General features: G+C 40.2%; 9 protein-coding genes across 17 annotated transcripts; 6 read left to right on the top strand and 3 right to left on the bottom strand.

Annotated features, from left to right (window-relative positions):
- The first annotated feature begins 1,488 nt into the window (after positions 1 to 1,488).
- On the top strand, positions 1,489 to 9,264 carry unc45b (unc-45 myosin chaperone B). Its single transcript, XM_067608467.1, has 20 exons — positions 1,489 to 1,640; positions 2,330 to 2,491; positions 2,598 to 2,634; positions 2,754 to 2,929; positions 3,189 to 3,278; positions 3,400 to 3,567; positions 3,793 to 3,958; positions 4,120 to 4,290; positions 4,416 to 4,587; positions 4,941 to 5,241; positions 5,515 to 5,609; positions 5,934 to 6,075; positions 6,195 to 6,335; positions 6,482 to 6,609; positions 6,879 to 6,945; positions 7,209 to 7,322; positions 7,457 to 7,572; positions 7,702 to 7,819; positions 7,935 to 8,090; positions 8,550 to 9,264. Exons 2-20 carry the CDS (start codon positions 2,330 to 2,332, stop codon positions 8,820 to 8,822), a joined length of 2,793 nt encoding a protein of 930 aa, XP_067464568.1. The 5' UTR covers positions 1,489 to 1,640; the 3' UTR covers positions 8,823 to 9,264.
- A 143-nt stretch (positions 9,265 to 9,407) lies between these two features.
- LOC137195850 (uncharacterized) lies at positions 9,408 to 20,679 on the top strand. The gene is made up of 10 exons (XM_067608510.1): positions 9,408 to 9,504; positions 10,498 to 10,567; positions 11,081 to 11,124; positions 11,211 to 11,282; positions 11,378 to 11,617; positions 19,517 to 19,546; positions 19,635 to 19,724; positions 20,048 to 20,129; positions 20,225 to 20,284; positions 20,384 to 20,679. The coding sequence occupies exons 2-10, from the start codon at positions 10,563 to 10,565 to the stop codon at positions 20,448 to 20,450; spliced, it is 690 nt and encodes a 229-aa protein (XP_067464611.1). The 5' UTR covers positions 9,408 to 9,504; positions 10,498 to 10,562; the 3' UTR covers positions 20,451 to 20,679.
- Positions 16,729 to 19,487, bottom strand: LOC137195830 (golgin subfamily A member 6-like protein 6). The gene is made up of 3 exons (XM_067608476.1): positions 18,253 to 19,487; positions 16,984 to 17,841; positions 16,729 to 16,882 (listed from the first exon to the last, which is right to left on the bottom strand). The coding sequence occupies exons 1-3, from the start codon at positions 18,280 to 18,282 to the stop codon at positions 16,817 to 16,819; spliced, it is 954 nt and encodes a 317-aa protein (XP_067464577.1). The 5' UTR covers positions 18,283 to 19,487; the 3' UTR covers positions 16,729 to 16,816.
- A 3,253-nt stretch (positions 20,680 to 23,932) lies between the features above and the next one.
- On the top strand, positions 23,933 to 30,327 carry LOC137195837 (uncharacterized). Of its 2 annotated transcripts, XM_067608488.1 has the most exons (9): positions 23,933 to 24,041; positions 25,533 to 25,636; positions 25,723 to 25,794; positions 25,888 to 26,127; positions 28,719 to 28,748; positions 28,837 to 28,926; positions 29,250 to 29,331; positions 29,434 to 29,493; positions 29,593 to 30,327. In XM_067608488.1, exons 1-9 carry the CDS (start codon positions 24,037 to 24,039, stop codon positions 29,672 to 29,674), a joined length of 765 nt encoding a protein of 254 aa, XP_067464589.1. In that variant the 5' UTR covers positions 23,933 to 24,036; the 3' UTR covers positions 29,675 to 30,327. The 2 variants fall into 2 exon arrangements, with proteins under 2 accessions (XP_067464589.1, XP_067464598.1); XM_067608497.1 differs by lacking the exon at positions 25,888 to 26,127.
- Positions 30,328 to 30,986: 659 nt separating this feature from the next.
- pip5k1bb (phosphatidylinositol-4-phosphate 5-kinase, type I, beta b) lies at positions 30,987 to 65,111 on the top strand. Of its 3 annotated transcripts, none has more exons than XM_067608411.1 (15): positions 31,117 to 31,256; positions 44,455 to 44,558; positions 44,654 to 44,722; positions 45,378 to 45,508; positions 48,383 to 48,500; positions 50,464 to 50,616; positions 50,784 to 51,083; positions 57,016 to 57,218; positions 57,592 to 57,675; positions 58,512 to 58,560; positions 58,688 to 58,772; positions 59,911 to 60,072; positions 61,569 to 61,695; positions 63,468 to 63,591; positions 63,761 to 65,111. In XM_067608411.1, exons 3-15 carry the CDS (start codon positions 44,654 to 44,656, stop codon positions 63,761 to 63,763), a joined length of 1,608 nt encoding a protein of 535 aa, XP_067464512.1. In that variant the 5' UTR covers positions 31,117 to 31,256; positions 44,455 to 44,558; the 3' UTR covers positions 63,764 to 65,111. The 3 variants fall into 3 exon arrangements, with proteins under 3 accessions (XP_067464504.1, XP_067464512.1, XP_067464521.1); XM_067608420.1 differs by lacking the exon at positions 31,117 to 31,256 and adding an exon at positions 41,471 to 41,646; XM_067608403.1 differs by lacking the exon at positions 44,455 to 44,558 and having other exon boundaries at positions 30,987 to 31,256.
- Positions 65,112 to 65,226: 115 nt separating this feature from the next.
- On the bottom strand, positions 65,227 to 93,475 carry LOC137195802 (ceramide transfer protein). 4 transcript variants are annotated; one of them, XM_067608440.1, is made up of 18 exons: positions 92,770 to 93,475; positions 92,150 to 92,284; positions 89,502 to 89,618; positions 81,286 to 81,393; positions 80,854 to 80,992; positions 80,323 to 80,409; positions 78,711 to 78,868; positions 71,622 to 71,714; positions 71,364 to 71,450; positions 71,014 to 71,106; positions 70,582 to 70,659; positions 69,608 to 69,703; positions 69,103 to 69,235; positions 68,937 to 69,007; positions 68,692 to 68,820; positions 68,202 to 68,331; positions 67,119 to 67,256; positions 65,227 to 67,028 (listed from the first exon to the last, which is right to left on the bottom strand). In XM_067608440.1, exons 1-17 carry the CDS (start codon positions 92,857 to 92,859, stop codon positions 67,129 to 67,131), a joined length of 1,872 nt encoding a protein of 623 aa, XP_067464541.1. In that variant the 5' UTR covers positions 92,860 to 93,475; the 3' UTR covers positions 65,227 to 67,028; positions 67,119 to 67,128. The 4 variants fall into 4 exon arrangements, with proteins under 4 accessions (XP_067464541.1, XP_067464532.1, XP_067464551.1 ...); XM_067608431.1 differs by having other exon boundaries at positions 65,227 to 67,009; positions 92,770 to 93,474; XM_067608450.1 differs by having other exon boundaries at positions 65,227 to 67,009; positions 80,323 to 80,406; positions 92,770 to 93,474.
- A 2,683-nt stretch (positions 93,476 to 96,158) lies between these two features.
- Positions 96,159 to 103,725, top strand: polk (polymerase (DNA directed) kappa). Its single transcript, XM_067608362.1, has 15 exons — positions 96,159 to 96,257; positions 96,405 to 96,548; positions 96,906 to 97,025; positions 97,147 to 97,299; positions 98,468 to 98,599; positions 98,692 to 98,842; positions 99,036 to 99,257; positions 99,579 to 99,703; positions 99,926 to 100,092; positions 100,193 to 100,225; positions 100,331 to 100,427; positions 101,209 to 101,380; positions 101,533 to 102,531; positions 103,106 to 103,154; positions 103,301 to 103,725. The coding sequence occupies exons 2-15, from the start codon at positions 96,420 to 96,422 to the stop codon at positions 103,380 to 103,382; spliced, it is 2,631 nt and encodes an 876-aa protein (XP_067464463.1). The 5' UTR covers positions 96,159 to 96,257; positions 96,405 to 96,419; the 3' UTR covers positions 103,383 to 103,725.
- A 911-nt stretch (positions 103,726 to 104,636) lies between these two features.
- ankdd1b (ankyrin repeat and death domain containing 1B) lies at positions 104,637 to 109,571 on the top strand. Its single transcript, XM_067575551.1, has 15 exons — positions 104,637 to 104,974; positions 105,463 to 105,563; positions 105,691 to 105,789; positions 105,887 to 105,985; positions 106,329 to 106,433; positions 106,551 to 106,655; positions 106,797 to 106,895; positions 107,397 to 107,495; positions 107,618 to 107,716; positions 107,819 to 107,917; positions 108,043 to 108,141; positions 108,321 to 108,416; positions 108,799 to 109,000; positions 109,242 to 109,373; positions 109,516 to 109,571. The coding sequence occupies exons 1-15, from the start codon at positions 104,800 to 104,802 to the stop codon at positions 109,569 to 109,571; spliced, it is 1,665 nt and encodes a 554-aa protein (XP_067431652.1). The 5' UTR covers positions 104,637 to 104,799.
- Positions 109,572 to 109,648: 77 nt separating this feature from the next.
- On the bottom strand, positions 109,649 to 118,984 carry poc5 (POC5 centriolar protein homolog (Chlamydomonas)). 3 transcript variants are annotated; one of them, XM_067608372.1, is made up of 13 exons: positions 118,833 to 118,984; positions 118,034 to 118,117; positions 117,267 to 117,420; positions 116,431 to 116,538; positions 116,068 to 116,255; positions 114,568 to 114,744; positions 114,211 to 114,315; positions 113,373 to 113,552; positions 112,657 to 112,840; positions 111,242 to 111,378; positions 110,777 to 110,878; positions 110,437 to 110,607; positions 109,649 to 110,279 (listed from the first exon to the last, which is right to left on the bottom strand). In XM_067608372.1, exons 2-13 carry the CDS (start codon positions 118,115 to 118,117, stop codon positions 110,145 to 110,147), a joined length of 1,725 nt encoding a protein of 574 aa, XP_067464473.1. In that variant the 5' UTR covers positions 118,833 to 118,984; the 3' UTR covers positions 109,649 to 110,144. The 3 variants fall into 3 exon arrangements, with proteins under 3 accessions (XP_067464473.1, XP_067464482.1, XP_067464491.1); XM_067608381.1 differs by having other exon boundaries at positions 118,881 to 118,981; XM_067608390.1 differs by having other exon boundaries at positions 118,837 to 118,974.
- Positions 118,985 to 120,142: the final 1,158 nt, after the last annotated feature.

Genomic DNA, 120,142 nt, shown 5'->3' with positions numbered 1-120,142 from the left:
CTGCTTACACATTAATGCATCAGTAATAATTCATGCAGAAAATCATACAAAATAATATAACTCTGACAGGGGTGATTCTCCTGTAGAATGAGTACTAATAGTTCTAATTTTTGATACTTAAAGCTTAGCTAAATATGTTTCTAATACTATTAATAATACTATTTAATGCGGGACTTGTAATGAAATGTGTTTACCACAAGTTCCACCATTGTATGACACGCTTAGTACAATACTTCCTTACTACTGCAAGATTGTCACTCTTAAGAGTATTGTGATGGGTATAATTTGCCACCTGGTGGCACCAAGGCTCCAATAGTCCACATGGCTTCTCTCTCACAAGGAGGTTGTAATGCATGTGCAATTCAGAGATGTAACAGACTGTGGCCTTTGTGGAAAACTGATGAACCATACACATCCTCATTCAAGCCCAACCTTACATAAAGTCAATGAAACCAGACATTTTGTGCTATAACTCTGAATAAACAGTTCTCTGAATAAATAGTTTTGTGCCCATGGATGGATGGATATATATGAACTATAAAATATGCGTGAATAAGCATTATTAAGCTTGAAGGTGGAAGTGTGGTTTTCTGGATGTGTGTTGTGTGTGTGTATGATGAACTGGTGAATTGCTCAGAGTGATTGTCTGTCTTCTGCCAAGGGCACAAAGGGATAAACTGTAGGAATATGAATACAGTAAGCATGTGGTAAATAATTGGTCTCATCTCAGTTGAGAGAGGTTATGTGCAACAAAGGCCCCTGGTCAGAATCAAACTTAGGACTCTGCAGTATGCTTCTTAACAACTGGGCAACCAGAACATCTCATATTTTACTTAATCTTAGTGCCCGTTAATAGCTTTGTATGTAAAATGTATACGAACCCATCACTTATATATCTAAATACAGACATGTCAAATTAATAGAACATTCCCTCAGAATGGAGGAAGTCATTGTGTTACTGTAACTTAATAGTTCTAATAGCACACCATAAGTCAAGGTGTTGTCCATAGGAGAACATATCCAAACTGTGAAATTAGTAAACAATGGTCCACAACATATCGAGGTTCCAGATCATTCTCTTTCCAGAAGCTACTAGGTTCCTCTGTGGTCCTACAGCTGTCAGTCCCCCCCACTGTCTCCATATGCACACACACTCTTTTAAACCCCCTCCCGCCACTTAAGCATCAGGCATTTGCTGGTGAGTTCTCAGCTGTCTATGCCCTAAATAGACTTTATCAGGAGCAGACCACCTTTGAAGGGGTCACTCTCACCAAATTCACTGGATCCATCATAATTGTTTGTTTCATAAGATGACTGATATTTTAAAGAGACTAGAAGGGAATTCGCTGTAACACAAGTAATCATTGTTTCTAAGAATCTTTAGTACAAAACTTTTCTTTGCGTTTTTGTGTTCTTCGAGTGAACCCCTAACTGTCATGGATGGTCCAACTTGGTTCTGTCCCATTTCATTGAGATCCACTATAAATATAAATGGAGGTGTGGGTGGGGGAAGGTTACACAAGTCAGAAGACGATTGAAACTACGGACTGAAGGTCCAGACTTTCCAAGCGGGAGGAAAAAACAGAAGAAAAGAAAATAGAGGAGGATTGAACAAAACACACAACACACAAATTCTGAAGGTACTGTACAGCTTCCACAGAGGTCTTCTTTTCTTTTTTTTTCTCTTTTTTTAAACTTTGACAGACATTCAGGTATGTAGAGGGTAGGATAAGGGGACAGAGGGGGGCAGACTATGCCTATCAGGGGAGTGGGAGCAGAGAGTGTCTGTCCATTACGAAAGTTGCATTTGTTGCAAAGCTCAACTGGGGTGCAAGACCATGCCCAAATAAGGTATGAGGGGAGGCCATTTAAAGTTAGAGATAGCATGTGCATGGCCATTTGCTACAGGAGACCCAGGTCAGCAGGACACTGATTGGAAAGTATGGTGAGAATAAACACATTTCTACTCCGACAGTAGTTTAAAAATAATATTATAATGCTGTCAGATTCTACTATCCTTCAGGGTGAATGAGGAATTGTGTAAATCTGTTCATTTTTTGAACTTCAAGTCAAAACCATGTAAAAAAAACTGCTTAACCATTCTGCAGATTCATTCTAACTCTTTTTTTAAAATATTTGTTTTATTCAGTAATGTCTTTCTGTGACTGGAATGTTTGACTTTTGTATGAATCTTTGGTGGCTTTACCAAAGTACTGCATTTACATTGGATTGACTGACGACATTGACTGTTAAATTGGGCTTTGGTGAGCTAATACTGTCAGATACAAGAGACGAGAAACTAATAACTGATAATCCCATTTTCTACTAGATGGGAGATCCAATCCAGTTAAAAGACGAGGGAAACAAGCACTTCCAGGCAGGAGACATTGACAAGGCCATTGAGTGTTACACTAATGCCATCAAAGTGTGCAAAGACAAGAAAGTACTGGCTGTCATTCACAGAAACAGGTCTGCATGCCACCTAAAGAAGGTAAGCAGCATGCTAAAACAGTACAAAAAGAACGAGCACTGAATACATGTGTAATTCCTCTGGCAAATCTAGACTTTCATTAGAAATGTTTCTTTTTTTATTACAGGAAAATTATGCCAATGCAGCATCTGATGCATCTAAAGGTACTGTGGAGTAACTAATACAAAAGTTTAACCAAAAACAAACACAGAATAAAACAAAACGATAGGAGCAATAACACCAAACAACAAACTCATTATGACTCTCTCTTCTCACTATATAGCAATTGATGTCGATGCCGCAGATATTAAAGCCTTATACAGGCGATGTCAAGCTCTGGAAAAGCTAGGAAAACTCGACATGGCATTCAAGGATGTGCAGAGATGCGCCACCATCGAACCAAAGAACAAGACTTTCCTGGAGACTCTCCGCAGGCTGGGAGCAGAGATCCAGGCCAAGGTGAGTGTTGAGAACAAAACAAATCACCTACACACAGACGTTTATACAAGACAATAAAAGGTTACACAAATCCCTTGACATACACACATTCAGCATTCACTAATCTATAAGATGAAATCAGTACTTTTAGGTGTATTAGACATTGTTTTTTGGTGGATTAGAATTAAATGAACCATGATACTGAGGTAAGATGTTAGATATACATGTATATCACTTGGAAATTATCAAAGTTTATTTATGGTTACATTTTTCTCCACAGCTCAAAACAACATTCTCCACAGACTCAAGAGTACAGAACATGTTTGACATTCTCCTCGATGAAGAAATGGAAAAGGACAAGAGGGAAAAAGTGGGTGTTTTCTGTAATTTGAAGCAAAACTTGTGATTAAGCTAGCTTCTTGTTTTATTGCTTGTTAGGATGTAGGGTGCAAAGTTCATTGATTTTACAATGCTACTTCTTTTATGTCTAGGCTGCCAACAACCTGATTGTGCTGTCTAGAGAGGATGCCGGAGCAGACAGAATCTTCCAGAATAACGGAGTGCCTCTGCTGCTCAACATGATAGAGACAGGCAAACCAGAGATGATCCTGGCTGCTATTCGTACTTTGTCAGGAATGTGCACAGGACACAAAGCTCGGGTGAGCATACTCATAGATATCGAGTCCAGACAAGGACACAGTGAAAATCAAAGAGTTATTGAGAAACCAGACAAAGACAATGACGTCAACTATGTAATCTCTTACAAACACAATAAAATCAGCATATGCATCATAATCATCCATTATAAGAATTATTTTATTTGTATAGCATTTTTTCTCATAAAATGTACTCCGTGTATATTTCTTTTCACTTCCCATACACAGGCAATGGCCATTATTAACATGGTGGGCATTGATAAGATGTGCAGCATCATGGCTGTTGACAATGAGGAGATTGCACTGGCAACATGCAACCTCTTCCAGTGCGTCAATGACTCCCTTACTGGTGGAGATAAAAGAGAATATGGGAAAGAAGAAGCCTTGGTTTTGGGTAAGACAGAATCTTCATCTGTATCTTCAACAAAAAGTAGATTTTATTATGGACACTTATTCAGTGTTCGCTTTCTAATTTTCAATCAAACTCTGTAGAACCACACAGTATGGGGAAATGACTGAGACGTACAATCTTCCTTATCATCTGTCCTTCTGCAGATGCAGCCAAAGATCTGAAGACCATCCTTCTCTCTCTTCTGGAGATGGTTGCAAGTAAGAAGGTGTCTGGTCATGGCAGAGACCAGGCACTGAACCTCCTGAGTAAGAATGTACCTCGCCAAGACAAGAAAGAACAAAACAACTCCAGGACCCTCTTCACTATTGATCACGGTGAGCCACACAGCTGTAGCAGGTTACTAATTTGGTTTGAGCCACAGTCCATCATAGTATGCTAGACTCCCTGACATTTGTATTCAACAGATATCTATATACATGTATATTTGTATACTCTTCAGGTTTGAAGAAGATCCTCAAGGTGTGTGGTCAGGTTCCTGAATTACCAGACCAGCTGCCCTTGACAGAGAACACACAGCTGATTGCCAGCATACTCCTCAACAGACTCTATGATGACCTCAAATGTGACCCAGAGAGAAACAACTACAGGGACGTTTGTGATGAATATATCAAGTATGTCCCAAAAATTTTTATTTTATTTATTTGTTTGTTTATTTAACAGGGACAGTGCACATTAATAAACATTGCTGTAAATGCTATTTTTCATCTGTAGTCCCTGGGCAGATGTTACAGAGTCACCCTAAAAACAGAATAGAATATGAAAATGAGATTGAAATTATAAAGTTACTGAGGCAATTTATAATCATGCGGAACAATGAATAAAATGAAGAAAAAAGAACATATATGATATTAATAAAAACAACATTCATAAAACACACTGTTGTAACCAAGACTTTCTAAATTGAGTCATCATAACAAGTTACTTAATCTATTGTGTTTTTTATCTTTCCCTTCCTTTTCCACAGATCCAAAATTGACCCCAATGACATGGACAAAACCATTCATGCTATCAACGTCATCTCAGGGCTGCTGCAGGGTCCCTTTGATGTTGGTAACGCCCTGGTTGGACATCAAGGTATCATGGAGATGATGGTGGCGCTGTGTGGCTCCGAGCGTGAGGTGGACCAGATGGTTGCTGTGGAAGCACTGATCCATTCCTCCACAAAGATGAGTCGTGCCAGCTTCATCATCACCAATGGCGTGTCACTGCTTAAAGACATTTACAAGAAGACCAAGAATGAGAGGATTAAAATACGTGCGCTGGTGGTGAGTGTTCCTGGAACAGAAAAGAACAAACACAGGTCAAAGTGTGTTTTTGGGCTCAGCCCATTGCACAATATAGAATAACACATCCCAGACAGTAGGAACATGACAAGACAGTACAGGAAAGCAAAAACATAATAAGCAGCTCCTTTTGCTTAACTATACTGGGCACGCAAGTCTAGTTGTTCCATATAAATTCTGTTAAATTAGAGTCCACAACTTCTTTTGTCCTGTGTGTTTATGTTTATGCATACAATATGTCCATGTCCTCACCAGGGTCTCTGTAAACTGGGCTCAGCTGGTGGTGATGACTACAGTTTAAGGCAGTTTGCTGAAGGCTCCACTGAGAAGTTGGCCAAGCAGTGCAGAAAGTGAGTATTCACACACAGATTGTTAAAGTGACTGTGCCAGAATCTAGCATGTTATTATCCATAAAGATAGAAAAAATGGTTGTATATAGAAAATCTGTGTGAAAACTGATACAAGCTATGATCTATTACCAGACTGGTACTTATTATATGCAATGACTATAAAGTTCAATCTAGTCTGAATCTAGTTTTGATGGAAAAGTTGTATAGATATAATTTCTTATAGGAATGAAGTGCCAAAATATCACAGCAACTTGTAATCCTACAATTTTTTTTTATCATCTCTAAGTATTGTTATCATTAGTGTTTCCTTTTTTCTACTTCTAGATGGCTCTGTAATCCACAAATAGATTCCAAAACAAGGAAGTGGGCTATCGAGGGCCTTGCTTATCTGACTAATGATGCTGATGTGAAAGATGACTTTGTTGAGGATGAGATTTCTTTGAAGGCCATGTTTGAACTGTCCAAGGTATGAAAATAACAGACATAAAGAAACAAAAAACATTTTTGCAAGTAACATGTAGCTTCATATGTCAGGTTGGACATCACGCATTAGAAATAACCTCTCTCCTTTCTCTGTGTTTTTAGTCTACAGATAAGACCATCATATATGCAGTAGCTTGCACCCTGGTTAACTGCACTAACTCTTATGACAAGAAGGAAATCATCCCTGAGCTGGTCCAACTAGCCAAATTCTCAAAGCAACATGTGCCTGAGCAACACCCCAAGGTACAGTAAAGGAGAAAGGAAAGGGAAATTAATCATACTCTCAGACATGACATTTGATATACATAGGCAGGAAAAGTATAGGCAGGAAATGTTATGCATTTGCATACATACACACACTCACCATATTACCCACTTCCTTTTCTCAGGACAAGAAAGACTTTATTGAGAAGAGAGTGAAAAGGCTGCTGAAGGCTGGAGTCATATCAGCTCTTGCAGTCATGGTCAAAGCTGACAACACCATCCTGACCAACCAGACCAAGGAGATGCTATCAAGGTGGGAAAGGAAGCACAAACAGTTTTCTGCTCCAGGAACACAAACTGTTGACCGAGTCATAAGTTTTTGTATGGTCACTCTGTTAAAGCTGAGCTGATGTCATTGTATGGCTTTGAGTCATGCCTTTCTCATTCTGCTAGATGTATTTTTCTCACCCCACAGAGACATCGTTTCTAAATGCATAGCAATGAGGAAATGGAAGCCAAAAAACTGCAACATTGCCTAGAAATATGTGATTGCTGAAACTATTTTCTATCTTTTATCTTAAGGGTTTTCTTGGCATTGTCAGAGGATCCCAAAGATCGTGGCATTATTGTAGCCCAAGGTGGGGGAAAGGTGAGTCATAATTTTGGAAATAAATGTGAATCTATAACACTTCATGAAGTGACAATAAAATAAAAAGATGATCTTTTTGTGTGTTTCACAACTCAAGCATCAGGGTGCTTTACAATCTCTACAGCACAACTGAATCCTTAGAAAAACAGAAAGGACGGGCACAGTCACATTTGCATTACTATTAACTGAACAGACTGGTTATTGTATTGTAACCCAACTGTTGTTCACCACTGTTTGAATAACACTTCTGGCTCTGCCTTCAGGCTCTGATACCGCTGGCACTGGAAGGAACAGAAGCTGGGAAGGTGAAGGCCAGCCATGCCCTTGCCAAGATCGCAGCCATTTCAAACCCAGAAATTGCCTTCCCTGGTGAGAGGGTAAGAAATGCAACAGCAACTGTTTTGTTATCATTACACCATAACTGCAGCATGAAGCAGTTGATATGTGAGTGAGTGTGGAGGAATGGAAATTTACTGACAACTTTGCCTCTCTTTCACTCTCTTGGTAATAGGTGTATGAGGTGGTGAGGCCTTTAGTTAACCTCCTTCACACAGACAGAGATGGAATACAGAACTTTGAAGCTCTGAGAAGCCTCACCAACTTGGCTGGTTTCAGTGAAAAACTAAGGTATCCCTGTATTTCTCAGACACAGTGTGATGGTAGTTAAAAGCTAATTTCCTACAACTTAGTGACTTCACTGCAGCTTGCAGGTTTTGCATTATCATGTTTAAAGAAAAAAACTTACCTCTTTTGTAGAGTTAAGATTCTCAAAGAGAAAGCTCTGCCGGAAATTGAAAACTACATGTTTGAGGAGCACGACCAGATCAGACAGGCTGCCACTGAGTGCATGTGCAATCTTGTGACATGTAAAGAGGTGAGAACAGACTTGCAGCTTAAACGTCACATTGCACAAAGTCAATAAGCACAAAATGTAAACAGTTTTACAACAGGTGCGGCTTAGTTGAAAATTTCACCTCTGTTTATCTTAGGTCCAAGACCGTTACCTGGAAGATGGCAATGATAAGCTGAAGCTGTTGGTACTGCTTTGTGGGGAGGATGATGATGATGTTCAGGTAGCTGCAGCTGGAGCGCTGGCCATGCTCACTGCTGCTCAGAAGAAGCTCTGCACTAAAATGACCCTTGTGGTATGTACAACAGCATTTACCAGTGTTTTTACTGCAGAATGTGAATTATGGTGTCATATTAGAGTCTGTTTTGAAAATATGTGTGCCCCACAACTTGCACAATCAGGCAGGTGCAACAAGTGCAAAGAACCGGGTGACACATTGCACAACATGGCTCTGAATAACAGTTACTTGCTTTTGTTTAACACCTATTTTTAATTTAGGTCACTGCATCTGCTGTTTCAATATCTACTGTCATTCCTTACTGAAAGAGTCACTGAAAGTGTCAAAGACACTGATGATTGTTCAGTATGTGCATCATGCAATGCTGCTTTATGTATATTTTGTGGGCAAAATGCATCTTGCTGTGCCACGTGTCACTCTTTTTAAAGTTTTAAAAGCAGTATGTGACATTTTTGATTCATCATTCGCATACTTTACCAGAGTGTCACTGACTGACTGATTAATCTCTCCCAATAGACCACCCAGTGGCTTGAGATCCTGCAGAGGTTGTGTCTCCATGCCAACCCCAGGATCCAGCACCGTGGCCTTGTGATTGTCTACAACATGCTCAACTCAGACGACAGTGAGCTGGCCAAGAAACTGATTGAGAGTGAGATTCTGGAAATCCTCACAGTGATCGGCAAGGCGGAAGACAATCCAAAGAGGCAGGAGCCCATCGATGTGGCACGGTCATGCCTGGTCAAAGCTATGGATCTCAGCCTCATCAAACCCTTCTCCAGCCCCTCTTAAAATGCACACCAAGCAACAGCATCGGACATTCTTCTTTATTTCTTTTGTTATATAGAAACTTTTTTTTCCAAATGATTTTTCCACATAAAGGAAATCAAAGAATTAATCAACCTGGCTAAAAATCTCTATAAATAATCTCTCACAATATAAAGCAGTGTTGTATTTTTTTTACAGAGACTGTTTGGAGCCTGGGATATACAGGAGTACGTAAATATTGAGGATTTTCCACCATGAAGGATCTGTTCTCTGTTTGAAATAGGGAGTAACTGCTATTATTTCTGTTTGAGTTGAACTGAAACTGTGAAATAATGTTTGAAGATTGATTAGTTCAAATGTCATCAGTTCACAAGATGAAAGTGAAGCAAAAATATACTATTTCAATATGTATATGTTAAATGTTGTCTTTTTTGTATCTTTCACAACAAGGCTTGAGTTTTGGGAAGATGTTGTTGTTGTCGTGTATTTTTTGCTGTTGCTAGTGATTATATTTTTTTCAGTTCCCTTAAAAATATTATTTCCAGTAATTTCCATGATTGAGTGAGTGGGAGGGGTTTGGGCGGGTCTTGTAGTAAAGCAGAAAGCAGTATATAATAAGTATATACATGCACTTCTAGACAACGGAGTGTTTTTCGAAGTGGAGGCCTGTCTGATCGCAGTGATATTAAGATCTGGATCTTTTCAGGTGAGTGAAGATCTCCAGACTCATTTTTCCAGCAGCACTTGTGCTACCAACTTTCTTATTTGGTCGCACTTTTTTTTCAAAAAAAATTTTGTACACATTTTTTTAAGAGTTTGCGAGTTATTATTTAAGTTCACGTGTCCGCATTTGTGCGAGTGCATCTTCTGCGGCGGTCCGTAAGGAACGAGGGATGAGGAGAGCGAAGAGAAAGAGGAGAGGCAGCGGGATGGAGGAGAAGGAGCCACAGGTGCCGGTACCTCGCTTCCGCGTTAAGATGCACTCACAAATGCGACAATGCGGACTTGTAACTCGCATACTCTCAAAATAATTTGATATGATATGATATTCATGATATTTCCCTAATCACAACCAAGTGGTTTTTGTGCCTAAACCAGACCTTAACCGCAGCCTTGTCACATCATAAAACATCATTATTCAACTGATAATGGCTGTTTATCATATTCGTGGTTTGCAGAAACGTACAATGCCAACGTTTTATTCTGGCGACTGGGTTTGATGTCGCCACAGACAGCGTTGCTGCTGCAGCGCTGTTACCTGTCTTTCCATATCTAGTTTGACTTTGATAATGACAATCGATAACAGAATTCCCCAGCGTGCAGCGCGCAGGTTGACCCGCAGTGGTGACACTATATTTTTTCATGTCTGTGACATATTCTACAGATATAGACATTCAAACTATAGTGAAAAAGATATGAATCTCTAGACACGCCGGCTCAACGAAAAGCATTAAACCCACGCAGAACACATCCTGGCACAGAGCCAGCCTTCTACTTAAACCATTAGTGGCATAGCAAAAACACTTTCCCGGAATCACAACAGGGTATGCACACGTCCATGAAATAGGCATAGTCATACGGCTCAGTGATAAAATGCTCCGTGCGACGCTGTTACCGACGTGCAGGTGTACGTGATTTTAGTCAGGTGTGGGGGAGCCGTCCCCCGTTCCAACTAAACGTAGCCTATCTTCCTGTTTAGGTTGTGCACATTCGTACTAAGCGGACCGCCACTTGTAGAGAGGAAAAGTTATCTCAGAGCAAGAAATGGGGTAAGTCATTGGTTATAGTTCATCATAAGTGGTGCTATCCATTGTTTGAATGGCAACATGAAAATGAAGTTTAAACACATATTTCCACAGCAACATTCATGATAAAGTTTCCCTATTGATTGAAATACTGTAAATAGATTTGTTCAGGCATGTCTGATAACAGTAACAGTAAAACCCATCTCTTCACTAAGTGACTCTAACTAGCTTTTGTCCATGTGAAAGATTCACCTTTGGGTTTCAAATGTCTTAGAAACAATTTTTGTACTTTTTTTCTGACTACCATACAACACCAATGTTACTTACAGTATGGTTTCACTATGAGTCATGTCATGTGTGGTGTAGTTTTGAATGAAGGATGACACATGTCATTCGGAGCAGGAAGAAAGCTTTTCAGCTGAAACAAGATAGAAAAGCTAACAGAACTTACGTAAATGGTGCAGTGTCATGGTGGGCGATACTTAGAAATTCTGTAATGCTAAGTTTCTGATGGGAAACTGAATGTGTCTCCAACAGTACAGCCAAGAAAAGCTTCACAGTACTGATCTCTCTCATGAAAGGTAGGTTTCTGACAATATACCAACTTTAAATTGGGTCCAATCTCAACCATCAGCCTTAGATTGAGTTTGTAATTTTGTCTTGACAGAGCAAATCTGCCTCTTTCTGCTGCTGTGTGCTCCCACACTCACTCAGTGCTTTCCAGTGACTGCAGCTCAAGGTACTTCCTCTCTTGTTTATGTCATTCTCTTCATCAGAACAAAGATGTTTCCTTTCAGTTTATGTGAGTTACTTCATAGATGTATGATGTTACAGGTGGACACGATCCTGTGCAGCTGTTTTTCTGCAAGACCCCAGGATGTGCCACTGATGTGACTCGTGTGTTTTGCAATGACAAGCTGGTCTTCAGTAACACTGACATCATAAGTTGCACAGGCCCTCCACCACCCAATACTGTCTGCCAGCAGGAGGGTCGGGCATTCATTTCCAGTGATACACATGGTGACTGTGAGTTTGAAGGGGCCGATGATTATATGGAGACCAAAAAATGTCCAGGTATTTACTTTCTAAGCCCTTAATTTACTGTTCAGTGTGATTTTCTTGAAATCATTCTCACCTGGCTCAGAAAACAACAGATTGCACAGATCGAGTCTCTTTACATGCACACCAGTATCCGGGTCCTGGTGGCGTTTTAGCAGTTTTTACTGTGTTTGCACATTTGAAAACTAAGGGCCAAATCCATAAGAAGTGGATTGTGCCTGCTAATAGCACCATGAATTGTGCGGCATTTGCACCTGCAATCTACCCCGTTTTAAGGTCCTACTCACAAACAATTTTGCGCCAATGACATGCCGGCGCAACAACTCCCATAAAGTTCTACAGCTGAGCGCAATTTACCCTTGTTTTGTATCTGATTGAGTGAGTGGAGCTGTTTCCAGTGTTTCAAGCTTTTCTCCACATTTCAGCACACAGTTTGGTCCATAATGAAAACTGTAGAGAGGACAAAAGCCTTTAATTCACAAACTTTGTTGTAGTTTGCTTCTTTTACTGTCTAGTATTTTGAATTTATAACTTAATCTACTGAAATGTCACATGTCAAAATACAGCTATTAATGTGACTCAGGCAGGTCTGAAACATGTTAGATTAATGTCTGAATCTTTCTATAGTGATGTTCAGGTGTCATTGAATGTATCCGGCATTTCACAGAAACATCAGTACTGATGTTCTGTTTGTTGCCCACAACTGGCTGCAGCATCACGTAGCAGCTGAAATGATAAGTGTGTCTCCAAAATGAGAAAGAGACTGTGGGCATTATGCACGTGGCACAGCAGCAGTATCTTCATGAACACTGGATCGGTCAGGATCTTACGGTAGTTATTGTTCTGTGTTACACAGATCAGCTGTTACACACAGATTCCAGGTTTATATGGTAGAATTGTTTGTAATAAAGCAGCCCCTTACTGCGTGGATGAATCCCCCCATGTCTGACTGTAGATTTCGCCCGTAATATCATTCAGTATCAATCAATATCATTCAAGCCTCGCAAGTTTGAAGATTTGAAGAGAAAGAGAGTGAGTGAGTGAGTGAGGGGTGACTGTGCACAGTTAATGGCAACTATCTGAAGACACTAAAAACTAGGGCTGTGGTCAACCAAAGAAAATCTTGGTTGACTAAAATCATACATAATCTTCATCTAATCGATTAGTCGCACGGGGGGGGGGGGGCGATATAATGGGACTGAGTGCACAGTAAACTCGGCAGCCACACATTTCTCTGTTCTGTATTTCTCTGTTCTCTGTTTTGTGTCTTCAGGTTAGGCTAACCCATTGTTGCTAACTTTGGAGCTAACCCCCTTCACTTTTCCAACATTTGGGGAAACAACAGACGTGACTTTTTAGCATTTATTAACTGACACACTGTAGTCTGTACTGTACATCTACTGCCAACTTACTACTAAGCTTTTCCTCTGCCCCGCTCACATCCACCGTCACTTCTCTGCTTCTCGCTCTTTCCCACACGCTACGCAAACATACTCCTTAACGGAGCCACTCCACCAATAGTTTCCCAGGCAACGACAGAGGTTGACTAACGTACTGGAACAGCGCTACTCAGAGACTCCCAAACGCTGTCGATTTCAAATCAAAATCTAATATTACAATTTTTTTTTGGCCTGGCGGGGGTTCTTGTTGTGTCATTATGGAGAAACACAGATTCAGTAAACGTTCAGTACATTCAATAAACGTTCGGTACAGTTAGACCCAGCGGTCTCCATTAGGTTGGGCGAGTTCAAAGTTGTGAAAACAACGGGGGTGTTTTGAATACACCCCCATTTTCACAGGTTATTTGTTAGTCTGTACCTCTCGCCGCAGGAAATAATGGATTACTCCTGGAAAGCTATTGATGTAGCACTTTTCTCCTTATGAAAATAACACGGAGATTATTCGACCAATGAGAATGTAGTCGGACGAGAGCATATCGACCAACTAATCGACCGGTCGACCAGCAGACTACAGCCCTACTAAAAACTCCACCCTAACTGCGTGGCAATTAGTGCTGATCTTTGTGACTTACTGTTTTTGCAGCGATGCTTATTTGCATAGAGAAGGGCCAATTTTGCACCAAATGTATAGAATATTACCTAATTTACATACATGCAATTGGCAGAGGCACCTCATAACACTATTTGCTTGGCAGCGCAGTTTGCGGGTGCTTTTTGAATTACACGCTATCTTTTTGTTTCATCTGCACAGGTTTAGTGGGGCAAAAGCAGCACAATCCTTTTGTAGATTTGGCCTTTAATATCTAAGTTTCAGAAACCTGAATAGCCCCTCATCGCAATGTTGAAAAACCTGAATATTCTACATGTGTACTGTGACGGAGGTAGAGATACTGTCATGTAAACCTCTTATCCAGGTTTTCTGTCATGTGAAGTTTGTCAATAAAACAAACAAAAGGAAGATAAACATTGTAATGATGATCTATGTGGTAAATTGAAGGTGAAAATCTGACACCTGTTGTACAAATTGTTTTGTTACTCTATTATTTTGTTACCAAGGCAACCAGAAACCACACTGGGTTCATACTTGTAGCAGGAATGTTGATGAATTAAACACACACCTGCTGATACAGGGATAGGAATGAGGTTTTTCTGTTCAATGGGAATATACATCCTGCATATGATCAAAGGATAAAACCAGGATGCTAGTGTGCATGTAAACACAATTGTTTCAAACTAGATTCAGTGCTGCATATCATGCTTGGGCTTATAGGCTCTCACAATAAAGATAGCACTCGACTCTGAGAGGGTGGTTTATACAGTTTATATGTTTCTTTGTTTTGGACTGTCGCTGTCAGGGACTGACGGTTCCAGCTGAGGGCGCTGTTTCCAGCCTTCTATATATGGTAAAATACTGTAAATTCTGATGCACCTTGGAGCTAAAACCAAGAATGGACATTAACAGTAGGCTACTGTAAAATACAGTATTTTCATTTTCGCTCCTACAGTAATGGAAGGACAGAAGCCACGTGCAACCATTAACATCATATAATCACCGTTCATCCATCTTTGTGGAATAAAACCAACAGGTCAGTAATATCTAACTCAGAAAATAGAATTACATTTGTGCATCTGGTTATCCAATTATTGACTATGCTTAATTTTTGCTAACATTAAATTGGTATAATCCTAGCAAGCACCTGACAGGCACAAGAGAGCATTTTCAGGTAGTGTTCTTCAGTTTGAAGTTTGAATTACTGGTATTTAAACATTACTGGTATTTAAACATTACTGGTATTTAAACATTATTTTCACTGCTGTTTGCAGTGAAAATAGTTTAGTTTAGTTTAAAGATTATTTTAGGATGGCTGCTTTCTCTTGAACTATACATCAGTGAAGGCTAACATTAGTCTGGTCAGGATATTATAATTAACAGATTTACATTGACCCCCTTTGAAAAGACATGAACTTTAAGAATTAATTTTTCAAACATACTTGAATATACTTGGCATATTTGAAAGTTTTTGAATAAATGTTCAGTTCCATAAAGCTGTCACCTGTCTCCTCCTCTTTTGTAATAGATTTTGAGGGTTACACATTTTTAAATGTAAAACTGAGCTGATCTCATTATTGGGCCATTAAGATTGAAGACACATTGTTATTTACAGTATATGTCTGTGGTTTATAGTTGTTTTTATTAATATGAATAACAAGAAAACTTTTCAGTTGTTTACTGTGGCATTTACAGTAAGAAACTGTTCACATAGTTTACAATAGCAACACTGTAAAAATACAGTATATTACTGCAGGCCTACAGTATCAAAACTGTAAACCTCACATTCTACAGCATAATACTGTAAAAAGTTTCACAGCACTTAACTATCTATCTATCTATCTATCTATCTATCTATCTATCTATCTATCTATCTATCTATCTATCTATCAAGTGTATCTATCTGTCTGTCTAGGCTATGAGCATAGTCAATGACACTGTTTTGAGATGCCTAGGGGCAGTTAAATTAGATATAATGATAAAATGTGTATAAAATCAGTGTGAAGTTGTGGCACCTTGTCACATTTCAGATGTCAATGAGTTGTTAGCATTTCCACCAAAGAGACATTTCCCCTCTACACCTCTCGCAATTTCAGTGGCTGTTCACATGTTTCAGTATTTCACAAAAAGATAAGATCAGAGAAAAGTTTAAAATTTAGATACAGATTTGTGTATCAGAACTTGGTTTTGTCTTTGTGAGAGAAAAAAATACTCATTTGTGAAAGAGAGATGTTCAATCTTAAATTTATGGAAATGTTCAGTTTATGAGCTATATCTTTTCAAACGAATGTGCTAATCAAAGCCTTGATGTGATGATTTAACCTACAGCGCCTCACTGTGGCCTCCAAGGTCTCATACAAGAGATGTTTTATGTTCATGGTGCCAGGCTGGGAGATAAGGTGGAAACCTCAGATGGGTAACAACAGCTGCCTGCTTTATTTTCCAAGTAGAGTTCATCTTGTGATTGATTCATCTTGTGGTCCCTTGGATGAGGCCTGACTCCAGCTTCAGAGCCATAACTTAACTAGTATATAAAGTAGCTCAGATCAGCTCCACCTGGACCCTCTTCAACAGTAAAATGCTGCTTACACATTGATGTGTCAGTAACAATCTAATAATGTCACATATCATCATTTATCAGTTACAGGGGACTTTTGGGGGCCCTAATTCATTTAGAGGCCCCAAGCAGCTGCTTAGTTTGCTTGATGTGAGACAACGTTTGAGAGAGAAGAGTCACAGTTTAAAACACAGGAGTTAAAAAACAAAACTTCATAACTGTCACAGTCACTGAATTTTAATGACTGATTTACAGAAAATACATGTAGGGAGAGAAAGGGGGGATGGAGGGGTAAGGGAAGGGTAAGGATGAGGGAAGGGTAAGGGTGAGGGTAAGGGAAGGGTAAGGGAGGGGTAAGGGAAGGGTAAGGGAAGGGGAAGGGAAGGGTAAGGGAAGGGGAAGGGAAGGGTAAGGATGAGGGAAGGGTAAGGGTGAGGGAAGGGTAAGGATGAGGGAAGGGTAAGGGTAAGGGTGGGGGAAGGGGAAGGATGAGGGTAGAGTGAGGGTGAGGGAAGGGTAAGTGTGAGGGTGAGAGTAGAGCGAGGGTGAGGGTGAGGATAGAGTGAGGGTGAGGGTGAGCGAAGGAGTAGGAGAGGGAGAGAGGTGGGTGAGGTGGGAGAGGGGTTTGGGGAAAGAGGGAGCTGTTGTTATTTGCTGCGACTCCAGCTCCAGAAGCTCTTCTGCTTCTTCTTCTCCTTTTTCATCAGGAGCTCCTGAAAAGAGAAAAAACAGAATATTTTGAGTTCAGTTTCAAAGCTCTGAAATGATCTGAAATCAATTGTTAGAATTAAAAAGATGAGCTGAGGCAGCAAACCTGAAGCTGGAGGTTTTCGTTGGTGAGGCGCTGGATCTGTTCTTTCATCTGCGCCTCCTCATGGATCCAAATCTCATGTTTGGCCTGCAGCGTCTCCTCCAGTTGTTTTTTCTCTTTCCTCCACTGGTGTGACCTCCTCTCCCAACTCTGGCACACTGTGGAGAGCTCCTCTCTACACTTACTGACTCTCTCAGAGAGCTCCTTGCGGAGGCTCTCTACTCTCTCTGAGAGCTCTCTCTGGTCTTTCTCCATTTTTTCAGTCAGCTGCTGTCTGAGTTTTTCCTCCAGTGAATTACAGGCCAGTTGACTTTCTTTCAAAGCTGACTGTGTTTCACTCAGCAGGGCCAAGGTGTCGATATGAGCCGTGGTACGTTCTCTTCTTTTTTTATTGGCCCTGCTGATTTCTCTCTCTTTTTCACTGAGGAGCTCTTCCAGCTGGCTGACTTTTTGCTGCCAGCTCTCTTTCTCAGCGTGGAGGCTCCGTTCAAGAGAGATGATTTGATCATCTCTCATTCTGATGCCCCCTGCTGCCTTTTCCAGCACTTGGTGTAACTTCCTCCACCAGAGAGCATTGGCAGAGTTGTACTTTTCTTTCTCAGAAGAGAGCTGGCAGTGAAGAGACCAGATCTCTTGTTCTCTGTTCCTGTTCTTGTCCTTTTCCTCTTGGAGGTCACTCTTCAATGCCGTGATTTCTTCCTCAGTGACAGAGAGCTTTTCCAGAAGTTGCTCTCTGTCACTTCTCCAGGTCTCCCTCTCCTTGAAGACCATGATTTTAGCAGCGGTCCTTAACTTTTCTTCCCTCTCCTTCATCTCACCCTCCATCAATTTCCTCATCTCCTCCATCCCTCTGTTGTAGTCCTGTGCAACACAAACACAGAAATACATGAAGACATTTTCATATCACTGATAGCTCTATTTTTCCTTACGGGAAAACAGTCATCTGTTAATACTGAGAGGAAATAGATATCACATTTACACTTTATACTAGAACCCTTCAATAAATCCTTTATTTATTGTTTATGTATTCATATTAATCTGAGGTATTTATCCAGGCAGACATTCACATATATCCATGTGTTCATCTGACTGACTGTGAGAGATGAGTTTAAATTAAGACGATAAATTTGTATGAAATGTAATCTCATTACAAACTGCATCTGTGCTGATAAAAAGTGTATTTGTTTAAGCTTTAGACACAATACAAAGCCATTAAAACATGCATAGTCTTGTGCAGTAGCGCAGTTTTACATCCTGGTTTGAACATCTTACCCTGCTGGCTCTACTCTCTCGTCTTTCCATGGTGGCTGATGATCTTGAAAACGTTCTAAAACGTGAGATAGATGTAAAATCTTGTTGAGTGTCTGACAGATGACTTTCTCTGAAGACGAATGTGTGTCTGTTCAGCTGGTGAAGAGATTGTGTCTGTTCTGAGGAACTCACATATAGACTCTTTACATTCTAGAATGGATTTGTCATAAACGCTGACATCATAACAGGAAGACAAACATTCTTCTGTAGACTGACATCATGCAGCTGAAAGAGCTCAATCAGTTTGAATGATCACATAAATGTTTGACAGAATAAAATAAATGATTGGAGCTCAGAGAAACCACACAGACAGTGTTGATCTTAGTTTTACTCACAGAAAGTGAACAAGCTTTTGTCCTGCAGTTCGTGGACACAGCATCATGTACACATCACACTATACTGAAGTTTCCATTGTATATAATAGGAGGGTTCCAGGAGTTAAACTATTGTGATGGGCATCGGTCAGGATGCGTATGAAGGAGACCATGAAAACTTGAATTCACTCTCAAGATATTTATTTAATAATGTGGATTGTAGAAGTGTATGGGGAAAAGCAAGGGGGGAAAAGACATATGGGTCTATATCTGAAAGAAAAGAAATACAAGATTAAATGAACACAGAAAATTATTCTCATATCTTTAAAAAGGAAATATTGTTTCAACGAACTAAGGATAAATTGTGGTGCAAAATAAACTTCTTACCAATTCTGCCGCCCATACTGGGTTCATACTTGTAGCAGGGATGTTGAGGAATTAAACACACTGCTGATACAGGGATAGGAATGAGGTTTTTTCTGTTCAATGGGAACATTACATCCTGAACATGATCAAAGGATAAAACCAGGATGCTAGTGTGCATGTAAACACAATTGTTTCAAACTAGATTCGGTGCTGCATATCATGCTTGGGCTTATAGGCTCTCACAATAAAGATAGCACTCGACTCTGAGAGGGTGGTTTATACAGTTTATATGTTTCTTTGTTTTGGACTGTCGCTGTCAGGGCCTGACGGATCCAGCTGAGGGCACCGTTTCCACATTTAAACTCTTGAAAAATCTCTGCTGCCACTTCTTGCTGACTTTAAATCAGTGCACACATCACAAAAAACAAAACAAAAAAAGCCAAATTAAATCCTAGATTTATATGTATTCTCAATTAAATGTTTCTATCCAACATGTACAGTATGTTGTTTGACACTATGTAACACTCTCTTGTTTTTCAAACTAGACCTGAGCAACATTTGTGATTTAATCAATGGTAAGCTTTTCATGCAGATACACACCTTACATCCTGCTGCCCACTGATGTGATTGACCATTGACTGGAGATTTTCCTCTTTCCTCCAGCTCCCACATCATCTCCCATCTCCACCAAGGATCAACAAAATGTCAGGGAGGACCATGCAAAATGGGGAACCATTGTTGGTGGAGTTCTTTGTAAGTACTGAACACCAATAAATGTGATACTTTGTCTGCCTACGCCATGTTTCTTCAACATCTGGATAGGTTACTGTTTCTGTTACCCATGTCCGCCATGAAGTGTTATTATTAAATTCTATAAAATGTGTTTTTTTGCTACTAATCCTACTTGCTTTTACTCTGCCATCCTCTGTCCACTCGCTTTCGCTCATGGCTGAATTGCTTGTCTTTCAAACTCTGGCTAAACTAAAGACAGCCAGGTGAGATCTAAATTTGATCATGTGCTGCATTTATTGTATATTTATACAATTATATTAAATGTCAATTTCTTGATTCCACAGGTTTGGTACTAATAGTCTCTGGTCTCACTGCATTTTTCTGCTCTAAAAAGAAAGACGGAGACCGCAATCAACAGCCAGAAAGGTAAGTGAAATTATGTCTTATTCATAAAATTCCTTTATTCATATTTTAACTGTGTGTAAAAACACTTTCTCATTTTTAAAATGAACTTGTTTCAGTGACTCTGGTGTGACTTTACCCCTAAGAAACATGCATAGCTCTGGAGAAACCAGTGAGAGGTTTGTGAACATTTAGCAAGCAGCATATTCCCCACAGTATGTGTAATTGTAGATATACAGTAAAGAAACTGATTCTGTGCTGACTTTTTACACCTTCAGGGATACTGACTGTGATCCTGGATTGACAGATGGCAGCCCTCCTTCTCAACGTGACCACGGAGTTTAACCCTTATGCCTCACTAGGGATTTTAGTTTTTGGATTATTTTGGCTGTGTTCATGCTGTAGCCATGATATCTGGCAAAGGAGTGTGTTTTTTTTATTGAATTTTGGAAATTAAACCACAGATCCTATATTAAGTCCATAATAAACTGTGTAGAAACAATACTAACTTTCAGCATGTTAGGGCCCTTTTAGGTCCCATTGAAACCCATTAAAACCACATTTTTTGATCCCATGATTGCTACAGCATAAATTCATACATTCTGTTTTATAAGACTTTCAAACTGAAGCCCTGGCTTCAAAATTGAAGTTTTTACTATTTTCCAGCTAATTAAGCCATTTTCTCTTTTTTAACCCTTTGTGCCAAATGCATGTTATTTTCCTGGTTTCCACTAGGGCCATTAATCCTCTATTATGAATACTGCAGCCAAGTATTCACAGCTTCAATGAGTTGTATGTGTAGGTAGGGATGCCTAATGTGGTGTATGTGCCTGTATGGAGAAACTAGTGTGTGTGTAGCCAAAATACACAAATACTCAAATCCTTATGGGAAAAAGGGTCTAATGTAAACACAAAAACTTATTCTAGCATTAATTCATGCATTCTATTTTATTATTATTATTCTATTTTATTAATTAAGGCTTTCAAACTGAAGCCCTGGCTTCAAAATCATAGTTTTTACTATTTTTTAGCGAAAATTGTAGCGCATTTATTCATCTGAAAATGGTGTGTTTGTATTGATATGATTTCACCACCACCCCTCCACTCATACACACATGCACACACTTGTACACTCACGCGTAGGCCTTCTGACTCTAAAATATTATTGAAAGATATTATATCTGATACAAATGCCTACATGAGTTACAGTACAGTATATGCTATTGAGCTTTGAAGGTGTGTGTGCGCATGGAGTGACAGAACAAGTGCATATTTGTCACTCATGTGACAGCTGCAGTTGTAGTTAAACTTATAAATACAGCCAGCTATGCATTTCTTACTTGTGACACACACATGCACTCACTCACTCACTCATTGATTTCTGTTCTGAATTTTTTGGATCTTGTTGAATTGTTTTTGAATTGTTGAATTTTGTTAAATTTTGAAAAATAAATGTTGTTTGAAGTGATGTTGTATTTATGGTTTATTTCAAAATAAGGTAATATGCTATTAGAAGGTAAAAACTTTGGTTATAGGACACTTTACATAGACTGTAAGTTAACAGGTCAGATTCTTATATTGCGCAAAAAATAATGATCCATAAATATCACTGTTGTTGCTAATCATTGACATATCCCAGACTGTGATAAGCCTGAAAAAAACAATTCCCCATTACCTTTAGTATATTGTTTTCTTTTATGAAAATTAGTGGTATCATCACAAACTGGCATTTAAAGGGTTAAAATTCTGAAAATGAGTGAATAGTTGGTAGTTATGCACAAGACTGATGTTGGTAAAAAAATTCAAATCAGTCAAAGTGGAAAAAAAATAAATATAATATTTATATGGCAGTTTTTGATGGGGACCAATACTAAGTCAGTATTTGTGGTATGGCAAAATACAATGTCCAGGTACATCATGTGTTTATCTCACGATATCCGAATATGCCCTCATGACAAATATGAAGCTATCTGATTCTAACTAGAATACAACCAGGTCTGCACATATCAGCAGTATTACTCAGTCAGACAAATATGATATAACATGAAGTACAAATTAATTTGCTTATATATAAAGGGCATATCAATGGGGGTTCATAAAGATTGTGTGTCATTGCAATTATTTCAGTAAGGATATCCAGTGCAGCAAATAGCTAATATTTTCTTTATGCACATTAAGATGTGTGCTCTCAATTTTGGCAGGAATATCAGAAGCACTAAGAAAGTTGGATTATGGATATACAGTACAGCCACAGAGCCTATGTTGTTCTCAGTACAAACCAAATATCCCTACAGCCCTCACACAAGCTGGGCACAGGCTACACCGACATTACCTCATGAACCACAACACACGATGTACTCAAAAAGAAACTGTTTGGATTTTGGAACACACTAAAATTATGCAATTATTAACTCTTATTAAGTCAGGTGCCCAAATGAACACTGAAACATGTTCTTGCTGTAATCATTCCTCTTGTTCATACTGGCCTTTAGAAGATTCCTTCATGATGTGCTTACAATGTAAGTAATGGGGGCCAAAATCCACAGTCCTCCTTCTGTGCAAAAATGTATTTAAAAGTTTATCTGAAGCTAATATGAAGGTTCAGTCCAAATACAGTCTTTTTAGTGCCAAAGTCCCTCTTTTTGTTACTATACTTCCACCACAGCTCAACAGGGAAACACTGTCTGAGGAAACACAAAGAGGAAATTTGATGCTAAAAAGACTGTAAGTGTGGCAGATATACACTTGATATGACTAACTCAGACTGCTGAAGCCTCATATAAGCTTCAGACAAACTTTTAAATGCATTTTTGTACAAAATGACTGTGTGGACACACTGTGGATTTTGCCCCCCATCACTTACATTGAAAACACATTTAAGGGGATCTTTTAATAGCCAGTATAAACAGGAGGAATGATTACAGCGAGGAAAACCTCTCTCAATGTTCATATAGGTACCTGACTGTTGACCATACTGTCGAACTCTTGAGAGTATTTAATACACAACACTGCAATCTCTTTGTCAAAGAATTTAAGAGCATTTCCTTGCTCTCTCAAACCAGAGGGGTGCTACTGTGGATCTGTGTATCAGAGGAATAACAGTTGGCCTCTGGAACTAGTGGACGGGCCTACAGACCCTGGGACAGTTGCTGAGGTTGCTGTTGTGTTGGAAAGTGCTGTTGTTCTTGAGGGCAGTCCAGAAAAATTGGACTTGGAGAAACATAGTCAACTAGAATTCAAGAGGTAAACTCGAGACCATAGACTTGTGGTGAGCTGGTTCCAAGTGAGACTGATGACAAAGTTGTGGTACAAAAGACTGGAAGGATACGAGTCCTGACAGCTTCCTGTCAGACTGTTAAATGTTTTAGGCATGTTATTATTATTCTGTTTCATGATTCTTACTGTTTGTGTTGGGGTAGGATCACTTTGAAACTCAAAAACCTATTATCCTAGAGAGGCTAAAGACTATTTAAAACTCAGTTTGTGATTTGTGAAACGTTTATTCTATTTGTGAAAATGAAAAAAAAAAAAAAAAAAAAAGGAAAAGGGGGCGATTTTTCTGCTTTTTTCCCATCCAGATCACATTTAACCAGGTCCAGAACAAAAACCACTATACGTAGACTGGTCTGAATTATGATGTTTCTAACACAGTCCACATTAAATGCATTGTCCCAACACACTAAACTACATTCTTCAAGACGTTCCTGCGTGTGGTACATCCATAGACTGGGCAGATCTCCCTGCTTTCCCTGTGATTGGCTTACTCTGGACTCGTTATCCAGAACTAGCCAATCAGAGGCAGGATGCCCCTCGTAATTTAAGAAACCGTTAAAAAAAACACTATAGGGAGGTCAGGTGTGTCTCGAGCGCAGTGATAGCAGTGATCGTCTGCACACTAACAGGAGCGAGGAAACGTTATCTCAGAGCAAGAATGGGGTAAGTCATTCATTGGTTATAGTTCATTAGAAGCGGTGTTATCTAATGTTTGAATGGCAAAATGAAAATGACGTTTTAACATGTTTCCACAGCAACATACATGATAAAGTTTCTTCACTGATTGAAATACTATAAATACATGTCCAGGCATGTCTAATAACACAAACAGTAAATACAAACTTTTCACTAACCGTTGTCCGTCCATCCTTTGCGCGGATTAAATTAAATTAGACTTCTTGGCTTTTTACTCGCGAGGGTTTTATTGCACTTACAGTAACGTAACAAGCGTAACTTAGTTACTTTCGGTCCTCGGCTCAGCCCCGACCGTCGTGAACCGGAGTAGTGCGACCATGAATGACAGCAAAAACACAGCAGAGACTCTCACGTTGAGCTGAAATTAAACGGGTGCACATAAATTTGGTAAATTACGTAAATAAAGACAGTCTCTTGTGCGTTTTGCTGTCATTTAGAGTCTCGCTGCTCTTCTCCTCCTCTCCCCTCTACAGGTGGGGAGTCATGACCATCGGCTCCCTGTCTACTTTTCAGATGAGATGCAGATGAGTAGCGAAAGGCGGGGAAGTGACTGCCTTCTTTCAAATAGTCACGAGGCGACTCGACTGGCTCCAAAAAGAAGTCTGATTGTATGGAAGTCTATGAGAAAATGACCCTACTTCTCACTTAATTTATTACCCCAGTAAACAGTTTCCTAATGAGTTTATGGTCTCAATCGCTAGTTTCAAGTCTTCTTCAATACAGCATGATGTTCATTTTGTAAATTAGGTCCCATTTAAAGTAAAATAGACGATAAAGCAGTGTATGCTTTAGGGTGTGGTTACCTTGTGATTGACAAGTCGCTACCACGGCGGCAACGTTAAGTTAGAGTATAGGCGTGGCTGCCTCCATTTCACAGTGTGTTTTTAGGTTATGAAAGTTAATTGTAACATTTTGTTAGTCAAACATAGTAATAATAAATAAATAAAAACAAGGATAAAATCTAAAAGTGATTAAATGTTGAGTGATGTATAAAAATGAATAAAAAATGAGAAAAAACAATACAGCATTCTGCCCCCTGAGCCCCAACTGACAGAAAAAACACAAAACAGGCACGAAACTTACTTCCAATTGCAATACATTAGTTTAAAAGTCGTGCTGACTGTCACGAAAAAAAAAAGGAAAAATAATGCCCATGCACACGCATAGATAAGTCAAATTTTGTTGCCTTGAGACTGGGTTGTTTAGATGGAGGAAGACACATGCAAGTGCATTTCATTCAGAGTAGCTCTGTGAGGATGGATGAAGTTGCAGCTAAAAGATTCAAAACATTGGAGAAGTTGCATGGAAGGAAAGCTTATAAGCTGAAACAAGAAGGAGAGCTAAGGCCAAACTTCAGAAGAGGAAATGGTGTGCTGTAATGGTCCTGCTCATGGTGTCATGGGAGAGAGTAATTACAAATTCTGTGATGCTAAATCACACTAAATGTGTCTCCAACAGCACACGTTTGAGTGACAGCAGCTGTACCAGGGAGCAAAAGAGGAGGACAAAAGGATGGTGTTTGGTCCTGAAAAGCTTCACAGTACTGATCTCTCTCATGAAAGGTAGGTTTCCAACAATTTACCAACTTTAAATTGGGTCCAATCTCAACCATCAGCCTTAGATTGAGTTTGTAATTTTGTCTTGACAGAGCAAATCTGCCTCTTTCTGCTGCTGTGTGCTCCCACACTCACTCAGTGCTTTCCAGTGACTGCAGCTCAAGGTACTTCCTCTCTTGTTTATGTCATTCTCTTCATAAAAAAAGATGTTTCCTTTCAGTTTATGTGAGTTACTTCATAGATGTATGATGTTACAGGTGGACACGATCCTGTGCAGCTGTTTTTCTGCAAGACCCCAGGATGTGCCACTGATGTGACTCGTGTGTTTTGCAATGACAAGCTGGTCTTCAGTAACACTGACATCATAAGTTGCACAGGCCCTCCACCGCCCAATACTGTCTGCCAGCACAATGGTCGGGCATTCATTTCGAGGGATACACATAGTGTCTGTGAGTTTGAAGGGGCCAATGATTATATGGAGACCAAAAAATGTACAGGTATTTACTTTCTAAGCACTTAATTTACTGTTCAGTATGATTTTCTTTAAATCATTCACACCTGGCTCAGAAAACAACAGATAGCACAGATCGAGTCTGTTTACATGAACACCAGTATCCCGGCTTTGATGGTGTTTTAGGAGTTTTTACTGTGTTTGCACATGTAAACTTAATATCTAAGTTTCAGAAACCTGAATATTCTACATGTGTACTGTGACGGAGGTAAAGATACTGTCATGTAAACCTTTTATCCAGGTTTTTGTTTAGTCTGTCATGTGAAGTTTGTCAGTAAAACAAACAAAAGGAAGATAAACATTGTAATGATGATCTATGTGGTAAATTGAAGGTGAAAGTTTGACACCTGTAGTGTACATTGTTTTGTTATTCTATTATTTTGTTACCAAGGCAATCAGAAACCACACTGGGTTCATACATGTGGCAGGGATGTTGAGGAATTAAACACACACCTGCTGATTCAGGGATAGGAATGAGGTTTTTCCTGTTCAGTGGGAACATTACATCCTGAATATGATCAAAGGATAAAACCAGGATGCTAGTGTGCATGTAAACGTAATTGTTTCAAACCAGATTTGTTGCTGTATATCATGCTTGGGCTTATAGGCTCAAAAATAAAATATAGTACTCTACTCTGATGAGGCGGTGCTCTAGAGGGGAGAACGGGGTAACATTAACCACTGTTTACATTGGATGATTTTACTGCAAAATGAAAGTTTTTATTTCAAATAATAGTTACTATATAGACCCCAGGCAATTGTGTACCCATGGAAATGAAACATTATCTAATTATTATGGTTTTAGAACAATGACCCATCAAAAATAGTCCAATGGCACAACTTGCCCCAGGGTAAATTGAGCACTCTAGGGGTAAATTAAGCCACTGTTAAATACTGATATAAAAATGACACAAAATCGAACAACTGTGAGATAATTTTGAACTTAATTAATACCATCAATTTAACAAAGGCAAAAACTCAAACTTTTAAGTAAAACGATATGTTTGTGTCCTGTTGTTCAACATGTTACCTAAACACTTTCAGTAAAGATTAAACTGTGATCTTTGAGTGTTAGCTACAGAAAGAATGTGTGTGTAAATGTGCTTTTGTGTAAACAAACGGGTGACAAATTAAAGGAAAAGGTGGTCCAGGCCTGAATGCTTGACCCCTACAGTGAGGGGATCTAGTGGCTCTGTTATGCTGTGGGGGGCATTTTGCTGGCATGGTTTGGGTCCACTTGTCCCCTTAGAGGGAAGGGTCACTGCAAATCAATACAAAGTTGTTCTGAGTGATCACCTTTATCCTATGATGAAACATTTCTATCCTTATGGGAGTGGTCTCTTCCAGGATGACAATGCCCCCATCCATCGGGCACTAGGGGCCACTGAATGGTTTGATGAGTATGAATCATATGCTATGGCCTTCACAGTCACCATATCTCAACCCAATTGAACACCTATAGGAGATTTTGGACTGACATGTTAGACAGCGCTCTCCACCACCATCATCAAAACACCAAATGAGGGAATATCTTTTTGAAGAATGGTGTTCATCCCTCCAGAAGAGTTCAGAGACTTGTAGAATCAATGCAAAGACGCATTGAAGCTGTTCTGGTGGCATGTGGTGGCCAAATATCTTACTAAGACACTTAGTTGGCTCATGTTGGCTTTTCCTTTAATTTGTTACCCATCTGTATGTGTAGCATGTTTGTGTGTGGCTTAAACTTAACATTAGTCAACAATTAGATTCATCAACATTATAACACTTGTAACAGTGATCAAACATTAACATGAACAGTGTCTCTAGTCTCTAGAATATCAGAAAATAATACTTATATACACGGGTTACTCTGTACATATGTAGCCTATTTAAACTTTGGGGGGTAAATTGAGCCATTGACTCCACTTTTACCCCACAACCTCCATTTTGACAAAACTGTTTCACACAGTGACTCTGATCCACAATCATGCTAAGTTTATGACCTTGTTTTGTAGCTTACACTGACTTAAATTAACATGTAATAATGTCCAAAATGTATCTATTTTGATTAAGATACAAGACTGATAACTTTAGTAACATGATGAATTCACTTGGCATGGCTTTTTTTTCTCCTTTTTGCTTACCACTCTCTCCATGTGCTTGAGTCCAAGATGGTTTGAGTAATATGAACTGTACTTCCTTAATTTGTGGTCACATGATTACTTTTGTTTATGGTTACCTAAATACAGGGTCGACCCTGTTCTCCCCTACAGTTTTTATTTTTCTTTGCTTTGGACTGTCCCTGTCAGGGACTGATCGTTCCAGCTGAGGGCGCTGTTTGTTTTAGTAATTTCTTGTTGAAGGGAAATTACATTTCTGTCCACTGCTAAAAGTTACCAGACCATCCACATTTGAACTCTTAAAAACACTCTTCTGCCACTTTTTGTTGACTTTAAATCAGTACACACATCACAAAAAGCAAAACAAAAAAGCCAAATTAAATCCTAGATTTATATGTATTCTCAATGAAATGTTTCTATCCAACATGTACAGTATGTTGTTTGACACTATGTAACACTCTCTTGTTTTTTCAACTAGACCTGAGCAACATTTGTGATTTAATCAATGGTAAGCTTTTCATGTAGATACACACCTTACATCCTGCTGCCCACTGATGTGATTGACCATTGACTGGAGATTTTCCTCTTTCCTCCAGCTCCCACATCATCTCCCATCTCCACCAAGGATCAACAAAATGTCAGGGAGGACCATGCAAAATGGGGATACATTGTTGTTGGAGTTCTTTGTAAGTACTGAACACCAATAAATGTGATACTTTGTCTGCCTACGCCATGTTTTTTCAACTTCTGGACAAGATACTGTTTCTGTTACCAATGTCTGCCATGAAGTGTTATTATTAAATTCTATAAAATGTGGCTTTTTGCTACTAATCCTACTTGCTTTTACTCTGCCATCCTCTGTCCACTCGCTTTCGCTCATGGCTGAATTGCTTGTCTTTCAAACTCTGGCTAAACTAAAGACAGCCAGGTGAGATCTAAATTTTATCATGTGCTGCATTTATTGTATATTTATACAATTATATTAAATGTCAATTTCTTGATTCCACAGGTTTGGTACTAATAGTCTCTGGTCTCACTGCATTTTTCTGCTCTAAAAAGAAAGACGGAGACCGCAATCAACAGCCAGCAAGGTAAGTGAAATTATGTCTTATTCATAAAATTCCTTTATTCATATTTTAACTGTGATGTTACAGTAAAAACACTTTCTCATTTTTAAAATGAACTTGTTTCAGTGCCTCTGGTGTGACTTTACCCCTAAAAAACATGCAAAGCTCTGGTGAAACCAGTGAGAGGTTAGTGAACATTTAGCAAGCAGCATATTCCCCACAGTATGTGTAATTGTAGATATACAGTAAAGAAACTGATTCTGTGCTGACTTTTTACAGCTTCAGGGATACTGACTGTGATCCTGGACTGACTAATGGCAGCCCTCCTTCTCAATGTGACCTTGGAGCCTACACTGAAAATTCTTGACTCCTACTGTCCTACTGTCCACTTGACATGAGACAGGATAAGCTGACTGCCAACTCTGACAACCTGCTTTACCTCCTGAACTGCTGCCCCCAACTGCTTCTTGCTTTTTACTTTCATTAAATATGTAAAATTGGTTTGTTTGAGCTTAAAAGGTTTTGTATTTTTATAAGTAAACATTCCAGCTCCTGTCAAGAGTCTGCTCTCCCCCTCACCTGTTGCTGTGGGAATTATCCAATCATTCAGTCTCGCTCTCTGCTCTGCCACACCCCTCATTAGTTCAACCACTTTCACCTGGCGCTCCCACCTGCTCATCATCTCCAATCAAGCCAGTATATAAGCTGCCTCGGCCCACTCCCTCTTTGTCAGATTGTCTATGCTATGATGCCAAGTCATCTTGCCTTCATCTCTGGACTGCCTTCCTGGTTCCTGATCAGCTTGTCTCTTACCATTGCTCCTCATCTCTGCCCCGGTAAACCTACCAGCCTTCTGTCCCTGACTCTTAAGTTCTGCCTGCCTGTTCCTGGGTCTTTGTCTGCCTTGGGAGTGGAAGATCGGGGTTCGCTTCCCGGTGGAGCCATACTCTTCAGAACTGTGTTTCTCTGACCGTGCTACTATTGCCTTGACGTTGTGTGGAATAAAGACTGTAAAATTTATACCGGTGTCATTTGTGCTGCTATTGGGTCCATTCTATACCCGTTACAAGCTCCATCATTTTATTGGTTGTCCTGGAGCCTATTTTAACAGGTCACACACATACCCTGAAAATAAGTACTGTGAAAATTCAAACATCATGTACTTTTCTGTCTGTGAATGACTTTTTGCCAAACAAAATAACTTTGTTCATGTATCGAACACGAAATATTAGCTTATTTGGTGTAATAACAATGCTTTATGGCCATTTCTGTGCAAGTTTGTGCTGAACATCAAATATTTTTCTGCATATAGGTTTTAATGACCCCAGACATTCAGAAAGTGAAGTCAATGTGAACAAAACAAAAGGATTAAGTGTGAAACAGGCTACCTTTTTTTTTTTTTTTTTTAACTGTACATATCTCCACCACAAGCTACTGTATAACATCCCAAACTCACATCATGCAACCAGGTACAAATATCATTTAACATTATAACCTACTTTTTTTGGTAAAAGTGGAATTTTAATTGATGCCGTGTTCAGAAAAGATGGAATATTCAAAGTATCAACGTGTAAACTACATTTGTGAGATATAATAGTGATGAGAAGTAATAACATTTGGTCCACTGGTTCAGGCCTGCAGAGGGCATGTTTGAGTCACTTTTGAATGTTGTTTCCAGTGTTGTACTGAATGGCATGGTTGTATGTAAAGAGGCAGGGCAGGGACAGAGGCTCACAGGGCATCTTGCTGTTGACAGTAGAGGAGTGTGTCTCCGATTATACGCAGTCAACCTGCGGTGGAAATACACATCTTTATTTTATTTTTGTTTATTTATCCATCTGCTGCCTGAGGATCGACTGGTTGAGGAAAGGGCTTTCTGTGAGGACTGCAGCAGCCACTCTGAGGAAAAAATATTCCTACACGACTGCTCAGAAGAGGACGATTGGCTGGTAAGGTTACTGTGAGTTTGATGCATCGTGCGAACGCGGATATCTTTTAAATTAAAAGATTAAATTAATAGATTTAACTAGAATGACACAATTAGAATGACACATAGACTATTACCTTACAGATATTACGTTTCGTGTAAGTGTGACTTCCTGGGTGTTGTCGCGACAGGTGAAAAACTGCAGGTGTGAGCTCAAAGTGTTTCAGCTAATCAGTTACTGATCTATCACGGAGGTTTCATTCTGTGAAAATAACTCACCTGTCCCCACCACATAGGCTGAATATCTCTAACAAGTCTCTTTCCCCTCATCAGAATATGTTTTGTGTTATTGGATAGAGCAGTAGTTCTCAAAGTGGAGTCCAGGGACCCCCAGGGGTCCTTGAAAGGGTTCCAGGGTGTCCCCAGCAAAAAGGGGAATAATTTATTTTCACTATACTTCCGTCTATAAGTAACACAGTGACAGAATGTATGACTATTTTAGTCATGGGTTTCATACACTTTCTGTAGTAAAACATCTAAAAGCAAAAAACTTATCAAATGGGGGTCTGTGGTCTAATTTGTGTCAACATGTCCATGTGTCAGTTTAGGGGTCCTTGAGGACAGGAGATGAGATTAATGACATAAGTTTAGGTTTTTCTTATTTTACAATAATTTAAATTATGAAATTGAAGTGTTGGTGTGAGATGAACTGATCCAAGGGGAGTAGGCTAATATGAATTCATAAATGTACAAATGAAGTTCTTGCTGCTGTTATTGTTTGGACAAAGTTGTACAACCAGTTTGCTCCAAAGCTGTAGCTACTGAAGCCAATAGTGTTTGTTGTTTGCTGTATCAACATTTAGTTTTTGCTGCTGTTTCCTAATTAATGGGGAAGTTTTTCTTTTGTTTATGTGTCTGCAACTGTGTGATGCACATTTCGTGAGAAACTGGCAGTCTGTTCACTTAAATGGAAAATGAGGCAAGCATGGTGAGGGTTGAGTAACACATTTTCTGTCAAATGAAGAAGTCACTGTTTCAAGTTTCAAGTTTATTTGTCATTCCAAGCATATCCATATAGAAATAAACATACAATGGTTCAAAACATGATAATAATGGACATTTTGGCCCATGTAGAATAGTAGAATAAAGCTACATTTCAGATCCCCTCATGTTTGTTAACATCTGGCAAAGACTGGTTCACTTAAACCTTTTGTTTAGAAAGTTGCTAAGAAACTTAACTGCATGTCTGTAGTTATACATCAGCTAAATCCTGATGGCACAACATTTGCTGTAGGCCAGGTGACAGATTTTCTGTATTCCATATCTATTATCAGATGCTTCACTGTACCAGCCTTTCATTTACTGGACTGAGCTTCAGTATTTATCACTGCATTTTACAGTGAAGTGTGACATTTCTCCTCTTGGTAGCTGGCAGCCAGACTCCTCATGATCCCCCTGAAAGATTTGCTGGGCTGTGACTGTGAAATATCTTCTCCAGACCAAAGAGAAAAGGAGATAACTGGTTATCTTGTAAAGTTATACTTGGAGACTGAGAGCTGCCTAGTGAGCAGAAAAACACAAGTATCCAGTGAATCATCTGGACTCATTTAGCAGCTTAGCTCAAATAAAATAATTGTGTTTAAATGACATTACAGCATTGACTAAATGTAAATGGTGTTCAGGGGCAAAAATTGTGCTTTGGTTTGTTTTAATCAAGGAAACAGATGAAAAGCTTTCATGATGAGATGTGGTTTTCTTTCTGTGGTGAGAGAGACAAGATCTCGAGCACCTTGAATGTGAAATGTTTCTCTTTAGAAATGACTCAGTCTTTTTCAAATTCATACAAACTAAGAATTTGCTGATAGAACTTGATTTATTTACTTTTTCTTCAGCCCAGTCTAATTCTAGACCATCTCATCTGAAACATCTGGTCACAGAGCATCCTGGTGGTCCAGATGTCTGAAGAGTATATTGTGTATCTGCTATTTCCTGGATCTGATATTTCCCTGTGACCCATGTCATGTTTTAGTCTTATGTCTCTGAATTGCTTGTAAAGCAACATATATTAAAGTAGCTTGTGATTGTTACCTCAAATATAAACAACTACAGACACCAGTCCCTACTTTGGATCAAAGTGTGTACTGATGATTGGAGAAAATGAATAAGCATGCAAATCTGACAAGGACAAGGACAAGGTGTTACACAGTAATATGAGCCTGTGGTTTCCTTCATGAACTTCCTGTTTCTTCCTGATTTGACTGGGAGGCAGTGGAGTCGGTCCAGTTCGGTCCAGATTGGTCAGCATGCTGCAGGGGATGTTTGAAAGGGAAAATGGCTCATGCAAATCCCTCCCGATCTCTCTTTGGGAATAACACCTGAGCTCCTTGTGTGTACTGTGCTGCCTGCTGCCCTTGCGCAGATGTGTCGCTTGTCAGAGTGAGCAGCGTCCATGCATTATGTAATATTTTCCATCTGAGTAGCAGCAGAAGTGCCACAGTACTGAAGAGCCAAAACCTTGTCACCACAAATCACGTTTATTCTGTGACACTCTTTTTTTCATCTTGGGCTTTGACGCTGGTGGAGCGTGTTCTCTCTTAAATTAGTGATTAAATTGTGATAGCGGCTATAACTGTAAGCATTAATGAATAACGCTGATTCAAGGCAGAGGGCCACCTTTTCAATCCAACATTAGTGTATCTTTTTTTTTTCTGAGCTGTGCATATTAAGCCTGCTGTGTGAGCCTCCTGTGAAGAGGTAGCACAACAAATATAACAGCTGCAGGATTTTTAGTGCAGTCTTGTGATTTTGGGTCAAAGAGCATTTTGTGTACTGTGCTCGTACTGTACCATGGGATCCTGGTAGTGATAGGACCAAAATAACAGGCATATGAGGCTCATTAAAGACGGTTACATAAGCCAGTGCCCCCGAACAGTAGTTCTCAGCTCTCTCTCTCTCTTGTTCCTGATAATGGTCCGGCTGACTGATGTGCTCCAAATGCAGGGGTGTGGTCCCATGTTGGGTCTGGTTACATGCAAGATGTTCTGATAAAAAAAAAAACCTCACTGTGTCGTGATAATGAAGCTCAGCCGCTCACAATGTTTATGTTTGATTAGTGTGACCTCTCTTCTTACTACACCCACTCTTCTTCTTCTGTCAGGGGATCCTCCCTCACTCATGTCTACAGTGTTATATTCTGGGTTGAAGTGCTAATGTGCCAAGTCCCAGTTGCGATGAGCTGAAAGCATTACAAGAGTGTTTCCAGAGTTTGTCATCTCAGGTTAATCGGCACCTTGTCAACCTTTTCTTATTTTCTTTTCTCAGTTCAGTCGCAGGTACCAGCTGCTTTCATCAGATCAGCTTACTGTAATTTCAGTGAAAAGAGCATTTCATGGTGGAAGGAGGTAAGAGATTAGTTGTAGGTTCTTTCCAAATAGACTGAAAATAAAATGTGGCAGCCGTTATTGTGATACTGGGAACTTGATACCGATGTTTTTTTTGGCTTTCTTGGGAAAGTTTTATCCAATTTCAGGCTTTAAGGAATGAGGTTGTCATACATTGTACAGGTTGTAAATGTCTTTTCAGGCTAATTTCTGAATTTAGGCCATAGAAATGAGATGAACTTGACTTTATTGGACAGACATATTGCATTAGTTTGCCAGTAATTAAACGTGTAGCACTTGTGGAATGATGCACAATACAGCATTGCTTGTTGGTGGTGGTGTTCGCAGTTTCCAGTAGGTTAATGGGTGTTGTGTGGTATGTTGTTTTCCCAGTAAGTCCCCAGGCCAGTACCAGGCCTTGAGGGTTTACTACTAATGATTACTTTTTAAATTGGTTAATCTTGTACTGTTTTCAACAAGTTATTACTAAGTCTGGAAAGTGTCAAAAAAGTCCAATGGGAATCAGGAGCTGTCAGACCTTAAACTGTCCTCAGATTGTTTATTTCGTCTGACCAGCAACCAGACATTAAATAGCATCAAGGACATTGAAATGTAAGCAACCTCTTACATTTGTGAAGCTTTAACTGTGTTTGGTGTTTTTGTCGGTAAATAAAATTATTCATCTCTATCAAAATTGTTGATTCGCCAATAGACAAATAGAATATTTGAGTAATTAAATCATACAATAAGATGCACCGTGGTCTACAATATGAATCAGAGAATAAGAAGGTGCTTCTTTACATAAAACCCAGACAGGTCAGTGGGTAGTATGACCCACATAGTCTATTGATCTGATGAGGTTTAGTCTCCACACCTCTGTTCACTTGTGTTGCACATCTACCTAAGCACAACAACGTGGGCTGTTCTCTCTCTGTTATCTGTTTTATTGTGCTCATTCATTGGCCTGGCTGCACTCATGTCAGCACATACCACATACTACTGATAGCCAGTGGGACTCAGTCAGTCAGGACCTCATGATCAACTGTATTTTATTATCAGTGTGATCAATGTTCACCCCAGAGGATATAAAACCCATTAGAAAAATGAAAGCTAGAGTCCCCTATCATTATTTTTCCACAGCTGTGGAATGAACAGAGATTGTACAGCAGTTGTAAGAAATGAGAAATCCTCTCTTGAACTTTCAGTCACTCACTTCAACCTGTGTTTATGTCATTTGTTGTAGAGGTACTGGAGAGGTGTTGTAGTGCTGAAATAATTGTGAGTTCATGTTAAAACTATTTGTAAAATTGCTATTTTGTGTACATAGATAGCAATTAAAAAAATAAAAACAGGCTCAGAGATCTTGTAGATGTAGAAAAACATGATGAATTAATTTTAAATCCTTCAAATAACCCTGTATATAGTATAAAAAATCATTTTAAACTCAGTTTTTTTCAGCAGACCTGTAAACAAGTTTTAGTGGCAGTGTAATACTGGTTACTTTTTTCTGTCAAATCAAGTAAATCACTCAGTCAAGTGGCTCAAGTGGAAGTTAATTATACAAACCGACACAACAACCGCATTCAAAGCACCTTATGTAACTCTTGATGATGTGACCTGACACATATTTGTCAAAGTCATTTTTCTGCTACGCTGACTTCTTAGATTCCTGTTCATTTACAGCAGTAATATAATTTCAATTGAGGTTACATTTACACAAATTATGTTTCATGTTATTTTTCAAACATATTAAAACGGAAGAAGTAAAAAAAAAAATCAAAATCACTGCATTAAAAATGTTTGATATGCAGTAATAACAACTCATGGTTGCTGGTTGTTATATTAACTAGTTGATCGGTAGTGAGGAGGGCTTCAACGACAAAACATTTCTTATGAGAATTCAGGAACCACTGGCTAAGAGGTATGTTGATCTTGGGAAGACTGTCAACAAATACCAATGTCAGGGTCTGTTAAAATGCCCTTCATTTATTTTGCTGCAGCTGAATCTGTAAGCAGAGTTTCCCAGTATTATCGCTTTGATCTTAATGACCTCCAAAGAGGAGGTCCCTCCTTCCCGGGCCAGCAGCACGTCAGCACCAGCTTTTGAGAGAGTGAAAAAAAATCTCCCGAAGGAGGCCTGCAGTGCTGATTGGCTCATAATTGTGCTCCTCTGAATACCCACTGGTTGGTTGGAGGGTTGCTGGCAGAGCGATAGGTTGGCAGCCTCGCAGGAATTCAGATTATTCGGAGGTTGTGATGTTTGTTGTTGTTGCTTCTTGTTGTTGTTGTCTTGGCCCTGCTGAGCCCCCCGTGACCCCCTTCTACTTTCCTGCCATGGTAATGATGAGGCTTACAGAGGCCTACTCAGGGGATCCAAGAGGGATTGAGTGAGAAAAATGACAAAATGAAAGTGTGGACAGCGAGACAGAAAAGGGTGGGTAAAGACAAGTGGGAGAAGAGAGTCAAAGAATGCGGAAAGTTGACAACAATGAAATTCCTTCTCTTTTTCTTTTTCTAGCAGCTTGTGACCTTTAATCAATAAAAGCAGGGCGACCTAATCCCCTCATACCCCCATGATTGACCACTTTTGAGAACAACAAATGCCACCAGTCATGTCCACAATCATAGGCAGAGATAAAAAAAAAACCTGCCTGTTGCCCTTCGAGCTTGAAGAGGACCTTGGACTCCAGGGCAGGGCTGAGTAAAGCTAAGCAAAGCTGGGATGGGCAAGGCTCTTTCTCCTTCTCTTTGTGTCATATGATCATGTTTATCCATGTGACGTTGGGAGCTGAAGCTAACTTGCGTAGATACCACTGGTGGTTGAATATAATAAGCCTGCTGTATGAGACCTGTCGTTGTCTCTGAGAGTTTCGCACTGTTGTGTATCGCTCCATCAGGGCAGCAGCCTCTCCCTGCTTCTCTGATGTAGAGAACATCGTCTCTGTTTTCTCTCCATATATTCATCTCTATGTTTGCCCCCCCCCCCCCCCACCAACCCCCCTCCCCTTTCCCTCAGTTGAATCATGTGACTCTCTGGACACACAGTGTGACCTCCTCCTCCTCCTCACTGCTTCTCATGCAGAGTGCAACTATAGAGAGACACTTTGTGAATTACAAATATACACAGACCGAGTCCTCTCCCTGGGTTTCTTGTGTTTTCTTCACCTTACAAAACAAACCTTTCATCAGTTGCTCTATATTGTGTGATTATGTACTTGTCTTGTCACCATATACTAATTGTTTACATTATTACGGAGTTAAATTTGTCCCCTGCTGTTATGAATGGAAAATTGCTTTGCTTTGAATACAACCTGACATGTGGTCCGGTTGTGCGTCGTTGCTGCAGAAATCACAAGGAAAGCAACCAACTAAATATTGAAAATGATCACACCTTTTGTTCTCTATCTCCATCTCTCACTCCCACTGTCTTCCTCCTCTATCTTTTTCATCCCTGCCCTCTGTCTAGCTCATCTGAAAGGTCAAAGCGCTCTGTAGGTGCAATCCCTCTTTCCCTCCCACCTTTTGTCTCTCTTTATTCGCTGTTGCCAACATACAGACCTCACATGCAATATGACAACTTAAATATATAAGTTGAAATGTACTGTATGTTTAGAAATGGTTGCATGGCTAGTGGTAAATCTCACACATGCACACCTTCGGGCCCACTAAAACAAGTATTCAGATTAATGGGGATACGGTGCAGAGTACACCTTGTACGCTCTGTTCTGTACTGTGTGATGCATCAGGGGTAGTACGTGCTCTCAGTGCAGACAGCTGTGTCATACTTCTTTTTGCATCGTCACGTTAGTTCACTGTGTCTTTAACACTTTCTCTTTTGGTTGGTTGAGCAGTGTTTGTGTTAGGAAATATCTAACTGCTGGATGGATTGCCATGAAATTTTGTACATTCATAGTCCCCAGAGGGATTCCCTGACTTTTCATGCAGCGCCACAGTTTTAGGTTCCAATCTGTGCTCTAACATGCTATACATTAACTATTACACTTATGTTAGCAGGCACGCTAACTGTACACATGTGTAACATACATGCTGCATACTGCATGATACATGCTAACCATTTGGATAAACCCTTTTGATTTAGGCAACAACATAGCCTTTCCTTTGGCATGGGCATTGTTGCCTCACTAGTAGTACTCGTTATTAATCCAACCAATCAACCGTCCTCATGGGCTGTGAGTGTGGCAGCAGATTTTTATTTTTTAATAATAGATATATAGCCTCCACACCAGTGTACACACACTCACACTCTTCTTTGTTGGCTCTGTGGTGCTGCTTAGTGCCTGTTGTAATAATAATAATGATAAGCTTTATTTGTATAGCACCTTTCATATAAGAACTGCAACTCAAAGTGCTTTACAACAAAGAAATTACATTCAGTGAGTGCTTTACATGAAAATAGACATAAAATAAACATAAAAACATGTTAAAAACATTAATGTATCATAAGATGGAATATAAAACCCACTGAATAATAATAATGATAATAAAATAAAATAAAAACAAAGAATAAACAGAATACATAATACATAGAATGTATGAAATCAAGTAAAATACATAATTTTAAAAGATGTGAAGTGTGAAGCAGATTGCAAAAAAGAATTTCAGGTCTATATCAGGAAGTGAAGAGATAAGTTTTTAGCTTTCTTTTAAAAATATTTAGCGAGCTGGCTTCCCTGATATCTATCGGTAGTGTGTTCCATAGCTTTGGGGTGGTAGGAATCTCCAATGAACCAGCCGCAGATGATTGCAGTGTTCTTGTAGGCAAATAGTTAACAAGGGAGTTAGCAATCCTAGCCCACTAAGGGCTTTGTATATAAGGAGGAGGACCTTGGTCAATTCTAAATGTTACAGGAAGCCAGTACAGAGCAGCTAAAACTGGACTAATGTGTTCTCTCCTCCTGGTTCTGGTTAATAGCTGCAGAGTTTTGAATCAGCTGAAGTCTCTCTGTGGTTTTTTTTTTGGGAGGGGGTGGGGGGGGGGCAGTAAAAGTGCATTACAGTAATTGAGTTGGCTTGAAATAAAGGTATGAATCAGTTTTTCAGCATCTTTTTGATTTATAAATGGTTGTACTTTATGTTTTCGTCACCTTGTTAATGTGGGACTTGAAGTTTAGATCTGAAGATAACACCAAGACATGTAATTTAACCCAGATTATTAAACAGCATTTCTCTTTTTGTTTCGGAGCCGACTAGTAGGATTTCAGTTTTGTCCTCGTTTAACTTTAAGAAATTATTGCTCATCCATTTATGTATTACCAAAAGACAGGTAGTGATAGAGTTTATAGTAGGCAGGAAGACACTACTCTGAAGCAGCATCACAGCTCGCCCTCTGAGAGATGATGAGAACAAACACACCTCCAGAGGATACAGTGAAATATGGAACAGAACACACCGAAATCAGTCCAAAATAATACCTGCCTGTTGTTTTATAGCTTCATTCGGTGTCACCAGGGAGAGAAAACAGAGTGTGTGTGTGTATGTGTGTGTGTGTATAAGATGTGTGGCTGTGTTTACAGGGACACAAAACCTGTATGTTCAAACTGTTGACTTTGTTTTTCTCTTGAGGCTGTCTCTTTGGAACCAATTGAACCTGATCAGAACTCCTGAACTGGGTGTCTTTTTTTTTTTTATCTCTTTGTGTGTTTGTTGGGTTAAACATCTTTGAGACTGATTAGGAGATATTTCTGTTCAGCTAGTCTCTCCTCTAGCCCTTCTGCCCGCCTGTCTATTTGTTGTGAGAAAAACACAGTCATTCTTGAAATATCCACAACAGCCAGGGGCTACAACTGAATGTTTTTGAGGTGGCGGAGGACTTGTTTATTATTGTCATTCATAGGACTGATCATTTCAGTTTGGCTAGTGGAGGGCAGCCCTTACACATTAGACGTTTGTTGCCTGCCGCGTGATCCATAACAGAACACGACATACTTGTTCACTGACAAACCGAACAGTGTTTACATAAGGTATCAGAAAGATAGATTACTGCCCCACTCCACTTATACATACAGCCTTCAGATAGACAGTACTGTTGGGAAAGTTGGTACTCATTAGTATGTACACTTTATTTCAATGTGGACCTGGAATATTGAGAGGAAATTTGAATAAAAGAATACAAACAACTATGAAGAATGTTCCAAATTAAATTTTGCTAAGGAGGAGTTTCTGTGAGCCGTAGACAAGGATCAGCGCAGTTAAGTTGATGAAGCCGATCCGCTCCAGGCCGAGCTAAGCTGACTCCCCTGTACATCTTCATGATTGTATCCATCCAAATCCAGATATCTGTGCTTATCTAACATCTCAGAGCCGGGGATTGTGAAGGTCATGAAAGCCCAGCAGTCCGGTCCTTGGCTCCTCTGCATTGCTGGTCTGCTATTGATTCTCCATTATGTCTCCAATCTGCTGCAGTAATCCAATAGTATCTGGGGACTGAAGCAAAGCAGAGCAAATATGTAGTATCTGTGTCCTGGAGATAGAAAGTGGGGGAGCCTCCTTGACCGGATACCTCTCAGCCCTGATGTCATGATCAGATGGTTTAAAGATGGTTGTGCTCTTCTATGGGCATTGCTGTCCCACTTTTATCAACTTAAATTATGTATCATAACCAAACAAGTGTGTGTCATGGCTGGTGATGATTGATTGCTGCCTTCATTATTATTTCTACTACTCTGCTCACTGGGATCTGTGAGGGAGTATTGCCACCGCTACTTAGACTTTCTGACAGTTCAGATGCATTGGCTCTGCATTTTTATCATACCAGACGGCCCATGTCTGCTCTCAGCCACATATAGTCTTTGCCAGGTCTGCTTGGCTACAGAGTGGCTATTTGACTTCCAGAGAGGCGGCATTGGCAATATTCCTGAAACCATGGAGGAGATATGGCATGAGAGCCAGTGTTTGATCTGCACTCTGCAAGTGTGTTTGTTTGAAGGGTGGTAGAGTTTCTGACAAGGGCATGTGGATGAACGGGAAGAGAGTTGTTTGGGAGCAGAGAGACTGACGGAGAGAAGAGTTTAAGTAAGTAAAGTTTATTTATGTAGCACTTTTTTTAAAAGCAGTAGTCACAAAGTGCTTCACAAAGTTGGAAAGGTAAAGAGCATAAAAAGTAGTTTGACAAATACTCAGTAACGGCTGTCTTGAGTTTGCCAAAAAAAACAACAGCTTTGCACTTGCAGTGGTTTTGTCTTTTACATTTTTTACTGGACATTTGCTTCTGTCTATGTGTATGTTTTTGTGCGTGAAATCCAAACTGTGAAATAGTGATTAACCCAGAGTGGATTTATCCTCATTCCATTGAAATTTTCCTCGTTTACACAGTGCAGACATGGTGTTGCACAGTTTTACCACATTAGATTTGAGCGTTGAAGTATGAAGTCTGAATGACATTGCTTGACTCTCACAAAGGCACAGAAACAAATGACTTGCAACCCAACCCCTCCACACCCACACACACACACACAAATAGATTGTATTATGTACCATAAAATCGTTATTAGGGCAAGTGGGTCTAATTCAGATTTAGAAATTCAAGTACAGAGTTTCGTTTTTTATTGATCGGTTGCATCATTTACCCATTTGGTTCTCATCCAGACCACAAAAGATCCAATATCTGCCAGATGTATTGATTGGACAAGGATGCAGTTTTATATTTGTAACACACAGTAATATAATTGTGAAAGATGCCTTTCTGTCTACTTTGTGTGGGCGTTGTGTGCTAATGCTCGGACTTTTTCCTTGTTATTCGCTCCGATGCCAGTGGTGTTTGCAATCGGGGTGTATGACAGTGATAAGACATGGCTGATTAGGATGATCTGTCCATCCATTTTCAGCCATGTGTCCATCCATCTGTCTGCCTCTCTTTTGTGGAGAGGTGAACAACAGACCTGCTGTTGTTCACCGCAGCTGCGGGCCTCTTCGTGGATTGTTCTGGAAACGGTCTGTTGGGTTGGAGCACCGGCTGGGTTGAGGGGTCAGGTGAGAGAGACAGAAAGAGAGAGAGCTGCTCCAAACAATCCCTTTTAACACTGACACTCAGGCCAGGGCTGAGCAGAGAGCCAGACAGGCCTGCAGGCCTATTAACATTCCTCAGGTTCAGAGCGCACAGCCGGTCGTATGGTTTAATGGCTCAGGTGGATCAACACCTCAATGCTCAGCGGTGATGAAATCCTCTGATTCATTTCTAATGGCTCAGTTCCTGATTGATAACAGGATTTTGTCGTGTGGTGACAATTCTCGAGCAAAGTTATAAATATCTTTTCACTGGGTGAGTCAACGAGTTTTGAGTGATTGTATGTGCATGTGTTCATTCCTAACAGGGACACACAAAAGACAGTGCATACACCTGAACAAAGACAAAGTTTCTACCTAATGCAGGGAGGAGCACTTCTAGCCGAAATGTATCTGTACTGGTGTTGCTTCTGTGTTTATAGCAACAGAAGAGCTGGTGCACAGATAAGGACCCAGTCTAGAGATAAGAGCTTAGTGTCTGCTACATTCTTTTAATAACCAAATCAGCACGTGTTTGTGTATATGTTTTAATCTAAGGATGCAAATCTCCTTTTGAAGACTATTTTTAAACACGGCTGCGACATTGGAGCTTTTATCGATAAGTAATACACCCGCAGAATTGTAACATAGTCTGATGGTTGTAGTTGGTTTTAAAATATAAACATTCCCTTGTGTCATGATGATTATCCTTCACTTGAGAGGTGAGTATTCTCAGTGTGGTAGATTCTGATGTTATGGGGATGTGATTACTGGACACGGAGCAGGTGACGGGAGGACATGGCGCAGCGGCTGCTGATGAAGCAGAAAGACATTGTGCAATACTCACCGCTCTGAGAAGGGCAGGTGCATTTATATGCAGGTGGTGCTGTGACTGCAGACTCGCCAGAGCTTGTCAGACAAAGTCCGAATTTTGCCGGTGTTTCCATTAAGGCCCTGACTCCTCACTCCCTGTCTGTTTTTCCCATTCACTCAGAAGACACACACTTAGGCACAGTGATGTCACAGTCTCATTAACTGATGTTACTTTATTTTTTCTCCGGTGAGTGACAGTGTGAAACAGGAGGAAAGCATACTAGAAATAAAACAGAGGGAGGGAGAAGGAGTGAGAAAGGGAGCGCTGCAGTAGAATTCATGGAGAACATATGAAGAAATGAGACAGACTGGTGTTTTTGTGGCTCAGTAAGGACTCGGTTGTGCTGTAAGCTGGGCAGTGCCAACAGATCATTTGCAGCCCCAGGGCTACACCTCATTCACTCTGCAGCTCTGCTCCTTTATGAGGTGTTGTTTATCCAACACACACACACACACACACACACACACACACTCATGATGTGGAATATAGAAGGAAAATTGTAGAGAGAGAATTCAGAGATGATGAGGAGGAAGTAAATTTCAAATGCGCTCTCTAGATCTGTGATTTGTGAAGGGCTGAAGTGACACGCTGCATAGTATTGTTTCTCCAAAACTCTCTTCTCTTCTAAGAAGAGGTGGGACAGTTGTTACACACAGTTTCATATGTCATGGTTGACTGTCAAAGCAGAAGTCTCTTGCTACAGGCCAGTTCAACAGTGAGAGTTTAGAAATAGATTAAATTGCCTCTCCCATCAGGCTGAGAATAACGGGGGAACAATGGCATTAAAATGCCCTCAAACTGAAAACACACAAATGTATCGCAGTTAATTAAGGAATCTTTGCTGGTGGACGTGTTTCGCCCTCATCCTCATCTTGTCACATCTGAATGCAGAGGCTCAGAGCGTTTTTTTGCCCTGGTTTTTACACTGTGTTATCGTAACACTTTGTGCATCTGTTCTCTTGCAGAGGGTCTCCTGGCAGATCCCAAACTCCTAATGATTATTCCACCTGACAATCAAGAGATGTCGCCCTGATCACTGTTTGTTGGGCGCAGCTTTTTATTAAGCAAGGTTAATTAATACTTTTCACCATATTCTTGATTAAAATGTTCTGAGTTGTGAAATCAATCTCAATCTTTTGATCCATTACTTTATTTTTCTTTCAGATGTCAACCACGACGGAAAATGGGATGGGAGGGCCTTGGAGTACCAGCAGAGAGAAAACATATAAGAAGGTAAAATGTTTGATTATTTGTAAAAGAGCCAGACTATGTTTAGTTTTATTTTCCTATTATGACGAATGGGAACCTGCTTCCATAACATTTATTTTGGATTACTGATGTTTAGAGCCAGCAAGTCTGAAAAGGCCTTTACTTCTGAGCCACATGAGTCACATGAGTCCTTATAAATGTCCTTCCACAGTACATAATGTCCTGACCCCTGCCAGGGCTGGCTGCCAGAGATCAGTCAAGTGCTGGTCTGGTCACACTTGTTTTCTTTCTTTTTTTTTTTTTTTTAAACTTAAGACGTCACTTTGGACGGCAGCATTTCTTAAGATGCCACCGTTACAGGGCTCTCCACAGTGGCTACCACTGTTCAGGTTGGGAATAAAAACTGGTCAAAGGTCTTTTTCTGGTGGCTACTCACACAACATGACGTTTTTGGTTTCCTAGCCTACAAGAGCTGTTTTGGGTTAGATGTGTTTGTGTAGAAATTATGAAATTGTACCATGAAAAATCAATTTTTTTATCTTATTTTCTTTTGAAATGGGCAAATAACTGAAACATTTTTTTTTGCAATCCTTATTACATCAGTGTATGTAATAAGGATAGCAGAGACAGTGTTCTATAACAGCCAGGATAATGTGATGTTTTCTATTTTCCCATCAAGACCACGTCATCGGCCTTGAAGGGGGCCATTCAGCTCGGTATTGGCTATACAGTGGGCAACCTCACCTCCAAGCCTGACAGAGATGTGCTTATGCAAGATTTCTACGTGGTGGAGAGCGTCTTTCTGCCAAGGTCAGTGCTGCGTAGCGTCAAGCCACTCAGACACACGTTCATTACTTACGCATGCAGGTTATATACACAGCAAGACATCTCTCATAATGTTTACATCTTCTGAAGCGCTCTTTCAACGTGTGGGTTTTTTTAAATGTAGCGTTGGTTTGCACATTGTCATCGATTAATAACACGCAGACTTTTGCATAAGACCAAGGATGGTGTAAAAGTCAGTGAATCAGAAAGCTGCTTCATAAAAACAGATTACATGTAGGTGGTAACAGGCTGCTCTTTGGCTAAGACAGTTTCCTGACTGCAAAGCGAATGAATAAAAAGGGAGTAAAACCAAGATTTGCCTGTCTGCCCGCTCAAATGTCATATGTCTGGGTCTGGTGTTAAAAACATTCAAATCTATTATTAATCATGCCCACTGGAAACTGCAGGCGCTGGACATCCAGTCTGTGCTGCCACCACAAACTGCCTCCATTATCATTTGTCAACAAATTAAATTTTGCTAGTCTAAGTCATGATGCAGGGATAAAACTATTCTAGTGGATTATCCTGCCAAGAAGTGTAAAATCAGCTTACTGTGTGCCTGTTACTGCCACAGTGCAAAACATATGTCAGTGTGCTGCTCCGTCATCTCAGGCTGTCTTCACAATGACATCATCAGCTTAAAGAAACATTTTATTTAATCCAAAGTCGACCCAGGGATTCTTTGAAAGTGTGACTCGTGTATTCACACATACATTAACACACAGTCAATACTCAAACAAATACTATTTTTACAATTAATCAGTGTGTAGAAATGTTACTTGCATTAGCACACAGAGTTTCATAGTAGATAATAGTTTTAGAGGATCATATCTTTTGGTGTTTGCTGTATGAATGGATTGATGATATTCCTCTTCTGTTTGAAAATGTGTTGTTTATGCCATATCTTGACAAACATACAAATATTCCTACAAATATATGGATATATGGATAATTTCTGAAAACTTTAAAAACTGAAGCCTCAGAAAGACAATTAAAGAGTCCTACCAGGAAATGCTTTATGGTTTAACTTTGAGATGGTGCACCAGGATATGCAAACTCAGGATGGTTTATGCAAACCTGGTCTCGGCACGCACGTTATCCTTGTAGTGTCCTGTCTCTCAGCAACAGCTGCATTTTGCTACTGGTTTTGGTGTTGGCCCTATAGTGGTGAGTGGCTTAAAAAAACCTGCCATAGCTTGTTGAAGTACAAAATACGAATAGTTTGAAGCGAGCTTGTTACATCATCTTCAGTCTGCGCCCAGTCTCAAGGCTTTTCACATAATGGTCTCTTCAGAGCCAGCTTATCACCGGCTACGCCAACAGAAATCAAGATGTCAAGGCTACGTAGGGAAAAAGAAAATTACACAAGACACAACAAACGAAACATAATCAGTGGCAAATGTAAGAGGATCTGACATAACCATTTCCCTCTATAGTCTTACTTTCTTTGTGCTCTGTTCTGTTTCACCCAGTGAGAGTATCCTGAGAGAGTGGCTGAGTGATGGAGATGGCTCTCAGATGCTTTTATTGCCTCCCTCTCTCTCTCTATCTCTCTCTCTCTCTCTCTCTCACCACTCGTCTCCCTCTCTTCCCTCTCTTGTTGTTGTTCTTCTCTGGAGGTTTTTCCACTGTTGTTTTTGTCCTGTCAGTCTAGTTTTGGATGACTGGAGATGTCGCAGATCACTTTGACTCCCACACACACACAGTTTTTTGTTTCCCTTTGTATCTCTAACAACCAGCACACATCTTTGCAAACACAAGCACACACACACACACACACACACACACACACACACACACACACACACAGATAGCTTTCTGATTAGATTTAATGAAACATTTCCAGGTACTGTGTTTTGCTAAATTGTTTCCATGCGAGGCGAACGTTACCACCATGGACCGTCTGTCATTGATGATAGATTCATGTTCTTGCCTTTACACTCTAAACAGAGCAGTCAGATTTCATTGTAGAGTAATCACAGGTATAGTGTTACACAGCAGGGCCTCATTGTTCCATGTATCCCCTTACCGAATATAACACCAGCACAAAACAACAACACAGTAGCCTCCTTACCCAGAAAACCATCCAAGTTTTCACAATATTAACCAGATTTAGAGATGCCCTGGAAAACAAAAACCTTCATTAACCTAATTTTTGTAGATTTAGGGTCAGCGAAACTGATTCCAGTGAAGGTTTATTTTATAAAAGACTTGACAGCTGACTCATGCTGAAGTTGTCAGACATTACTCCTGTGTTGTGGTGTTCTCCTGAGATTCAGGTTAGGTCAGTTTAACAGGGTCGGTCTTTGTTAAAGCCCGGGTGAGAATGTCAGGTCTCACGTTGCAGTCAAGATAACAAAAATGAAGGTGATTGTGTGTTTGTTGTTGTTTTTTTTTTTAACCTTTTTACTTTTCACCCCCCCTGGAGTCGAGGCCCATGTGTTGCAGCGGTACTGTTTGCTATTGTAACCAGAGCTGTCGTCAGTCTCCAGGCGCAGAACTCTATACGGGCCAGTTTTTCACTACAATACTAGTGAATCTGGGTTCCCATAGATGACTTTACTGAAGCCTGTTCATGCATGGGTGGAGCGCGTTTCAAGGGCCCACTGATACACTTACTGGGAGTCAATAGCCTAGATACACAGACACAAAGAGGAGGCTTTACAAGTCACTTTTCCCCTGAGTGCTGCCTGTTTGGGATCTGTGCTTGGAGTCAACATTGATATGTTTCACTTATATAATATTAAAGATTTTCTTCATTGTCCCTCATTTGAGTTAGTGTTGGAATAATGTATCTAATGTACCGTTGCATGTTTTTTTTTTGTTTCCTTGGGGCTGGGGTATGGCGGCACATCCCAGTGAGGGAAGCAACTTGACCCCAGCGCATCACTATCCCGACTTCCGCTTCAAGACCTACGCCCCGCTGGCCTTCCGCTACTTCAGGGATCTGTTCGGCATCAAACCAGACGACTACCTGGTAAGACTGAAACCTTGCTCAGATCTCGCTGGTCATTACTTGTTTCACCTCCACATGTCTGCCTATTAAATCTTTATTGAATATGTTACCTTGTACACTCATACCCAGTCTTTAGATTCAGTGCTTTTGCTTCTAATCTAACTAATTTGCAAAGAGTCACGTGGCTGTAAGGAGGAAGTGTAAAGTAGGGCACTAAATGTCAGCTAACCAGAAAACCAGAAAAAAAGAGAATTGTCAGTTAAAATGTGTGAACATACTGATACAACACACTGAGTTTTGTCCTCATAAACTCCACAGACTGATTTCAATCCATTTTTATGTCCCTATGTTAAAAAAACATTTCAGAGCAGAGTTTTATGTAAATACGACGGAAATCTAAAAACAATTGTTGCTCTCATAAAGAGGAGGAAATGATCTGCTGGTTGTCTTTCTCCTGAATTACTTCCCATTGACTCAACACTATAGTCTTCCACCTTATTTCCAACGTGTTTTTTATTGAATAGGGGAGACGAGTAATGCCACACACCATTTGTACAGAGGAAAGAGGGAATGGGGGGGATAAAGTCGACAGAAAACATTGGGGCGGTGAAGATGTTGGAGGTAATGACTGAGCTAACAGAGCGTGCCCTGATTAAGACGGCTTTAACCAGCTCAAGGCGCTGAATGAAATCAACAGATGATTCTGTGATTTCCCAGCAGAATGAAAGACACAAAAACACACACAGAGAAAGAGAGAGAGAGAGAGGGAATAACATGAACAGATTCTGGCAGCTGCTGTGTGAGACTTCTTCTAGAAAGCCTTTTTGGGGATTCATATTTTTCATGGGGATTCTGCTTGTTTGCCTATTTGCAAGTGTGTCTAATACCGCTCACTAGTACTACTTCTAGTGCTACTTCAAACACTCCTGTCACAGCAGGCTGCTTTTATTTATGTGCTCTACATGCCATCCTGTGTAATTAATTTAATTTGCTGCTCACCAGACTATACCTTGTTGCCATATTCGTCCCTATCCTACACGTACGCTTCTTCTTGCTTGGAACAACAATTAGATTTTGTGTAATCTTGTTTGGGCATCATCGTGTTATGACGCAGTTTTTTTCTATTTTTCGTCTGCCTCCCAGCCTTTCAAAACCTCACCCGCTGCATTCTTGTTTTTGAATGCCAAAATTTGTTTCTGCATAAGCGAAAGACAAAAGGCTGCAGAAGAGAGACGAAATGTAACTCCAAGGCAGTAGAAGGAGGATGGCATAAGACACAACAGCTTAGAGGATGTACTCATGATTGTCCTTGAGGTGATGGTGAATTCATCCATACAAAGGCCGCACAGCAGAGCTCAATTAAAAGAGAGAAAACACACACAGACACACACACAGTATCGTGAATGCAAATGCAGTAAACTGCTGATGTGTTTGTGCTGGCAAATCAGTGTGACTGCAGACGGTCATCAGTGAAAAGAGTCTCTGGAGAGGGGGAGCGGATGCCTCCAGTGTTTCTCCTCTCCTCTGAACATGTTGCTCTCATAACGCACTGATTAACGTCCAACGCTGCTCTTCAGTCTGCCGCTCTCACACATGTCGATTGCCAGGCTGTGGATGAAGGCTCGAGATTTGTTTTTTTTGAGATGCAGCACAAAGCAGTAATTGCTCCTGTGACCCTCAGCCAAGGAGCTTATACAGTGTGTTTCTGCCCATGTTAGTTGGCTTGTTTGGCTGTTTGTTGGCAGCAAAGATGAAATGTGTGCAGATTTCAATGAAGTTCAACAACTGTGGTGTTGTACGGTATCTTTGTTTCATCATGTTTTCCATATAAACTTTAAATAGTTCTTCCAGTTTCTTTTTTCTGAGTAATTTGTGTGTTCAGAGCTGTTTATGTTCGGAAATGTTCGAAGTGTGGCTGTTTCCTATAAGTTTGACCTCTGCTTCATGTCAAATGCTTTCTGTTTGTTTGTTTTTCCTCCCTCAGTACTCCCTGGTAAATGAGCCTCTGATCGAGCTGGCCAACCCCGGGGCCAGCGGGTCTCTCTTCTACCTAACCAGTGATGACGAGTTTATCATTAAAACCGTCCAGCACAAAGAGGCCAAGTTTCTACAGCGATTACTACCTGGATACTATATGGTGAGACACTTAAAGTCACTTCATGTGATCTCTAGCACCCGGAGAGGTGGCAAAACCTAAAAAAAATGTTTGATGCTTAACTGTATTTCACTGCACTGGCACTTACTGTGTACAGTGATGATAAAGTTGAATCTAATCTAAACGAATGACTGTCTTTGACTTCACAGAACCTGAATCAGAATCCACGCACGCTGCTGCCCAAATTTTACGGACTGTACTGTATCCAGTCAGGAGGCATCAACATCCGACTGGTGGTGATGAACAACGTGCTGCCTCGCTCCGTCAAAATGCATTATAAATACGACCTGAAGGGATCCACCTACAAGAGACGAGCGTCCAGGAAAGAGAGGGAGAAGGCGTGTCCGACCTACAAAGATCTGGACTTCCAGGACATGCACGAAGAAGGGCTTTACTTTGACGCAGAGACGTACAACAACCTGATGAAGACCCTGCAGAGAGACTGTCGGGTAGGTGGATGGTATTTCCTGTATGTGGGCTCATGTTGCTGTCTGTCTGTTAGTTGGACTGCCTTTGAAAATGGCAAAGTCATGCCTCAACAGGAAGGTCACCATCAATTCATAAAAGGAACTTGTGCAGCAAACAAGGAAATCAAGGTTCAGGTATGAGGATAAAATATCATCGTTATCAGACTTCTTTTCTTTGACCAGCCATTTCCAGTCAATTCTCACGCCTTCACTCCAACACAAAAACATTTGACCACATGGGCATTATGTCATGTGTCATATCAGTGCTTACAGCTTGTTTGCTTTTGACCTGGGAATTCACTCAAGTGTAGGAAGATAGCTGTTGAAAGGAAGTCAGCAACCTCTCATTCTTGTGACCAATTATAGAAGATTAAAGCACATGCCACGCTGTAGATTAACCACATCGTGTACTAGTTCAGGACAGTGTGCGTGCATCTTAGATTGGACAAAATGTTTTGAAAAGAGAACTTTCCATGTGTTTGCCAGTGGGACCTCGCTGTGTTTCCACTGTGTTTTCAGTCTAAGCTCTCAGTTTGCCCCGGGCTCTGTTCTCCTGTCTCTGCACTGCTATGTTTCAGTACATGACAGCTCTCCAAACACTGAACGTGATTAAGACATGATCCTGGTAGCGTGAGAGACTCGGAGCTCGATACAAAGATAGGCCTCCAATCTAAAGGCTCACATTCCTCTCTATTTCAGTGCAGAGGCCAGGGGACTGTCTGCTGGTGGAGGATAATTTAATAGGACACATGATCTGTGCACCGGTGATCCACCACTGCTTTTCGAGGCATAAAAACAGACAACAGTATACAAAATTAGTTATCTGAAATAGCTCAGAGACTTAAGCATTTCATATCCTTTTGTCTATTGGTGTCTTTATTTATTAAAGCTGCCTGGTAGTGGTGACTATAGGACCATGTTGAATAATTTTGCTGACGTGTTTTCAGACCACAATCGTTGGCAAGGAACAAGCCTCCAGGCTGTAAAATGCAAAAGAACCAGAACAGAAGAGCTGAATTGCTGATTTTCTTGCCTCTAAAATAACAATTGAGATACTGTGGCTCCTAGACCAGAGTTATGTGCTAGAAATGTAAAAAAAAAAAACCCACAGATGGATTGATTAACAGTAAAACATTGGGTTTAATTATTTTAGGTTGGATCCACAGCAGACAAGATATATAATGCGCAGTGACATTCCTACCCTTTTTCTTTATGGAGACAAGGGGAATGGCGTCTTAGGGAAGCTTTATGGGTGATGAAAATGTGACTTGCAGACACTGATTTAATGTATTTTCTCCTCACGGATGGTTAATAATGAAGTTTAGAGCCCAAATCCTGCTGTGTTGTAATCCCATTTGTTCTGCTTGACAAACGGTAACAGCACAGACCTTGCATGCACACACACACACGCACACACACACACGCACACACACACACACACACTCTGATATTAAACCTGGAATCTGACCAGGATGTTACTGCAAATGTAGATCAGTGTATCAGAAAAGGCCCAGAAACCAGGAAGAAAGACTTCCTGCCAGACCTGGCAACCCTGCATGGCACCATTTAGTTAACAGCTTAATGACTTCCATTACACCAGCCTCAGCTGAAATGTTTTAATTTTGAACATGTGGGAATAGAAGGACCTTGAAGTTTTTATCGTCGAACTGTGATTGATGGCATGTGGGGCAGAGTTAGCGGTAATGAACAGTGTGATGCTGTGAGTATATTTAGTTTAGCCTGTTAGGTAACAGACCTCTCCTCTCCTCCCCTCTCCTCTCTTCTCTGCTTGTCATTGCAAAGCTAATTATAAGCTACTCGCGTTAGAGTAAATTTTCTGGTTCTGCCAGATTAGTTTGTGGTTTGGTGGCTTTTTGTGGGAAAGTGGAGAATCTTTCCAGGAAACGTGTGTAAACATGTGTGAACAACTGTTGCTTTCCCTTGTAAGTCAGACAATATCTCAGTGATAGGCTTTTGAGTACATCAGGTTCATGTGTGATGTTGGGTTACTGTAGGATTGCCCTCAGAAATTCAGAAAAACTTGAAGTGATCTCCTCAGGTTATGGCCCTTCCATTATCATTAACCATTATGCTGACTTTGCCGATGTTTCTTTGTAATGTTTTGTTAAGCAGATTGCAGCCAGAATGACATCCTCCTCTCTTGCTAAGTCAGTGCTTCCTTAATGTTTAACCAGGCCACACACACACACACACACACATTTACACCTTTGACCAAACGTACCCCATACATGCAGGTCTGTCTACCTGGTGCCTGTGTGTCACATATATATAGATGTGGTGTGTGTGTGTGTGTGTGTGTGTGTGTGTGTGCGTATATACTGCGTCTAAGTGAGACTGTTGAGAAGCAGCTATCGGAGACTCTGTTCAGTTTGTTATTGTCATGGCTTCCTGCACTCACCTCCTGAGCGGGAAGCAAAGTGCCCTCTAAGCAGAATCTCTGTCCATTTCCATGAGTAAGCAGCTAACCCCGTCACCCCAGGAGAGGCTGCGGACCAAAACACAGAGGAGGGGTCGGCAGAAGCCAAGCAGCAGGGGGTGCGGGGTGTGAAGGGAATCAGGAAGGAGTTTTTTTTCTACAGTAAAGTGCATGTGATGGAGTGGTGGGGGCCCTGAAAAATAAATGTTAGCTCTTGTTCCAGACCTTGGAGCGCTATGATTTCTGTTTCATAGGAATGTGGGAGGTCAAGGATGAGGTAAAAAACAGAAAGCAGAGGGATGAGATGAAGAGGAGGATGAGCAATGAGAGAATAAAATATTTCTGCTATGTGGGACACCTCTAGGGAAACACAGGGTACGCACTTTTCCTTTTAAAGTCTCCTCTCTCCATTACTCTGAAGCTCCCCTGATACTCCCCAAATGCCAAAACAACACAAAGCATCAATAATTCAACTCCAGTGTACAGAGAGAGTTAGCCGGAGAGGGTTTATTGTAGAGAGTGTGTGTGTTTGAACTGTTCTGACGCTGGCTGTGTGTGTGTGTGTGTGTTTGTAACCGAGGAGAGCATCATGTCCCTGTTGCATTATAGTTAGTGTGCAGCAGCTGTTTGTGAGACAGACACAATGATGATAGTGATGCAGATGCCGCTGATGATGCCAAGCTGTTAAGACAGTTCTGTTCACAGCACGGGTTTGACAGCGGAGGCCGCGTCATCTTGGGGACAACCCAGACTGAATTCCATCAAGATGCTTTTGTCACTTGTGAAATAGGAGCACTTTCACTTACATAAAGTGCATGCACGTTTGGTAGGTGGACAATAATGGGTTTTGTGACCGGCATAAACAACCATTTACTGTAGGGTTCCCTCCTCTCCTCAGCCATGCGATCCTGTGACAACAATAGCGTCTCTCTCTCCCAGCTGTGGAAAACCAAGGCTCTGACCAATGTAACCACATTCACTTCTCTCTGTTTTACTGCAAGACACCTGATTGTCTTTCTTGAACAAGTTTGTGTGGAACTTTGGAAAAATGATAAACATTCACACATTGTTGAGGTGTTACCAATACACGTTTGTGTATCTTAAAATTTTCAGTGTTTGTCGGCACTGTCAGAGAGAAAGAACAGAGAGAGAAATAAGTGATTTTCCTGAACACTGATTCATGTATTTGCACATTTTATACACACACAATGAAATAAGTTTTATTTTAAGATGTTAGCAAGTTCTATAGAAAGGAAGAATATGAAGAAATAGAAGAAGACAATGAAGACTTCTAGTAAGTGTTCTCCTCAATTCAAGATATTAAAGTGCTTCCACGTGTCTGAACAAGTGAGTAAATTCAAAGCCACACGTCCCAAATCTAATATGTTGTGTCTCGGGTAGCAGGTTGTTCTCATGAATAATGAACGCGTGCTTCTGCAGACATGTTCCTGTGATTGTAACCGGACACAGACTCGACATATACTTAGGATCAGTGCTTCAGCTGGGGGCCAAAAAGGAGCGCAAAAGAGGCTCTGTGTTCTGTCTTTTCAGCAGACAGATGTAAGAAAGCTTGCGGTGTATTAGTGTCACAGCAAAGTGGGGCATGCCAGCCGGCGCTATGGGGAGCTCTACAGCCCTACTGGCACAGAGATAGGTGGGTGGAGGAGTGTGTCAGGGTGGAATATGTTGTACTGAGAAACATCAGAGATTTGTTGAAGATCAGGGGACGCTGTGACAAAACTTCACTTCCTACGGGATTGTTAGGATTAGCCTTTTCCCACATTCACTGTGAGAAAACTGAGCTGTGCTGGAAATGAGAGCGCAGGTTGGTTAGAGGAGGGACCCAAACACTCACTATTATTCCACTCTCGACTATAAAGTTATATATTTTATTCTGATATTTTTCTGCACATATACATAGGAAACCTTTTGCACAAACAACCAGACAAATGCAGCTGTTTTCTTTCTGCTGTGACGGTTTGATTGTTTGGCCTGGGAAAGCCGGGGCCAGGACACACAGTAATGGCCTTCTGTAGGCAGCCTGGTGTGCGTGGCTCTACTCAAAATGGCTGCTGTTTGAATAGGCTGGGGGAGTTCGAGTGAAGGGATGCAAATCGTTGGTATGGAAAAGGCAAAGCTCAAACAAAAGCCCCAGTGTTTGTTTGAGTCGTCCATTAAGTCCATTTTGTGTTCGTGGGTTTGCATGCGTGACTACAAATGTGTGTCACCATGGCGTTATATATCAACAGCCTTCTTTTACTGATGCAAACTAGATTTACAACTAACACATAATGTCTTCTCTGACTATGTGTTGAAAATGAGTTATCTAGAGGAAGATAAGATGTATGGTTGTGGGTCAACCTTCAAAACGTTATTGGTTTCACATTCTTCACAAAAACGGGACAGTTCTCTCTGGATTCTGGGTCACGAATCTCTTTGATTATATCAAAAGTTTTTTTTGTATTGCTTTTAATCCAATGAGTCACAGGAATGTGTTATTTAAGGAGTATAAGTGAGAATACCCGAGACAATGATAAACTTTTCAGCAGGCTAGGTCACCATGTATTGAGTAATTTCTCCCAATCACAAACTCTCTCTAACCTCCTGACCTCTTTACTTCCTCTTTGTGGCTTTGTGGGACTACAGAGATACACACATTACAGTTGTGGTGACAGACAGCCTGACAGGGGGAGGTTTTTGACAGAGGATTTCACGAGATAGTTTTTGTTTCCTGTTCTCTGACTCTGAATGGATTGAAAGGAAGTTATATACACGGAAATGAAAATCTTTCACCTTTCAGTTTCTGATAACTCTTGCTTTGTCTCCTCCTCTGCCACAGGAGTGTAAACATGTTACTATTCAAATAAAGAATTATACACCAGCACAGTCTAGGTCATAAGATAAGCACCAGCCTGACCGATTACCTGTTAGCCACCCTGATCCCATTCCCAGATCAAGCTCCCGTCTCTGTCTGTTTACCTTTGACCGCTCCATTCGAGCACTACAAGCACGGAGGAGACATGAAGTCGCAAAGACTCTGGGAAACTGGACGAAAGGCTCTCCAGACAGGTCAATGTGTGTAACACTTGGCTCACTGTGGAGAAACACCTTGTTTATTTAGCTCAAAACTGGTTTAAACAGAGATTTCCTTTTGCTAACTCTCTGGTCTTTGAGGCGCTGAAGCGTGCCGTGTGATGAAAGTGTTATGGGAGCCAAAAAAAAGTGTTTTTCATAATGCTGCTGTGTTTACCGTCAGGAACTGAAGGTGAAGCATCAAGCCCAGGAGCACAATCTCTTCAGTGTTCAAACAGGTCATAGAAAATGTGACGTTTCCTGTTATTACACTCAAGAGGTTTTCAGCTTGTGCCATTAAATATCAATTCATGAGTTTCTTGTAAAATAGTGAATTTCATGATGGCGTTCTTTGCAGAAAACAATCTTTCATCCAAAACCTAAAACATATTTGACTCCCTGTAGGTGTTGGAGAGTTTTAAGATCATGGACTACAGCCTGCTGCTGGGGGTCCACGTCCTGGACCAGAGCCAGAGAGAAGGGCTCGAGCAGGGCCAGGCAGGGGGGGACGGCAGGAGACCTGTGGGTCAGAGGGTCCTCTACTCCACCGCCATGGAGTCCATCCAGGGAGACGGCAAGGCTGCCGAAGCCCTCGCCACAGATGACACGTGAGTCAGCTCAGCCGGGGGAAAACACACATATTATGCACACATATTTGGGCATACACACTTCTGCCTCTGTCCGTCTCATAATCTCCACTTTTTCTCTCACAGTTATACAACTGTGCTCATACCTCGCACAGGACATTCAAACAGTGAACACACAGTCAGGCTCTCATATAACCATAGCTACACAATACAAACACAGCCACCATTCTGTGTATTTACAGCAATACACGTGAATGTAAATACCGTAAGTGCGCCTTTTACAAACACTTGTAAAAGTCCGGAGGCACATTGCCTTTATTTGAACAGTGTTTCAACATTGCAGAAGAAGAACAGTAGCTGTCCTCTGACTGCTGGTGTGTTTTTACTGTTTCAGGATGGGTGGTATCCCTGCCAAAACACACAAAGAAGAGAAGCTGCTCATCTTCCTGGGTATCATAGATATTCTACAGTCATACAGGTATTCATCTTTATGAGATTATATAAGCCCACAAATACTGGTATGCTTTCTTATTATTACTGATCGGAAAATTCATTTCTTTGTTGACTTTTTGGGGCCGTGAAATCCTTTGGGATCTGACTGGATGTTCTGCAGAAATGACTGTCAGAGTGGAGATTTTTCTCTCAATTTCTGAAGAGTAAAATGTCTCATCAATAACCAATACACATGTAACAATTAAGAGGGAGTGTGCAGGAAGAATTCAGGAGTCAACAGGACAGCATGGCATGATTTTCTTAGAGTAACTGCTTCGATTGATGCTTGTCCTACGACAAGACCTCTTATGTTGAATTATCACGCTAAATCGACAGAAAGAGCTACAAGCCACTAAACCACACTCATAAAAGGCCTCGGGACTTTTTCTCTATCCAACGTGATTTAAATGGACACAGTGGTCTATCAGTCTTCTTTATTTACACATTGATTTTTTGAGAGCAAGACAGTCGGGTAACAGAGGGAGAAGCATTTGGCTCATGGGCTTTTCAGACTTCTGGAAATGAAAAAGCATCACATAAATCTTTGTCAGCCTGGTTGGTGGACGCGCCAAGACCCAGTTTGTCTCTACCTATCCTACCTTATTTCTGGTAGCTTGCCCTCCTCAAAGACAAACCTTAAAGACTAAACCATACATAAATTAAAACTTTGACGTATTTTCTACTAAAATGCTGAGCAATAACCTTAGCTTGTGTTGCACTAAGGGGAAAGGGGGAAGCAAAGGTTCAATCAAGCATTACGAGGAAGTTGTTGCGCAAGTGGATACATTTGTGACAAAGCTTCTTCTTTTTGTTTCTCCCCAGGTTCATTAAAAAGTTGGAACACTCTTGGAAAGCCTTGGTGTACGATGGGGTAAGTTGATACCCTGCTAAAATCGGACACTGCCGCTTTTATGAATGGGCCTTTTATTTGGTCACATACTCTTTAGTCTGCTGCTGCTTCCTGATTAAAGCTTGGCATTTTCTCCGCCTGTCTTCAGGACTCCGTCTCGGTGCACCGGCCCGGGTTTTATGCCAGCCGCTTCCTCAAGTTCATGAGCACACGGGTCTTCAGGAAGACACAGCGTAAGTTTGCATCGTCAAGTTTGCAAAAAACAAAGGCAAAGGGCAACAGTGGCAAATCCTGGCCTGATGAGAAGTCTGTATGTAGTTTTTATTGTCTATTGCTGCCTTATTTGTGTGTCACTGTTCCGTAATAAAGTTAGAAATAATTCACTTGTTACATCAACTAGAGTATTGTTTCCTTCTGATCAGCCAGAGCATTTTATTTCCTTTTCCTGTTTTTGTCTTCAGCTAGCTGTTTTATAAGAGTCGCATGATAGATTGTACATCCTCTGAGAGCTTTGATTGAATTTTAGGATTAACTAACAAACTTTTGTTCTGCAAAATTAAGGATGTAAACACAAACAATTATATGGCTAAGTCATTGAACACAGATTGTTTGTTGTCTGGTGAGCCAGAAATGTGCATAGGCATATAAAAGCTACACACCCCATAGGAGAATAAAAGACAATAAAAGGTCAATAAACTTCTTTAGTCAAGGAAGTAATGATGACTTCGGCAGAACTCACGTGTGCTGAGCTCATCGGTGTATGTCAGATTGATTGATCCTCTGTCATCTTTACCACAAAACCTTTTAAAGCGTTTTATCCTCAGAATCTATTCTTAGTGTCGTGGGCATGGCTGCAGGTGAAGCCAGGAAGCAGGCATGCGGAGATCACGCGAGTGATAAACAGTTGGCCCTTTGCCCTGCTCTTTTGGAGCCTCACATCAACATTAAATATAGTAACAATGTCATGCAACCATGTGGGACCCTCCCTTGTGGAAATTAACATGGCAGAGGCAATGATTTGAGGATTTAGCCACGCTATTAACTAATGCCAAGTCCCATCAGAGGGAGATGACAGGAAGGGATTTCATTTCATGCCCTGCTTGGGAGGCAGAGTAAGAATGGCTTTGGAGACACTTGTGTAATTGTCATTATGCATTTTAACAGTTTAATAGCTTAACTTTAGTGCTAATTTTGGCAGCACAGTGTTGGAGTTTCATCGTGCGTGAGCATTAGTTCAATCAGAATAGTAGTCTCTTTCCACTATCACCACCAATTATCTTCTCCTCTTACTGTGTCTGCCTCTGCTTCCCTGAATCTCTCTCTTTCTTTCTTTTCTTCCCACTGACTTGTATGTTCCTGTTTGCTCTGCAGCAATTCGATTCTCCCCTTCAAAGAGGACTCGCACTTCCATTCCAGCTCTGAAGTCGTCCTCTCAGGAGATCCTTTCATCGCAGGCAGATGAGAGGAATGAGGAGAAGGGCAGGAGGGACAGGCTGGGAGGAGCTCGCAGTCTGGCCAGTCTGGACGGACAAGGTACACAAAGCCTCAAGTGTTCACTGGGAAGCAATTTTCTGCATAGTTTGTAAGTCAGTGTATCTTGGATGTTTGACAACATTCGGGGGTTGTTCACAGAAGTGCCTGAATTATTTATGAGACTGTTTGAAACAGAAAACCGTAATGATTTTATCATAAATGCATTCGGCTTTTTACCATTCACCTCAGCCTCTCTCTCTCTCTCTCTCTCTCTCAACTGCCTCTTAGTTTGCCAAATCAACCTCAGTCAGTTTCTAGTTTTTGTGGCTTATTAGGGCTTTTTAGCAACACTCGAGGCCCATGAACACCCACTGGCATCGGGCTGTAAAAATGTTGTCCTCTCAGCACTTCCAACCGGGGAGAAGCTGTCACCGGCTGATAAAGTGTGCGGCTCTGATGAAAGAAAACAGAGGCACACTTGTTATTAGCTAATACATTATTAACATGTGTGTGTGTCCAAAGGGCATGTGTAAAAAAAAAAAAAGAAAAGAGATTTGTAGTTTTAACTGTGTCATTCTCACCTCCCCTTTCACTCTCTCTCATAATCATAATCTGACCCTAGTACAAGAAGGCGGATGAATCAGGCCTGTGAGAAAGTGTTGGTAATGACACACAACTTCAGCAGCAACGTCTGACCTTTGTGTTTGATATGATGGAGGAGCGTGTGTGTGTGTGTTGCCACAACGGAAGAAACAAGGGTGTGGGCCTGTGAAGCGGAAACAGAAGTCATGGCGTCATGTGTCCTCTTTCTCTTGACGACCAGAAAATCCCATGGTGACACCAACATACTGTAAATCAATTAGGATTGTTACACTCCCTGATAGTTTACACTTTATGGTTACTAAATCAGAATCAAAGATGACAGGGAAAATGTGTTTTTCTCTGAAGTGTGGGAGTGATACAGAGAAATTCTGTATATGGAATGTTTTATTGGAAGCATTTAATCAATTAATTTAAGTCAAATCCCCATGCCCGGCCTTGTCTCGGCCATTAGGCCTGTTTGACTTTGAAGTCCACAAGTGAAAGAGCAAGAATGATTTTTGAGCCGTATGGATCATATTGATTCAATAATGGAGCATTTTTGGTCTTCCGAGAATCATGGCTGAGAGTGTCAGTGTTGGTTGATATGTGTTTTTTTCAGTTAAAGGGGAACTTGACTGATTTCACAGATAAAGTTCAGTTTACTCGTCATGGATAGTACGCTACTACTCAGCCTGTGAGAATAGTTGTATGATGACTTATGTGGATTGTTGTGGCCTTGGAGACTAAAATTAAAAAAAACAACCTGTGTTACAAATGAACAAAAACATAGGAAATGGAAAATGCAAGATACAGCATTTTTTTGGAGCTTGACCCATACAAGAGGCTGAAACTTATGATATCCCAGCCTCTGGCACTGTCTTTTTGAAATACCCCTTTAAGTAATGAGCGTATATGTCAGTGTGGGCTTGTTTTCACTCACTCATATAACACACATGTGCCTGTTTTCTCTTCAGCTGTGTTCGGTTCCTACCTGCGTCCCGATCTGGTCCCTGCCAACCCGTCCTTCTACGAGGGCTCCTCCATGGGAACCATCTCCACCTCCTCCATCTTTGTCAACGTGGACAACCAAACAGACGAGAGGTACGGTGTCTGCTTGTTTACCTTGTTTTTTTTACTCTTTCTGGTTGCTTTTATTATGTGTCTCTGAACCTGTAGTTTCTCATCCTAAAGGTTAGTGTACTCAATCTGGACTTGAGAGCCAAAAGGAAGGCATGCAAATTGACCACACCCAACGCACACACACACACTCCCACGCTATTGTCACCTGTGTGCTTACGTCATATGGTCTTATTGATGACTTGCGTCATGGAGCAGGTGACTCAGCTGACTTGGCAACATGCATCCAACACACACATAACGAACACACTTCCTACACAACATACATACAGCGCTGTCAAAGCATGAGTGGTGTGATGGCGACGACTATCTTATTAATTTCTAAGGCAGGAAGGAAGAACTACATTAAACTGGACAATAATACAAGTAAACAGCAACAGTGAAAACATGGTTTTATTTCATTCATAGTTTAAGTAGAAGAAGGTGTTTATTACCTCATATTATATTGCAAAACCTGATAAAATGTTTCCGTACATTATTAGATAATGAACAAAGTTTTACATTAACAGGTTTTATTACGCCTTTAACCTTCTTTTTCCCACTGCAGTTAATATATCACGGTTTTTTTTTTTTGCCCTCTTGATAGAAGCTTCTGAACACCTTGTCCTCTGCTGTGTCTGTATTTTCCATCTTTCACCTGTCCGTCTGTCCGGTGGTGTCGGGTTCAGTTTGCTTTCTGAGGCTCCATTGTGTTGCTTGCCTGCTCTTGTCCCCCTCATCAGTCACCTGCCGCTGCCCTGACATTGTTCTGTCAACTCTTTTCATAAATATTTAAACATAGGCTTTGACACGGCCTTACTTAGTGCCATTATGCTGCAGAAAGACTGTGACAAAAGAGGACAAGCGGTGAAGTGGCGACTGTATATCCATCAACAATAATCCCTGTCTGACAGCTTGTCTGCCTGTTACAGTAGTAACACCTTGTGTTGCGATGGGAAGGATCGTTCAAAAACAAAGCTGTCAATTATATTCAAATCTCTCTTTATTCGTCAATCTATTTACAGTTGTACTATTCTGCTGTTACCATTTTGAAAACAAAAAGTAGTCAATCACATGTCATAAAAAGGTAAAAACACATTCCCGAATTGATCAGGGTGTCACATGATATATATATATATAAGGAAAACAGCTCTCATGTTGCCCTCTGGTGGTTGAATTTTATTGTAGGAAAGTAAATTTATACATTGTGAAGTTTGTACATATAGTAAATATATTACCCTTTTTTTATCTACTCTATTTAAGGTCTTTCCTTTCTCACTCCCCTCCTAACTCAGATTATTTCTAGGAATTTAAGACAGAATATAACATGCATTTTCTTTCTGTTTAGAGAGACTTCACTCTCTCATATATATGTGAAATATTTCAATGTGTATATGACACTCCCAGGTCATCATTTAGAACATATCAGTATAATGTATCTTCCATGTTTCAAGACTCTGGTCTTCATGAAACTGTGGTCGAATCCGTCAAATCTTGAGGAGATTTCGTTCATTTCCTGTGATACATTTCAGAGACTATGATCCTCTCAGTTGAGGCCTCCACTGGCCTGATAGCAACAGGTTTTCCTCTTCATCTGTTTGTCCATTTGACGTCAGACATAACAGTGTACAATCTGCATCTGGACAGAATATCTTTCATCAGTTTTCAAGCACTGTTTATACAGCTGCTTTTGACCCATACTGTAAACTCTCAGGGCTTTCCACGACTTAATATGAGAACATCTTTTTCTGTGTTAGAGATGACGTTGCATCCAGTTCTACGTTTACCCTGGAGGACAGCGCTATCTGCCTCACTTCCGAGCAAAGCACCATGGATGTGGACATAGACCGTGATGACGGATCCGTTCTTGATGTCTACTTGGTGAGTTGTTTCTCCATTTGTAATCTAACACCAATGCCAGGTAACTCTGGCATTGGTGTTATTCCCGGAAATGCATGACTGTACTGCATTGGTGTTATTCTCGGAAATGCATGACTGTACTTGACACAAAGTTAAGAATCATTCTTTCTTCCTCTCTACCATCCTACAGTGAAAAGAGCTTTACAACCTTCAGTTCCTCCTGCCAATCATCAGACAATCGCCGCACTCCATTGGACAGGCCAAACCGGCCTCTGAATCCACCTCCAGTGCTGCTAGATCCATGTTGCCACTTGTATTGCCAACACATAATAAGACTGAGATTCTCCAACGGTTGATGGACTAAAAGAAGACACCAACAGAGACACAGCAACGGACATTTACAGAAACCATGTGACATTCCATCATGTAATGTGATGAACATCAGGCTGAACTGAGTGTCGCTTTTTAGAGCATGCGTCAACGCAGTGCCATTAAGTTTTTTATATATATGTATCCTGTTTTCATGGCCTACACAAAGATCTAAACATTTACTATATATACATATGAGGAGAGGGTAGATACGCATCATACATTACTTAAAAACATTTTTTTTCAGCTGACCAGAAAGAAAGACTATTTAAAAGTTTGCAGCTGCTTTAGTTGCTGATCAGATGAGAAATGTTTACAGTGATTTTATGATGACGACGTGGGACGGGAGAGTGTGGCGTAAAAAAGGACACAAGCCAGCTTGTAGCCGCAGCCAACACGGACAAGGAAAGACTCACATGAGCAGACGTGATGATTCTGAGGCCAAACACAGACAGTGACATAGTTAAGGTGGCCACCTAATCCTAACAGGGCTGTTCTTTGTGCTGCCTAGACAGGAACCTGAAGCTCTGGCGAGGGGCTGCTGTAAAGTAAAGTGAGAAAAGACAGTTACTGGATCTTGGATGAAGCACAGAGCGGAGGGACGATACACTCGCTCTTGATAAAAAGGCACTTTTGACATTGGTTATGATTACTGTAAGAAATATTTTTCTGAGGACATTGCTTAGGTGGGTGGGCTACCTGACATACAGTAAGCACAGATTTGGATGTGTGAAGATGCACTTTTTTTTTTTTCCTCTCTTTTTACTCTACAAATGCACACCTCTGTAAGTCATCGATAGTACATGTACACAGAGACAATGAAGGAACATTGTAGATCATTTTTGATGTGGCGCTAATAGTTTTGTGAGGTTTGCGTCATGACTGAAGATGCTTTTACTCAGGTTATCCTTTGATACTGAATAAGTGTGTCCTCTTCAAGAAGTTATGAGACATGCATCCTACACTTAGAAGCTGTCCGATACCTCTTCATCAAGAATATATCCAACTATAAATGTTGAACTTAAAGATCACACGTCAGTTGAGACCATAATTTATTATGTAAATCTCAATATTTTACCATTTGCTGAAAAAAAAATACTTTAATCGCTGAATGTAACGACAATGCATATTTATATAGAAGAGACTCCTATAAATAAACTGCTAAAAATCAATGTCTACCTTTGCTTTGCTACTTACAGTAAGTCTCTGAAGGCGTTCCTCTCTTTCTCTTTAAAAAAAAAAAAAGACCTTATTTCATAGTATTACCACTAAAACATCACACTGCACTTGTTTCTGTTGTGTAACAATTTTAATTTACAGAACATTGTCAAATTGCATTACATTTAGTGCAAATAATAACACTTCTGATGTACAACTTAGAAATATACAAAGTGTGTAGATTACTGACAAAATATCAAAATTAAAAACACTAAATGCATTCTTCAGCTGACATTGCTCGTAGATCTTGCTCTTGTAATCATCTGCAAAAACAATTTATCCAGATCCTTTCTAACCTCTGACCCCCTCGAAACAAGAATCTGATGGTGACATTGTCAAACATGCAGATCTACTGATTGCAAAAATCTCAATTTTTGATGATGGCATAAAACACAATCTAGAGTAAATTTTAATCTTGAGGTAAAATGATGTGAAATGCTGACCCACTCCCCCAACCCAACTTCATTTCAACGTTGATAAATGCACATCTGGTGGCTGTACAGTAGAGATATCCAGGATTTATAGGGCTCATCCTGGTGTCTAAGGCATTCTGGGGGTAGTTTATCAGTCGAAAGGCAGGAGGCCTCTGCACTGTAGTGTGGTGTGTGAAATGTTAATGTTACAGTATGACTAAAGAGTCTAGGGTGTAGATGATATCCTACTCAACATTTTACAACTTTACCTTATCCCGCACAACAGCGGCAGGACTTATTTGTCCCTGCACATACACTATTGTGAGGGAAATAGTAACACTCATGAATGGACAGACAGATTTTTTACTGCTTCATCAGGGGGCTGACTGTGGTGAAAAAACAACCTGGGGCGTAAAAAAAAAGTATCCACTCATCTCTCAATTAAAGAGAGGAATCTTTACATCAGACACTATGGCTGGTCCATCGCAAATATCTGTCAGACACCGTGTGTTAGATGGAGGGTAAAGACAGGTACTAGCGATAGACGGCAATTTAGCATCTATAGACAGTCAACTACATATCCAAATATATCAGTTTAACTGTGTTGAAAATAATGTCCAACATGAGTCATTTAGACTTAGCAAAATGCTCTTTATCTCCCACTTCAGGTGTCCTTGGCCCATTAGATATCAGATTCAAGCGTTTAACAGTCAATTCACATTTCTCACATTGGTAAACTAACTGAAAACTTATTCTGTTTTCTCTGTACAATACATTGTGTCTATGGTGCTCTTCCCGAAAGTTACTTTATAACAATCTAGAAATATAAAGATTTCTAAGAGAAACATGTTCAAAGCTTTTAGGCTCTGACCCTCCATCAAACTGCAGAGAAGAGTCATCACTAGAGGGACAGGAGAAGGCAAGAAAGAGGAGATACTGTACCACACCTCATCACTGCTTTTCCTGTCAATATCTACTTTCCTCTCTCATGGTAGTTACTTTAGCAGCAGCAAAACAAGTAGCTGTAATGCTAGTGACGAAAGCAAACCCATAAAGTCAAGAAGTATGGAATCATAAGAAATGTACAAAACAATTTACAAAAAAAAAAAAAAAAAAAAAAAGCAAATAATCGGTAACAACCATTCAAAAAACCACTTAGGAAACTCTTGAATTTACATATAAATGTACCCATGACCAACAGATGGTGTTAAGCCATTACAATGTGGCTGGGATGACAACTACTGATGGATTAAAGCCGTACAACCAGTCTTTTCTACAAGCAGGTGTCCTGTGGGACATCCTGGATGATATGGTGTCTCGCATGTAGTAGTTTGAATACACGCTCTAACTGTCAGGTGAATGGGTCATGTAATCATCGAGAGCCTGTTTCACGCTGAACAATGTAGTCTCTCCAGCGGGCAACCGGGATCCTTTGCAAGCTTGAAACCAAAAGGAATACTGAAAGTCAATATCAAAAAAATAACGAAACTATAAATTCCTCAGAGCTTTCTCAGATGTAAAACAGGAAATGTTTGGGTTCCTGGTTACCTTTGTGTGTTCAGAAGAGGATCGGCTTCCCAGAAGTTTTCTCCTGGACGTAGGAGGTGAAGCGTTTGAGGAACTTGGGATACTCTCTCTTGGCCACGGCTCTGAGGACCGATGCTGGAGCCCAACCTCCCGGGTTTACTGCAGCCACACACAAAAGAAAATGATTACCATTAAATGCCAACAGAGGATAAAACTATACAACATAAAACAGTGTACATGTTCAGCAGCAGTAGAGGGTGCCCTCTAGTGAGAGGCGGAGATATTATGCTTTTTTTTTTTTTTTTTCCCCCCCAAGTGAACTCCCATGACCTGCCCGACTCCTCTAACAATAAACTGGCTCAGGATTCCTTCTGCAGAACTGCTTCATGTCACAATCTCCCTGTCTACAGGAAGTGAAGGGAGGGGGGAAAAGCTGTGCAAGTCTGGACCGACATTTCAAAGACACAAGCACCGTCTGGCTCTTGTGTTAGTCAGCAGCTGTACAAAGATCAATTAGTACTAACATTGGCTGACATACGGTTGTTCTGAATCATGTGAACCAGGGTGTAAAATATCAACAACTTTTGAGTGACCATTAGTCTGACTACATAGTTTAAAGTCGACAGACAATCAGTGCTTTTTCTATTCACTTTATACTATTCACTTAGCTAACTTCATATGTGCCATAGCTGTATTTATTGAGGCTGATGTGACAGTTGAACTCTCTCTCTTTTATGCTTGCCTTTAGATATTATTCACACATGCAATATATCTTCATATCACCAATTTTCCATTGTAGTCGTCTGGATATCTAAATTTAGATTGTGTCATATAGTGTTGAATGATATCAATGGATCTCTCATTAATTTCTCTTTGTGGTCAATCCCCAGAAAATTCAGTAGGTTTTACTTCTACCAGTATGCCATGGCTGTAATAAAAAACAGTTTGACCCAGACTGATAAGGAGTTAGGGCTCAGTTTGAGACTTCTTTTTGGTATTTACAGAAGATTGGATATTAATATAAAAGGCCCCTGTAGGTCGATTACAGGCAGCTGAAAATGGATGCGAAGGCTTTGTTCTTATCAAGTTAAAAGAGGCACTTACCGTTGGCAACGTAGGTGATCTTACAGAGGATGTTGTCTCTGCTGATCTCTTTGTCACCCTCTGGTGGGCTGACAAGGGTCTGGCAGATCATGGCGACGTTGATTTTGGCACGAACACACCGGTTTGTGGGCTGGAAATAAATCAAAAGTGCAAATGCAAACAATGTTCAAACTCCCACATCACACTTAAGCTTATCATCTGTCATTCTCAAATACAAAAAGGTCCCTGGAGCAAAGTTTTATTGGGTCAACTGAAGGAAATAAGTATTTATTTGCTGCTAAGACCCATTATTTACATGACCTAAAAACCACAGAACCCGGATGTCTAGTGCACTTGCAAAATGTCCCTAATTTTGAAAATATATTAAAAGTGAGGACCAATAAATATCTTAACTGAAATTTTTGGATGCTATTTATTGTTCCTGCTAACTAGTTTCTCACTCACAACATTGCATGTACTGTTAGGAACAGGTGTACGGCAGTGATCTTACAAGAGCATTGTCGTGATCCACAGAGAAGTTGCAGACCAGCCACGTGTCGGGATCATTTTCGTTTGTTGCCAGGATCTTCCTGATGGCTGACAGATAGAGCACGTCTCTCTGAGAGGCAGGCCAGACTCTCTGAAAACAACAACCAGTGCCATTCAGTTGGGAATTAAATCGGCTACAGAATGTTAACAATCAGATATGCAACATGTTTTCAGCAACTTTCAAAAACCACCATGAAGTCAATTTACCTTGTGTGTCTGGTAAACAATGACAGCATTGTCGGAGAGTGTTTCCACAACGTTGAAGTTTTCAATGGTGGCTGAGGGAGGGAGAGTTCAGTCAGGTCATGACATTAAAACAGAGAAAGTCAAACTGTTGATATGATCAGTATAACTTATAACATTGTGAACTTACTCTCCCAGTCCATTCTGACAGCTGTGTCCCAGAAGTAGTGGCAAACCTCGTGTCCTGTCACCCCTTTCACCGCGTGTGTAGCTTTGAGAGGATCCAGCACGATACCGTTCTCTTCCACTTCTCTCCTGTACACCTGTTACACCAAGTGCAGACCGTGAGGCAGAACAACTGGACAATCATATCAGTACCACAAACATATACACAAACTCACTTCAAAACACAACTTGAGGGAGCCTCTTAATTCTACCTGTGGCTGATAACTCCAGTTGACTTTTCCAGTTTGAGAACTTAAGAAAATGTGAAATAAATTCAAATTTGGACACATGTAGCCAACTGGTAACTTACTTTTTTTTAAACTGATATTCCGACTTAAATTTTCAATGTTTCTGATCTATCAGTGTTTCTATTGCAACCACAGTATCTTTTAAAAAGTGAATGAGATTTAAATATTCACAGCTAACAACCAAGGGAAATGATTCACAAGCAGCTTCTCTCTTCCTCTCACCTTCATCTCTCCTTCCTCTATTACCAGCTGCCAGTTGGCATCTCCGCCCACATCCTGAAGAGAGTAAGTCATATGATTCTGCACCATCTCCTCCACCTACGAGACAGACACATATTGAATAAATTCAGGTGTTAGTGAGTGTTTTACTGCTCCTTACTCTGCCTCACTGAGAACATGCTTTGAAACAGGACACAGTTTAGGGAGAAGAAGACTGTGAATACATTGTCATCAGGATGATAAGCTCAAGTTTAATGATACAATCTTGGGAAATGACCATACCTACTGTAGCACCCAGGTGCTGGTATTTTATAACAGAGGTTTTGATAACATTATAGGAAGCAAGTAGAGTTTTTCCACTTTCTAATTTCCGTTTCAGAAGTTTAGGAATTTCTTAAGCAAATATATCAGCCACTGAGCAATAACCAAATAAATATTAGGCTCAGTGAAACTATGAATGTTTCATAACATTAATGATTAAACACTTGAACTTGCTTGAGGGTGTTATTCAACATCCCAACAATGCAATAAGAGCACAATGCAGAGACAGCCTGAATCCATGCCTGCTCATGCCGTGGAAGACAGAGAGTGATGTGGGGAGAAGAGAAGGTGGAAGTGAAAAGGTTTCACCAGATCATTCAGTCATGCAGCGTTTTGTTTTGTTTTTTTTCTTTTCAGTAACATGATAACTGTTATGTGTTGAAGACAAGAAGACAATCTATCAGTCACTTCAAGAATTTCAAATTACACCCAGTCAAAGTTTTTTTTGTCTTGGTACATCAAATAAAACCACAACAACTAACTTAAGGTATGATAAAAAAAAAAAATAACTTAAACATTCTACTGCAAACACAGGAAATATTTGTGAAATCTTGGAGAGACTGGTTAGTAGACATTCTCATGCTATCTGCTCATGCTCTCTGTTTGCATCCCCCCCCCTGTAGATACAGGTGCTCTCCGATGACCAAATACAGTACCTGAGCGCTGAATCTGTGAATGTCATCTGAAGCACTGACTAGCTCGACGGAGGACAGGGAAGAAGAATGGCTATGGGGCTGTGCGGCAGAGAGAAGGTTGAAAGAGAAACGAATAAGGAACAAAATAGAAAGAGGCGCCACAGAAGCAAGAGCAGAGGCCAAAATCATAACCTGCTCAAGTAGAATTTCATATGAAAATAGTAAGAAGCTCTCAAAATACTGCGATAAGCACAAACTGATTTTCTGTGAGAATTGATTATGGTGAAGCGAAGTTACGAAAACATGTTTTTCACATGTCAGTGCAGAGAAGTTGCAGAGCTTTATAGACAGATCAAACTGGTTGTAGCCTTAAGGCAGGAATGATGAGATGTAGCAAACAGTAGCCTTTAAATTAGAACAAAGTAGGATGAAAACAAGGAACGTGTTGAGGACCTTGGTGGCAAATCTGTGGGTGCCGATGGTGGAGTAGGCGTCTCCAGGAGGAACCGGTGTTAGTCGAGGTATCCTGACCTTCTCTGACTGGCACTGAGGGACAGAGTAGGAGTTTGGTAAGAGAGAGAACTAACAAGATAAACAATGAGCAACAGAAACATCTGTGTATGAAATGTCTGTAACTGTGTTAAAGTAATTTTACAGAGGCAGAGAGAAAGATAAGGAAGGCAGAAAGCAAGAGAAATTCAACAGGCTTTATAGACAAAAATGTGGAATTGTTTTATACATCTAAACTGAATTTGAATGTGCAAAAGGGGGCGTTATTTCTTAAATTTGAGTCTGCACCACACCTGCTCCTCTATCTTGTCTTGTCTGTCCAGTGCAGCTTCCACCGCATCGAAGAACTCATCCTCGTTGATCAGACTGTTGGGCCCCTCCTGTGGGAAAGCGACAAAGCAAATGTTTGTCAGTAATATAGGTATCCTGTAAGAACAACCCTGACCAAGGTGCAGAATGATAAAAATGCACATGTTGGGTCACAGAAAATCATTCTGCTGTGGTTTATTTAGCTGTTTCTGATCAATTTAGCTTATATAATTTCATCTTGCCTCGTAGTCTGGGCCTCCGTAGTGTGACTTTTTCTTCAGTTCATTCATAGCAGACTTGTAGGCATCCTCTACCCTCCTCCTCTTCTCCAGCTCCTGAACACACAAAGAAAGGGCAGTGTAGTGTTTTTAGTGTAACATTCACACATTAAAAAACAGCATGTTAGGGTTACAGTGTCAGAAAACATCTCCGCCTCAGTGACAAAGCTCATTTAATCAGATTACAACTGATAGTGTTGTCGCTACAAAGGGGAAGAAAAGAGGTCTGCATGTCTCCAACAGTCAGGCAAACCCGCCACATTATTGAGCTGTTTGTACTCAAACAGGTTTTACCAAATACAGCAATCTCTAAGTGATACCTGCTGGGTCTAGGTTACAAGGCGGATGGCACTTAGCTTTCTCAGTTCCTGTTCTGATAGGTAATAGAAAAAGAACGGAGAAACTGCTAAGAAACAGGAAGCGCTCAACCAGTTCTGCAAATGTATCAAATTTAGCATCTATTCTTCATCAGCTGTCACAAAAAAATGGGCAGATAATGCTTTTGACACACTAAATTTAGCTTTATTAAACATCAGGTCTTTGGCAGGAAAAACATTTTTAATCATCAAGCACAATCTCAATTTTATATTTTTAACTGAAACTTGGTTAGATCAAGTTAACAGTGCAGCATTTCCAACCAGTCAACGCCTCCTAACTTTAATTTTATGAGCGAAGCTAGAGCGCATAAGAAAGGAGGTGAAGTTGCCATTTTGTTGATGATTTTGCTAATGATTCCCTTTGATTAATGATGATGATGACTTTGCTGAACTGCTGTCTATAATCTGTATAGCCTTTGACTGTATAGTTATTGTTGGTGATTTCAACATCCATGTTGACAACTGCAAGTACAGAGGGACTAAAGAACTGTGTTGTACTCTTGATAACTATGGACTGACTCAGCATGTGACTGGACGTAATTATCTCCAAGGGTCTGAACATTTCTAAAGGTTAGTGAGAGTGCCATCGCTGTGCACACAAATGTTCAAACAGATGTAATCACAAAACGGTTATCAATGAAAACATCAGTGAAATGTTTATTCAGGCTTTCTCTTCCACACCCGCCCTCTCTTGGGTCTCAATCAATGAGCTTGTAGATAATTTCAATTCTAAAATTACAAATGTTATTGATGCCATTGCACCTACTAAGGTGAAGGCTGTCTCTGGTAAGAAAAGGTCTCCATGGAGAAATGCCATACTGGTCAGAATGGAAAAAAAGAGAGTGTCGAAAAGCTGAACGCAGGTGGTGAAAAACAAATCTCCAGGTTCATTATGACATCTATAAAGAGAGACCTCACATTTATAATTTGGAACTGAGAAATGCAAGGCGGTCCTTCTTCTCTGACATTATCGCCAAAAACAATAATAATACATGTGCCTTGTTTGCTGCTGTTGACAGGCTAACAAACCCTCCTCAGTCAGTAGCCTCTGAACCTCTATCTACCAGGGCCTGCAATGAATTTGCCTCCTTCACTGACAAAATTCAGAAAATTAGACAGGCAGTTGGTGCTTCCACACCAGGTACAGGGTATGTGTTGTCCCTGTGTCCACTTAAATAGCATGACACAATTTCATCCTATCAACCATAAAAACTATGAGGACATTATACAACATCTGAAATCCTCCTCCTGCTGCCTTGATATTCTGTCAACAGGCTTTTTAAAAGATGTTTCTAACTGCATGGCCTCAGATCTACAAATTGTCAAATGTATCTTCTCCGGTTTCTTCTCACAGGCCCTAAAAACTGCTGTCATCAGCCATTCTTAACAAAAGAACAATGTAGACCAGCAGTCGCCAACCTGTCGATCGTGATCAACTGGTGGATCTTTGAGACTTTCCCTGTAGCTCCAAAAAAAAACCAATAGAAAAATAAATACACAAATACATTATGCCTGATTAATATTCAGTTTTGCAAACGCCTCTCTCTCTCTCTCGATCCAGATGTTAGATTTTTTTCAGTGTAGCAGGCGCCGCATTAAAGTGACCAATGAGATAAGAGAAGAGTACCGGTGTACCGGAGTATATGGCACTCACTGGTGATAGCCATTCTTCCAGAATGGGAAGAGGAATTTCTTCGGTTTGTGGGCTGGAAGTAAATCGTTTACAGAGACCTTCTTCTCCGTGCTGATGTCTAGTGGTTGAGCTGCGGCAAAGTGCTGCAGCGATTTGTTAACTTGCTGCCAGAGATAAAGACTTTTCTGTCAACAAGGAACGAGGAGCACGAGGAACTGTCAGATGATGTGTGGCTAGTGGACCTGCGGTTTCTGACAGATCTAATGGCAAAACTGAACACATTCAACAACAAGCTCCGGGGGCAAAAGACCGACACCTGCCCCACATGATAAGCGCAGTGAATGTGTTCAAGGCCAAGCTTGGTGTTTGAACCACACATCTAAAGAATGGGAGGCTGACACACTTTCCCAACCTGGAGAAAATGTCACAGGCCATTGAAGACAAGAATGCTTTTCACCCTGAGCAGTACTGCGCTCAACTGGACAAAGTGGCAATAAAGTTCAATCAGTGTTTTGGTGAGTTAGATATCAAGGAAGATATTGCTGCATTCGTCTCAAACCCATTCCTGCAGATAGCAGCCAAATTCCAGCAAGTATTTGCTTTGCCAAGTGGAGTCAACATGAAGATGGTTGATTTGCAAAATAACAGAGCTGAAAGCCAGATAAAGGGACAGTGACTTTTGGGGACTTGTCAGCAGAGAGAAGTATCCTCTCCTCACCACATGTGCACTAAGAGGGAATGCCTACTTTGGATCCACTTACCTCTGTGAAATGGCGTTTTCACAGATGAAAATAATCAAATCCAAGTACAGTAAGTACTTACTAACAGACACCTCGCAGACTGTCTCAGACTGGCCGTCTGTGGCTATGAGCCAAACTACATAGCACTCACAGACGGTATTCAGTCGCAGCCATCTCACTGACTCGAGTGAGTAACATGACTGCAACAGTTTTGCCTTCTGATGGCAATGTGAAAAGTGATGCTGCATAAGATGGGACATAAAACTGCACTTAGCTTAATTGCACTGACTGAGAATTATGTCAGCACACATTATAGTTCTACTTTTTAAAATGCTAATGGTAAATGTAATTTGCATGAAGCTTCAGTGGATAAGCATAACATTTCATATGATCTGCTCACTGTAAGTGGGTTGATTTTTTTTGTCTACCATGAACAAAATCATTTCCTCATACAAATGGAAAAATAGGGCCACATGCCTTTATTTTTTGTGTTGCAATGAAATTAAATAATGAAACTTGGCCTGTTTGATATGCTAGTTACAGTGTTTTCTTGGTTGAGTCAATTTGAAAGTTAGACCAAAGCATTTCAACCTAAATAAAAAGGCCTCAAGTTGGAAGTACAATCTGGGCTGTCTTTTTCTCTCAACGCTTCAGTAGGTAGCTCTTGCCTTTTACCAGGCCCAAGGTCAGGGATCTTGGGCTTAAAAAGATTGGTGGACACTGATCTAAACACTTCACTAATGAACAGTTATAGGCCCATATCAAACCTCCCGTTTTTAAGTTAAATCATTGAAAAAGCTGTTTTTCAACAACTTGGCACTAAACAACTGTTTTGAAGTCTTCCAGTCAGGATTTCGACCACACCACAGCACTGAGACTGCTCTTGTTAAGGTCTTCAATGACACAGAATTTCAGTCTTGGTGTTATTGGATCTCAGTGCTGCATTCGATACAGTAGACCACAACATATTACTAAACCGACTGGAAAACTGGTTGGGACTTTCAGGCACAGTACTAAACTGGTTTGAATCCTACTTAAAGGACAGGGACCACTTTGTGTCTATAGGTAATTACACATCTGAGTGGATAAAAATGACATGCGGAGTTCCCCAAAGCTACATTCTGGGGCCTCTTCTGTTCAACATCTACATGCTCCCACTAGCTCAGATTATGGAAAACAACAAAATATTTTACAATAATTATGCTAATGACACAAAAATTTACATAACCATATCACCAGGGGACTATAATCCCATATAAGCACCTAGTAAGTCAGTTAAACAAAAGATAAAACTGAAGTAATTGTTTTTGGAGCCAAGGAAGAACAATTAAAATGTAAAAAGCCAAAAACCAAGCCAGAAATCTTGGTGTAGTCATGGACTCAGACCTGAATTTCAACAGCCACATCAAGATAATTACAAGGTCAGCCTACTATCACCTGAAGAGTATATCAAGGATTAAAGGACTTATGTCTCAGCAGGATTTTAAAAAACTTGTCCATGCATTTATCTTCAGTGGACTACTGTAACGGTGTTACGGGTCTCCCTAAAAAAAAAAAAAAGACAAAAAAAAAATCTATCAAACAGCTGCAGCTGATGCAGAACACTGCTGCTCGAGTCCTCACTAAGACCAAAAAGGTGGATCACATCACTCCAGTTCTCAGACCATTACACTGGCTTCCTGTTTGTCAAATAATTTATTTTAAAATACTGGTTGGTTTAAAAATACTATTGGTTTAAAAAGCACTGAATGGTTTAGGGCCAAAATACATTTCTGATCTTCTGCTACATTATGAACCATCCAGACCTGTCAGATCTTGTGGGACAGGTCTCCTTTCTGTCCCCAAAGTCAAAACTAAACACGGAGAGGCAGCTTTCAGTTTTATGCTCCATATATCTTGAACAAACTCCAAGAAAAATGCAGGTCTGCTCTAACTCTCAGTTCTTTTAAATCAAGGCTGAAGACTTTTCTGTTTGCCGCTGCCTTTTATTAAATGAAATTGAGGCTTCTGATTAATATCTTATGCCGCACTGTAACTTTTACTCTCCTGTTTTATCAGTTTTATTCTATTTTAGCTTATTTTTATTTTCTATTGAACTCTTTAATTGTATTTAAATGTCTTTTTTTATTGCCTTAGGTTGCTTTTACATTTTGTCTTGATGCCTTTTATGTTTTAAGTAAAGCATTTCAACAACACCCTGTTGTTGAAATGTACTATACAAATAAAGTTGTCTTGCCTAATGTCTCACGTTCTGCCAGAGGCACATAAGCACACTTAAGACAAATGTTCTAGAAACAACAACACACTGCACTACACTAGAAAACTAGTGAGGTTGGATTATCTTCCAGAGCTACATCTTTAGACCACAGAAACCTGGCAAACCAGCTGAAGTACTTTTAGCTCTTTTATCGGGACAGTGAGAGCGAATGAATCAAAATATTAAAAGATTTGCTAGGTTGACTTAGCTGAGCTGAAACCACTAAACAACTCTGCATTAAAAAAAAAAAAAAAAAAAAAATCATTGCAATCCATCAGTATTGCTTTAAGAGAAAGCAAGCAAGCTGAAACAATTGCAGCTTTACTATAATATAAAATAATAGTGCTCACCAGAAAATACTTAAACGGAGGGAAGCCAGACAGAAAGAGCCCAAGTAAGGTGTTAACATGCAACAACTGGCACAAAATAAACAAGAAGATCCTGTTGTCAGCTGTGTGTAACAGCCAGGCAGACAGAAAGAAGACAGACACCTACTGTAAAGAAGCGGCTGCAGGTCTGTAAAGGTATCCAGTTCTGTGGCTGGTATTTTAGCTGCTCTGTCTTCCGTTGTAGCGAAGGCTTCAACAAACTACACCAAGAAGTCCGAGCAGTCATCTTCTAATTCACACCTTGTACGAGTATGAGTAGGCGTGTCTTGTTCTGTCGAGTGTTCTGTAACTATTTCTTTCCTCACTCCACATCAGCAGCTAAAACTCAGACATATAACTAAACACAGATAAGACTGAGGTAGTTTCACTCAAGCAGTCCAACATACTAAAGGCACTTCCCCGCTTTTGTACGTTTTAGGGTTGGGCAGCACGCCTTAACACATAGAAAAAGAAAAAAAGAAACTGGTTTGGCAACATCAGTTGAACTGATCAGGATGTAAGCATGTGGAGCTCTGAAGACCAAAGAGCATACCTTCACAGACACAGACAATGAATGGAGGAGTGTTACGGGAACTACAATAATTCTGATAAAAAAATAAAACAATCAAATAAGGTGATTTAAGCTCATTATGGGCAACAGGTGCATTTGTACTACAGGTAAACATGTCTGAGTATCCTGAAACTGACAAATGACATAATATAGACATAAATGTTACAAGATACATCTGCAATTCCCTGGCTTGTTGATGACTTCACAATAATTATAATAATAATTATTGGATATAACTGTTTTATAGTAAAAACTGTTGAGGTTGAAAAAAATACCTGCTTTTCAGCCACTTAGAAGTTGGAGAAGTCAAGATGCAAAATTAACTTTTATGTCCACCAGCCAAAATGGCTAATGTGAATGTTCAAATGTTACCAGCCGCTCAATGGTTTACCATTGTTTTGTTTGCCTGCTGAGTGAAGCAAATCCACCTAATTTTGTGCCCTTGAAGTGTGGAGTCACTTGAACTGTTTCTTTTTTTATGGTTTTTAATGTTGAGTAAGCAAATTGTCTTTTTTTTTGCTTTACATTCATCTGGGAGCTTCCCAGTTTCACCAGTCTCCTAATGTAGTTGTGAGCAGCTGTTAACGTTTACTCACTCTAAAAATACATACAGTATCGAACACTTGCAAAAAAACTAATTGATTTATAAGACACATTTAAAGTCAAGAATGCATACAATAATTAACATGCAGAACATGAACACAATCTATAACAAAGAATTAAACATATCTCTATATAACCAAGGAGAGGTAACAGGCGGGAGAATGTATGATGAGTAATAGTTAGAAAGTTAGAGGCTTATCTTGTTCATTCAGTACAAATATTCAACAGAGATAACAGTTTTTACATACTACAATCATGTCTAGGCCCTTGGACCGGAGAGTATTGCACCACAGCCTTATCACCTGAAGAACAAAGCCCCAAAACACTTAACTCTCAGTTGTAAAGACCAAGTCCTTAAAGAAAATGGCAGAGGCAACAAATTCCTCAGTCTGAGCAGTAGCTGCTGTCACACCCAATCAGGAAGCTGCCAATTATTCATGTGACACTTCAAGCCCTGTGAGTGACATTTACTTCAATCACTGTGTGTGGAATGCAGCTCTGTACCTTGTCCAGTCTCTTCTGCCAGCTGTCCTCTCGTTTGACCATCAGTTCGATGCAGTGGGACAAGGTGGACAGGATGCCGGCTGTAGTGGCCTTGAAGGTGATGGCCTCACCCTTGAAGTCTATACCGTTGATACCTTTGGGACTGGCAGGAGGAAACACTGGGAGACAGAAACAAAGGGAATATGACAGATGCCTCATGACTTGTCTGTAAAAGAAATTGAAAATTTTCACATTTAAAAGTGTTCCTAATCAGTTTTTACCGCCTAACAATCATGTTTTTTCATAGACATTCTCAAATGTATCTAATAATTTAGAGCTGCAACAATTAGTAGGGCTGCGAGGAAAAAAAAAATCAATTCTTAGATGCATCATAATGCAGACATGGTAAAAGCTGCATTGATTAACAAATGTCAAATTTCGATTTTCTAAATGTTAGTTAAGGCGATGTTGACGGAACGAAAAAGATGGAATTGCGAGGGCAGTGCAGCACCCAGACAGGGTGCAGCGCACACATGCTAGAGTTCATCTTCACAAAAGGCAGTGGTCGCAAGCATGTTTTGATTTTATGACTAAATGATTACCTTTGTAAGGTGAGCGTGACGTATATTGTGAACTACCCACACTGTTACTCAGAGACTAATGTTAGCGGAGCAGAGCAGCGAACTCCAGTAGTGACAAACAAGACCGGCTGACCAACAGACAACGCAGCACAAACAACTCAAACCATCTCTGAGGTGAAGAAAATAACTCGGTGCTGAGTCTGTTTCGCCTCAAAAACCCTGCACCCACTCAGCATGTTGAACGGTGATGGCTTCCCCCGGAGCTAACGGTACAACAGAGAAGCTGCTCTACTCTGCTGGAGACGCTCTGCCCCTCCCTCTTTGTTGTTCTCACACAGGCAGGAGACTGTAAGATGCTTTCAAATGAATGAATTCATTCATTAATGCGGTTAACTTTTTAAAATGAAAAGGCTGCGGACCATTTATCTTATTTGCCAGTTATGTTTCATATTGTATTTCAGTGGAATAAGGATGCAGTGAAAGATTTTGGCAGACAGTAAACTGGAGTAAGAGACTGAAAATAGTCCCTCCTTTTCTATTCATTCGATCGAGAATTGGTTTTGAATCGAGAATTGATTCTGAATCAAATCGAGCACCAAATAATTGGAATCGAATCCAATCATGAGATTCCCAAAGATTCTCACCCTTAATGATTAGTCAATGAATTGATTAGTTGATGGAGAGAAAATGAAGTGGCAATTATTTTGATAATTGATTGATCGTTTTGAGTGATTTTTTGAGAAAAAAGAAGTTAAAATTCTCTGGTTCCAGCTTCTTAACTGTGAATATTTTCTGTTTTTTTTACTCCTCTGTGACAGTAAACTGAATATCTTTGGGTTGTGGACTGTTGGTCGGGACAAAACAAAACATTTAGGTCACATCTTGGGCTTTGGGAAACGGTGATCAACCTTTTTCACTATTTTCTGACATTTTATACACCAAACAACTCATCAATTAATCAATAAAATAATTGACAGATTAATCAATAATGAAAATAATCGTTAGATGCTACCCTATAATAATTAGCTATACAGTCTCTGCAGGATACTCACATTTCTCTTTGCTGCCGTTGTTGTTGTGATTATATTCACCGTCGGGTCTTGTAGTAGTAGGAAAGTCGTCTTCATCCTCCTCCACTACTGGAAAGAAAAACAATGTCGGTGTATTCCAATCTGATAAACTGAATTATAAAGCAAGATGAAGACTTTATATTGTAGATTACAGACAATTCTGATGCTCCAGCAAAAAAAAAATCCTACAAAACAATGTGTTCGTTTAACCTACATAAGACTGCAAGTTCAATATGAAGGCTATTTTGAAGGCTACAAAGGTTCTTTCTCAGAGGTTAAAGAACCCCGAGTGGATATTGATTTTTGTTTCCTTTCTCAATGAGTCTTACCGACCACTCTCCTTCAACTCTGATACTGCATGAAACAAGTACAGAAGATCCTTATCTTTAAACTCTTTCCTCCAAACTATCTCCACATTGAAACATATTTACAAGTATGAATCATATTTTGCAAAATAAAGCTATCTCTTACAGCATAGAAGCACCTTAATACTTTATTTATGCCACAGGTTACCTCTGTCTCTCTGAAACTCATCTTTGGAGACAGCGTCAGCACAGGAGTCAAAGTATTTCTGCAGGGTGTCCACTTGTCTGCACAGAATGTCCCGGAAGGTCTCCATTTCTGCTAGCTTCTCACACAACCTGTGCCCCTTCTGACCAGAGAAAAACACAAGTAAATATGAAATTTTACGGTTCAGTTCTGTTGTTTCAACTATGACGAAAAAAAAAATTTTTTGCAGTTCCAACAGATGTACTGGACTGTGATTGGGGTTGCAAAGATTTACTGGCTCACAGTCTTGGATGGAAATGTTATATGTTATAAGTGTTTTCACTGTATATTTGGCCAAAGTTTGAACATGTGTAAGTAGAAATACCTCAGTGAATGTGACATGACCCTCTACTACCCAATATATTCAGATTCATTCTCTGGTGAGCATGTATTTACCTTGAAGGAGGATGTGGATGTAGCAGACAAGGCACTGGCTGCGGAGGTAAGAGACAACATGGAACCATGACGCCTCAGACTGGTTTCTGAACCATAACCGGACTCGGCCTTCAATCCCGTGGGAGGGATGGCAGGAGAGTGAAAAAAGAAGGAGGAAGACGGGAGAAGCAAAGAAGCGAGAACAGAAGATCAGTGAGGGCACAAAACACATTTAGCAATCTGCAATATAATAAGAAAGTCTGCAACTCATAAAAACAAGTCAAGAGACAGAGAGATGGGGAGATCAATTATAACCAGTCAGCAGCACTGAGTAATGCTGACCTCGACCAGAGCAGGACCTACACCTACACAGACAAACAGTCTACTGAGAGGGACTGGGGTTGACAAGTAGACAAATGCACCAACCAGCCAGTAGACCTGATACGAGGCACGGTGGAAATAAATCACACTGTGGACAGATCTAGGCTTGAATGCGACTTTCTGGGGGAAAATATTGTTTATGTGTAATATGACAAAAGGGAGTGGCGATGACCATCTGTTCCACCAAAAAAGCCAACATATGACTAGCCAATGCCGGGAACGCCAATCAGCAAAATGACAGAAATTCATTATACATAGTGTGTTTGTATGTACACCCAGCCATCTCCACACAAATTAAATTATTCCTGTTCACTCCACCCAGAGCTGTTAGCTGCCGTCTACTGCATTAGACAGACAGCAAAATCATGACGCAACAGTAAAGCTCCACACTTACAGCTTTACTTAAGCAACACTAATGTGAAACTAACACAGGAGGCAAAAGGCTGATATTCTTTTGCATATGAATGAGGAACAACAAAATACTGAGGTTTTTTATATCATGGCCTCAGTGTCTAATTTCCATCTTGATTATAAAACTAACACTGCACGCTATTCTGGTTAGCTACCTGGCATGCAGAGGTACTTCTTAAGAACAGTGAGCGAACTGAAGGAGTCAGGTGAGCACACAGACACTCCTCTGCTAGAGGATATAACGACACAACAGGGTGACACACAAGAGAATTTACACTGATGAACAGATAGTGAGCTGAGTGGTTGACTGTTAAAGACCAGGCCAACAGTTTGGAGGGTAAAGGGTGTGTTTACATTTATAAAATCATCTGATAACTGTGATATTAAGATTAAAATAACCAATTTAAGCTTTTACATAGTTAAAAGTAACACAATTTCACCCAATTACGGGGGTTTACAAAGAATTTACTCTATACTATAAGATTTAGCCAACTGTTATTTTAAAGTTAGAAAAAACAAATAGAAACTGTATGCAGCACCACAGCTGGAGTCATATAATATCAACTAATATTGCTAAATTCCCTGTCACACAATGTATGAACTGTAATCAAAATATAAAACACACAAGATACACATAATCAACATATACATGGTGAAAGACAATGAACACAGTGCAATAAAATGAAATTCAATTATACAAGAAAAATCCAGCCTCAAAAATGACCCAGTATAAAAAAAAAAAATTACACTCATGAAGCTAGAATCACAGCTGTTGTTATTAAAGAGCGGCTAAAGCTCAATTTTAAAAAAGCCTGTAGAAAATAATGAAGTGCTACTCAACTCGATGAGGTTTTCTTGTGGAAATACTGACTACAAACGTACAGTATACACATACTTACAACAGAAAGCTTTAAGCCAAAGCGTGTAACTGTCAGATTCAAAAACAACATATTTTTTTGTGTGTCAGGCTGGACTGTGACTGGCCGGTCGCATCACTGCTACACAACGCAGATTTTTGGAAAATAGGACACAGCTCTATTTTCCAGCTGCGACTTGAAGTGACAGAGGCTCACAAGGCAAAGCTGAGTGCCAGGCAAGTTATTTATGAATTTCAAATGGAAGTCAATGATTGTTTACTCTTTGGCTTGTGGTCTACTATGAATGTGCCTCAGCTGCAGCGTGTCTCCTTGATGGCTTTATAAATATTAACAATGTCTTGTTATCTACAGTTTTATTTCTGGATTGCTTTTTTATTGCACTTATAAAACAGTCTGCTTTACACTTTATCATTGTCAGTGTTGCCGTAATCTCATAATCATTTGCTACGACATGTCAGACCTTAAACAAACACAATACGCAATGATGTTTACTTATTGACCTTTTGACACAACCGCATTTCAAACAGCTGAGAATGACAGTCAGGTATTTGCAGGTCTAAATAAATGTTTGACAAAAAGTGCTACAGAATGTAAAGCTGTTCTTACAACACTATTAAACACAAAATGATCAAATTATTCATATAACATTTGCTGTAATTGCAACATTAAGTTGATCAGACTGAAACTATTATTGTGCGTGCTACAGGAAACCAACATTATTGCTAGTTTGAACAGAGACAAAGAGGAACTGATGGCACTGATGAAACATGGAGACCAATCTGTGACAACCCCAGAGACTGCCATCTTTATGCACCTGCTCAGCTGCATGACACAGCCATGCAAAGTAAACAGTAACACCCACTCAAACACAACACATGAAATGGCATCTTGTGCCCGCAGCTTTGTGATGGTAATGAGATCAGTGTACAGTGACTGACCATAGCAACCACTGATCACTTATATGTTGCTGCTTTGGAAATTAATTCTTATTAAAAACGCTGGTAGTCCAGCCCAAAGCCATAAGCTTAATTAAAAAAATGTGACAGATTTCTTACAATGACTAAAATGCAGTGCGGTTTAACGCTAGTCCATCAGTGCTAATAATGTGAAAAAGCATTCAAACAGAAAACAATAATTTATGCACTGTATGGAAGAGAGCAAAGATGGGTCACAACACTGGCATACTAATTAAAGACTTCAGTGATGGGTGACAGTAAGCAAGCATCATGCCGACATGCTATAAGCCCACCATTCGGCCATTCCAACAGCCAAAGCAGAGCAGGACACTGCTGCAGTCCCGGCGGTTTGCTGGCCCCAACATGGCCCAGACGCTCCCCCAACACTCCCACTGTTCTGAAAATTCAGAGGCTTAAATCCAGTATTCCCGTTTCCCTGGACACAACTCACTGAGGAACAAGAGGGAAGAGGAGGAGGCGGAGAAGAAAAGCCACACAGCCTGAGCTTAGCTCATTAAGTAAAAGAAAGCACCAATAAGAGAGAAAAAGGAAAAAAGGGGGGAAAGTAGTCGTTTGGTTCATAGCAGTCAGACGAGGTGTGGACACTGGCTGCTCCGTGAAGCGGGAGAGACGGACTGAACCGAAAGGAAGACTCTTGTGATTCCTCGGCAGAGCGAAGCGGGTCTGCTTTAAGTCAGTCCTTCCGCAGGCAAACACACACGAGACACACACACACACACATATACATGGGCTCCACTCTGGCTGCGTACATACATCAACAGACCACACACCCTCATATGTGAAACCTTTTTATCCTGTCCATCTTTATGTGCAGCATCCATCACTGAGCAAGCAACCGTGAGTGTGTGTGTGTGTGTGTTTGTGTGTGTTTGTGTCTGAGCGTGCGAGGGAGAGACGGATAGAAATGAAGGGTGCATGCATGAATGCATCAGAGAAAGCGACTAGGGCTGTCCGGGGCTGTTTGTGTGATAAACCAGTTAAGTACCAAACGGGTGGGCGAGTGAAGCAGCCTATTCTACATTATGACAGACAGAAAGAGACAGCGAGAGAGAGAGAGAGAGAGAGAAACAAACGGAGGCAGAGAGAGGAGAGAGTTGGGGGCAGGGAACAGTATTTGTGTTGTTCTTCTCTCTTTACTTCTATCTACCTGACTCCTTTTATCATTTCTTTTTCTCATTTGCTGACATCCATTTGTCAAGACTACTCTGGGCTGAAAGCGTTTCAACTATGCCAACAACCAGCCTGAGGTAGTGGTGGAAAAAATGCGAGGGCTTTCCCCCGTTCCCTCCCATTTTCACCCCTCTGAACCTGGAGGAATGGAACAGTCTTCTCGGTATTATGGCGGGTTTTATGTGTCCCTCTTGATTTTTGTTGCTGTGAGAGCAGATGATTAGAAAAAAATGCCTAATTCATCAAGAGCTGCGCTTAAAGTCCCTACATTTCACACGACTTTTCCCTGCCGCCGACACAAACACTCCCACACGTAAAAACACAAATGGACTTTTTTTTCTCCTCCTGAATAATAACAACAAAATTTAGTATTATGAATATGCAAATTATGGCTGTTTGCCTTTGCAAAGTGGCTTTTAAGAGGTATTTCAAAGCTGTAATCATGACTTGTTTGACCCATATCACACAGCGTGAGTGAAGTATGAGTTTATAATACTGGAACAAAAAATTAAACAACACTACCACAAGTGTTTTTACACAGTTTGAATTTGAATTAACTGTCCAGAGCTTTACTAGAGGATGCCAAACATTAAGATAAATGCTTAATGCTTTAGAGAAGAGGTTTAAGATAAAAATTACTAGTAACAAAAAAGGATTAAACTGAAGAAATGTTATTTTTCATCACACTGATGTCAGACAGATACTGTACGTATAAATGTGTTAATGAGATTCATTTCAGCACCAGGAAAGGAAATGAAAAGCTACAGATTAAATGTCAATATTTGCAGAATAAGTAATAAGTACTTTTTTTTTTTTAAAGTGAGGCTATCCTTGTTATAAAAATGATGGTTGCACTGTGTATGAGTGTTTAATATTTTATCTAGATCATGATGAATTGTTCTTGTCTTGTGCTGCAACATCAGCAGACAGATCAGCTAAGGTTAAAGGAAGTTCAGCATTATATTTGTAAAGAGGAAGATGTAGAAATTAAAATTTGTTAGAGACAGGGTGAGACATGTCATCTGGGGGCAGTTGGGTAAGATGGCTCCTGGACAGGAGAACTGAAAACGGACATGACGTTATCTATAAGTCTGTATTTGATAGATTAAGAAAAGAACTGTAACGCCCAAATAAGACGTATAAAACCCTGTTATAAACGCTCCACTGGGAGCCTTCTCTTCGTTATCTCATCCTGTGTGTTGCATTGTGAAACGCTCCTTCTTGTAAGATAAATTCTGTTAAATTTTGATACTTCTGCTCCGGTCTCTATTATTTAATGGTCATTACAAAGAAATTCTTTTCACAATCCTTGCTCATGTAGGCTGCACTGATTCATAGAGAAACAAAAAAAATAGTGGTGAATATTGCATGATGCAAGTCCTTGTTTGTCCAGTTGGGAGCAGTGCAGTCACACTCACCTATCACACTGCAGCAGGTAGTGCTGCATTAAGCTTCCTGAGGTTACTATAGGGCACAGTCCAGACATAACCCTGAAATACTCTCACATAGTTGCTAATGGACAAGAGACCTGTGGTCAGTCACACTCAACTGACATGGAAACACCCAGAATCAGTAAGAAAACCATCCACAGCACCGTTTCACCAGAGAGGCTCTTCTGATGAGAATTCATAGAATAATGGTTATTTTTTCAATGGTGGTGCATTATGGGTAGTCTCTCAACCATTCTGTTTTTATGTGGCCCATGCAATCAAGACAAATTACAAATCATTTCTTTCTGAGCCGGCAAGCTACAATATTTAAAAAAAAAAGTTCAGAGCACTTGTGCACTGGTGATATTCCCTCATTTCTTGCTTTTCTCTCACAGACTCAGCAGTATAATTCACCCAAAATCACAGTAAGTAACATTAGTCATGTTTATTTAATGTCTGTCTGAGTTTTTCAACACTTAATTAGGAAATCAATCAAAACACAATGAAACTAAACATATGGATAGCTACTTTAATATTTAGGCTACAGCATACCACTGAAAACTAAGCAACAAATTCAGTAAAGTCTGGTTAGCTGTACGCTTCCAGCTAGTTTTTGCACAGATCAAGGCATTATCTGTTGCACATGTAATGAAATGAAGTTTTTCCATTCTCAAGTTAAATTCTACAGGTATCCTGATAAAACAAGGATGGACTAAAGCACATTTATTTGTTGGATCTTTCATATCTCTCAGGTTCTTGCAAAAAAAATGTTTGTTATAATGCTCCCATCCATAAACACACCTGAACACTTTTCTCTCAGTTAGTTTAAGCCATGAGATTGAGATTTGAGAATTTGTTTGGTTGTTGTTTTATTATTATTGATAATAATAACAACAACAACAACAACAACTTGTATTGTTTGATTGTTCTACATGTTTGCTTTATTTAGATTAGATTTCAATAGGATTTTTTGGTGATAGTTATTTGTTTAGTTTAATTATTTGCTTGTTTAGCATATTTAGTTTGAAGTAACTAGTATTTTGTTTTGTTTTTATTTTGTTAAGTGAACTGGGTAAGACTACGGGCACCTGAGGTTCTATAGGTAGGTACGCAGCTACAGGACCGGGATGCACCTGGGTAGGCCTGTTTTTTCACCAGAGTAAAGGAGGCAGCATGATCTCTTTTGTTTGCTTACTTGTCTTTGAGAAATAAACCTTTGCATAGACAACGGACTTTTTGCCTGCGTACACCACATGCCCATGGTGTATCAGTGTCCCTCTGATTCTAAGTTTGATTTAGATTTTTGACAAATGGCCACTTCAGGATCTTTATGTATCACAACAGCTGTGGTTACATGAACAATATTTCTTCAACCTGACTGAAATCATTCTGATTAGAGATTCCAACTCAACTGTTTACATGGACGCTAAATAAAGTGATCTGATAAGATGTGTGTTTACACGCCTCACAGCATTTAATCAGAATATAACTTTTTTGACATGCGCAAAGTGGTTCCGCCCGCTCTGAAGCGTCTAATCTGCCGGAAATATGAATATATATATACACACACACACACACACACACACACACACACACACACACACACACATATATATATATATATATATATATATATATATATATATATATATATATATATATATATATATATATATATAAATATATAAATATATAAATAAATAAAACTTTTCCAACAGCTTTTGATTTCTTCGATGGTTCCATGGATTCTGGCTTTATTCATCTTTTCAAAACATTTGTTTGCACAACTCATTGTTTCGAGTCTTTACACCATCGAGGAGTTCAACTATCCTTAAATCTTTTAAGGTCTCCAACAAAAACAGTTATATCATCCACAGACCAGTGTTGTTTAGCCACCGCCATGTTTCTATCCCTCATGGAAACTTGTTAATGTCACTGACTGTTACCCCCATGTGGGGAAACATACACAGAAAGAATATATTTATTCAAACCAAATAGAAACCATGGTTATTAGGCGCTAATATTTTCCTATTGAACAGATTACCAAAGGTTTACACCACCCCTCTCAATCTGATCAGGCCGCATCAGGCCAGTCTCCTCTAATAAAGGTTCTTACATGAGGCAGTTTTTATTCTGATTGGGCTATTATTCCAATTATTAGTGGAATATAAAAGTCCATGTAAACGCAACTAATGTTTGAGGCCACCCAAGTGTTCAGATTAAGGATGATCCCATCCTAATGAACTCCTGAATTAAAGGCTTCCAAAAGCCCTGACTGATAAGACACACACACACAAACCACAAGACACAACCTTTGACACACTAACTTTCTGAACCATAGCACCTCTACAGTAGGCAGTGACAGCATATCCAAAGTGCTTTACACCCTTAAAGTTGGGAACCCATACATTATTAACTAGATGTCCTTGCAGAGTGAGCAGCTGCCTGGTATCTGATGGCAGGGGGATACCCCCACCTCAACACCTCACTCCTCAGATTCCTCACATTCCCAGGATGAAGGGGTGTATATGTATGAATGTGTGTGTCTGTGTATGCGTCCCAATCCCTGTCCCGCCACACCCGGCTCACTAAACAAAACAGATAACTCCCTGTCTGTTCCGAACAACACCCTGACCCCAGATTGAACCTGAATACCTGAAAAATGTGAATAATGTAGCAGTGGGTGAAACCAAACCAAAAAGAATCAAATATTTATTATGGTCTAAGGAACTGACACAATGTGGCATTTTGTTCTGTTGATTCCTGACAAACAAATCAAAAAGGCCTTGAGCACAACAGGGACTGAAATTCAGGCACGCTGAGGATCTGTAGTGTTAATTTATAAGGGAAACGCAGCTGACTTGCCCACAACTACACAAAACTGTCATGAAAAATTCATAACAAATATAGCAAACCAAGATGTAGAAACACACCAGTGACAAAAACCCAGAAAAATCCATGCTGAAGAAGGAAAAAATGATTCCGCTCACCTTGTGCAGCTCAATCGACTCAATCCACTGGAGTCTGTGCTCAGGATCTTCAGCTCTGAGGTACCAGACACTGTCGTTGACACTGATGTCAAAACGACACTCGTCAAATTCATGAGGCTGCAGAGAAAGAGGAGAGGGCTCATGAATAGTTATTAGGCAGTGAGAATGAGTCATGTCAGGAAATACTTTCACCAATAACAAATACCTGTGTTTAAATACCAGAATACAAAAACAGTATAATATTTTCTCTATTCTGACAACTGAGGAATCAGAGAAACAGCCTACTATAACTTCTCTACAATCTGTTTAAGACACTGCGATGAAAAATTCAGGACACACATGGATTCCATCAATCACAGAAAAGCCTTTGCCACTCAATAAACAAGAATTTTAATTAGAAACTGATGTCTTGTGTCTGCAGGCGCAACCCTTAACGACCGCAGCAGAGCTCCGCTAAAAACCAAAAGATTCTTACACTACGCCTTCACTTGAACCTGGGTCATCGCAACCTTTCCTGCTACTACTGGGCCAAATCTTTAAACTATTTCACTCCCCCATTCTACAATGCACCCCACCCAGCTCCAAACACTAACCGCACTAGGCACGTGCACCAAGAATTCCCCCGTTTCCTCTGAGATTGGAATTTGACCACTGCACTCAGCTGAGGAGAGATCTGCTCTGCAAAGTATCCTAATAAGAAATAAGACACAGTTGACTTGAATCTCCTTCTTCTGTTTTTTTTTTCTCCTCAGTAGCACCAAGGATACAGCTGCTCTGTCAGCTGACATAACCTCATGTTGCCCTTGCCCATGTTTAATTAGATTTGCTGAATGACGCTCATGTGCTGTCTTATTTGCTGCCATTGACAACAGCGACATACACTCCACAAACTGTGAGCCTGCGCAAGTTAATGCTAAATTGTCTTTACATTTTAAGGCTGGTATTATATTTCACAAGTTGCATATATGGGATGCTGATTTCTATTACACTCACTTATAACCACTGAGTTTCCCCTTCAGAGACAGGTGCGACATCTGAGTTTCCTTCCAGTTTCAAATTTTCAGTACAAGACGGGGTGCGCGCTGGTAACCTCGAGTGCATCCAGCCGTGATGCCATTACTGGTTAGAGAAATCCAGTCTATCCAACTGTGCTTTATCAGACACGGCCCATAAAATTCTGCTTTACAATCCAGTTTATACCTCTTTCAATGTGCCTAGCAGATATTCCTTCCCCCTTGCGTAAGCACTACTGTATACATCCACGTCTTTGACATATTCGGTATTAGGAAAGAGAAGATTATCAGTCAAACACAGATAGTCTTTGATCACAAAAGGCATTTAAGAATCTGACAGTTTTTTTCTAGCATGAGACATCTTTAAACTAGTGTGTATGATTGGATGTTTGTATTTAAATTAAAATAATATTCAATACTATAACTCTAAATATTTTTATGCAAAAAAAAAAAAATACTGATGAAATTAAGTTTTTTTTGTGTTTATATCACTGACAGAAAAACCTGAAAGCATAAGCAAGAGCTAGTGCTGATGTGAGATTTTGATTATGGACCCAACATGTCCCATGGTATGAATTTTCAGGTGGCAACATTTCCTGCACATTTTGCTTCCGTATGGGGACGGTCTGGTGTGTGTGTGTCTGCAGCTTCACAGTGTGTAATAGACTGATGTTAGGCAACAAGAGAAGCAGAGGCTTGTTTCTGCATTCCTGAGTCCTCATACCACAGTCTCCTTTGCAGCACTGGCTTTAGATATTTAGGAGGACGGGAGAGGCAGTAAGAAGTGGCTGTGTGGGTCATACTACTCTGATAATTGGTGAGCGTGTGTAATAAAGCTGTGTACACTCTTACTGTACCTACTACAACACAATTACAAAATACTCTGAATGTTATGTGGGGTTCCATTCATGCACAAACACAGTCACCGGCGTTATGATTACTCAAATGACTACTTCCCCTGGAGGAAACTAACTGTAACATTTCATGTTGTGATCCTAATCCAGTTTTGAGGCACATAATCCTATTGCACAAATCACAGTGAAACCATTTGTTTGGCCTCTGTACGGGGTGGCGGTATGCTTAGAGAGAACAGTGAATATTTAACCAGGGTGTGGGACTTCAGCTTATCTGACCAACAGAAGGCCTGAATAGGGAGAATACAGTGCCAGCCTCAGCAGTATGTCATCAAAGCTTACATTTCAACAAGAGGGAGCACCAGTTTCAAGCAGCCTGTGCAATAACTGCCATGGAGCAAGAGGGATGAGTGTGTGCTTCAGTGACTGCTGATGCAAAAATGCCTTGGTCTGCTAAACTGCAGGTCTCTATCCTACCTGTGATCTTAGTAACAGCCTATTACTAGTTAATGTTTACCTTTCTATCTTTGAGAAACAGACTGAAGGAATAAAGGTTCAACTTCATGCTAATGACAAGATCAAAACCACTGTGAGAACTGCTATGAAAGTAACTCTATTCCCAGAGCACTGAAGCAGAAAATGAACTCTTTCATGGTCCCACATTTTATGTGGCCTTACTCTCTAAAATGTTGAACAGGTGCTGAGCTCATTCTGCTTTCTATTTGTGCAACAGACAGCAGTCAAGTGATGTTCTTTCCTTATACTCATGGAGAACACTTACTGTGATGACAGCCTTGCTGAGACACAAAGACCCCCTGCAGCCATATTCCCGTTCATCCTCCGACTTGTAGTAGCTCAAAGTGTTGTTTTTCAACACGACCCATCGGTCCTGCCATCCGTGTATGTAATTTGTCCACTGTCAACACACAAGAGGTAAAGGACAAACAGTTAGCTGCACTGTGCAATCAACAGCTCCTCTGCTTAAAGCAGTGGTTCTCAAACTTTTTTTCACATCAAGGACCCCTGAACTGTTGTCCCAGGGTCCCCCATCTGATAAGATTTTTACTTTTAAGTGTTTTATTACAGAAAGTGTATGAAACCCATGACCAAAATAGTCAAACACTCTGGCATTGTGTTACTTATGGATGGAATTACAGTGAAAATAAATGACTCCCCTTTTTGCTGGGGACCTCCTTGAACCCCCTCAAGGACCCCTGGGAGTCCCCGGATCCCACTTTGAGGACCACTGGCTACAGTATGTGTATGCAGAAATTAATTCAGCTGTTGCAGCTTTTTAGTAGTGTTCACTTGAGTAGTCGTGTGTTATTAAGACACCTTAGCTAAAGCTTATTTCTGCAGCATAAAACACAACAACACTACAACTGGTTCACCTAACGTTACCTTGCTTAAAACGCCTCCCAGCTCCACAGGCTGCCCGGATTCCGGGTCCACATCCTCATCTGAACCGGACGATGAACTCTTTTCGGACATTTAAATCCAAGCTTCAAAACTTGACTGTGATTTTTATCGCCAGGACCACGTAGCTTAACGCTAGCTGATGGGATAATTATCAGCTCAAACGCGTCACAGTCAAAACCTGCTGACAGCCTTTTTAAACTTAGCCTTACCGTCAGCAAAACAACGTTGTTAACTGTGCTAAACACCAGCTGGATGGCGTCTTTCTTTTTCTTCAGTCGTTTGACTTCAACCTAGCTTGGCTCGTCTTGTAACAAGCTATGCTGATGGTGACAGCTGAGTCTCAACTTCTCGGATTTGCGGGCTTTGTTTTGAAACTGACGTCGAGTACCAAATGCCGACTAGCTAGTTAGCGTTAGCTGTCAAACGACGCAACTAGCTAAGTTAACTTGCAACTTGTGCCTGTTGTAGTTAAGATATCTCGTCTGCAGTAGATAAGCTAAACTCAACAAGAGTGGTCGATAAGGAAGGCCTTCGTGTTAACGCTGTACCTCAACTACACGCTACAATTGACGAGCAACAGACCGCATCGCTGCTTTTTAGTTCCGCAGTTTAGTTAGCAGTAGCGGAGGACTGACTAGCTTGTCTTCATTCAGGTCGGAGGAGGAGTCGCAGCCACGCTCTACTGTGTACGTTAAAGAGGCGACGTCAAGCTGCATCAATGCAAACTCACACAGGAAGTCATAGGGATTAACAGCAGGGTAACACAAAACTCACCAAAGTCAACAAGACAGTGGATATGCAGTAACAGTTACAGTATTTTAATTGGCGACGGATTCGTGCGGAAATATACTAAATATACTTTTTTATACTTTATTTTTATTGTTTTTCCATTACAGAAAGATTACATACACACAAAAAGACAAGAAAAATAAACAAACAAACAAAAAACAAAATAGGGGGTGGGGGATAAAAAAAAACATTCCTGTGACATGTTCAGTAATTCATTTTCTTATCTTATTGTTGACACGTAAACATCGTCCATTTCTCTTGACATTGTTCTTCTTGGGCTCTTATCCTATGAGTTATCATTTCCATATCATATATTTCACTTACTAAATATACTTTCACTCACTACTGTATATCTTTTTTATGATCAGTAGCCTAGTTTTTATTGTTTTTCTTTTCAAACAGGTCAAGACAACACAGATACATCATGTGGAAATGTATGAATGAACTGAAAGACAGAACACGTGGAATAAAGTCACACAGTTATTTGGCTGAACAACAACTTAGACTAAGACTGACAAAAAGAAAATTCAAATTAATTGAAAATAAATAACTAAATTGTTAAACACAGCACATAGAGAAAATGCTTCACTGGCAGATAAGTAGGTTATAGAGTGTCACATGTTACAAGTGGTCTAGATAGCGATTTAAGCTGATGTTTTATCATATATATAGAGGCCTCGGGATCCTTTAATGAAGGAGATGTAATTTGCCTACTTAGCATGATATTTTTCCACCTGGTTGATGAGTCTAAAAGAGAAACCCTCATGGGCTGCCACCCAGCTGAGAGAACCACACCCTGGTTGGTGGTGGGGTGGTCGCCTTTCATTCTGTGACTATCAGCTTTCTCCCCAGCATAAGGGATGCCTGGTCCCAGTCCCCCACGCTACAGGGAGGGCTTTTAGGGGGAGAGGATCACCCAAAATAAACAGGCTTGGGCAGAATGGGATGTGTGATTTAAGGATCAGTCTGATATTCTCATGTATGGCTGACCAGACTGTTTGTACAACTGGGCAGGACCACAATATATGGAGGAGTGTACCAGTGCTCCCCCCACACACCAGATGATTTTCACATAGAAAATGGAAGAAAGCTAATGTGCTTTAAAAAAGTATCTAAAAACAAAAAAAAGCTTTAAAGACATCTCATCTCTTGAGAAACATTGTGGACAACATTGCCGGATGATTTAAGTTGGTTTGCAATATTGCTTATTCTCTTTTTAAAGTTATATTTATTTACTTTTCTCTCTTAACTTCTGTATTATGTATCTGTTTACATTGTGCAATTTTATGTCTGTTTGTGTTTTTGTGATTATATTATATAATCTCTGATACGCCCTGTATAGTTATTTGTGTTAATAAAGTAAAAAAAAAAAGTGCTTTAAAACAGTGCTTCAAAAACCCATTCTTCAGGACTTTCAGAAACCGTTACCATTCATATAAGTTACAGGTGGATTTATTAACAGGCCTAGTTTTATGCTTTTAGACCTTCTGTAGATAATGTGACTGGCTGCTGTAAATCCTCTACATGCTTCAATATAGGCCAAACTATGCCAAAGGTTACATTTCACAGTCATTTTGCGCTTATTATTCCTCTGTAGACCACATTTTCAGGATATTTCTTGCACTTTAGACATACTGATAACATCCCCGTCTAAGGTTCATTGGGTCCAATCCAACTCAGAGGAATAAGACCACTAAACTTCAACAAAGTCTCAAAGGAAACTTTCTTATGTCCACCTGAAACTGATGTCATGGAAGCACAGAGACTTAAGTAAACGAGGAATAATCATCTGCAGCTTTTATTGCCTTTAAATGGCCAAAATTACTTCAGCTGTCATTACTTCTTACATAAAGATAAAAAATAATTCCCATAAAATGAACTTTATTACCGAGGACCAATAAGGTGTCTCAACCACGTGAGGGCGCTGTAAGAAAGAAAGTATCTCTTCATAGCCTTGGTTTCATTGTACAGCGATTTCCTTTGAGAATACATACATCTTTTTATATTCACACATCTTTTAATATTCTTTGCACTCGAGACCTTATAATTACTATGTAAATACTGTCATCTTTCAGTCACTATATGTCCGCTTTCTTGCGGGCATATTTAGTGTATTTCTGTTTTTTACTCATTGCCCTTTACTTATATGCCTTTGTTGACTCCTTATAATACTATTTAACTTATTTTATTTATGATGTGAAGTTAACTTGGCTTCGAGTTTAAGAATTTCATTACGGGTAATGATGCATTTTTACAAGTATATGACAATAAACTTGAAACTTAAACATCTAAAATTACCTGAAGACACTTTTTTACATTGATGGTTGAACATTTGCATGTTGAGCCATATTTTATTATATATAAATTACAGTTTATTTGGCGTCTGTGTGATCAGGAACTTTAAAATGCTTCTCTGCTCACTATGTACAATGTGAACTCAAATACTTATTCAGTAATACAAAACTGAATTTACTCAAATTATCTATCAATTCATGCAGCATTTATGAATACATTTATGAAAAGGCAAATAAGACAAACCCCGCCCTTTCCGGCGTGACGCAAGTACGCGGAAGTGCCGCCAGAAATCTTTACGTCACTGTTTTCAAAACATGTAAGTGCTCGATCGTTACACAGCTGAGCGGTTTGCGTCAAGTGTGATTTTTCTTCTACAGAGAGAAAAGGTTTGTGGCTGAATTACTCTTACTTATCTGACAGCTGCGATATCTTACAGTTTTCATCTAAGTTAACTGAGAATAGACTTGACATTAACTTTGCTATAAATTGGACCACATTGCCATCAAAACACAAACGACTGTTTTCCCATTAAGGGTCCATTCTTAAGGATGGATAATGGGGTCGCCTCCACTAAGGGAGAGGGCTTCCTGTCCAGAATGGCCCTCAATGACAACAAGGCTGGTATGGAGGGTCTTGACAGGGACAAGATCAACAAGATCATCATGGAGTCATCCAAGGTAGATACTAACAACTTGTTAAGCTAGTTTTGCATGAAACACCAGGAAACATGCATACAGCCGTCACTGTAGTCAGTCGAATATTGTCTCCTGTGTCAGGACTCACCTGAGTAATCTGCAAGAATCTTAACAGATAAGTGATGTGTAGGAAGGTATAAATAAGCCTCTGTAAGTGTGCTGTGGAGAGGATGAAATGTGACGTCCACTTCTACAGACTGTGCCCAGCCCTGTGTGAAAGTCCCATATCTGCAATGTAACTACACAGAGCCCTGAAAAAATATGCTACTGTGGCTTATCATTACAAATGTGCTAGTGAATCTCTAACTCTTTATTGTCCGTGTCTTTCCCCCCCTGCAGGGATCTAGGTTTTATGAGAATGAGTTGAAGAGAGAGCAGCAGGTGAACCAGCGCATTGAGAAAATGATGCAACAAAAGGCACAGATCACAGAACAACAGTTAAAAAAAGCACAAGTACAGGTAAAACATATTACAGACTTCCATAGATGTCACTCAAAAACACATATGCAGACAAATATAAATGAGAAAGCTCTAACCCCGTTTTTGAAGCAAACAATGATCATCAAATCTCTGTGTGCAGGTGGAGAGGTTGGCCTCCGAGATGGAGAAGAGTCGCGATCTAAGTCGTTTGATTGTACATGTGGACATGGATGCTTTCTACGCTGCTGTGGAGATGAGAGACTGTCCGGAGCTGAAGGACAAGCCCATGGCTGTTGGATCTATGAGCATGCTGGTGAGATAAAATATTATCTTGGTAATGGATACAATTATGACAGAAATGTCTGAGATAATTAATGCAGTTGCAAGGTGTAGGTGCATCAGACATATTGCAGATTGTGCAGAATATCCCCATTTAACACTTCAACACAAGCAAGTAAGGATATCAATAATCTGGGTTGCAGGTCACATAGTACAACATTCTGTGATACAGTTCATCACAACAATTTAATCACAGCTTGTCAAATAAAAAGTAGTACTTGAATTAGAATATTCATCACATAGCACATCATTATAAATCTCCAGAGCATCATTCTCACAGTATAATGTGGTGATAATACATTTTCTGAAGTTACAGTATAGGAAAAAAGTTTATACATATTAGAATCAGAATCAGATTTATATTTATCAAGTAGCAAGTACAAAGAATTCAATGTGGTCCAGATGTCAACAGAAAAAGCAATAGAAGAGGCACATGGAGACATAAAGAAAGCATTAAACATTGTTACTTGTTGAAGCAGTTGTAGACACTGTACAAACCATCACATCATCAGTAACAATTATACAAATGTCCACACACAAACAAACACAAACATCTTGTATTTTTGGAGAGAAAGCATGTTGTTCAGCTGGCTCTTTCCCTGAAGCCAGCCAGATTGTGAACCCAAACTAGACAGCTTTATACCTCTCCAGAAGCAAAGCTAAAACCAGTCTGGTCCCTAAATGGACACTTCCACAAACTGTTACACCTTCTTACAAACAAGTATGGTCTCTAAAACAGAAGGCTTAAGACAAAGATATCTCTAGCTAACCCCAGAGGTCAGCAAGCAATCCTCAGATAGAAACAGGTTCAAGAGTTCAACTAGCCTAGGAGTAGGATTTCTTCACCAACATGTAACCCGAAATATGACAATGACAATGTGGTCCAGATGTCAACAGAAAAAGCAATAAACATGAACAATTTAATACACATATGATTAACTAAACACTTTGATATGCAGTAAGAACAATTAGTTTAATTACACAGCACATTACTGTAATTATAGAAATCATGTATCAAATTTATTACTCAAACTAGAGTTTTTAGATGAAATCCAAAACATCAAATCCACAGTCTCTGTTCCCATTTATTTTTATTGTTTTTAAATGAGTATTTTATTTGGATCTCACTCTTCCTATTTCAGTCAACATCTAACTACCATGCCAGGAAATTTGGAGTTCGAGCCGCCATGCCTGGCTTCATTGCAAAGAAACTTTGCCCCAACTTAGTCATTGTTCCAACCAACTTTGACAAATACAGAGCTGTGAGTGATGAGGTGAGAATGACATAAATACGGGCATCTGGTACACATAAAAACACCATTGTTTACAACAAACACATCCTCATGAATTTGTATGTCTGTGTTAGATCCGGGAAATTTTTGCAGACTACGACCCTCATTTCCAGCCAATGAGCCTGGATGAAGCCTATCTGGATTTTACAGACCACCTGAAACAGAGGGAGAGCTGGCCGGAGTCCTCAAGAACACACCGCTTCCGCACCAGCAGCACCGCTACAGGCAGGACTTAATTATACGGAAAAGTAGAGTAATGATATAGTGTAGTGTGTATGTTAACTGCCACTTTTGCCACATTTACTGTAGTTCTGAGTAGTGTTTGTGTAGACAAGACATGACAGGAAACAGTAATTGCTAGATTTCACACACTAGAAATCCTTCTGTGTAATAGTGACATAATTTCTTTTCTGTAAAGGTGAAGAGCAGATTGAGCTTCCCCAGGAGTCAGTGCCAGAGGTGAGAAACCTCTCCCCTGTTCTGTTTGAGGATAGCCCGACCTCCTCTCCCTGCTTGCTGGGCCCAGAAGGTGTCGGTGCAGCTGGCGGGGCTTTCGAAGTGTTTGGGACGTCTGTTGAGGAGGCTGTGAGAGAGATGCGCTTCCGAATTGAGCAGAAGACCATGCTGACCGCCAGTGCAGGTGGGATAAAAACTACCTTCAGACATGAGTATTGAAACACTATGCTTCATTGTCTCTTCACATAATTGTATTATCATATTGGCCTTTCTACTCGTTTTCCTTTTGCATCCTACCAGAGATTTACCTCTCTACCTCTGTACTTCCTGGCAAAAAATAGCCACTCTATAATCCTTTACAGTAAAAAAACTGCTCAACAACAGTAATAAGTCTGCTACATCTTTCATGCACATTTTGTTTAGAATTATGACCAACATAATGCGTGTGTTTTACCAGCCGCTCATTTACAAATACACTATTCAATTACCCTATTCGCTTTTCTAGGCATTGCTCCAAACACGATGCTCGCCAAGGTGTGCAGTGACAAGAACAAGCCCAATGGCCAATACAGACTCCCATCCACCAGAGAGGCAGTCATGGACTTCATCCAGAACCTCCCAGTTCGCAAAGTACAGCACACATTGCTCAAGCTAAAACATAAACAGAACCTCGGGGTGTTGTTGGTGAATGATTATGGAAAGATGTCGGACTGTAATCATGAGTTATTATGAAAAACTGACAGATTTGGTTTAAAGTGAATAATGACGTGCTGCTGATGGGGGAAAGATGGATTAAAGAGAAGCCATATCAATATTTAAAAACAGTAAAAATGTCTTTGTGTATTCTCCCAGGTTTCTGGCGTAGGGAAGGTGAGTGAGAAGATGCTGAATGCTCTGGGCATCAGTAGCTGTTCTCATCTTGGCCAGCAGATGGCGCTGCTGTCGTTGTTGTTCTCAGAGACAGCCTGGCATCATTTCATGCAGGTTTCCCTGGGTTTGGGCTCCACATACATACCAAGGTATTTCACTCACTGTTTAATGAAACTCAGAAAAAATTGATTGTGAAAGAAACAATTATGTCCAGACAGAGATAATCCTGACCTCTTTGCTTTCATACAGGCATGAAGAAAGAAAAAGTATGAGCACTGAGAGGTATGTTTTTCATTAAGCATAAAAAGAAGAATTGATTTTTTTTTGTCTTCAACCACTTAACTCTCTTATTTTCTCTCTGTTCTACTCTTCTCTTACACTTTACAGGACATTTAAAGAATTAAATAAGACTGAGGAGCAGTTGTCTTTATGCAGGGAGCTCTGTGAAGACTTAGCAGAAGACATGAAGAAAGAAGATCTGAAGGTACTGAATGACAGAGAGGGTTGTTTTATTTATTCTGAACAAGTAGGCTGCATTTGTTAGAATGAGCTCATCTTTGGCTAACATTATACAACATTTGATCTAACACATTGCCCTGGTTACATCAACAACCATACATGAGGTTTCATTTTATAACGGCTGTGAGCAGACATTGCTCAGCTGGATCTTGCCATGGAGCTTTAGAAGACTGTTTCTAAGAAAATCAAAAGGAAGCAAGAACAGGGAACATTTTAATAGAAACAGCACTATAAGGATTGTGAGAGGAGGGTTATACTGGTACAAAAAAAAAAAACATGTTATGCTTGACTTTCCTAGAATTGCCCTGATTCCAAACCGAATCTCATACAGTTACCTCAACCTGTTCATTCCTTGCCGAATCGATAGATAAAGGACTGGATGGCTCGGCACGACCATCACCCCCCCGCCTGGGTCACGATGTGGTCTTGATAGCTAGAGAAAATGGAGGGCCATTAAGGAGACAGCAGGGGCTACTATCAGCCTTGGAAATGTCTCCCTGGGAGATGATCACATTACTATGAAAGCACTTTGTGACGTGTTTCCCACGAAAACGTATTCTGACAAATCAATTAGTGATATGACAGATTATACAGATTTCCAACTCTGTTCCATTTATGGCTTTTCCATTCAATATCCTTGATTATGTCTGTAATTCAGAGGTTGTTGGATAGCAGACAGAAATGACCATAACTGTTTTGTTATGCTAATATGACTTCAACTTTGTATTTTCTTGATTCTCCTGAAGGGTAAAACGGTAACACTGAAGCTGAAGAACGTGAACTTTGAGGTGAAAACCAGGGCAGTGACGCTGGCGTATGCTGTCGCTACAGTGGATGAGATCTATGCTGCTGCTAAAGACCTACTGAAAACAGAAATAGAAAATGAAAGCCCTCAGCCACTCAGACTGAGGCTCATGGGTAATTAGATATTGCAATATAACTGACATATCAATTAATATAACTAGCTTGAAATAAATCTAAACGATCTGTGACACAGTGCATGCGGGAATAATAACACAGTTGGCGTTTGTTTTAAGTTGCCTCCAGATAATTTGCTTATGTGCTCGTAGGTGTTCGAATCTCTGCCTTTACCAGTTCGGATGATAAAAAGCCCCTGCAGAAAAGCATCATTGGCTTCCTCCAGTCAGGCAAGACTGACTCTAGCGGCACTCACCAGCTTGAGAGGGAGCATCTCTCCTCTTGTCCTCCGCTGGTGCAAAAGTGCCAGAGACAGGAAGAAGTTCCCTGGCGGACTAAGCAAAGTGGGATAAAGGAGGGTCAGACTGGTGAGGAACCCCAGATGTCTTTCTTCCAAAAGGCCCATGCCAAGAGACTGCAGCTCCAGGCAGTGAGTGCAAGCACACAAGTGGAAGTACACGAGGAAAGGGCTTCTGTGATTACTTCCAAAGGCAATCATGCTCATGAGAGTGTGAAGTCATCGATAAATGGGCATAAGTCAGACTGCGCAGCCTCAGGTCTCTCAGAAAATGACAGTGTTTCCCTCTCAGAGGCTCATGCTTCCACATCAGGCTGTGGTGGCACAATGTCAGAGAGCCTCACCTGTCCTGTGTGTTTCAGGCAGGTGGAGACGACTGATTTGAATGTCTTCAACAGACATATAGACCAGTGTCTCAGTGATGTCCCTACAAAGCCAAACCAAATCACAGTTTCTGACTCGGAGTCGGATCTGGACGTAGAGAACAATCATGAAGAATGTGAAGTGATGGACAAATGTAGGGGGGAGTCTGAAGTTCAAAACGAGCAGGAGTCAAACAGACTTGATCCCCCGCAAGACCAGCACAACTTGACAAATGATTCAAGTCAAACAGTTTTGTTGATCAATGGTGACAATGAACCGGTGACCTCGCAACAGCCTCAGGCGTGTAACGGTAAAGGTCCCGTCCTCATCTGCCCAGTATGTCAGCTGACGCAGGACACAAATGACCTCACTATGTTCAACCACCATGTTGACCTCTGCCTGAACCAGGAAGTGCTGCATGAGCTGGGGGGACAAACATCATCTACTGTGAAACCACTTTCAGTTGCAGTCACAAACACCAAGGTAACAGGTGAGTTTGTGAGAATCCCATTATGTTAATTATGCATTTTGTTCCTTGTGCACTCGGAGGTTCCAGGTATGTCAGTGTTTTTCCTGTATGGATCTAAAGTCTGTGAATGTATCTATACCTGCTGATGACAGATACTATGCTGTTAATAACATCTATAAACTCTGGCTATGTGACATCTTTTGAGTTAACAGAGGGAATGTCTATTTGGGAGGATGCCGTGGCCTATGACCTTCTTATTTACTGACAGTGACATTGTGTGAGAAGTTCGTATCGATTCCTACAGAGAAAAGACATCTCATTTCGCCCCATGGGGATTCCTTTGCCCTGGTCTTGGAAATGGCTAAATCACTTTCTAACCTATTCATTTCCTACAATGAACTGGCTCTGTGCGTGCACCATGGTTTCCTCTTAAACAAGCTTGCCTCAGAAATTGCACTCTTTATGTCCCTGAAGAGGTTCTGCAATTGTGTGTGTTCTCAGTGGATGTCATTTTTTTGTCAGAGAAGAGATAATGATGGAGGGTTTGTTTTGTTTTTTTCTCAGTCCATGTTCATGTGTCTGTTTCTGTTTGCAGACAGAGGCCATCACCTGCCAAGGCAAACAAGTAAAGGAAAAACCAAAAGGTGAGATGCTTGATTACAGATTGTTTCTACACAAAATGTTGACATGTGGTGTCTGCATATTCCAAAAACTGTTGGTAAAGTGCTTTTAATTTACAATGATGTCCCATAATATATTTGTGTGTGTGTGTTACTCTTATGACTTTCAGACGGGACACTCCTTCCTCTCCTCCTTCTAAAAAGGCAAAAGGCCTCGGTCCTCGCAACACTATTGACAAGTTTTTTAGGTGACAGTCAAGAACGCAGAATGTTCATTCTTATGTGGAGGAGCTGATAAAGTTTTCTAAATGACATCAGAAATGGCTCCTCCCAGTACTTACCAGGGTTTATCTTGTCAGGTTTTAGCTATTCTTTGGTTCTTCAAGCTCAAACTATCTGCACAATCATTGCACATGAAGTCATACTCAGGTTTGCTCTTCAAAAATCTGTTATTGAGATCGCTAATATAAAAAACTATGTATTTGCAGTGTCAGGTTTTTGAAACAATCTTCTATTTATTGTGTTCTTAAATGATAATATAAGTTTAATGAAGATAAGAGAATCCTTCTATCATGTAAATTAAAGTTGCAATAAATTTCTATTCTGCTTAAATTTCACTGTGGATGATTGTTTTTTTTCATTTTTTAACCATCTGATCTCTGTTAATGTGAATTTTAACCAAACATGGTTGGTTCAATAAAGAATCACATGGGATCAGACTGGTTTAAAGTACACTCACCGGCCACTTTATTAGGAACAGGAAAAGTGTTCCTAATATTTTGCCCTCCTCATGAGTGGACAAAATATTAGGAACACCATTCAATATAATGCACTCTAGTACACTGCCACCACCCACTACGATCTCAATAATAAACATAAAGTAGAATTATCACCTTTCTGACAATGTAAACAAAAACTGAGAATATATAAGCTTTGTGAATGTAGAATTTACACAGAGCTGTTGTATTGGATTGCATTAGATGCACAGGTGTTCCTAATGAAGTGGCTAGTGAGTGTAAGTTTGTGACTGGGAGGTTGCTAGTTCTGATGAGAAAAAACATTGTGAGAAAAACAAATGCTTCACATGAGCTGCATAGCAGCCAACAGCAAAACACTGTATTGCATCAGGTTGTGTGAATGTGAAACATGACTGGAAAGAGTACAACGTGCAACAAGTCAAACTTCTCCAGACAAACAAGTTAAACTACTATTAGAGCCTTATGTTAATCTTTTGTAAATACTGCAGTGTTAATAGAAATTAACTTTGTATAACGTCCTCATGTTACTTAAGGCGTGATGAATCCATCTGTAATACCTACCAGTCGTGTAATACAGGTGACGTTTGAAGAGCTAAATATACACTGTTACTATCAGCACGTCTCTAAAGGGTGTGAGCTGGTAAAGCAAACACAGATCAGCCCTCCAGCATTAAGAAAATAGTAGGAGTCCACTTCCATTTTATGGCTTGCTGTTCACTATTTGAAGACCAGACCTACAACAGACAGGGTAAAGCAGGGTTTCTTTATCTTATGTGTGATCTGGTTCCTCAATTATTTGACTTGGTTTGTTTACAGCAATTTAACTCAAACCTTCAGTGCTTACATTAGACAGTTTATGACAGACTAAGCTCACCCTAGTTATACAAAGAGGTTACTTATAGAGCTTCCCAATGGAGAGACGAATGTTGGCTGTGAGAACAATGATCAAGAAGCATCGTCCCAAGAAGGAGACTCTGGACCCTCGACAGTGGATGAAACAGGAGGCAGTGAGGGGATTTACTGACTTTGTACTGAACAAGCACACGGAGGAAGAGACAGACAACAGCTTTGACAACAAAGAGATGTGTAAGTACACAAGAATGAAAGGATAACAAAATGAGAGGAGGAGGAAAATAAATAGTCTGGTTTTACAGAACAGAAAAAAAGCATACAAAAAGCATACTATCATCATAGAGCAAAATTTTGATGCAAATTTCTCTTGAACTCGCACTGTCACAGTTGAAGTTGTTCATTAAATATTCTTTATAGTTGACCGACTTTGTGCTCATAGCATCACAGTTTCTTCTCAAGAACTGCCCAACCCTAGCATATTTGCACAAGGCTGAAACCTCAGACGATCTCTTCCGCAGCACATACAGCAGAAGCATACTCATCTCAGTTTACTTTACAATATGTTCATGTTGAGGTTTTGAGCCAGGTGTCTCACACACCATCTGGTTGTGTACTAAAGGATAGGTTCACAATTTGAAAAATTGTTTTGAAAAAACTGTTAAATACTACAGTATTTTTTAAATAATTGAATGTGAAACCTTCCTGTGCGCTGTGTTGTGCAGTGCTTGATGCAGAGAAGCAGTTTATGGAAGCAGCCAAGAACAATGACGTGGAGACAATGAAGACTCTTGGAAAGGGGTTAAATGCTAATGCGAGGAATGTGGTGGGTCTAAACAGACAAACTCTCTTTACACTGTATTATATAATATCACATAGACTAAGATCATTTCTGGGGTTTTGGAGAAACCCTTATTAAATGGATTACATACTAATTAAATTGTTTGCCTCAGGATAATAGGACTGCCCTTCACTATGCAGTAGCTGGCAAAAACACGGAAGCTGTTCAGCTCCTGCTACAGCGCAGGGTCAAAGTAGATCAAAAAGACAAGGTGAGAGGGTCTGAAATGTCTGTAATACTTGAACCACAGACTTATGTTATATTTTTAAGTAATCCCCACTTTCCATTTTGTGTTTTGTGTCTGTCAGTATGGTGTGGCACCCATTCATTTGGCTGCTTGGTTTGGCAGTTTGGAGATCCTGAAATTATTAGTGCGGAGTGGGGCTGAACAGAAGATTGACAACGAGGTAAAGAAGCAGGAGCAGATTTGTTCTAATGTTTCGTATTAATAGACAGAGATGAATACCCAGAAATTGGGCCATTTCTCTTCTTATTTTGTGCAACATTTCTAAAAAAAAAACATGCCCCCCCTCAGGCATATAGTGATTGACTTTTTGTAAGTTGTATTTTGAATCCTACATGCTTGTTGCACTCAGATGCACTTATTCTACATTAATTGTCAAATATCCTTTTCCCCCCTAATACAAATAAAGTTACATTTCTTTGACAACAGCAGATATTTATACTGCTCATTACTTGACTAAACAGAACATGCTTTTCCAAATTATAACTTGCTTTTTTCTACCTCAGGAGGGACAGAACATCATGCACTGTGCTGCTATCAACAACCACACAGAAATTTTAGAGTACATTGTTGATGACCTGCAAATGAAAGAACTAGACAAAGATGACGAGGTATCTTCTGTACTATAAGCATCAATAACCAACTCTATAATTGACTTGCATATTATTTAGCACTACCAAAGTACATGTAGTAATGTGGTTGCTTGTACCTCGATCCTTACATTTCAGTCAGGACAACGGGCATTTGCATTGGCAGCAGAGCATGGCTGCGTTGAAATGTTAGAGTTGCTGATGGAACCACATTACAACATGGCCACCATGAAGCCCAACAAGGTGTGTGTGGACTTTACGTTGTTGCTGTATGTATGTATTAACAATATAAGGCTGACTGCACATTTGTGGGTCACACCTGCAAGAAAGCTCAAAGTCAAACACTCTTTGATGCGAGTTGTTTCCCTCCCTCCCTTCTGCCAGAGAGGGGACACGCCCCTGCACTTAGCTGCCAGGAAGGGCCATTTGGACGCTGTCCAACTGCTGCTGCAGAGCTTTGATACTCGGGATGAAGTCAATATGGTAGACAATCAGTGTAAAACACCATCTCTATCAAGGTTTGGTTTGTGACAGTGTGTACTTAGTGGCTAATCCACTGCTGGATGGTGGCTCCACTTTGGATTAATTGAGATGTATCAAAAAATGTTGGTCATTATTATATAATATGGCAAAATGTTTTTTTGGCTTGAACTTCAGCTCTGACTGTTAAATTGTACTTGAAAACATTGACCTGATGCTTCTGGACAAAGATTCGCCAGACTAAGAATGGAACTTAATGATGGATATCGTCTGAATTACAATGACAGACATTATCTGTTCTTAAATAATATAAAAATGTTGAAAAGGCTCCCAAGGAAATAATTATTATCCATTACATGTCACTGATGCCTGTCAAAGTTCCTAGATGGTTAGAAAAAATTTATAAATGTGGTCCACTCAAGATAAATTTTGCCCATTTCAGCCTCTGTTATGGTTTTCCAGCACCTGCACTTTATTTTATTGATGGGATCTTCTGTGTGGCAGGATGGTGAGACAGCTCTGTACCAGGCTGCAGACAATGGTCAAGAAGAATGTGTCCTGGCGTTACTGGAGGCTGGCTGTAACCCCGACATCCTAACAACGGTACAATAAGGCACTTTAATGACTTTACCATAAAATGTTTAAATGGGTTTGGGCAGCATTGATTTTTAAATAAAAAATGTTTTTTTAGACATAGGCCTTCAGCTAAACTTCCTTTCTTGTAGGCCAAATGCAGTGCTCTCCATCCAGTTTCAAAGAGAGGAGACACATCTCTTGTCCAACTTCTCTTAGAGTACAAAGCCCACATGGACTTTCAGAACCAGGTAAGTAAACACAAGCTAGGTGGCAGTAGTACACTATTTCAGTGAAGTTTTCTGGTAACACATCAGGTGTACTGCTGACACTCTGCCACCTTTTGCTCTCAGCACCTAGAGACTCCTCTCCACCTGGCAGTGAAGAAGAGTCACGTCCCTGTCATCCATGCTCTACTAGAGGCTAAGTGCAACATTAATGTCACTGATAAGGTATGATCATCCAGTAACACAGTAAAATAAGATGTCAGCCCAACTATATTTATATATAAAATATAAATACATTGAAAATATGTTTGCTGCATTGCATTGTGCTGTCCTGTGCCATGAACTGTTAGAGGTCCCAGACCGCTATGCATCTTGCCGCAGAGCTGGCCAAAATAGAAGTTGTGGAGATGCTTCTTAAAACCGGGCTAGATCTGACAATCCAGGATAGGGTAAGGATTCTCACAAACACCATTTCAAGAGCTAAGAAATCATTGTTTTTATTTAAATTAAAATATGCTCCAAGAGGTTAAAAAACCTCACTGTCAAGTCAATCATCTGAAAGGAAAACGCAATACCTTCTACATTTAATTAAAGTTGAAGTAAAATATTTTTGTTGGATTTGGAGCAGCAGGGTAAGACAGCTCTGGGTGTTGCAGCCAGAGCGGACGAGGTGATCATCGTGGACATGATCATCAAAGCAGAGAGATACTACGCATGGAAGAAGGTGAGAGGTAGTGACATGATACTTGTAACTTTGACTGTTTCCATGTGCGCCATAATCCATTCTTCTCATGATTACATTCATCACAAATGATTCATTTCCTAAGGTCACAGTTTAGATTAGCTGAATTCCTCCTAATACTATTAAAGCATCCACGGTAAAAAATGACTCAACCCAGAAACATTTGACAGCCAATTTACCATTAATTTAATTAAGGATATGCCTGATTCCCTTCCCTTCTTGATTTTCAAAATGTTTAATTCCAGCATTCATATTGCTAATCATGTGTGTGAGTGTCTTTCCAATAATCTCTTCCTGTGCCCCTGTGCTCTCTGAGGCTTGTGGCCTTTATCAATCTACTAACATGATTTAATTGCCCTTTCAGGCCAACACTGAGCTTAATGAGAGTGTTCACAGCCAGTATCCGCTAACATTCAAACTCGACCACCGCTGTGAGACCAAGGAGCTCCGTTCCATGGCCTGGCGCCTGGCGTACGACCTTCTGAAACCAGGAGACTGGAAACGACTGGCAGGAAACTGGAACTTCACTAAGGCGCAGGTGTCTGCCATCGAGGAGCAGTGGACAGGTGCCACAACTCTCACTGACTGGACAGGCTTTTGACTGTGCATTTGGCAATTCTCTGAAATACTATAAAATAAGCCTCTTGCTGCCAAAATGTTACTGATTTAAACCTCTAAATTTATGATAGATTTGTGGCTATGAAAAGAATAGACTGGCTATTTTATTCCCTCTGCTTTTCTTTAGGCTATTTTTACTAGTTTAATTATTTTCCTGACAGAGTCACTGCTGTGTGTGTTTGTCCACAGGTCAGCACAGCTATCAAGAGCATGGGAACAGGATGCTGCTGATCTGGCTCCATGGGGAGGGTTTGGCTCAGAAAAGCCCTGCTAAAGAACTCTACCAGGGCCTGATCCTAACAGGCAACAGGAAAGCAGCAGGTACATGTTGTTTAGAAGTATTTTTAAAAACAAACCTACTGAGGAATCTATAAACATATAGCTCTACTGCCTGAGGATGTGCATCAATTTGAAGTCTAAACTTTTACTCTTCTATTACAGAAAATGTTGGTTTGTCTTACAGATAAGATGCGGATGGAAGCAGAGAGTACCAGCAGTAAGAGCTGCAGCATTTTATAACAGTGATTTTAACATATGGACTGACACAAAATTAACTTCATGTTTACATAATGTAAACTACAGATTTGTACAGAAAATAAGCAGTAAAATAATTTATTAAAATATGTGCCAGATTATAAACATACAGCATGGCTTTGGTTTTGTACAGTAAACAGCCTGCGCTGTTGGACGGTCATCTCAATAGCAAACATCAATTACACAAATATTTAAAAAATGTGATTTTACACATTACAGTACAGTCGCACCTGTGCATAATTTTCATAGAAAGAAATGTCCATTTTGCAATTCAAACTGTATCCAGCTGCTGATAATTAAAAATCATTTACATGTGCTTAAACACCTGCATGTATCTGGTTTCCTAAGAAAAATGCTGTTTCTCAGGAAATTATGCATTTCAAAATTAATGAAAGGAAGCTGAAAAATGGCTATCTAATGCAGAGAAAGAGCAAATTCATTCCAAGATAAGATAAGAGAATGAAATTGAAACTATTGGCAAGGTAACTATCCCTAGGATTGTTGCATAGTGTGTGTAAAATTTCACATCTAGTATAGGTGTGAGATGTATGTGTCTGGTCAGTCAACTACTTTGATGGAGTGTACATGGCAGGTGCTACTGTGTGTTCTGGAGGAACCTCTTCCTCCGCTGGCGCTGGGACCCTGTTGTGAGGAACGAGGAAACTTAGAAGCTGTGGCCTGACCAATGGTGAGCTACAGAAAAGAGGAAAAAGAAAAAAAAAGATAGAACATTAGAGGATAGAATTCATGTTATTTTTTTGACTTGACATGAGTAAACGGTGCTTGCATAATAACACACATATGCTACAAAATACTACAAAATAACAGTAGAGAGCACAGTTTGCTATACCTGTGTTACAGGATGATGGCGTTCAACTATAACAGAGCTCATGGGCGGAGTCACGCCCATCACCTGGAGGTTGCTGCGGGCAGTCTTACTGACGTCAGGTCGTGCAGCGATGCGAGCCGTTACAGTCTTCGAGGGTTTTTGTTGGCTGGCTGTGACGACACGACCACTGACCTGGAACAATAAACACTCATGTTATTAGCACATGCGTTAATGTAATAACTGTAGTATCCACTTTTTTGGTTGTTGGTTAAATGTAAATATCATATAGTTTCAGAAGACTATACTGAAGGTGGACAGTTTCATCACTTGTAGGCAACAGATCGATATGTCTAATGCTAACCTGCTTTTGGGAGCTTGTAAGGCCCCCTAGTGGGAGTGAGCTGTGCACCACTGCAGTGGGAGGGAGTACTTCTGTTGTGGACACTGGGGCACCAAAACCCATCTGAGGAAAAGGAATTCAGGAAAAAGAAAGGTAGGAGTGAGATTTGGAGAAGGAGAGTCATAGTGCAGATGAAAAAAAAGCAGACTGAAAGAACTGCACAAGCTGATACTAATACTGTACAAACCACATGAAAAAAGTTGAATATGACCTCAGATTTTTCATCAGCATATAGCACCAACAAATACAACTCAAAATTAGAGGAAAAAAATCTAATCTGCTAATACAACAGCAACAAATATGGCAAAATTTTATGTGAAAAACTGACGGACTGATTGAAATTTAAGAAGAAATTAAACAGTGGCATAAAATAACTGTGGTGTGTCGATAAAAGTACATTTTCATTCAAAACTGTCAGTGTCTCACCAGATCGTCTCCTTCACTGTGGGACGCAGGGTCTGGTCGGTCAAAGTGAACCGGGCTGATCCGTGTGGAAGAGACAGGAAATGGCTGGAGCTGAGCCAACGTAGCAGAGCCAGACTCATCTTGAGGAGGCAGAGGATCTGTAGAAAGAAAAACATTAAATGAATCTCTGGAACAACACATTCTTGATGCAAGTTTGTTATAATTACAACAAATCACTCATCATCAAGGCTGAATGTTGGACTGGAGTTAAGAAATGTTGAATTTGGCCTGAGCAACACCATTTTTGTGAATGGTGTCCAGTGACACAATTCAACTTTCCATCTCTCAGTACTAATGGTTAAAAATGGGAAACTTTATATTTGAGTTGGGATGCAAAATTTCTCATCCTCTTGTTTAATGATACGTTAATAGAGACATTTTTTAAACGGAATATGTTATTGGAAGGAGAAAAGAAAGACATAGACTTGTAACAGAAAAAGAATCTAACCCCCCCAAGTATGACAGAAACATAATGAAATGCATTTCAGGTCGCAAGACTCATTAAACCTGAAGCAGATGGATGAGCAGAAGACCATGCAAGAGCTCATTTCTACCAGCTAAAAACAGGGAGGTGCAGCTTCAGCAGCCACATGCTCACCAAAAACAGCGACTGAGGAATATAAGTGTTGTCTATTCTAACTTCTGGTGCAATATGCTGATGGCAGGATGTGAATTAGGTGCTAATAGCATAAATCTACCCTAGCTGCTGTCAATGAGACTGTGTGGGGATAATGGTATATGCTGTGAGGGTTTTCTGCAAATATTAGGGCAATTAGTATGTATCTTCCAATAAAACAGTGCCGTTGTCTGGCTCCAGGTTCATGATAGTTACTGTACTCTACTCTAATATCCTGTATTGTCCCAAATTCTCAACTCAATCTTCACACCATTAACAAACTACTAAATAAAAGCAGGTATCTGGCTGAATGGATGAATATAAATGAATGATATCAAGGATATAACCTAAGCAGTCAGCACTCAGCACATCCTCTGACTCATCGCTCTATTAGATGAGTCAGTGAATGACTTGAAGAAAAGAACAAAGGACCCCGTCTGCTCCACTCATTCATAAATCTACACTGTCAATAGCACATGGTGGCACTTTATTGGAGAGATGGTGTCTCTTTTTCTTGTCTTAGTTTCTGTCTTTATAGCTGTGTTAAGTCAAGACACCACAGAGGCAAGGCTAACAATGCCTTCAAGGTTTGTTATATAGAGCAGGGGTCACATATATCTACTATATATATTCATATAGTTATAGGATCCCATGATGAGGATAATAATGTGATGGTAGGTTGGGTACAAGTAAAAAACAAAAACAAAAAAAGAAATGATAATCTCTTAAAAAAAAACAATAAAACAACACATTTGTGTACCATGCTGATCATGAACTGCAGTTTGCTCTGGTCTTCCTTCTGTGCTTTGGAACATGTTGAGAGCCTCCATGTTGAGAGCACACACGCCCCTCATAAAGGCTTTCTTCATAGACTCCTCATAGTGCTCTCGCTCCAGTCGCAGTCTCTGAATCTCTGCTTGGGCCTTCTCTATAGCCTTACAGTGCTGTAGATAGGTGGCAGAGGAAAGAACGAACCAGTCATTTATATATAACACTGACAACACTACAGTAGCTGAAGCTCAGCTGAAAAGAAAACATTCTCTCTGCATTTGTATGCTGCTTTGTAGACATTGTTTACTTTTGAACAGTTGTCTCTAATTAGGCTTTAATTCGATCTCCATAATGATTTCAAGGCAACCAAGTTTAGTGTAGCAGTTACTTGCTGAAATGTTGACATTGTATGTATTTAAAAAACTGAAAAAATTTGAAATTACTTTACTTATGTAAAAAAAACTAACAAATCATGGTAACCATTGGAGCTTTGGGTCTGCTTCATATGACTCAGCTCTGTACATGAATAGTGTCTCTTACTGACTACAGAGTGCTGTGCTTCCTGGATATTAGCACACCTCAATGAGGAGGAAGTAGAATAAATATGAATTCAGTCAAATTACGTGAAATAAACTGCACTGAAACTCCACTGCAGCATCACCATACACACGGTTTCATCGGCAGGTCTCGCACCCACTTACTTACCTCTGCCAGCTTGGCTTCATACTCTGTAGACAGGTTGGTGCAGACCTCTTCAGCCCTTGAACGGCAAGCCCGCTCCATCTTGACCTTCCAGTGTTTCTGGACCAGAGAGTGCCAGCCTAACCACACCTTCCTCTTCAGCTGCAAATTGTAGTGCTGCCGTGCTACCTGAGCAGCATGAGCCTGGCAGGGAAGCACAAGACCATGAAAATATTCACAAGGAAATAATTACACCCATAATTCATTCCTGTGCAGGTGCAGTGCATTTTCTGTTGTGGTGCACTTTCTGTGTCATGGTTTAGACAAAATATGCGAGTCATCCACTTTGGTTTCTATTTTAAAGAGATGGCATATACAGCTGTTTTGTTACTGCAAAAAAATCCTTCTATCTCATGGATTTGACTGCACTTTTTAGGATATGCAGAATGGTATAAAAAAGGAACATATTATTCATCAGTGCACTGACAAAATTTCAAGTATGTAAAATATATAAGAGGAGAGATATTTGTGAAAAAATGTGCCATATGCATGTTCAGTGTGCAGTGACATAGTGATGTATGGGTTGGGAACTCATGCAGAGACAGAACATTTGCATAAACCATTAAACTGCACTGACAGTTATCTAGCAGTTCACTACCATTCATTTCACATCCATTTCCCCCAAAATGCACATATATAAAAATGTAAAAAACATAAATTATACTATGTGATATAAAACAACAAAAAACACCCTTAAAGAGCAAACATGCTGTCTAAAGAATCACTGAATTACTTTAAAGTTTATTGAATTTAGCAAAGCCCCACAAATATGTTTTCAGCCTGTAGGAAACACTCTGTGTACCTCTTCTTTGGCCTCACTGTGTTGAAGTCTCCAGTGGGTGAAGGTCCTCATCTTTTCAAGCTTTTCTTTTTGTCTGTCCAACACCTGGCTCAGGTTCACAATCACCTGAGGAAGAACACATCACACAACAAGCTTGTCAGCCTAAAAAGCAGACTAAATGTACATAAGAGAGGTATAGTATATAAGCATGAGAGACAGAACATGCAAAGGAGAGATATATGTGACTGATTGCTTAGACCTGGATTAAGCCCAATCATTGGCTAAAACATGATAATATAAATATTTGGAAATCTGAGTCTGGAATTAGGATCAACACATGATGAACCGCAGAAAGCCAAATGATACACATGTAGTCACCTCATCCTTTCTGTGGTTGGAAGTCTCGTAGGTGTGTAGCAGCTCCTTCAGGCCTTCTAGCTCTGCCTTCAGGCCAGCTGTCTGGGCTGCATTCCTCTCCCTCTCCTTCCTCATCTCCAGCTTGTGTTGCTCCATGAAGGCCAGCTTCCACTTCCTGAGCTCCGTCAGCACATTTGACTAATTAAAGAACAAAGAGTGGGACAGTCAAACTATGTTTATTACACTACTTTTAGCAAATATGGACATATGTATGCATATCTCAGTCTTTTTGAAATGATATGAACAGGTGTACTGGCGGGTTTGCCGATGACAGCTTGTGGCAAACCCTCCAGTAAACCTGGCAGACCTCATCTCTTGTCTTGTTTTGTTGGATTCATTTCTGCAGACGTCTAACAAATCCCTACACCTTAAGCCAGATTTACACTTCTGCACAGGGATTTATGGGTTCCCACCATAGATGTTGTTGAACATATTTGGCTTATCTCGGAAATAAAACAATAGATTTTCTTCCTTCAGAGACTCAAAAGCCTACTGTTTGACAACTGTAGACAAAATCTATCAGTCAAAAGAACTGAAAGAGTCTCAACATCCTCCATGGTTCTGTACTGCCTAGTCCTCAGTCAAACTACACTCTTTTATCAGCACCGCTTAGCAGGTGATTGGTTGTCATCTGCTCCTATGAATGGGCTGTACAACACCAGAATAAAAGGGCAGGAAGGACACCCACACCCAGGCACTCACTTCCTCCAAAATCTTTCCGCTGGGAGACACAATTAGAAAGGTCACTGGTTCCATGAAGAGTAGAGCTGTCATCCTATTCAAAGAGCCTTTCTAAGACTCAAACACTTTGCAACCCTTTATAGTCTCTGGCCTCGTCCTCACCGTCATCTATGGACATTGTCCACAGTATTTCTTGCATTTAATCCATCTCAGTCTAACTGTCTCAATGCGAGAGTATGGGAAATGTCAGTATGAACCTAACAGGCAGATTCCACTCAATCATACATTTATGCATTTTTTATAATTATATATAATTAGAAACACTGTAGTAATAACAGAGTAGTGTCAGTGACATAGAAATAAATGAAAGCATAAACTAAAGGTACTTTTTCAGGGCAACCACATTTGAACTTTTCCCACTATGCACTACTTTGCGTTTCATATGAGTAGTAAAATTTAAATTCATAAACAGCATGATTTGCTCTCAGTTGACACTTATGCAAAACACATCTTTCACAGTAAATGAGCAATTCACAAATATAATTTTAATTCATATTTAAGGGTAAACCTCAAGTTTGGGCCTATTTCACTGTAAATTGCTGAAGCTCAAAACACACTAATGCCATTATATGCCTTCTACATTAAACTATTTATAATTCAGCTGTGTGTAATATATATAGACATACAATATTATTTATGGTCAGCTCTCAAACAGACAGCAAACCATTAAATTGATTGATTGTGGAAGAATAGCTGTACATTATGAGAAAGCAGACTAACCTTAAGGTTGTGGCTCCATGTGTCCAGAATGTTCTCCATCTTGCTTATGTTGTGCTCTGAGATAAACATCTCTGTGAGGACGCCTGGGCTGTTTGGTCTAGACCTCTCAGTCACTGTCTGTAACCTGTCTGACGGCGTGTCTGAAACCGCTGACGCCCTGCTAGATGTCCGGCCTGCCATCTCTTCAACTGGAAGAAGAAGAAAACAAAAGAAATACAGACAGAACATCACTACAAAATGAGACAGTACTGCACTCGGATTGTCTCCACTTTTTTAAAGCTTACATGATAAGATGATAAATCAATATACAATTAGATATCAGTCTTAGCCATTCTGTTTTATTTGTATTTGTATTCAATTTACCAGGAGAAGCTCTTGAATATGTGGAGGGCTCAACAGTCAAGAGGGAGGCTTGTGATGATCTAACACTCCTACTAGAAGGTCTCCCATGTTGAGCTTCAGTTGCAGGCTCTGACAGAAAAGAGGAGAGATGCGGCAGATGAGTCAGAGAGAAAGGCAAAATGTTAAACTGACAAAAAGGGAATGTTCCTGAAATACTGTAAATCTTAACATGAAATAAGTGAGTAAAACAAAGTAAACTAAGTAAAATGTCAAATAAGAGGTCAGAAAACAAAAGACGGTGTAAGAACAGAAAAGGTGATGGCGAGAATGCTGAATAAGACAAGCATGGTTCCCCATCCAAGAATGCATTTATGTCAATATCTTAATTAAATCCTGCAGGGGGAAGAGAAGGCCTGCACTCTAAAGAGCAGTACGGGCAAAGTGCCAGGAGATCATTACCAATCAGCCCGCCTGCTTTCTACATCCCTGTGCACTTCTCCGTGACAGTTAAAGCACTAAACCTCCAATGAGTGCTGCAGCTGGAGCTGGAGCTGCGGGGGGGAGAGGGGAGGGGACTGATGGACTGTGGGTATCGTAGGGGAAAGAGATAGGGGGGTACAATCTGACAGACTGGTATCATATGTATCTTGACTAGACTGGTTTACAAGCTGAAAATATGAGGCAGATAAACACATACACCACATTTTTCTCCATGTTGTGAAGCCAAATCCTTTTTGACAGCTGATCATGTGATGAGGGCAGTGTCTGGATAGGCTCAAGTTCCGTTTCTGTCAGAAAGGCTTAATGAAATGACTGTGTGTGTATGTGTGTATGTGGCCTGCATACAAGAGAAATACCTGCTGGGCGCTGTGATTTTGTGTCGTCTTTTCTCTGGTGACCCCGACCCTCTGTTGACAGAAGTGAGGTGTTCAGGCGCTGCATGTGAGCGCTGGTGATTGTCTCAAACTTGGGGGTGACTACAGCATAGCGGAGGAGCTCCTCATACTCATCCTGTCAATCCATAAACAGTCAAAAAAAAAAGACTAGTGGGCTAAAGTGTCTACTGATATATTTTAGAGAAAAATATTTTTTAATACAAGCTGTATCTTACTTTTGTAGTTTTGGCCATCATTCTAATCGCTTAACATTTAAGTCATCAACTTAATTGTCAACATATGGGGTGCAGCAATTTTGTTATATGCAGCTTTACAAAGGAGTCCAAATGGGTAATTAAACAAGTAATTAGTTCTCGCTTTAACAATATTATCTACATCACTAACTGGAAAGTGAAGATGAAAGTGGATGTTGAAGTTACTATCCAAACCAACTGGAAACTGCAACTGTACATATTGTGCTTAGATGCAGTTTTAAAATGTAATTGACAATTTTAACAGGCATTTCAGGCAGGTTTACCTTTATTTTCACTTTGAATTCAGCAGTATGGATTATTGGTGTGAACTCTGTGTTTGTTTAACACTTGTCCATCTACTCAAAATTGCTTTAATTTGATGTGTGTCTTAATTGACTGCATTGTATAGATGTGCCAAACAGTCTTGCTGTGTCTCCAGATCTCAGCAGTTACTGGTGCATAAAGGCACACAAATGAGTGTTTTATTTTACTCACCTGAAGCTCGGAGGAGACAGAGCTGCCCCGATCCGAGTCCTTGGGCAGAACAGGACTAGTTGGTTCCTCGTCGTCTGAGGACATCTAAACAAAGATATACAGAGTTGGAAGAGTGTTACTGTAACGTTAAGTCATATGTTGTAAAATGTATATGAACACACAATGTTTGTGTCTTTGTCATCTGATAATGGGGCACATGATCATCATTTTTATTAAGATTTCATACCGCAGTAGTTCAGCTTCATATTCTGTGACATCTACATTTTGTGAGACATACCTGTATATGTTCTATACAAAACATGCTCTACATGAGGTGCTAAACAACAAGATATAGTGTGTAAAGCAGAAGAAAGCTGTATGAAAGTGGCCACAACCATGTAAAAAAAATACAGACTGTGTGTTCAAAGATTAAAAAAAACACACTGTACATTTTAAAAACGTATTTGATTCAGAGTGTTTTTCTAGTAAAACGTCTCAGCTGTAGTAGGTTGTGCCTCTCATATATTAGTATTACATTAGAACGTATATCAGCATATGTAGCATATTCATATTGGGTTCATATTGAGAAGCACATATTAAAGTTTAGGTTAACTTGGCTACACGAATATAAACTTTCTGGCAAACTGATAAATAACGCTAACAGCTAGATGAACAGGTGAAGTTTCATTCGTAAAAACAGAAACAAACTTCGCTTTTGGCTGCTGTAAACAACTGAAAACAACACACAAATCATTGGATTAATTCGTGCTGTTTTACAGTCTCTAGCAGTATATTATAACAATGAGCTAACGTAACGTACCTACGCAGACAACAGACGTGCAGTGACGGTGCTTTCGGGAAGGTTTACCTCTTTTATTTTTAAATGGAGATTAGCACACTTCTCTGCTCTGCCCTCATAAGTACTTTCGTCGGTTGGAAAATGCTTGCTTAGCCGTTTCAAACCAACTGACTCTGAAACAACAGACTGTCTGATTGGCTACTGTTTCCCACAGAGCCCTGCTAACTCGTCTCTGATTGGTTACAATGTTTCCGTGGTAACGGTAAGCGGAACAACGCCAAGGAGCTCACCAACCGTTTCCTCTTATAGTAACAATAAATGAAACAGCCCTGCAAAAGCTTTCTCTCTGATGACACACACACACACACACACACACACACACACACACACACACACACACACACACACAAATAGAGTAGCCTGCATACGGACATGCTTAATCAACTGCTGTCTTAAATCACAGCTTTTCTTACAACTTCATATTACTTACTTTATCCTGGAGGACTAAGTCAAGGTGTTTTATTTATTGTTACTGGAGGGGGATGTCTGCGATCCCCCACTAGTCATTTAACCTATAACCTCCCCTCTGTAGGCTACCCATGAGCTGGATGACTGAGAATCTTCACAGACATATTCATATGACTTTCCACATGAACACTTATTATTTGAGAAATGATAGTTTTACATATTAGTGTGTAAAAGGGCACATTGTTAGTTTATGGTTGTGATAATTCCATGAAAAATAAAATAAAAGTAATTCCTGGCAAATCTACCCTTAGCAGCTTTGCGTGTTCAAAGATTTCCAGACTGAGCTTCGTCAGTAGTGTGACATGCCGCATAGAGATTAGCTGATTAAATGCACTGTCACGAGAAAGCAAACTTACCTGTCTAAAGAAGGTGTAAGTCATTGGTGAATACCACCATCCTGTGTACTTCCCTGAGTCCATTTCTCTATTATTCTCTTAGGCAACCAACAAACAGATAACAGTTCACAAACTGAATTAAAGTAATGTCTTAACCCCCCTGAACACCTAGTACTTAACAGTATTAAGACACATATGTGGGATAGGCCTAACGGCTTGGCAGTCCTGGGCAGGGACAGACTCCAGAGAGAAGAGACATATGGTCCCTCTCAGCTGTGGCAGAGCTGCAAGCGGTACTGTTGGACTGGGGCCTCGTCACCACCTGGCTGAGTGCTCAGAGTACTCCGCTGTCCGAAGGTGTCCTGTCAGCATGGACTTGCACTGCTGCGACACTGGTGTCAGAGCGGTGATGTCCATAAAAACAGCAGCTTGACGGCCAATCAGCTGATCACAAACTGTCGAGGTCTG

The sequence above is a fragment of the Thunnus thynnus genome, chromosome 2 (genome assembly GCF_963924715.1).
Source record: "Thunnus thynnus chromosome 2, fThuThy2.1, whole genome shotgun sequence".
Lineage (NCBI taxonomy): Eukaryota > Metazoa > Chordata > Actinopteri > Scombriformes > Scombridae > Thunnus > Thunnus thynnus.
The sequence above is the reverse complement of the archived record's forward strand: the minus strand, read 5'-3'. Positions and strand labels throughout refer to the sequence as shown.

Coding starts and splice junctions, on each gene's coding strand:
- LOC137195850 (XM_067608510.1), top strand. Junction 11,125..11,210: donor ACTGATCTCTCTCATGAAAG/GTAGGTTTCTGA, acceptor TTGTCTTGACAG/AGCAAATCTGCCTCTTTCTG. Junction 20,130..20,224: donor CGCAATCAACAGCCAGAAAG/GTAAGTGAAATT, acceptor AACTTGTTTCAG/TGACTCTGGTGTGACTTTAC.
- unc45b (XM_067608467.1), top strand. CDS start 2,330: ATGGGAGATCCAATCCAGTTAAAAGACGAGGGAAACAAGCACTTCCAG. Junction 2,635..2,753: donor AGCATCTGATGCATCTAAAG/GTACTGTGGAGT, acceptor CTCACTATATAG/CAATTGATGTCGATGCCGCA. Junction 3,568..3,792: donor GCACAGGACACAAAGCTCGG/GTGAGCATACTC, acceptor TCCCATACACAG/GCAATGGCCATTATTAACAT.
- LOC137195802 (XM_067608440.1), bottom strand. CDS start 92,859: ATGTCCGAAAAGAGTTCATCGTCCGGTTCAGATGAGGATGTGGACCCG. Junction 80,993..81,285: donor CATCCACATCCTCCTTCAAG/GTAAATACATGC, acceptor TTCTCTGGTCAG/AAGGGGCACAGGTTGTGTGA. Junction 80,410..80,853: donor TGAGTTTCAGAGAGACAGAG/GTAACCTGTGGC, acceptor TTTTCTTTCCAG/TAGTGGAGGAGGATGAAGAC.
- LOC137195837 (XM_067608488.1), top strand. Junction 25,637..25,722: donor ACTGATCTCTCTCATGAAAG/GTAGGTTTCCAA, acceptor TTGTCTTGACAG/AGCAAATCTGCCTCTTTCTG. Junction 29,494..29,592: donor TCTGGTGAAACCAGTGAGAG/GTTAGTGAACAT, acceptor TTACAGCTTCAG/GGATACTGACTGTGATCCTG.
- polk (XM_067608362.1), top strand. CDS start 96,420: ATGGATAATGGGGTCGCCTCCACTAAGGGAGAGGGCTTCCTGTCCAGA. Junction 97,026..97,146: donor TAAAAAAAGCACAAGTACAG/GTAAAACATATT, acceptor CTCTGTGTGCAG/GTGGAGAGGTTGGCCTCCGA. Junction 100,428..101,208: donor TGAAGAAAGAAGATCTGAAG/GTACTGAATGAC, acceptor ATTCTCCTGAAG/GGTAAAACGGTAACACTGAA.
- LOC137195830 (XM_067608476.1), bottom strand. CDS start 18,282: ATGGAAAGACGAGAGAGTAGAGCCAGCAGG. Junction 17,842..18,252: donor GAGAGAGTAGAGCCAGCAGG/GTAAGATGTTCA, acceptor TGTGTTGCACAG/GACTACAACAGAGGGATGGA. Junction 16,883..16,983: donor ACGAAAACCTCCAGCTTCAG/GTTTGCTGCCTC, acceptor TTCTCTTTTCAG/GAGCTCCTGATGAAAAAGGA.
- poc5 (XM_067608372.1), bottom strand. CDS start 118,117: ATGTCCTCAGACGACGAGGAACCAACTAGTCCTGTTCTGCCCAAGGAC. Junction 110,879..111,241: donor ACAGTGAAGGAGACGATCTG/GTGAGACACTGA, acceptor CCTTTTCCTCAG/ATGGGTTTTGGTGCCCCAGT. Junction 110,280..110,436: donor GCCATCATCCTGTAACACAG/GTATAGCAAACT, acceptor TCTTTTCTGTAG/CTCACCATTGGTCAGGCCAC.
- ankdd1b (XM_067575551.1), top strand. CDS start 104,800: ATGGAGAGACGAATGTTGGCTGTGAGAACAATGATCAAGAAGCATCGT. Junction 105,564..105,690: donor ATGCTAATGCGAGGAATGTG/GTGGGTCTAAAC, acceptor TGTTTGCCTCAG/GATAATAGGACTGCCCTTCA. Junction 107,717..107,818: donor ACATGGACTTTCAGAACCAG/GTAAGTAAACAC, acceptor TTTTGCTCTCAG/CACCTAGAGACTCCTCTCCA.
- pip5k1bb (XM_067608403.1), top strand. CDS start 31,002: ATGGTTGTATGTAAAGAGGCAGGGCAGGGACAGAGGCTCACAGGGCAT. Junction 44,723..45,377: donor GAGAGAAAACATATAAGAAG/GTAAAATGTTTG, acceptor TTTCCCATCAAG/ACCACGTCATCGGCCTTGAA. Junction 57,676..58,511: donor GATATTCTACAGTCATACAG/GTATTCATCTTT, acceptor GTTTCTCCCCAG/GTTCATTAAAAAGTTGGAAC.